The sequence below is a fragment of the Spinacia oleracea genome, chromosome 5 (assembly GCF_020520425.1).
Source record: "Spinacia oleracea cultivar Varoflay chromosome 5, BTI_SOV_V1, whole genome shotgun sequence".
NCBI classification, from domain to species: domain Eukaryota; kingdom Viridiplantae; phylum Streptophyta; class Magnoliopsida; order Caryophyllales; family Amaranthaceae; genus Spinacia; species Spinacia oleracea.
The window spans coordinates 58,606,307-58,750,485 of NC_079491.1; the positions used below are offsets into that span (position 1 = coordinate 58,606,307).

Genomic DNA, 144,179 nt, shown 5'->3' on the forward strand with positions numbered 1-144,179 from the left:
ATTATTATGAGTATGAATTTCATTGTCAATCATGTTGTTCAATATTTATGCATGTATAGTTTATTTCACATGCAAGGGATGGATTATTTATTTGTATGCTATTGTACGGGATGTCTAGCATACTTTGAGCCATTTATTTGTACCTCGTTGTACTGCTTATTTTACCACATGTGAAGGGTTAGCTCACGTAAGCCACCGCACATGTAGGGTTCAGTTGGGAATATTATATATGAAATGAATTAGGATTTGTCGTGCAAGGGCACAACCCTCATGTTAATGTGCATGATGTGGAGTCTCACTTTGGTGAGGAGGAACATGGTAGTAATATCACAAGTGTCTTGTTTGGTTGATCACAAGTCTTAAAGCATTAAAATAAGATTGTTTTGGTTGTCGTTTATTAATTGTATGTGTGTACATTGTCGAGTCTTGAGTTCGCCTTAAATAAAATATTAATAAACGTAAAGTGCAACCAGAACAAGCTTCAAAACTCTTGGAACGTATATACCTTGAGTATGAACAATGGGGGGAGTCTTGCCGGAAAGCTCGTACTCCTACTAATGATACAAGACGTTGTTTCATTTATATTATGCGCAGGAATTCCGTCGGTATGGCCTGACACTCGGTATGACCCGATTTTATTATTTATTCTTTGGTGTATGGTTGGCTCCCATCACCTTTCCTTTATGGAATATTCTTTTGGCCCGTTCGAAGCTTATTCTAATTAAATTGTGAGTCAAGAGTCGAGTCAAGAGTCGAGTCTTGTATCTCATGATTATTTGTTAATTATTATATGGCTTTTGCATGTTGATTAGTACTTAGTGAGTGATGTATGTTTTAGTTCAATTTACTCTATGCTTGTAAGTACTCAGCTTTTGCTGACTACGTGCTTTGTGTGTTTCTGGTCATGGCCTTTGCCTTAACGACCCTATGATGATCCATCATTTGCATTTGCATTGTTGGGGAGTAGAATAATATAGCAGGTTGGTAGATCAAGTACGATCGAAATCATGTGGCTTGAGATGATTGGGAGAGTTGCATGCTTTCATTCTTTGAAACTATTTTATTTAATAATATTTTAATTACGTTTGAAATTGTTGAACTTTTTATACTTTGGTTTTTTGGCCATTATGGTTCCAAATTGTAGGAGGCCTCAATATTTCATTAATTATGGTTTTTAAAAGTTAGTTGACATTTAATTCCGCTGCGTAATTCTGGTAATAGCCTTAACCGTTATCACGGTGGCGGTAATGCTTTAGTAATTCCTTTATTTTAAGTTGGAAAATGGTTTTATAAAAGCAAGGAATTATTAGGGTGTTACAATGTCTAGCATACTTTTGAGCCAATTATTCGTGCCTCGTTGCACTATTTATTTTACCACATGTGAAGGGTTAGCTCATGTAAGCCACCGCACATGTCGGGTTCAGTTGGGAATATTTTGTATGAAATGAACTAGGATTTGTCGTGCAAGGGCACAACCCTCATGTTAATGTGCATGATGTGGAGTCTCACTTTGGTGAGGAGGAACATGGTAGTAATTTCACAAGAGTCTTGCTTGGTTGATCACAATTCTTGAAGCATTAAAATAAGATTGTTTTGTTTGTTGTTTATTAATTGTATGAATGTACATTGTTGAGTCTTGAGTTCACCTTTAATAAAATATTAATAAATGTAAAGTGCAACCAGAACAAGCTTCAAAACTCTTGGAACGTATATACCTTGAGTATGAACAATGGGGGGAGTCTTGTCGGAAAGCTCATACTCCTACTAATGATACAAGACGTTGTTTCATTTATAATATGCGCAGGAATTCCGTCGGCATCGCCCGATTTTATTATTTATTATTTGGTGTATGGTTGGCTCCCATCACCTTTTCCTTTATGGAACTCTCTTTTGGCCCATTCGAAGCTTATTCTAATTAAATTGTGAGTCAAGAGTCGAGTCAAGTGTCGAGTTTTGTATTCATGATTGGTTGTTAATTATTATATGGCTTTCGCATGATGATTAGTACTTACACTAGTAGAAAAAACCCCTGTTGCAGCCCCCTTGTTGCAGCGTACATGTATAAATACGCTTCAACAACCAGTCGGTCAACGCGGGTCAAACCCTTTAAAGGGTTATCGCAGCGTACATTTTAATTGTTCGCAGCAAATGTGTTTGTTGAAGCGTACAAAATAAAAGCCCGCAGCAACAACCCGACTTTATCCCAGCGTACATGCTATTGCCCCCTGCAACAAGTCCGCGTTTCAAAATTTTTTGCTGCAATAACGTACGTCAATAGTTTTGCCCTTTAACAAAATCTTGAAACCGCGCTCAACGTACGTACCTTCTCTCCAAGCTTTTTCCCTTAAACAAATATCCAAGCAAGCCGTCGAACTCAGCCGTCGAACTCAGCCCTGCGTCTTCGTCGAACTCAAGCGTTGCTCAGCCCTGCGTCGCTGTCTTCGCCGGTGTGTCTGTGTTCTCGCCTCATCTCCCCCATCCCGTTCTGTTCTCGCGCGGCCTACTCAGTCACTGAAAGGTCTATATTCTTGGTCGGCCGGGGGTTCAGCGTCCCCCCGTCGCGTCGTGATTCCGGTGGTTGCTCGGCGTCGTGGTTCCGGTGGTTTCGCTATGGTTTGTTCAATTTTTATTTTCGTTTTTTATTTTCGTTTTCAGATTAGGGTTCAATTTTCGTTTTTGATTTTCGTTTTGATTATTGTTTTTTATTTTCGTTTTTGATTTTCGTTTTGATTTTCATTTTCAATTTTCGTTTTTGATTTTCGTTTGTTCAACTTTTATTTTTATTTTGATTTTTTTGATTTTTTTGGCTGTTTTTCAATTATTTCTTTAATTTGCAGTTAATTGTGAAGATGGGTAGATACACATATGGTTGAAGAGAGGGGCGATGATCGTACTGCCAGCATAATCTATCATCGTGCTTGTTTGAATTTCAACAATTGCATAAGGTATTGATATATCTAATTATCTTCATAAAATTTCTCTTTTCCTCTTTTGAAAGTTGAAATCAATAGTACAGTAAGTGCATATCATTTTTACGATAAATAAAATTTGGATAAGTACAGTAAGTGTAATAATAAAACGTGTACATTAGTATTCTATGCTTAAGTATCCATTCCGTTTTACTTATTAGGATTGTTTTTGGACTTCTAATATCACTTCAGTGAAGCATTGATAAACTTAAATGATGTAATCAAAGATTTGCGGAACTTCTGAATGATTTTGTGACTTCTTAATATATGTGTTTATGTGTGGAACCTTTTGTTGTTGTTATTAGTAATGAGTCGTCGTTGGATGTATGGTGACCATACTACGGCAGAATACTTGAGTGGGGTCACAGAGTTCATTAGATGTGCTTTAGCACACCAACGGAGTACAAAAGCCGAAAAAATCTATTGTCCCTGCCGTGATTGTAACAATATCAAGCGGTTAGGTGACATTGATGAAATTGAGGATAATTTATTTCGCCGTGGGTTTAAGCAAGATTACCATGTTTGGTTTTGGCATGGTGAAACAATACCTTATCGTCCAAGTTCTAATGTCCATGAATTTGATGTTCAGAGTAATGAGAGTGATGATGATATTTATGAGAATAATGAGACGGATGATGATGAGGAAGAAGACGATGAAATAAATGAGATGATGGATGGGCTGAAAGATCACTTGGACGAACGACCTCAGATGTTCGAACAAGTATCAAAGGCTGCTGAACTCCTTTGTATCCCGGTTGTACAAAATTCAGCAAGTTGGAATGTGTGTCAATACTTTACAACCTCAAATGTAAAGGTGGTTGGAGAGATGAACACTTTGACACCTTATTGGAGTGGGTAGGTGAATTTTTGCCGGAAGGGAATGATATCCCCACCTCTACCTATTATGCCAGGAAATTGATGTGTCCCTTAGGCTTAGAGGTCGACAAGATAGATGCTTGCCCAAATGATTGTATGCTTTACAGAAAAGAGCATGAACATTTGGATGAGTGTCCAACATGCGGCGCATCTCGTTACAAACGCAAAGGGGCAAATTCAGCTAAGAGGGGCCCGCCTACTAAGTCTTTGTGGTATCTTCCAATCATACCTAGGTTTGAGCGTATGTTTTCATTGAAGAAACAAGCAAAAAACTTAAGGTGGCATGCGGAAGTGAGGAAGAAAGATGGACTCCTTCGACATCCTGCAGATTCTGTTCAATGGAGAAATATTGATAAGAAATATCCTGAATTTGGTAAGGAGGTTAGAAATCTAAGGCTTGCTTTATGTGCAGATGGTGTGAATCCATATGGAACTCTAAGCAGTCAACATAGCACATGGCCAGTTCTTCTAGCAATTTATAATCTTCCTCCATGGCTGTGTATGAAGCGGAAGCATATCATGTTATCACTCCTCATCTCGGGGCCTAAGCAACCTGGAAATGACATAGATGTGTACCTGGATCCACTCATAGATGATTTGAAATTATTGTGGAATGAAGGTGTTTCAATGTTCGATGCACACACCAATTCAAGCTTTACATTGCGAGCTATGGTTTTTTGTACCATAAATTATTTTCCGGCATATGGAAACTTGTCTGGATACAAAACCAAAGGAGAACAAGCATGCCCTATATGTGAAGAGGACATGAAGCCCACATGGTTGCATAATTTCAAGAAAAATGTTTACCCAGATTTCAGGAAGCACCTCAGTCGATATCACCCTTATCGTAAGAAGAAGAAAGAATTCAATGGGTTCACCGAGGAAAGAGTAGCTCGTACGCCTTTGACGGGATCACAGGTTTATGAACGAATAAAAAATGTTGAAACCAAATACGGCAAGTGCTACAAGTCCAAGTCTAAAAAGGGTGTTTTGTGGAAGAAAGTATCTCCATTATGGGATCTTCCCTACTGGAGAGATTTGTCGGTTAGGCATTGTCTCGATGTAATGCACATTGAGAAAAATGTGTGCGATGCTATCATTGGTACTTTGCTAAACATGCCTGGAAAGACTAAGGACAATGAGAATGTGCGGAAAGATATGAAAAAGAGGAATATTCGACCAGATTTGTGACCTGTTGAAAAATCTGGTGCGGGTGGTACTAAGACTTATCTGCCTCCAGCGTGTTACACAATGTCAAGAAAGGAGAAGAAGCAGTTTTGTGAGTGCTTACATGGAATTAAGGTTCCCTCGGGATATTCGTCGAATGTAAAGCGCCTAGTATCTCTCTCGGACCTTAGGTTGGTTGGTATGAAGTCTTATGATTGCCATGTAATGATTAATGTGTTTTTGCCAATTGCACTTCGTGGGATATTGCCGAAACACGTGAGACATGTTATAACAAAACTTTGTGTGTTTTTAAATTCTATATGTGCTAAAGTGATTGATCCGGAGAAATTAGATTCTTTGCACAATGATATTGTTGAAACTTTGTGTCGATTTGAAATGTACTTTCCACCATCTTTCTTTGATATTATGGTGCACTTAATTGTCCATTTATTTCGAGAAATCAAGTTATGTGGTCCGGTGTTCTTAAGATGGATGTATCCTTTTGAGAGATTTTTTGGGCATTTAAAGGACAAAACAAAGAATCGGGCAAGGCCGGAGGGTAGTATCATTCGGGGAGTCCTTGAGGAAGAGATATCTCAATATGTAGCTGAATTCTTATCAAGGCTTGAGCAAATAGGTCTTCCAAAATCTCGTCATGCAGGGAGGCTTGAAGGGCATGGGGTAATTGGTAAAAATGTGATCTCGCCTCCATCTGAAAGGAAGAATAAGGCACATCTTTGTGTGTTGCAGCATCTTACCGAGGTCAATCCTTACATAGATAAGCATTTGCTAGAATTGCAACAAAAGAATCCTAAGTTGAAGGAAAGAGAGTTGATGCAAAAACATAATCGCACATTTGTTGATTGGTTTAAGAAGGAAGTAGCCGAGGAAATGAAAAAAAATCTAGATGTTTCTGAAATGGTCCAGTGGTTAGCTCGAGGTCCTCGACTATGTGTTATGTCTTATGAAGGGTATGATATCAATGGGTTCACATTCTACACTAGAAGACAAGATGAAAAGAGTGTGGTGCAGAATAGTGGAATGAAGCATGTTGCAGCATCTAGGGTCTATGCAAGCGCCAAGGATAGAAGACCGATTGATGCGACACAATCATATTATGGTGTTATCGAAGAAATATGGGAGCTTGATTACAACAAATTTACGATCCCTGTATTCCGGTGCAAGTGGGCCAACAACCATAATGGGGTGAAACAAGATGAAATTTTTCCTGGTTTAACATTGGTTAACTTTGATCGATTAAGTGATAGTGACGAGCCATTCATTCTAGCATCACAAGCTAAGCAAATTTTCTATGTGGTAGACAATGTTGATCCTATATGGCGTGCAGTTGCCCAAGGCAAGAGAAATATTCTGGGTATTGATGATGTTGTGGATGAAGATGAGTATGACAAGTACGATGAAACACCCCTGTTACCAACGGTTGTTCAACCGTTACCGGAGGAGGAAGATGCAAATAATACTAATCATATGCGTACAGATCATGGGGAAGGAATTTGGGTTATAAACCGTAAATGAATAAGATGAGTTGGCTTCTGGGAATAGGTAATTCTAGCTAACTGAATATCAGATTAAATGTATCTTTTCTAGCATTTAGGAAGGTGTAGTTTGTACTTCCACATCTTTAATTCTTATTTTATACTTCCATTGTGTTCATGATTATACTTTTCTAGCTTTCTTTAATTCTTACTGTACTTCCACATCTTACTTTTGTTCCTGACCGAAGTTTTCTAACTTTCTGTGCAGATGACTTGAGATCTCCGAGTCAGAAATTTTCAGAAGCTTTCGGTGATTTGTGTCTTTTCAGAAGTTCTCAGAATCGGAAAATAACGCACGTATTTACTTTTGGTGAGTTGTGCGTTTTCTCCTAGTGTTGCGCTAATTAACATGTCTCCTAATCTTGAGCTAGAATGACCTAAATCAAAACGAGCGGGCTTAAATTGACCTTAGTTGAATAAATTGACCTAAATTGACCTTAGTTGACTAAATTAGCATAAATATGAACCATAACTACCAAACAAGTCTCAAATGGCATAAATTGATTGGATTGAGTCTAGGAAAGTTAAAACTAATCATATTAATCATTTAAAAGGATTAAAATGATTGTTTAGGTTCTTTAGTTCAAAGTTGGGAGCGGAAATGTCATTTTAGCTCTATATATGACATATAACGACCCAATGAGCCATAAATGTGCATAAATAGGTTGGAATGAGTTTTAGAAACTTAAAACTATGCATATTAGTCATGTAATAAGAATCAAATGAGTCCTTAGGTTCTTTAGTTCAAAGTTGGGAGCGAAAATATCTTATTTTAGCATAAATATGAACCATAACGACCAAACAAGTCTCAAATGGCATAAATTGATTGGATTGAGTCTAGGAAAGTTAAAACTAATCATATTAATCATTTAAAAGGATTAAAATGAGTGTTTAGGTTTGTTAGTTCAAAGTTGGGAGCGAAAGTGTCATATTAGCCTAAAAATGAGTTCTTAGGTTCTTTAGTTCATAGTTGGGAGCAAAAATGCCTCATTTTATCATAAATATGAACCACAACGACCAAACAAGTCTCTAATGTGAATAAATAGATCGGATCGAGTCTTGGAAAGTTAAAATTAATCATATTAATCATTTAAAAGGTTAAAATGAGTCCTTATGTTCGTTAGTTCATAGCTGGGAGCGAAAATGCCTTATTTTAGCATAAATGGTGTTTTCTAGACTTATCTCATATGAGTATATGATTTCATGATATAAGAGAAGTGAGGTTGTCAGATTTCCTCATTAAGTTTCTTAATCATTGTTGCTTGAGTTTAAGTGAAACTCAATCAAGTAATTTCATTTTACGATCTAACTTACATACTACTCCGTACTATACTAGATTAATAGAACTTGTTTATAGAATGAGTTAGCTGCCCTGCATTCTCATATTGCCTCAACAAACACACCAAGAATGACAAAGAACATTGCAGATCAGATCAGCACAGATCAGTGCAGATCAGATCAGCACAGATCAGTGTAGATCAGATCAGCACAGATCAGTGCAGATCAGATATGTGCTGATCAGATCTGCACTGATCTGTGCTGATCTGATGTGCACTGATCTGTATCTGTTCGGTACATTTTTGATCACCTCACCCTGATAGCACTGATCTGTGATATCTGCACTGATCTGATATCCTTCTGTATGCTAGTGCACTGATTTGCTGCCCTGCATTCTCATATTGCCTCAACAAACACACCAAGAATGACAAAGAACATTGCAGATCAGATCAGCACAGATCAGTGCAGATCAGATCAGCACAGATCATCACTGATCAGATCAGCACAGATCAGTGCAGATCAGATCAGTGCAGAACAGATCAGCACAGATCAGTGCAGAACAGATCAGCACAGATCAGTGCTGATTTGATCTGTGATATCTGCACTGATCTGATATCCTTCTATATGCTAGTGCACTGATTTGCTGCTGCGCACACATTTTGTAACCACCCTTCTGTATGTTTTACTTGATGCAGGAACAACATAGGTACGATGAATGAAAACCAAATTGTTGTTAGGCATGAATCAGAAGGTGGCAAGACTCCCACAACGGGTGACGAATCACAAGATGTTAGTACGATTACAAAGACCATTAAAGGCCGTGGTCCGTCAAAAGGTGTTAAAGTCGCTAAGCCTATGTTCCTTGAGTATAATGTATATAATGTCCCCGATGGACAATGGTCTCATGAATACGGGAAGCAAGTTGGGAGTTGTGCTACTAGAATTAATATTAACGTCCCATTATATCCAAAGGTAGATGAGCAAACCAAGAAGGGGTTTTGGGAGGAGACTAAGGTAAGCATTGGATATTAACTTGATTTGTATATTTTTAAATTATTTAATTTGATTTAAATACTATTTTTATAATCTAACTTTTTTTAATTATTAACAGCTTAAGTTCCACATTACTGATGATTCTAATCATTCGAGGGAGAAATATTTTCATTCTTGTGTGGCGAAACGATTTAGTTGTTTCAAGAGCAAGTTGGTGCGCCGATGGACAACTATGAAGGAAAAGAAGCCAAAAAATCAAACAAACAAGATGCCTTGGGATGTCTACAACCATATCACAGAGGATGATTGGAAGACTTTTGTTAAACATTATTTCCTGCCAGAGTCATTGGTAATGATAATATTTCTTTAACTTGTCCTTAAAGAGTTTTTCATGCATGTAACAAACTGACATTGGTTCTAGGACAAAAAGTTATCAGAAAAAACATTTATTTCCATCTTTTTATGTTGTCTTTGACAGCTTCGTAGTGAAAAGGCGAGGAAAAGTGCATCATGCAACAAGAACCCACATCGCACCGGCCAAAAGGGTTATAATAGAAAGCGACTAGATTGGATAAAAGATGGACGACTTCCACCAGATGCAGCTTTACCTATCTCGAGTAGCTCCTCGGTGAACTCATCATTGACCTCAAATGTTGATAGAGTTAGAAAATACAGATCAAAGGAGTGTATTTTGGCCCATCAAGTACAAAATAAAGAGGGAAAGTGGGAAATTGACCCGAACGATACAGAAGTTGTTGAAATCGCAACAAAAGCTGTAAGTAGTGATAATTAATTAATATTTACTTGCTTTGATTAGAGAATATAAAGTAATTTTACTTTCCTAATTGGCAGTTAGAGTACATCGCAGAAGAGGAAAAAGGAAATCTTTCTTTCGAACAGGGTGAGGATGCCCTCACTAAAGCTATAAGGAAAAAAGATCATCGTGGGCGTGTCAAGGGAACAGGTGGCATGGTTGGTATCAAAAAGGCTTTCGGTCCGTGTAATCGACATAGTAGACGTGACCATGGTGAAGCTTCATCAGAAAATTACGAATCAATCAGAGCTTCTGTGAAAAAGGAGTTTGAAGGTGAATTAGAGAAAAGGGTAGAGAAAAGGGTGGCAGAGGCCCTCCAAAAGCAACTAAGCACCTTGTTAAAAACATGACAACTAAACTCCATTTCTACCCCGATACTTGATGACCTCCACTTAAATGATTCTGCCAGAGTTGACCTTGATGTTAGTGCTACAAGAACCACTCGTCACATCTTAGTGCCGCAACCACGCGAGCTAAAGGTACGACGTAGTCACTCTTTTTTAACATAGTTGCTTGATCCTTTTATGTTTTTAGTTGACATTTACTTAATAATCTGTATCACTTACAAAGTTGCATTGAAACCTTTGTTTATGAAGGAAAGGACTCCATGTCGTCTTGCCCTTGAGGATAAAGTTTCAGGCAACAACATTGTCGTGGCGGATGGTATGGTACAACCCTCAGATGGTGCATTGCCCCAACATTTTACATCGATGAAGCCTGGTCACTATAAAGTCCAAGTTGATTTTGTTTACGACGGACATGTTGATGATATTCTTCCGGTACCTACGGGAGATGGTTTCACTAACTTAGGCGGTGCTCTGGGTAATTTTGTGCAATGGCCCATACACTTAGTGATTTTCGAAGACGGAGAGGTATATATGTTTTATTGTTTAGAATGTATATGTTCACGCAAGCACATTCGACATCTTACCTACTCTTGTTTTTGTTGAATTTTAAAGGATTGTACTTCACCTCCTAAAAAGAAGTCCAAGTCTAATGTTTCTAAAGAGAGGGATGGTAGCTCCAAGAAAAAGACAACGGTATTAGCGGCCCAAAAGAAGACAACAGACTTAGCATCCAAGGTAAACCCTCTAAAACTCATTCGAACCTAAAATGACATTTCCGCTCCCAACTTTGAACTAAAGAACCTAAGAACTCATTTGATTCTTATTACATGACTAATATGCATATTTTTAAGTTTCTAAAACTCATTCGAACCTATTTATGCACATTTAAGGCTCGTTGGGTCGTTATAGGTCATATATTGAGCTAAAATGACATTTTCGCTCCCAACTTTGAACTAAAGAACCTAAAGACTCATTTGATTCTTATTACATGACTAATATGCATAGTTTTAAGTTTCTAAAACTCATTCCAACCTATTTATGCACATTTAAGGCTCGTTGGGTCGTTATAGGTCATATATAGAGCTAAAATGACATTTCCGCTCCCAACTTTGAACTAAAGAACCTAAGGACTCATTTGATTCTTATTACACGACTAATATGCATAGTTTTAAGTTTCTAAAACTCATTCGAACCTATTTATGCACATTTATGGCTCGTTGGGTCGTTATAGGTCATATATAGACCTAAAATGACATTTCCGCTCCCAACTTTGAACTAAAGAACCTAAGGACTCATTTGATTCTTATTACAAGACTAATATGCATAGTTTTAAGTTTCTAAAACTCATTCCAACCTATTTATGCACATTTAAGGCTCGTTGGGTCGTTATAGGTCATATATAGAGCTAAAATGACATTTCCGCTCCCAACTTTGAACTAAAGAACCTAAGGACTCATTTGATTCTTATTACACGACTAATATGCATAGTTTTAAGTTTCTAAAACTCATTCGAACCTATTTATGCACATTTATGGCTCGTTGGGTCGTTATAGGTCATATATAGACCTAAAATGACATTTCCGCTCCCAACTTTGAACTAAAGAACCTAAGGACTCATTTGATTCTTATTACATGACTAATATGCATAGTTTTAAGTTTCTAAAACTCATTCGAACCTATTTATGCACATTTATGGCTCGTTGGGTCGTTATAGGTCATATATAGAGCTAAAATGACATTTCCGCTCCCAACTTTGAACTAAAGAACCTAAGGACTCATTTGATTCTTATTACATGACTAATATGCATAGTTTTAAGTTTCTAAATCTCATTCGAACCTATTTATGCACATTTAAGGTTCGTTGGGTTGTTATAGGTCATATATAGAGCTAAAATGACATTTTCGCTCCCAACTTTGAACTAAATTTAAAGAACCTAAGGACTCATTTGATTCTTATTACATGACTAATGTTAATTGACTATTGTTATAGGAATTTTCGCATCCAAAGAAGTCGAATTCTAAGCCTAAGTCCAACTTAGTGGTCGTGGGTAGTTGTGATCGTAAAACACAAGAATCAACCACCAAAAGCAAGAAAGCGGGACTTGTACACGATGCAATTCAAGGTCTTGGCCCGTCATGCAAATACTTGCAGTTTATCATGACTTCGGCGCCTGATGATATATATGATAATACTACCATCCCATTGGCGGCCTCAGTTTTGCACTCGGATTTTGATCAAGAAACATACATAATTGCGTCTGTTATAGGAGAGTTCCTTCGCGGGGCGTGCTTAAACATTTCAGCGATCCAAGTCTACATATTGTAATTAAATGTTTTATTGTTGTTAATATAACTATTATTTCTTTGAAGTTTTTTCTCTTTATCGATCTTAATAGTGTAATCTTGTTTATTTTGTAGGTGTTTATTGCACGATCATGCCAAATCATTTGAAATGTCTCGGATTTCGTTCATTTGTCCCGAGATTATGTCAAGCACTAGAATCAAGGCCGACCCTGGAGCGGCAACAATGTATTTGAAAAAAAAATTCCAAGCTGAAATTGAAAAGGAGAAGATGGGTAATCCTAACCTAACTAAATGGTTTTTAATCCCATATAATCAAGAGTAAGTGTGTTATATAAGTTTCATATAAAATATTAATTATTATTGTTATTAAATATTTACTATATCATTTATAAATTATACAGAAATCATTGGAATTTATACGTGATGGACCTACGTAGAGGTTATGTATATATTTTCGATTCTGCTAGAGATCCACGTCGAACAGATTATGCATGGGGAATCTTGAGTTTGTAAGTTCTTTTGCTTACAAATTACATTAGTCTTTAAGAAACCTAAGCCAAAATCATATTCATGAGTACCCGTGTTTCGTTAATTTTCTAGGGCATACCAAGTGTACAAGTGCAATGGTGGGAATTGTCCGAATAAAACGAGTTTTAAGTCGTGTAAACCCATTCATATAGAGGTATAACATGTTTCTTAATTAGCTTTTTGCTTTGTTTTTATTAACTATTGGCCTTGCAAGATAAAGTATTATGTTTCTTAATCAGTGTGCTCAACAAATCGGCGGAACTGAGTGTGGCTATTACGTTATGAAGTTCATGTTAGAGATAGTCACGTTACAACATGACTATGAAGGCCGGCTAGATGAGGTAAGTAACTAATTGATTCGTATTCTAGACTATTAATACATTGTCATTAGTTGCTTGAATGTTAAAATGTGACATTTCATTTGCATTTAATCGATCTAATGCTCCATCTAATTTTTGTTTTTGTAAGGTCTATACTCCGAGGACTGCGCCTTATGCTAGTGAGGAAATTGATGTGGTTCGTGAGCAATGGGCGAAGTTTTTTACCACCAAGTATTTTATTATTGACCTGAGGGCGCTTGATCGAGTTGGTTTAGATGTTATAGAACAATCTTTTATGTTAAAATGTATGCGTACGTTGAAATTGGAACGTAAATATATTTAAATGTATCGGTATGTGCACTTTTGGTTTTGGGATATATACAAAACTCCAGTTGTTGTTTTTATATTTGTTATACAGGTTGCGTTATTCTATTATTGTTTTGACAGGTTTCTATATTTGGTGCAAGGCACTCTAGGTATCCCTAAACAAAATTAGAATTTTCCCGCCAAAAGTGCTTTGTTGCAGCGTACATATATATTGTACGCTGCAATAAGGGAAAAAAATTTCGCAAAATTCCAGACTTGTTGCAGCGTACAAATAAATGTACGTTGCAAAAAGTTGAGTCTTTTGCAGCGTACATATATATATGTACGCTGCAACAAGTCCAAGTTTTTGCCAATTTTTTGGCACTTGTTGCAGCGTACATACATATGTACGCTGCAAAAAACCCCTTTTAGCAGCGAACATTGTACGCTGCAACAAGTTCAGACTTGTTGCAGGCCCCCCAGTTGCAGCATACGATGTACGCTGCAACAGGGGTCTAAAAGCCCGCTGCAATAAGGGTTTTTTCTACTAGTGTTAGCGAGTGATGCATGTATTAGTTTCATTTCACTCTATTCTTGTAAGTACTCAGTTTTTGCTGACTACGTGCTTTGTGTGTTTTGGTCATGGCCTTTGCCTTAATGACCCTATGATGATCTATCATTTGCACTTGCATTGATGGGGAGTAGAATAAAATATCAGGTTGGTTGATCGGAATCATGTGGCTTGGGATGATCGAGAGAGTTGCATGTTTTCGTATTTTGAAACTATTTAATTATACTTTAATTATGTTTTGAATTCGTTGAACTATTTATACTTTGGTTTTTGGGCCGTTATGGTTCTAAATTGTAGGAGGCCTCAATATTTCATTAATTATGTTTTTAAAAGTTAGTTGACATTAATTTCCGCTGCGTAATTCTGGTAATAGCCTTAACCGTTATCACGGTGGCGGTAATACTTTAGTAATTCCTTTATTTTAAGTTGGAAAATGATTTTATAAAAGCAAGGAATTATTAGGGTGTTACACCGCTGATCACATTACCTTCTTCAGTGTAAGTATCGGGTTCCTTTACCTCCTCACCCTGAATTGATAACATCCTGCCCTGAGTCCTTCCTTGCATTCCACTAAAGTTTCCTCTTCCTCCTCGACCTTGATTCTCACCTTGGTTTCCTCGGCCTCCACCTCGAGCTTAATTTCCCCATCCACCTCTTTGGTACCCTTCCCATGTTCTCTCTACATTTCTGGTTCCACTCCCTTGACTTGGCTTGAAAATTCTTTCCTCCCTCTCCGATCAATATTTTAACATGTGTCCTTCTTTCTGGCATTTGAAACATACCATTCGCCCAGCACAATTCCTTCCAGGATGAGCCTTCCCACACTTCTCACATCTCTTATCTTGGTATTGAGGTTGTTGTTGATATGGGGTTGCAAATCTTGCCCGTGAAACTAATGGTGGCACTGACTGCTCCAGGTTTGGTCTTTTACCACTTCCATTCTCGTACTCTACCTCCATTTTTCCTCTTAATAAACTCTTGTTCCCTTTGATCGATCCTCTCTTTCTCTAAAGCTTGATCGTACAACTCTTGAAATTTAGAGTAGCGTCCCACTCTCTTTTGGTACTTAAAATTGAGTCCTTCAAAGAAACGGGTCATCTTCAACTTATCCGTATTCACAAAGTCCGGCGCAAATCGAGACAATTCCATAAACTTAGCTGCGTATTCGAGTACCGACATCGAACCCTGGTGAAGAAACAAGAATTCATTCTCCATTTTACGCTGAAGGGATGGTGGGTAAAACGTCTCCCGCAACGTCGCAATTGAAATTTTTCCCAGGCGAAATCGGGTTGTTGGGCTACACTCTTAATGGGTTTCCACCACAGTTCCGCTTGGCCTTCTAGATCGAATGAGGCTAGTTTCACCATTAGTTCAGGTGGGCAGTTCACACAATCCAACATCCTTTTCATGTAGGATATCTAGTTCTAAAATTTTATAGGATTTACCTCACCATCATAAGTTATTGGCTTATGGGCCGCTAACCTCTTGTAGAACTTGGCTTCCTCATCGATCTTCCTCTTTTTGACGGTTTTGCGCCTCCAATATTGCTAGTAATCTAGCATTCATCTCCTGTAGGTACTTTGTCTTTTCGTTATCTTCTCGAGTGACATGGGGTGATCCCTCTTGGTTTCCCGGGTCACTAGCTTCCCTAACCATTTTCCTATAGAAAACTAAACATTAAAATCACAAACTTATATCTCGTTTTCGTACCTATCAAGCATTCAAGTATGTTATGCATATAACTCACATCATATTAAAAGTGGGTAACCATACACGAATAAATAACCTTATAGGTTCAAAGCTACATACTTCCAGTAATCCTTAACTTCCTCTAGAAAAGGAATTTTGAAATAACAACTACTTAGAGTTTCAATAACAAGGTCCAATAAGAAAGGAAAACACAAAATAGACAAGTTAAAATAACAACAAAAGAAAAGAAAACCAAACAAAAGGGCTCAGGCATACACTAGGTAAGATAAACATCAACTATTCTCTTCAACGATCTCCGCCCTCCAACTCCACTCATGCTAATCCAATCTGTATGGATCATGGGCATACCCACTATCAAAACTTCTCTCTGGAGTGGGCTCAGGTTCATAATTAGGATTTAGGTGTACTTGGTCCTCGAATGAGCTTACTGTAGAACTGACACTAAGAGGCGTGGAAGAGCTTGATCTCCTACTTCCTCCTCCTGATGATATATTTTTACTAGATGACCCTCTCTCAAATTGCTTCCTATAGGAAGCTCTATCTCTCTTAGCTTATCAACTCTAGCTCTTGCTTCTCTTGCTTCTTTCTCTTCCTCCTTATCATATACATCAAAGATTTTCTTCAACAAATCATTTACTGACATATCCCCCCTGATATCTTCTATTCTCGTACAGCTAAACTCCACATCATCATGATTATCCTTATATGCCATATTTAGAGCATTTGGGTACACCTCAGTCCAATAGTACTCTTGTCTGAACTCTTTCCAAGGTCCCGTGATTGGTAAAGACTTCACCAAACTAGCACATTTCACAGCCTCTCTTTCGTAGGGTTTGGCTATTGAAAGGTCTCATGTCTTTGTTATACCTCTCAATCATTTCTAACACAAATTTCATATGTTCCCTAATATCTTCATTTTCATCTGCACGATAAATATCTGGTGTTGGAAACATAGGAACTGGTTTCTCATAAGGTGCACTGCTACTTACATTACTTCCTACTTCGCTATCGTTGTTACTCCTGCTAGCCATCTGCAAGATCAAATTCACAACAATCCAACGAGTTTGTAAATAATTCATTCTATAGAACATCCAACCAACACACATACACACACGCGCACACACACGCACGCACGCATATATATATATATATATATATATACGGTTTTTTCATGAAATGCCCCTGAGGTTTCACGAAATTCACCAAATACCCCTGCGTGTTTCAAAATACATAATATACCCCTATTATTTTCGTACTGTTCACCAAATACCCCTATTTTGACTTTCCGTTAGTCCTCCGTTAAGTCATGTTTATAATTCACCAAATGCACCTATTTATAAACTTTTTGCACAATATACACCTATTTGTAAATTTGTTTGCACCAAATACCCAATTAGCCAGCTACGCCATAACTGCATATAATGATCTAATCAGGAACTTCAGTTACACCAAATGCTCGAGGAAATAAAGGGAGCAATTCCATATCATAATCAGTGTATCCTATGCCGACCTTTGAACTTATCCATTGGCCTTTGTCAGAATCATTTTGGTCAGGTATCCACACTTGAGGATTGTGAGCTTCATCAGGAATTATTATATCCCTGGAATACTCGTGTAAAAATTTGTAATATCTCTTTACAAATGATGGCACCACGAGTGAATACAGAGATTCCAAACTAAGTGGGAAAACCTCTACTTAAGAAACTTTTACTTCAATACTTTGCAGCTCATCCTCATATTCAGATACGCGGTTGCCATAGTAAATTTCATCGGGAAATGGCAAATCTGTAAACTGAAGAATATCTTTCCATTGAGACTCTATCTCCCGAAGAAATGGCAAATCTGTAAACTGAAGAACAAAATGGGCTCCTTCTTCAAACCCAATTACAACCCCCAGAACCTCTAGCTCATCTTGGTAGCCGTAGATGTCAATACCGTGGTAGGAATCATCAATTGTTGGAAGATCTATAAACAGTGAAATATATGCCCAAGATTGACTAGAAAGAATGGATTCACTAGGCCTCTAATTCGAACTTCTAATTTCTCTAATTTTATGCTAATTGTTGATGCTCATCCTCTACCTACGATGTTGCTGCTGCTATTCCTTCTCCTAATCGCAACTCAAGAACGAAAAATAAAAACAAAACACAAAAGAAATCAAAATCTGAAAACAAAATTCAAAATCTGCAGATACTAATTCAGCTTTCTATTCATCTCCTCTATCCTAATCTATACTCTACCCTAGTTCTAGTCGCTGCAGCTACTCTCCTATATCACGCAACAAAAATCAGACCCCTTATGAAATTGCTGCTGCTTCTTTTATATGATAAGAAAAATGAGTATATACATGTGTTTAACATCAATTATACATGCCCAATTACATTAAACAAATAACAAATTAAAACCCCCAAATTCGAAATCAAGGGTTAGGCTTGCAAAATCGACTCAAAATTCAACAATTTTGAACGAAATCGAGCCAAATTTGAACGAAATTATGTAACGGCTTGAATTTAAATGGTAAGAAATTACTCTCCCACAAAATTTTTAGGTTTAAAGAGAAAATAGAGTTTATGGGATTGATGATGATGATGATGATGATATGATATGAGGAAGATAGTGCACTGGGTTTTGGGAGAAATAGAGTTATGATGATATGAGGAAGATAGTGCAAAAAATTGTGCAAGTTTTTTTTTCTGTTGAAATCATCAAGAAGAAAAAGAAAAAACAGAGAGATGATGGAGAGATGATGGAGAGATGATGGCAGACGGGTCAAACAACAGAGAGGGGAGGAGAGAGAAGAATATTGGGTGAGTAAGGGTATAAAGGTAAAGTAATCCTAACGGAGCACTAACGGCCGTTAAGTCTAGGGGTATTTGGTGCACTTTAAGTTTAAATAGGGGTATATTATGTATTTTGAAACGCGCAGGGGTATTTGGTGAATTTCGTGAAACCTCGGGGGCATTTCATGAAATAACCGATATATATATATATGTATATATGTATATATATATATACTTCCTGTAAAGTTTCACACAACAAGTCACCCATATCAGCGTAAATATTTAGCTAGCATGCGAAAATATTAAACTTTCATCATACTTCATACACACTACACTTAATACACATTCTCCAAGGTCGTACATCGATATTCGTTCATCATATACTAGGTGTCAACATAAAGTACCTAAAGTACCAATTTCGATTACCTCTTAACCTAGTAGACATCACTTACGACATTTTCAAATCTGTTTTTGTTTCTTTTTTTTTGTTTTAAAAAAAATAAAAAAAATAAATCTTGGCTCTGGTACCAAATGTAATAGCCCGCTCAAAACACCTGCTTAAAAATTGGACTAATAGTCTAACGCGGAATCCCGGAGGTATCAGACGAGCTATTACTTGGATTTGACCCTAAGCGCGGGCTTAGGGGTGGGAATAAATACAATTCAAAGTGTTGTTGGAAATTTCAATACAACTTAACAGTCATAAACTAATATTATACAAATAAGTCCAAAAGCAAGTCAAAGATCTTCCAAAACACCACCAAGCCGGAAATGGATACCACCACATATACAAGTCATATTACACCTATTAATAGCAAAAGCTATCTACACTTCATTCACCCAACATCCGTGTTTATGACATCAGTAATCACCTGCATAATCACAACCAACTGCCCCACCGGGACATATTCAAGGAAAGAAAAAAATAATCACGGATCAGCATAAGCTAAGTACACAACGTTTTAATAAAATGATAATAGGTGTCTGAACATAAGTTTGAATTTATAACTTAATACAATTACCCTTAATGTAAACATAAACACTTTTGTTTAGTTTTATTTGGGGAAAGTGAACACGATTAGAGAGAGGTCACCACAACCAAGTGTCTCTAAACGGTGGGGGTCGTCACCCTCCTATTTACTATATGCTTGCAAGATTTCAGGACGCGTCCTAAGGGTACCCCCACCCTGATATAAATGAGCACCACGCTCAATACAAATGTTCTTCGTCACTAATGTATGTGAGTGTAACACCCTAATAATTCCTTGCTTTTTATAAAAACATTTTCCAACTTAAAATAAAGGAATTACCAAGATATTACCGCCACCGTGATAACGGTTAAGGCTATTTACTAGAAATACGCTGCGGAAATAACCAACTTTCAAAACATATTAAATAGTTAATGGTCAATTAACAACTTGGAACCACTAAGGTCCAAAACCCAAGTATTAAATAACTTAAAATCCATTAACTATACTCTAAATAAATTAAGTAGTAGTTATGACTATAAATTAAATAGAGTTTATAAAATACGGAAGAAAATTAAATTCTCAAACACGATTCTCATGATAACTTCTCCCGCAAGTTATCTCTACAAACCTGCTTTATTAAAATCTACTCCCCAACAACGCAAATTCAGTGATGGATCATCATAGGGTCATTAAGGCGAAGGCCATGACCAAAAGACATGAAGCACAAAGTCAGCGAAAGCTGAGTACGAACAAGCTAGAATAACATTATATCCTAACATGCTTCACTAAACGAATTAATAATCCACATGCAAAAGCCATTAAATAAACAAATAAACATAGAGACAAGACTCGACACTTGACACGACTCTTGACTCCCAGTTTAATAAAGAAGTAGCTTTGAACGGGTAAAATAAAGTATCCTCAAAAGGAAAGAAAAGGGTGATGGGAGCCAACCATACACCAAATAATAATAAGTCGGACTCCTACCGACAGTCGGGCCATACCGACGGAATTCCAATGCACAACGGCACAAAAAGAAAGAATGAAACAACGTCTTGTATCATTCAAGTAGTACAAGTTTTCCGGCAAGACTCCCCCCATTGTTCATACTCGAGGTATATACGTTCCAAGAGTTTTGAAGCTCATTCGGGTTGCACTTTACATTAATTAGTATATTATGTTCAAGACACAACCCAAAGACATAACTCACAATTAATTCAACAATTACACCAACACATAATTCAACAATGACACTTTATTTTAATCCTTTAGGACTTGTGGTCAAACATCAGACTCAAGTGAAATAACTCCCATTGTTCCTTCTCAAAAACACTGTTTGAGATAACCCGACATTACCCATTAACAAGCGGGGTGTGCCCTTAGCACGAATTGTCCTTAGTTCAATTCACATAGACTCTCTAAACATATTCTACCCCTGTGGTAGAATAAACGATGCACTCCGGCAATATTCAATGGGCTCAAAGTATGCTAGACATCCCGTACTATAGCATAATCATAATAACTTGCATGCGCAGCACTCATACATGCATACCAACTTGAACAACATGCTTGACATAATTTAACGATTATAAAATTCCATAACATGATAGTTCAACGGAATCTATAAAGCATAAATCAATTCATAACATGCTCGTTCACATAGATTCAATAACAATTCTCACATGCTTGTCTACACATCAAACATGAATTCCCAACACATAAATTCACATGATTCGCATTCAATACACTTCATAAAGTCCTCAAGGGATGGGTGGTCACCCTAGTCTTGTACGTACCTGGAATATCTAAGTACGGGGGCCACTGTGCGAATCAGGACTCACTAGAAATCAACTCCTATAAACACAAAGGAGAAACTTAATTATTAATCATGTTTACTAAATTTCCAACAACTATTTAAGAAACTAAAACCCTGGGTTTAATTAGAAATTACTCGTTATTTGTTAAATTAATAGTCTCAAATAGTCAACTCAAGTCCTAGCATAAAACATTGACTTTTTCGCATTAAAATCATTAAAATCAACACTTTAAAGCTGAATAACAAATCTGAAAATTTTAGTTGATTCCCATAATTTAAATCGTCATTAAATTATGCGAATCAGTCTATTGAACGATCGGAATTAAAATCCTACTATTAGATCATTAATAAAATCATGTTTTGACCTTAAAGATTGACACTTTAATTAACCTTGAAATCTGAAAATTATAATTCTTTTGAATGAAAACCAATCTCATCAATTCGAATACTAAATATTAAAACACGGTGTTCATTACCGTTCCAATCAATTTAAATAACCCAAATAATTAAATAATCACAATTAAATAATTAAAACAATTTAAAACTGAAATTGAAAAGTTTGAAAGTATACAATTTGATTATCAACAATCAACAACACACACACACAACAATTGATGTGTTGTTTGTGTGGGAGTGACGGTGAGGCAACACACACGAGCACGGCACGTCGGACGGCAGCGCACGACACAGCAGCGATAGCAGCGCTATGTGTGAGCGAGGGCGAGGGCGCTGGGCGAGAGAGAGAGGGGCACGCGAAGGTGAGCGCACACAGCAGCAGCATCAGCGTGCAAGAGCGTTGGGTGCTGGCAGCGAGGGCGAGAGGGATGCAGCGGGTGTGGTGCGCGTTAGGCGCGGCTGGGCACACGAGCACAAGGACACGAGAAAAGCACTCGTGCCTTGGGGCTGAAGCAAGGGCGGACGAAAAAGAGAGAGAGAGAGAGAGAGAGAGAGAGAGAGAGAGAGAGAGAGAGAGAGAGAGAGAGAGAGAGAGAATTCAGAAATTAAAGTTTGGGGATCTCATGAAGGGGAGGGATATTTATAGGTTCTCATCCCTTCATGGGCTAGTTTTTAGGGTATAAGGTTGGGCTTGCTTAATTACGGGCTTGTTTAATATTAATTCCTTGCAAGCCTTGTTGGTTTGATCATGGAATTTAACTGGCCTTCGATTAAATTAAATTCGTTTTCAAAATACGACCCAAAAAATTTCGATTACATAAATTCGTTGAATTTATTTAATAAAAATACGGTTTTGGTAATTAACTAATAATTAAATTAATTAAAAATAAAATACATTTAATTCCCAATAAATGCAATTATATTCCTAAAAATCCTTATAAATATAATAAAAATATATTTATAAATTACGAAAAATCCTTTTATATATATATATATATATATATATATATATATATATATATATATATATATATATAGTTTAGAGTAAGTTCGATAACGAGAACCTACTTAAGGTATCAAAATATTTAAAATGGGAAATGTAAAACAATTAATTAAAGTATATGAAAAGATCTTGCACTCACTTTCCAACGAATATCTATTATTCTAGGTTCTTTTTTTTTAAGACCCATAGGTAAGATATAGTCGTGTATATATATATATATATATATATATATATATAGACATTTGTAAATAATTTTTTTTTATTATTTCAAAATAGATTAGGGAATTACAAGTAAAAGATAAAAATAAAATTAAATCATCCTCCTCTGTGTTCATATAGTTAAGAATTCAAAAGTAGATAAGTAAATATTTATTTTAAAATCTTATGTCAAATTACTTTTATTCTGTCTAATAAATAGAATAAATCCTGGTTGGTTTCATTTTCAAATATGAAAATCAGTGGCTTAATTAATAATCAATTTTTAAAAGTTTATTTCGGGAAACAAAATAAAATGTATGAACAGAAACATTTTTTAGACATAACTTCTTCATATATATTTAATCCAAATCGTACATTTCTTGAGCCTATCCTCAAGAAAATTTCAACCCCAAGAAATTTTGTGAAATAGCATTTTGGCTAAAAACGCCCAAAATTAAATTGAGTAAATTGCTTAAAAGAACTGGTCCAGCAAATTACGGGATTGGAATTTGAACTAGAAAAAAATCGAATTAAAACATTTAACAATTTACCTAACAATCAACAACTCCATCAAACTCATTACAACATCATATAACTCATTCCATAAATTCAAATCACCAATAGATTGTTCAACAAACTTGAAAAACATAGTTTAAGTCACCAAATCACACATGCATGTAAAAAAAATTACTCATCTTATAATCTCACACCAATTAAAACATGAAAACATTAGTAGTAGCTGTTGTGTACCTTAATCTCTAGTTGAATTCAATAGATCTTCTCCTATACTTCAATTTGATGGTCCTATCATTATCCAAAAACGTCCAAGTTAATACCATTTCACTCCTTCAATAAAAACCCGAAAATAAACCCGAAAATCTGACTTACCAAGCTTAGATTCTTCACCAATTCGGGGCTGCTCTAGCACTTCTTTTCCAAGTTTCTTGCTTCCTAACCCTAGTATGAACATCAACGAATAGAATATCAAATTGCATGTTAAATTTCGTGAAGGAAAATCGAAGAAAATTTCGAGAGAAGAGGAAGAGTACACTACTAGTAAATGGGGTTCTTCATGTTTTTTTTGTTTCTTGAGAGTTTGTACGGGAGTGAGAGGAAAAGAGTAGTGGAATGGTTTTAGTCAAATGATTTTTTTTGGTATAGTTGGTGGGGTGACTAACTTAGTGAAATCCCAAGCTTGCCCCTTGGTTATTACTTAATCCAAAGCTATTTGCATAATTCTCCAATCCAAAAATCATATTTATTTTTCTTATTGACTTGATGACAACTCTATTCCTTAGAATATATTTGTCCCCTTTCATAAAACTCCTACATTACTGTGAGGGGGTCGAAAAAGCACGAGGCTAATGCGTGACCTCGTCCCGCGTGGGTGTGACGATTCTTTTTGTCAAATCAAGTGTAATTGGATTTCCTGTGAGTTTACACCCAATTGACTAGTAATATAGGAGTCGCCATTCAGTTTTAAACAACAATGAGAAAAACTGACAAAACCTGATTATCGTGACATAAAGGGAGTGCAATTATGTTTGACCACGACGGCCGTAGGTTCCCTTGTGATCCCTGGTGGTGGGGATCGCTCAACGTACACCCGCAGGGTAGAGATTGAGGGTTCGGGGAACTGTAACTACCGAGAGGAGTACTCGCTCTTCGATAACTCCAGAGGCAGGATATCCTTACTAGCTCAGCATAAATAATTGAAGGGACATGCGTTAACTATTAAACTAATCTGAGTTGATTTTAACAATATGCAACATATAGTACTAGATCGAACGCGATTATCTGATTTAGATTGTTTTAAGTGACCTAGCATGATAATCCAATTTCCCAAAAATATCATATTTATTAAGCGTGATCGAACAATCAGATTTTAGTTAGTTTAACAGTTCATAAAAGGGCGAGGAAAGCAATTAAACCATGGAAAAGGGACACATTACGACGCACCCTTGAGAGGTGCGTCACGGTTCTCAGAAAACTAACCACTTTGACTTTGCTATTTCTCCTTTTATTTAACGAATCTCAAATTATGGGACAGGATACGTTCTGTTCGATTTATGGATCGATTGCGACAGAACGCGGGATCAGTTTTGTAGCGTTAGGCTTAGGCTTAGGGGTTTAGAGTCAATACTCAGAATAATAATTGTGTGTTGTTGTGTCCTTTTCACGTCGAACTTAAGGCCCTATTTATAGAAAAGAGTTCGTGGAAAGATAGAATTGTAGAACTCTAATCCACGAGGAATTAGGAAAAAACACGTCCCAGGTATTTTCAGTGCCCAGGGCTGGGCGCCGATGATTTCGGCGCCCAGAGCCAGGCGTTGATAATAGGATCTGGGCAATTTCAGTGCCCGGGGCTGGGCATTGAAATTGATGTTTTGGCCGTTTCTTTGTCAGATTCGGACTCTTAGAATCCGGAGCGTATGAGACTTAATCGAGTCTTTTAGTGCGTATTAATTTTACGACGGAATGCGTCTGGGCCCGTTACGAACTCTAGGCTCGTTAGGATGTTAATTAATACGTAACTCTCATTTTCGAATCGTATTAGGAATAGGATTTTCTCGCAATTTCTATCTCATTTAGGATTTATGTTGGAGTGCAACACCTAATTCTGACAGGTTTATATCTTTTATGACTTGCCACTTTTAACAACTACCCATTACGGCAGTTACTATTTTTAGCAGGTTTCCATAAATAGCAGGTTTCTATAAATAGCAGGTTTCGGGTGAAATGAAAAGGGGAATTGAGATTCGTTATTTTATAGGAGATGCGTTGTTAAGTGGAGATTTACGTTTTCATCATCGAACCTTCCCTTTCGGGAATAGGGACAAAAGTAGGTGTCTACAGTTAGCCCCCACTTTGACTGAGTCTTGGAGTAAGACGATGGTCAAAGTATTAGACGGAGTGCGTCGCACAAGCCATAGTGACCTGTTTTGGCGAGGGTCTCACGAGCCCCCGAGTGATAACATTTGACTTAAGGGTCATCACTTGAAGTGTCGACATATCCCTCACGTGTCATTGGGATTTGTCAATGGATAGTATAGAAACTTCCTCACTTTGTCATTAGAAGGATCTAAAGGTGCGCAGAAACTCCCTCACTTTGTCATTGGGAGTAGCTACAGATGTTTTCGAAATCAAAGCTATAAAGTGTAATTGGGCCTGGCCAAGCCCAATCACGAGGTAAAAACGTTTTAAAAGATTCTCATTTTCAGGGCTAGCTAAACGAGAAAACCCCCTTTTTTTTATGGGACGTAAAACGAAGGAAAATCCAGCACATCGCTCTTTTTTGGAAAAAACGGAAAACCAATCCTTTTAATTTTTGCAAAAGGGAAAACCAGAAAAAGTTATCGCTGCAGCGACTAAGGACCTACGCGGCTTGTAACGTAGACCCCGCCGGCTAAAGATGGCGAGCCTGTCCGCTAAGGGTGGACGCCCCGTCCGAAAAAGTGGACGAATCTTGTTTTTGAAATTTGAAAATAAGGACCTACATGACTTGTGACGTAGACCCTGCCGGCTAAAGATGGCGAACCTGTCCGCTAAGGGTGGACACCCCGTCCGATAGAAGTGGACGAATCTATTTTTGAAATTTGTTTTGTGTTTATTTTTTTGAAAATAAGGACCTACGTGGTTTGCGCCGTAGACCCCGCGGGCTGAAGATGGCGAGCCTGTTTTGAATTTGAAGACTTTATTTTTCGAAAACTAAGGACCTGCGCGGCTAGTGACGCAGACCCCGCCCGCTGAAGGTGGGCGAGCCCTGTCCGCTGAGGGTGGACGTCCCTGAATTTGTTTTTTTCTTGATTTGGAACTCGCGTGGTTCGTGGCGTGATCTTGCCTGATTGAGGTGGGCAAGTCCCTATTTCATTTGTTCTTGTGATTTTTTTTTTGAGAATTTCTTTTTGTTCATTCTTGTAGGAGCGAATTCTTTCGAGGGATGCTCGGATTTAGTTATAACCTGAATGTGGGTTGGCAACGTGCTTAGACGGACCATTGTCTTGTGGTCATCTTCCTTCATGGTTTTGAGCTAGTCCTTACGGCTCAATTTTGCCACTACCTGGGTCCTTGATTGGGGGACCATGTATAAGTATCAACGGAGACCTTTGTCTTGAGGTCGTAAACCGGTTCTTTTTCTTTTGAGATTATCCAAACACGGGACTTTGTACAGCGTAGTCTGGGAATATTGTTTTAACTTTGCATACTTGTTTTTTAGATATATTTTTTTCTTTCGAGCCACCAAGCATTCGTGCTTGACGGTCATTTCTTGTCAAAGAGGTTCCTACGCATTTTGTAATATTTTTGATCGTGTTTGGGATCGTGCTCGTAAGTGCGAGCGATCTTTGTAGTGGTGTGCTACTCTTAACAAAGTCGTGAGGTGCGACTTTCAGTAAAGAAATCGGAAATTTTCGAGTCGAGTGGATACGGCAGGGTCCTATAGAAGTCAGAGCTGTATTTTGAGCCTGGGTTCATTTTCGGCGCCCAGGCCTGGGCGTTGAAATAATTCACGCCCAGGTGGGGCGTTGAAAGTGTTGTTTGGGCTGGTCTTTTGATGACACAGTTGGCCTCTTGTTCATTCGTTTATTTCATTGGAAGTTCTATGTATTCTCTTTTCTTTTGTCTTTTCTTTTTTTTGTGATGATTTTCTTGAGAAGCCGTAGCCGATTGGTGGACTACGGTGCTTGTCGCTTTGGGGCGATTATTTTAAGGAACTGTTGCTCTTAAGGCGTACAGGTATTGCGATAGTTGGGTGAGTCTATATGGCCTGAGGAACATACCTTGAGGCATAAGACTTTGACCGCTCTTGTTGTTGTATATTTTTTTCCTTTTGAACGCGTTCGTGAATGTTCGATACTTAGAATGATGATATGTATGTGCGAACGAGCGTTCATAGAATGGCCGTTGTGTGCGGTCCATTAATCAGTTTGCTTGAATCATTTTTTTTTTGAGCAATGACTGATTTTGAATAGTTTGCTTAGAAGCTTGATAGGGTTCAGGCCCATGAAGTGGGCTAAAACATCGTGCCCTTTCGATTGTTCAAACATTTGCTTCGAGATTTTTTATTTTTCTATTGTTGTTTCGTAGCTTGGAGCCCCCAAGTATGCATGTTGGGATGCTTCCTTTTGGCGTACGATGTTTGGTAGGTTCTTTCGAGAAAGATGCCTTGGGGTTCCGCTCGTGTAGGTGCGAGCTATCCCTTCCGTGGTAGGTAATGTTTTGCTACCTTTAATCCTTAATGTAGAAGTCGTGTGGCTTGCATTTTGAATTTGGAAGATAAGTAGTCTTTGCCTCATACTCTTGGTCGTGCCCGCATTAGTGCAATATGCCTTACTCTCTTTTTTTTAGACTTGTACCGTGGGATAGTTGAACTTATGGTGCGATGTAGGCTTGTGTGGCCTAACCTCATGTATTAGAACATTTCTCCAGGTGTTGGGATATCATTATTATTTTTCGCATTGGAGTACTTCATCACGCCTCGTTCAGGTGCTCGAACAAGTGTAGCACCTTCTGCGTGGGTTTGCACGGCTTATTACTTCGTTCGATGCGAGGATTCATAGGTGTTTCTTTCTTATTTTTATATCTGGGCAAAACATGGCTAGCAGAAAGATTCAGCGCCCAGGCTGGGGCGTTAAAGATATCGGCGCCTAGTTCTGGGCGTTGAAAATGATTTCTGGGCATATTTTGACAGTTCTTATCCTTAATTTTTTTTTCTTTCGCTTTTGCTTTGGAACGAGGTAGACTGTGTAACGGGCGCTTGTAGGGCGAGCGTTATGTGCAGTAGTTTGATCGGAGTGTTGGTGACTCGCGATTTTCAGTTACCCTTGTTAGTGGGGTGACTTTATGTATTCTAAGTAGTGTTTAGAATTTGGGAGGGGTTGTAGCCATTCTACGGTTCGTTTTACATGATCAAACCTTAGGATTGTGCCCCCATGACGTATGTATAGCATTAGCGTCGAGAATTTGCGATAAAATCGTCATTTCGAGCATTTTTAGAGTGTTTTTCTCAAGCCCCCAACTGTAGCTACGGGATTGGCTTGATGCTATAATGCTTGGCATACGTTTTTATGCATTCATGGTGACATGGATCACGAATAGTTTGAACCAGACTCGTTTTAGTGCGAGGTACGTTCGAGTAGTGATTTTCTACTTCTCTTGTAAATGTCGTATTGTGCGACATTGCCATGGTCAAGGTAGTCACATGTTGAAGTGTGCCTTGACCAAAAGTTAGGTGTCTTTCTTTACCCATAACCATATTTAGAAATCTTTTGACTCACTTGCAATATCGAGATAAACGCATACTTAGCTTAAACCAACGACACTTTATTATGTTCGAAGAAGTCTTTAAAAATCATTTGAAAATTATTTAAACGAGTCCTACTGTGTACAATCCGAGGTGTCCTAAGTAGGTTGACTTATAGAAGGGTTCGTACAGGATTACATGAGTGAATCAAAATACTGTTACGATTTTTGGAATGCTGTCTAAGGATTTGCTGGAAGCCAGGGTGCAGGCGTCAAGATATACTTGTGCCCGTTTTGCATATGCTTTAGGCTTTTAGGGCCACCTTTTCCAGAATTGCGGGAATATAAACCGTTTTCAAATTGACTTAGATTTACTAATGCGTGACCTCGTCCCTCGTGGGTGTGACGCTTCTTTTTGTCAAATCATGTGTAATTGGCTTTCCTGTGAGTTTACACCCAATTGACTTGTAATATAGGAGTCGCCATTCAGTTTTTAATGACAATGAGAAAAACTGACAAAATCCGGTTATCGTGACATAAAGGGAGTGCAATTATGTTTGACCACGACGGCCGTAGGTTCCCTTGTGATCCCTGGTGGTGGGGATCGCTCAACGTACACCCGCAGGGTAGAGATTGAGGGTTTGGGGACTGTAACTACCGAGAGGAGTACTCGCTCTTCGATAACTCCAGAGGCACGATATCCTTACTAGCTCAGCATAAATAATTGAAGGGACATGCGTTAACTATTAAACTAATCTGAGTTGATTTTAACAATCAACATATAGTACTAGATCGAACGCGATTATCTGATTTAGATTGTTTTAAGGGACCTAGCATGATAATCCAATTTCCCAAAAATATCATATTTATTAAGCGTGATCGAACAATCAGATTTTAGTTAGTTTAATAGTTCATAAAAGGGCGAGGAAAGCAATTAAACCATGGAAAAGGGACACATTACGACGCACCCTTGAGAGGTGCGTCACGGTTCTCAGAAAACTAACCACTTTAACTTTGCTATTTCTCATTTTATTTAACGAATCTCAAATTATGGGACAGGATACGTTCTGTTCGATTTATGGATCGATTGCGACAGAACGCGTGATCAGTTTTGTAGCGTGAGGCTTAGGCTTAGGGGTTTAGAGTCAATACTCAGAATAATAATTGTGTGTTGTTGTGTCCTTTTCACGTCGAACTTAAGGCCCTATTTATAGAAAAGAGTTCGTGGAAAGATAGAATTGTAGAACTCTAATCCACGAGGAATTAGGAAAAAACACGTCCCAGGTATTTTCAGCGCCCAGGGCTGGGCGCCGAAGATTTCGGCGCCCAGAGCCAGGCGTTGAAAATAGGATCTGGGCAATTTCAGCGCCCGGGGCTGGGCGTTGAAATTGATGTTTTGGCCGTTTCTTTGTCAGATTCGGACTCTTAGAATCCGGAGCGTATGAGACTTAATCGAGTCTTTTAGTGCGTATTAATTTTACGACGGAATGCGTCTGGGCCCGTTACGAACTCTAGGCTCGTTAGGATTTTAATTAATACATAACTCTTATTTTCGAATCGTATTAGGAATAGGATTTTCTCGCAATTTCTATCTCATTTAGGATTTATGTTGGAGTGCAACACCTAATTCTGACAGGTTTCTATCTTTTATGACTTGCCACTTTTAACAACTACCCATTACGGCAGTTACTATTTTAGCAGGTTTCCATAAATAGCAGGTTTCTATAAATAGCAGGTTTCTATAAATAGCAGGTTTCTATAAATAGCAGGTTTCGGGTGAAATGAAAAGGGGAATTGAGATTCGTTATTTTATAGGAGATGCGTTGTCAAGTGGAGATTTACGTTTTCATCATCGAACCTTCCCTTTCGGGAATGGGGACAAAAGTAGGTGTCTACAATTACCCATTCTAAACATAATAAAAGAACAAAATATAATTAAGAAAATAACATACTTATATCTATATAATCTCAAATGACTAATCCCAATTTTTTTTAGTGGTTATCCTCTAATGAGTCCCCACTAGACTCATGTTTATAAAAGAGAAATAAACAAAATAAATAGATTAGGTGCAACATGAACACGTATGATATACTAGGCTCAATTTAATTACTGAAATTAATCTAAAAATAAGATTTCGAGGTGGCTATTACACACGATACCGAAGAGTGTTGGCACTTAAAGAATACCATCCAAGAAATGATAGAGGATGAAATAATCCCTCTGCCTAATGCTAACAAACATAGAAACAACAAGAGTCCCTTAGTCTGTTGTCATATTTCTTTAGACCACCTTGAGAGCGTACCATTTGAACCTATGATCTGCATAACGCCTCAAGGTTAACCTCTCGCCAAATCGCCTATATTAGGCTCTACTGGTGAAATATGCAGTATATGGGACGACGACGCCAAAGACGTTTATTTGGCTCAAACCACAGGCCAAGACTACTCTAATGAGACATGGTCCACGACATCTCCCTTCAATCCTACCCCAGAAGAAACCGAAGTTGCTAACTCACCTCGGTCTGGAAGAGTATACCAACCGAACATCCATCTGACACCTGCGAACGGTGTCCCTGTTCGAAAACGTTTGGACAATGCATTGCCCACCACTGTGGCGATCTTGAAGCAACTCAAAAGGACCTAAGAAAAAAAACACCATTTGGGACTTGATGTGCACTTCGAAAGAGCGTCGCGAAAAGCTAATTCGTTCCCTGTATCACATTTCGGTTCCCACAGACATCTCACCAGATTCGTTGGTGAACCAGGTGACCAGTGACATAGAAGAACGGGAAATATTTTTTACTGCAAAAGACTTACCCAAAGAAGGAAGTGCCAACAACAAGGAATTCTACTTAGTGGTTGGATGCAATGGTCATAACATCCCACTAGGACTTGTAAATAATGGTTCGACAATCAATGTCTTCCCACTGGGAACTACTCAATATCTAGGGTTGAATAGCAATGACTTTTGACCTTCAACCCAAGGCATACGAGCCTACAATAACTCTAGAAGACTAGTGCTTGCCAAAATTGATCTTCACCATTCAAAGTGGATATGTAGCACGAACTCCGGAATTTTAATAGTGGACATCAAACCCACTTTTAACCTCCTACTCTGTATCAAATGGTCAAACTTAACCACAACGAGTGACTATGGCCATTCACGTTCCACCTTTCGATGTCAGTTGCTCTATGGTCGAAACCACAGGCACCAAAAAAGACTTTTACAGATTCTAAATAGACAAAGCAGTACAAGTCATCGAAGAATATGATCCAGCATACCTGGACCCAGATGCATCTCGGATCATTCAATTCCGAACATACTACAATCTCTGGGATACTTCTCGGGGATGCCACTATGCCTAAGGGAGAAGGCTTTCTCTTACCTCCCTCAACCTAGCATATCGACTTCCTTTGGCTTGGGTTATAAGCCTACGGAAGATGATATAATTCGACGCTTATCTCAATTATGCCTCGAAAGGCCAAAGATAAAAATGGACACGAACCTCTCTTGCCACCTTACCAACGGACTCTAAACGGTATATTTATGCGCAAAGGAGAAAACCAACCTTGCTATAGCTTTCCCGAACCGGTCATTCAGGAAGGCATATTAAAGTCGGGGTTTGAAATTTTCCAGGAGTGTGATATGTTGGATGAGGCACCTCACCTCACCAACACTAAATCTAACGCCGAAGAAGCTTTCGATGGTGAATCTTTACGCGTACTTTTCAACAAATTGAGGCTGTTGTTGCCACCCTAGCCCTGCAAGATGAAGGATTCAATCCAACCCAGCTAATCGTCCCGTCACCCACTACGGCGGAAGAAATCAAGCACAGATGGTACAAATCGTTTTAATGGATCAACGCATGAGGGATTGAGTTTAAGATGGTCACCGGAGAAGGACCAAAATTTTTCAAGAACCAACCCAAAGTCTGAGTCAAAGTCTAAAAGTAGTTAGCAGGCTAGGCCCATTGCCCGTACCTCCCCCAAAGTAGGAGATTAGCCAGAAATGACGAAAAAGTAAAATCAAGTTGAGCCCATGCAAGGTACAAATGGGCAAGAAAAAAAACTTCATTCTGAGAAAGTCTTAAAACAACCAATGAATGCACCTGCCTAACAACTACAGAAAGAAAGCCCTAGCCAGCCCATACTAATTCCGATTCTGAAACCGTCTTAATAAAAGAATAGAAAAATCAAATACGGAAAGTTACGCATTTCACACTCAAAGTCCAAAAAGATTCGGAAATCATCTAAAATAATCGTTCAAAAAATCATAGTGTACGACCATATTTGCAAATTAAATCGTACAAGTAACATGAAAAATATAAAGGAATATCGCGCATAACCAACCAGTGCGCGAGAAATTTCTTGCGCGAAATAACGTGCGTGAGAAAATTTTAGCACCGGCAAATGCGCGAGAGATTAATCTTGCGCTAGCAGTTGTGCACAAGAACTTTCTCGCGCCTAACTTCTTGCATGAGAAAATTTTGACGCCCAGATCTAAAGTGTTCAAACTTTTCCGCACACTTATGGAAAAATATCAAACACTTGGGGGGTACATATATACGCAATTCCAATTTTTTTCGTGCAAGTTTTAACTTCGTGCAATTTTAACTTAACCAATTTTGACAATAATGTTTCATCCTAAACTTATTCGTTTAAATTTGTCACCGAGAAATTCATTTTTTAGCTAGAACTACGCGCGACCTGATTCTAAATTAAGTTTACTTAAGGCGGATACGCAGGAAATCCAACCCGGATTTGGTCCAAATAATTTGCAAAAATTATGTAAGTCTGTAAGCAATTAGAAAAATAAAAATGAAGTTTTTTATTTAAGTATGCAAGCAATGACTAAAATAGAAAACAAAGCCTTTATTGAATTTAACCAAGTTTGCAAACCAAAACAAAAAAAATATTAAGTGCAAAAAAAAATTAATTAGCCAACATCGAAAAATTAAAAGGGCACATACACCCTACAAGTACCTAGAATTACATTACTCTAATTCTTCCGCATCAAGAAACAAAGTCTTGTAGAAATCGGCACTTTCAGAAGTCACCTTAGTTGGCTTTTCCACCGCTCATACATCAATGTCTATGGAAATGATAAGCTCTTTTATGCTTACTTCAATGGCCGCCAAGGCCTCAGTCACACTAGCATCTTGAAGAACAATCACCAACTCAGTCTCGAGAATGGGGGAAGTAACAAAAACAGGTGCAACCATAATCGAAGTCTCAACCATCTTAGCAACAAGAACTTGAGCCTTCTTTTCCCACGCTTGTTTCTTACTTTTCTCACGACGGAGACTTCTAGCAGAATCAGTCACGTCCTTCTTGTGCACAGCTACAACACGCTCAACAGGTGCCCTTTGGGGCCTAGATTCAGAATGCTGATGGTCACCCTTACGCTTACAATCAGAATAGCTCGTGGGAGGCCTAGAGTTGAAGGAAATATGTCCTTCACCCAAGGTGCATTGGTCAAATCCAAGGTTCAGATTAATTACGAATAATTAAGTAAGTAAGATCAAGTGATCGGAACAGCTAGCTGGAGCAATGTTTCCGATTAGTGAGTTCTAATCCTTATTAGGCTCACAGCTTACTCTTGTCCGAACCTACAAGGTCTCATCAATGACATAAAACAGATCGCAAGATTATATGAATCGGAAATTCATTTATCTTTTTGGGAAATTAGTTCAGAAAACATAAATATACGATAAGATATTGGATCGGAATCATATATTTTAATGCGCACATTCGTAAGCTAGGCGAAACAATTAATCGTATTGTAAGACGTTTAATTGTATCGTACAATACGAATTATAATGGCCGTAAGGAATTAGACGCAAAACAAGAGAAGGAACAAGCAACGCCGATGAACGAGCCGAACAGGCCCATGGCCTTGCGGCTGGGCACAGAAAGACAGCACCAACAGCACACACCAAGCAAGGCCCATGGCCTATGCGTTGCTGCTGCGCGCGTGGGCTTGCTGGCCGGTTGAAGGCTTTATGCCTTCGGCCGGTTGGCTTAATAACACTAAGGGTTATTTCCTTGCTTATCACTTGTTGTATTTCCAATCTAATGGATCATACTCACAACCCTAGGATAAAAGAGAAACCCTAATTCTCTCTTTGCCTCTATTAGTGTGTTCTTCCCAAAAGTCACAAAACCTTGAATGGGATCTTAGCTATCAATGTCAAGGCGGATCTGAACGTATCGGTGAACTAAGTAGAGGAACTACAATTGGATTTCTTGTTCATGTTCGTAGACATAAGAGGAAAACACGCTACAAACGTATCTATTGCTTAATTTTTACTTAATATATGCTTCTTGGCTTTGGGGTTATTCTCGCTATCATGTTATGTATTTAACTGTAAACCCCTATAGTGGTATCATGAGCTTTATGTAATTAAGTAATTTTTAGCATGTTTATATGTTTGTGATATTGTCGAAATTTTTCTGAATGTTTTCGTGACTTTTCGAATGTTTTTCTTGATTATTGGATGAATTGTTGAAAAGTTGTTGTATTCGTAAAGTGTCAGAATTTCGACTTTTCTAACCCAATATGATTGAAAGCGGAATTTTAAAATCAACTCAAGTGAAAAGAATGTCAAAATCAGGCACCGAAGTTGGATATTTTGGGCGTTTTTGTTGTTGAATGAATTAAATCATTAACTTTGATACGTTTTTCAATTAATTATACGATCGAACCAACTTATAATTTAATGAAACTTTGTCCTACTTTTTTTTTAATAGTATGAACCTATGATAATTTTTTCTTTCAGTAATTTTCAATTATAAACCCTAATCCCAATTTAACCTAGATTAATGGATGTTAGATCGAAAAATATTTTATTAATTGGTTAGATCTGAAATTTTATTTAGGAGAGAAGGGGAATATGATTTCATGTTTAAATGGATTATTTAAAAATTAATGGATTTAAATTTTGATTGGATTAATTTAATCGTTCACCTAAACCAAATTTGATAAAAATCGGAAATTTAAATGTTTAGAACGATTAAATGTTTGGATTGGATTATCAAAGTTATTCAAAGTTTTGTTAACGTTCATCGTTCGTTAAATTTGAATATTTTTTAGCCTAGATTTATAAATTTCATAAATTGGATTGTTTGAAATTTTATTAAATCACCCACTTTAATTATTTTTGGTAGTTAAGAACGATTGGAATTGTTGAAATTATGAAAAATCAAATCGTGCAAATTATCATTTCGGAAGAACAAAATTGGATTGTTGTTTTAGTTTGGACGAGCAACCTATTGCACAAGGCGAGGTGCAGTCCATGCGTTGTATGTGCGTTAGCTTGGATTCCTGCCTTGCTACATGTGCGCATGGGCTACGAGACAAAGGCAGGGGCAGCAAGGCAGCGCTGGCACACGCATGGCCTTGGCCTGCTGCCTGCGTTGTGTTGCGGGTGCGCAGTGCTAGGCGAAGCCCTTTGGGAGAGCACACATGCACGCAGGACATCAGGCATGACGACGCGACAAGCTTTGCGGCGAGCCAGCGCGCGCTGGGCAAGGGAAGCAGAAACAACGACGAGTAGTGCTCAAACACGGGTGCCCACATCGTGCCTGTGCGCTGCTGTGCAGGGTATGGGCTTGCGGCCTGCACCTTGTGCCGCAGGGCTGACGCACAGGGCAACGTTTCGGCTTGGCGCTTGCTTAGCCCACGATGCATCAAATTATGCATTTTTGCTTCGTTTTATTTCAAGGCCTAATTTTGGATTTTGGGCTTATTTTTGCACGAAGTGGCTACCGGTGGACTTTTTCATTATTTTATTTAATTTTATTTGGGCCGGGCCGCGATTTAAAATATTTAAAATTAAAAGTCCAAACGGTATTGGTTTAGGTGGGAGTCGTTTAAATGGAATTATTTAAATTAATTATTTTTGATTAATTTCTTAGGAAATTTTATTTTCATTAAATTAATTTTTTATTAGAATAATTCGAAGGATTAATAATTTGGAATTGACTAATCATTTAGGATGCATTTGCATGAACATGATTTTGATTAATCACTTAAATACTCGCAAAGCTTACTTGGGCCATTCGTTTTAGGATATGGACAAAGATATTAGGTTGTTAACCATTGGTAAAGCTGAGTGTTAAACTCAATGCTTTATGATCTCAAAACTACATTGTATTTTGAATTCACAAGCACCAATAAGTTTTCCATTCGACTTTGATACTCCCAAAACAACCATAAAAGTCGCTAAAAGAAACGTACATTTTAAATTGCTCACTTTCTCTCATTTTCGTGAATCGTTCTTGGATTTACTACCAATCGAGGAAATTTATTGTTACCTTTCTAAAAGGATTTACTGCATTGCAAGATATTTAATTTTAAACAATAATTAAAACATACATTGAAGCATGCAAAGTCTAAACATTTATCATGAGTAATAACTTGAAAATTAAAGCAATCATGCAATTTAAACAAGTCATGGGCATTTTATTCGAAATATTTAGTTCTGTGAATCCAAGACCCCAAAATCATTAAAAAAAAAATTAAGCACGATTTGACTTGATTCTAAAACATTTTAGGTAAGAAAATCCCTAGCTAATAGTCTAGAAACTATTCTTGGTTGATAGGCACGTCTAAGAACTTATTAGGAAAACCTATCCCATTTTCCATGACATAAAAATACTCCTTACTTAGATCGTTGAGTTCAACCAAAATCAACTTGTACTCACAACCAATTGTGTACTACGATCAAAAGTGACACCTCACTATGGCGGAAAACTATCACTAATTGATCGACAAATGTACTGACAACATTGTGTACCTTACCCTTTTAGAATCAATAAGTAACACCTCGCTATGGCGGAAAAGTATTACTAGATTGATGTAAAGGTTATCCAAGTAAGTGTTATTTTGGAATGGCACCTTTTAACTCAATTTTAAAGTTTGGAACTTAGGGCTCTTACTAAGTTACTATGTTGGTTAGATTTTAAGTGAATTAAAATCCTTAATCATGCAACATAATCAAGCCACAATCTCATGCATAATATTTAGACATATTTAAAGCAATAAACAAAACGAAACAAGTTAATCGGCCAAGGCAAGGCCCATGCCTCGCCAAGGCTTGCAGCGTCGCAAGAGCTGACCGCACGCATGGCTGAGGCCATCGCACAGCCAGGGCCTCGCCAACGCCTATTGGCTTGATGCCTTCGCTAGCTGTCGTTGCTTGCTTGCTTGGTTTGCGCGCATGGCACGAGGGTAACCATCAATGCCTCGTCGCCATCGCTTGATGGGCACAACAGGGGGCTGGCAGACACGCATGGCTCGAAATCCATCGCTCGTTGCCTCCACGCCAGCGCTATTGGGCGTGTGCACGCGTTGCCCTCTCGCCTTGCTCGATCACCCGCATAGCACACACTGCACAGGCGTTGTGCCAGCGCGCGGGTGCTCGTGCGTTGCTTGTTGCTTTGTACCGCATGGGCGACGAGCTCTCTTGCTCGTCGTCGCATGCCCGCACTATGCAACACCCCTTAAGGGTAACACTTAGCTTCCATTGCTTCGTGCATGCAAGATTGTGAACGATTCATAAAAATTTAAAACTTTATATTTAAATTTTACAACAAATTAATAACCAATATTAATTTCACTAAATTTAGGCGAAAATCGAAATTTTATTAGTCAAATTGATTTTCGAATACATGATTTCTTAGGGATTAAAATCTAGGTCATAAAATTATAAATTTTTTCAACTTTAAAAAATTGTATGGTGGTTTTTAATCATATGATCCTAATTAAATTATCAATTAATTATGAAATTCAAAACAAATTCTAAATTATTTGAAATTCAACAAATTAATTATAATTACAAATTAGTTTGTATAATTAACAGAATTAGACCTTAAAATTGTTAAACATATACAGTAGGTCAATCATAAATTCAAGATTTACATACAAGATTCGCAAATATTTAATTTAGCATCATAAAAATTACAAATTTTGCATTCAAAAAAGTAAAACCTCCGAAAAGTCAGAGTAAGGCTTCGAATTTAGGAATTCTGGGTTCGACATCAAATCTCTGATTTTTGTCAAAATTTTAAAATGTCGTTTACATGCGAAATTCCCTATAAGGCTCTGTTTGGTAAGGCGTAAAACGTTTTCTTTGAAAAATGATTTTCCATGGAAAACATTTTTCAAGCGAAAACACAATTCCTAACTATTTTTCCTTTGTTTGGTACCTTAAAGGAAAATGGGAGAGGATGGTGAAGATTGAGAGGGAGAAAGAAGAGGGAGGTAAGGAGGAAAGAAGGAAACGATTGAAAAGGGGAAAATCATTTTCCATTAAAATGTTTTACGCCCTACCATTATTGACAAAACTGCCAAAAATCCTGCGAACATATAATTAAATAATCGCACGAATTTGCAATTAATAAAATCACGAAATTAATCACCCCTTTAATTCATTCCAAATTTATAAAAGTTAATCCATGTTAACTATAATTGATTATGGAATTAATTAGAGGCTTGTGATACCACTGTAGGGTTATGAATAATACAAACAATATAATTCATGCAGAAAAACCATAAAGCCAGGAATCCAAATTAATTGCCACATAGTCAATTAGCATAATTTAGGTTATATAAAATGTGATGCGTGCCTTCCTTAGCTTCTCCCGAACCGAACAAGAACAAGTATTTAGAGCTCCAAGTGTCGCCCCTCCGTAGAAAGTCCACAGTACGTTCGGATCCGCCTTAGGTTCAACCAACTAGGATATTACTGAAGGTTTTATGCACTCGGGTTAGGCTATAAACTATGCTCTCCCTTGAACACAATATATGTAAAGAATATGTGTTTGATGTGTTTAAATTATGAGGGCTAGCGTCATATTTATAGGGTAGGAAATAAGGAATTTGAGTCTTACTAGGAAAACAATTACCAATCCCATTAGGATTGAAATTCTTAACCAATTAGAATTGTAGCAATAATTAAACACTTAATAAATTCAATTCTAGTAGGACTAGGAAAACTAATACTTAAGGCCAAAGTTACTTGGTGACTAAGTGATATATCCTTAGTACTTTTTGATTTCAAATGAGCTCTTCAGAGCGATTTTTAGTACTAATGTGCTCCTTGTAGCGTGTTTGTAGTTTCAAGTTCATAATAGTAGAAATTATTATATTTTGTGAATTTTCTACTCATTTGAATCACTACAAGAGATTATGTACTTACGAGAGCACAAACATTGAGTTGGAAGAATTTTCAAGCAAAGCGAATAGTGAAAGAAGTAGAAAACTGAATCTCGTCCACTCTTTTGTTCATAACTCAAGTTATAAAACTCCAAATACAACGATTCAAATTGGGTTTGATTTTAGACTCCAAGAGATTTCCAACGAGTGGTCAGTCGCCTAATTCCGACTTATAACGAAGGAGATATGGTGTTTTAAGATACGAGATCGTGTAGTTTGACGAGCAGATCGCCCAATCGGGCGACGACAACCCTTGGAGCGCAGATTTTAGTTTATTTCCGGTTTTCGTTTGTTTTTTTTTTGGCAAACTATAATTACCAAGCCCTTATTATTTAGTTGGACATCTTATTTTCAGCATCTTATTCTTTAGACTCTTAGTTTATTACTTAGTTTTATTCTCTCTCTAAACTTTGGTTATTACATTTATCATTCAATTCAAGTTTCAAGCTTTAAATTTCATCCTTCGTTCTTCAATTCGGTATTGGTCTGTTTCTTATTTTATTATTCACTTTCAATTATGCTTTCATTTAATGTACTTGTTTGGTTTAATCTAAATATGTGTGAGTAGTTTATTTTCTAGGGTTTAGGGGATCCATGGATGTATGATTGGGATTGGATTCGATTTAATTATTGATTGTTGATTGTAATTTCAATGGCTTGTTTTAATTGTTCGTCACTTCTGTTCGGCCTGACTATTTTGATTGAGTTTGATGAATCTTAGATTATGCGCCGAGAGGTATAAATTATAATGTTCTTGGTATGTGGCTATTAGATAGGAATTGTTTCTAGTACATAGCGAGAGCCTGTTAGTTATAATTTCCTAAGGAATTCATAAGATTCGAGAGATGCATGTTTTCCTAGTTATGATAATTGATTGATTGTTGTTGTCCGTTGTCCAATCCTGGCCTGTATTTGTGGTGAACCGTTGCCCTAGATTCCCTTTATTATTGATTTTTTCCCGATTAAATTTCTGTCGTAGTTATAATTATCAAACCAAAAACCATTTTCCTATTTCCAGTAGTCTAGACCTTTACTTTAATAGTACAAAGAACATTGTTTCCCTGTGGATACAATCCCTACTTCCCTTGCTATATTTTTAGTTGGTGAACGTTACGTTTATCTTTGATAGGAGTGCGATTTAGCCTGTCAAATTTTGGTGCCGTTGCCAGGAAAACGGTTTCATTTTCTGCTATTAATTTTGTGGTCTAGATTATTTTCTTGAGTCTCTAAGAACTTCCAGTTCTTTGAGACCACGTATATATTTTCTTTTCTTTAGTTTCTCTTTGAAAAAAAAGGATTATTCTTTCCAGTTCCTCTTTTTGAATCTTTTTCAGGTACTTGCAGTACTTACAAAGAAGAGGTGGATGCTTTGCAGAGAGCTCTATATGGTGAAGAGTATGTCCATCATGAATGCCAAAAAACAGAGAGAGATATTTCATTGATCATTGAGGTTGAAAAATTAATAGTCCACAAAAACAGCTTCCATAAGGAGAGTATGCCTACTTTCTGTTTTCCTTTTTTTTTTTCCTATTCTTCTATTATTATTGTTTTCCCTTTTTGTTCTTCTTCCTTTAGGCATCCCAATCCTTGCTGGCATCGAGTTCGTTCGGACTTTATGCAAATGTTGTTGTTGATTATCGTGCATGTCTTGTTGCACGAAAGATGTGCGAGTGCGCATGACAAGCTTCTGCGCTCGTTGGTTGGTTATTTACTAACCAACCGCTTTGCGGGAGGCACATAAGAGTCGGAGCCGGAGGGGTTTAATGAAGATTGAGACCCTCGATCTCCACTCCTTCAAGCACTGAGGACATAGCTGAGTTTGGCTTGGGGAGGTATGTGTTATTTCTTTCTAGAGTAGTTTATCTCTTTTGAAAAAAAAAAGTTCCGATGAATACAAAATCATGCTTCCCTGTGCCTCTTGATTGAAAATTGTTTTGATTCTTGGTTTTTGATGACAAGAAATGTTGATTTGTTGGCCATGATTTGATATTCGACTATTTTGATGCCTTTGCATGAGTCAACTTTGACCAACTATTTGTGGACTTGGTGCTTGGCTAGTTGATTTGTCTAGGAATGTGTGTTAGATTCCTGGTGTATCATTGATTTTGAGTATTGGTTTGCAATTGTTAGTAATTTTTTATGGCTCACATGCATGCACATTGAGGAGGACGAAGGCATTTCTTATTTTAGGTGGCCTTTAGACGATTTTAGATACATTTTCTGACTTCTTTCTACCCATGTTGGTTCTTGTGCCCTTTTATTCGGTGACTAACCACATTACAAGCCCATTAAGCCCTATTGGTTACCAGTCTCAAGCTTGGCTTGGGGGGAGCTATTAGTGAGTGAGGCGAGGGGGTTGTAGTGTGCTTCATTTGAGCACAATTTGGGTATTGAAAAGGAAAGGGAGTTCTTCTTGTTCTTGTGTGGTGATTAAAAAAAAATTTGATAAGCAAAAAGATGAGAAGAATAGAAAATGTGAAGGTTTCCAAAAAAAAAAGTGAAAGAAATTGGGCGGAAAAAGAAAAAAAAAAATCATTTCTTTCGGAAAAACTCAAAGCATAATTTCACTCAAGTGTTGTAATTTCATATTTTTATGAGTGATCGGTTTTAGTTGTGGAAAAAAGGCAAAAAAGTATGATGTGGTTCATTTGTTACTTTATCATGTGTTGAGTGGGAGAGTTGCGGTCATCATTTATGTTTGATCATGGGTTTTGCTAGGAATTATTCTCCCAAAAGCTAAAGCTTTAAGCTCACATTTTATCCAAATTTACCACACCCTTACCTAAGCCTAACATTACAAGCTTTGAAGACCTGTCGACCTTTGTGCATAGAGTCATATTAATGTGAAAGTAGTTATTTCTCAATGCAAGTTATGACATGACATATTCCGAGTCGACTATTAGGTTGAGTGCATGTCCTTTTAAACACACGAGTGTTGTGAGTTTGGGAGGGCATTGTTCACATACATTGTTGGGAGGAGAGCGAACGGGCACATTTTTTACCCGCCACATAAATGAGTGAAGAGTGTGAAAGCACTAGTCTTGAATACCATGTACACTTGTGGTTTCCTCTGGGTGACGATTGTTAGGGAGGATTTATGGTCGAATGGATTTGATTGGTTGGCATTGATGCATGCTTGTTGGATTCTACCTTGAATCGTATCCATTGTTTTGGGATGTGTTTGGGGTGCCGTTGATTTATGTATTCATCGATGATTACCTTGCTTAGGGACAATCATGGATCTAGCTTGGGGGAGTTTGATATATGCGTTTTATATAGAGTTTTTACCCCCGTCCCTTAGTACTTTTTGATCTCAAATGAGCTCTTCAGAGCGATTTTTAGTACTAATGTTCTCCTTGTAGTGTGTTTGTAGTTTCAAGTTCATCATCGTATAAATTATCATATTTTTGTGAATTTTCTACTCATTTGAATCACTACAAGAGGTTATGTACTTACGAGAGCACAAACATTGAGTTGGAAAAAATTTCAAGCAAAGCGAATAGTGAAAGAAGTAGAAAACTGAATCTCGTCCACTCTTTTGATTATAACACAAGTTATAAAACTCCAAATGCAACGATTAAAATTGGGTTGGATGTTAGACTTCAAGAGCTTTCCAACGAGTGGTCACTCGCCTAATTCCAACTTATAACAAAGGAGATATGGTGTTTTTAAGATAAGGGATCGTGCAGTTTGACGAGCAGATCGCACGATCGGGCGGCCCTTTGCCCGATCGGGCAACGACAACCCTTGGAGCGCGGATTTTAGTTTATTTCCGATTTTCGCTTGTTTTTTTGGGCAAACTATAAATACCAAGCCCTTATTATTTAGTTGGACATCTTATTTTCAGCATCTTATTTTTTAGACTCTTAGTTTATTACTTAATTTTATTCTCTCTCTAAACGTTGGTTATTACTTTTTATTATTCAATTCAAGTTTCAAGCTTTAAATTCCATCCTTCTTTCTTCAATTCGGTATTGGTCTGTTTCTTATTTTATTATTCAATTTCAATTATGCTTTCATTTAATATGCTTGTTTGGTTTAATCTAAATATGTGTGAGTAGTTTATTTTCTAGGGTTTAGGGGATCCATGGATGTATGATTGGGATTGAATTGGATTTAATTATTGATTGTTGATTGTAATTTCTATGGCTTATTTTAATTGTTCGTCAATTCTTTTCGGCCGGACTATTTTGTTTGAGTTTGATGAATCTTAGATTATGCGCCGAGAGGTATAAATTATAATCTGATGTTCTTGGTATGTGGCTATTAGATAAGAATTGTTTCTAGTACTTAGCGAGAGCCTGCTAGTTATAATTTCCTAAGGAATTCATAAGATTCTAGAGATGCAAGTTTTTCTAGTTATGATTATTGATTGATTGTTGTTGTCCGTTGTCCAATCCTGGTCTGCATTTGTGGTGAACAGTTGCCCTAGATTCCCTTTATTATTTATTTTCCTGATTAAATTTATGTCGTAGTTATAATTATCAAACCAAACCATTTTCCTATTTCCAGTAGTCTAGACCTTTACTTTAATAGTAGAAAGAACATTGTTTCCCTGTGGATACGATCCCTATTTCCCTTGCTATATTTTTAGTTGGTGAACGTTAGGTTTATCTTTGATAGGAGTGCGATTTATCCTGTCTTTAAGTAAATGAACTTTGATTGAAGCCCAAGACGAAGCAACCAACGCATCCACAAGGGCCACGCTGGCGCGCGTGCCAGGCTAGGCCCAAACGCAGCCGCAGCTGGCCCAAGGCCCAGCGCGCTGCAGTTTGGCCTTGGCGGGCTGCTGCTGCTTTGGCTTGCTGCTCGTGCCTTGGTGTGCTCGTGTCCCACAGCGCTCCAGGCCCATCGCCTATGGCTGGGCGATGGCGCTGGACTTCGTGCTTAGTGCTATGCGCTCGGCCTCGTGCTTGTCGAGCGATGGGCCGGCTCGCTTGCCGGCTTGTCGCTCGTCGAGCTTCCGATTCGTTTTCCGATTCCGGAATCTATTTCCGTTTCGAACAAACATTTACATTTCCATTAATATTTCCTATTCCGAAAATAATTTCCTATTCCGACAATATTTCCGATTCCGATAATATTTCCGTTTCCAGCAATATTTCTATTTCCGATAATATTTTCCGATACGATCTATATTTCCGTTTCCGGCAACATCTACGACTTGGATAATATTTATATTTCCGTCATGAACCATATTTTCGTTTCCGACAATATCTTCATTTCCGGAATATTCTTTTCTTTTCCTTTTGACGATTTCAGTTCCCACTGGAACCGAGATCCGTCATTTACGAATGATCATAAATAGAGTACTTAATGAATAATATATTCACTTAAATACTTGATCCGTTCACGTACTATTTGTGTTATGGGTTCAATCAAGAGTAAGTTGTGGATTAATATTATTAATTCCACTTGAATTGAAGCGGCCTCTAGCTAGGCATTCAGTTCACTTGATCTCACTGAATTATTAACTTGTTAATTAATACTGAACCACATTTATTAGACTTATAATTAAATGCATTAAATGCAAACTTGAACCAAGGACATTATTTCCTTCATGGTGTTCATTGGGTTTTGCTAGTCTTTGTAGGATTATGTCCTTACTTGAGATGGGTGTATGAGCATGTTAAATGGACTTAGATTGGTCTTGCTTGTTTTTTACCTTGATCCAAACACCAAGAAAAAGTTGTGATTTATGTGCTATAGTTGTTCTCATAGATAAACATTGAGTAAGGAGCCGTTGACACCGAAAACGCTCCCTTAACACGGGAAAGCTTTTGTTCTTCGTGTTGACCCTAAGAGCGTGATTATAGTTGGTGTTGAGCCTCATTTTTATTTCCCTAGTTGTCACCGTAATAATAATTTCCCTATATTTTCATGATTACAAATACAAACTTAATTGTTAGATTTCCAGAAAATGCTTTATATTTTGGGAGTATTACTTTATATAACTTTTATGCATAAAATGAATCTTTGTGATCACTTTTATAATTAAAAAAAAAACTTATTTTTTTATGTAGGATTGTTCATGGATCCAAAGGATAAGAATAAATTACAAAAAATCAGATAGAAGACAACAGTTTTGATAATTAAGAATCTGCTGACCGGATTAGTTATGCTTGGAACGATTGACTCGATCAAACTACTTTAGACTGGTTTTTGAATATTATGTATGTTTAAAAACTATGTCAATAGTGCAAAAAGTAAAACAATTGCAAAATTAGAACTTGAGTTCCTTCTTAGAAATTCTAATAATATAAAAATTAGTTGAAAATATATTAATCTTCCCAATATATTTAAGGATAAAGTTAAGCATTAAATTTATGCATGCTTTTAATCTACTCGTAACAATGAAGCGATCAAAGACTAGTTTTTTAAAGAGCTTTGAACCGACCGAGACCAAAATTTTATACTGTAATTTTCAACAAGGATACCGAACCGGTTGACTTTTATTCCATCCATTTTTCTGGTACGAACGAAATTTGAGCACTCCTAGTACTTTAGCAAGGCTCTAATATAGAAATATAGAAGAAAGTTGGAAGTTACAAAACTATGAACCATTTTTTACATATAGATAAAAAATGTATTGGTAGTAATAATTATCAAATCAATTAAGGTAAATCTAATGTGATTTTCTTCCAATCTTAGAAAATTTCTTTCCATTTGTATAATTTTGATCTAATGGTCAAATCAACTTGTTTTAATTGTTTGAAACAACGGCCAGATCATCTTGTTTTTCTCCTTTATATAAGATTATTCATAAACTAGCTTTCTCACTTCAAATTTATATGTTAATACTTAACATAAATTTTATAGGGGGGAAATGGGTCGTCGAAAAGTTGAGATGAAGAAGATAGAGAAAAGCTCGTCAAGGTTGGTCACCTTTTCAAAGCGTCGGTCGGGAGTTTTTAAGAAAGCAAATGAGATTTCTACCCTGTGTGGAGCAGAGGTTGCAATTATCGTCTTTTCTCCTGCTGGAAAACCGTTCTCCTTCGGAAAACCAAACATTGAAAACGTGGTCAATCGATTTCAAAATAGGAATAAAAAACGATGTGAAAAGTATGAAAATGGTTTTCATGCATCGAAAAAGAAGACTCAAAAGGCTAGAATTGATCAACTCAACCAAGAACTAATCAACCTCGATGCCAAAATAGAATTTGAAATAAGGAAAAGTGAGAAAATTGGCCAAGAAGGAAACAATGGTTCGTTTGTTAGAAAGAAAGAAATAGCACAACTTGACTTAGATCAACTTAATAAGTTACAGAAGGAATTGAATGATCTTTGCAACACTTCAATTAAGCAAGCGAATGAACTTGAAGCATCACATTCCTTGTTGCTTTTGGCAACTTCACAGTAATTTCTGTGCTAATCAATTAGCTAAATAGTTTGATTACTAAATATGATTTGTGTATTTCTAGTATGTATTTCCGTGAAATCCATAAACAATTGGATTATATGAAATCAATAGTGCTTCCTTTTATTGGTAATATTATCATTTCTGATTTTCATAAGATCGCAATTTACCTTTACAAATTAATTTTTAAGTTTCCTTTTTATTCATATTATAATTATGAAATTTCTTTTTTAATTTATTATTTACTTAATTCTTCGTGTTCTAGAAAAAGAAATATTGCATACTTAACCATAATGAAAATATGCCATTTTTTACAATATAACTATATATATAATATAATATGAATATATTATAATTATAGTTATATTCATATCATAAGAAAAATAATGCCTTTTTATTCAAATTTACCATTAATAATTGGTATTGAAGGAAATAAATATGAACCATGAAATATGTTCATAAATGTGGATATCTTTCTTTAAATAATACTCCGTAGTAGATATAAGAAACCATTAAATTGGCTAAATTATCCTTTGACCATTTAAAAATTAATATAATATACATTAATGCACACCTTTATCTATAGCTGTATATTTTCTCCATTTCATAACGTTTCTCATATTTACTATTCATGAGGTCAGATTGTTTTAAATTTTGACTATAATTTATAGTTAAGATATTAGAAAAAAACATTATCTTGTTAGATACATTGGATTAATTGCCAATATAAATTTTACAAATATCAACTTTTTATTATCTTCTCTAATACATAATTAAAGTTATTAAGGTTAAAATAGTGTATTGGAGACCGCTCAAAATGTAAAAGTGAGAAATTTTATGTAACGAAGGGAGTACTATATATTATTAAAACTCAATTGAAAGACATACTACCACAGGTCCACAACATGTGTCACTTAATGTCATGGAATGAAAACAAAATAGCAAGTATATCATGAAAATTGCAGGCCCGTTTATTATAGAGAGCAGAAAGTTTAAACAAAAAATTTCATTGATTATTTTTGAATGATACGTTTCCTTTTTATTTTGATTTATTACCAATTTTTGAGGTTATTTCTGTTATTTTTCAATGAGCTAACTATTTTTCTATTTTCACAAAAGGTTGTTTCTTACCTTATACTTTCTCTATTTCTAAATACATGCAACAATGTAACTTTTATATTTTTCAATACATAGCATAGTGACCATCAATGTCTATAAGTATATATTTATTAGTAGCCAAAAATATAAAAAAATATTTTAAAAATATATATTTAACTATTAACAACATTCCCAACAAAAAACAAATTTAACAACATTTTACTTAATAATATTTTTTTAATGTACTCTCTCCGTTCCATAAAATTCCTCACTTTTCCATTATTCCCGGTCTCCAGTATGTGCACTACTTTGACCACAAATATCTTTAATTGACCATTAGTAAAAAAAAAAGTCGATATTTGGAAATTTTACATTCAAATGAATCCAATGAGATCCCACAAGTTAATGTTTTTACCGATATGGCGATATTTAAACTACCAATTACATTCAAACTTTTTAATCTTTGACCAAATAAATAGCAAATGTGACGAACATTATGGAATAGATAAATTATTAGTTACAATCTAAGTCAAACTTGGTATATGAACATTGAAATAAACAAAGTATTGCATGTATTTAGAAACAAAATAAGTACCTCATATGAAACTTGTACTACTTATATGTTTATCATTTTTGAAAACTTATTTACTCCCTCCGTCCCTTAATACTCGACTTGATTTGACTTTTTGCACTAGTCACATAATTCACTTTGACCTTATTTTGTTTCTAGTATATGAAAACAAATGTTAGTATATAATATATTGTTTGCTTCATCTTAATATATATTTTTAAAAATTAATATTTAACTAGTGGAAAAAATACTTGTTGAGGGGGGCATTTTGGGCTTATTGAGGCGAACATGGCCCGCTTCGACAGACGTGGCTTCAACAGCTCACTTAGCTGTTGAGGCGGGCTTTGTTCGCCTCAACAGGTCATCTGTTGTGGGGGGCTTTTAAAAGCCCGCCTCAACAGCCCATTACCAAAGGGGAAAATAAGGACCTATTGTGGGGGGCATTACCAAAAGCCCGCCTCAACAGACACCTCTGTTGAGGCTCACTTCTTAAATGCCCCCCACAACAGACCCGTACTTTTGCGCCTATACCTGCACCATAAATTCATACGTTGTTGAGGCGTACATTAAAAGCCCCCTTCAACAACATTAATTTTTTTTTTCAAATTCTTTTAAAATATAAAATAGGTGGCAATAACCAAATCTGGATATATACTCCATTGAGTATTGAAACCTGTACACCAATCAACACCAAAATAGCAAAGGTATGAATCTGCTTATTTTTGATAAATAAATCATTACATTAACTTTATTTATATTAACCCAACAGAGCAAAGCGTATAGTACACGTACGTTTACAATTTTTAAACACCTAGCTAGTCTAACAAATTACAACTAGTATTAACAAATAAAGACAAAAGGCTAGAGAGCTAGTCTAACAAATTTCTCTAATCCGGCCACTTAGCTCCCCTTTAGATCATGCATTACAAACCTTAATTAAGGTCGTGTTGACTTTCTTCCAATCGACTCGATCCCTGCAAGATGGAAGGAAAATATATCATTTTAAACCTTTTACATAGTTTATATGACCTACTAAAGGTTTCTAAGACTCATTGTATCCTACTTATGCACGTTTAAGGCTCAATTGGTCATTTTAGGTCATTTCTAGCCTAAAATGACATTTTCGCTCTTAACTTTGGGCAATGGAACCTAAGTTATCATTTTAAACCTTTTACATAGTTTATATGACCCACTAAAGGTTTCTAAGACTCATTCTATCCTACTAATGCACGTTTAAGGCTCAATTGGTCGTTTTAGGTCATTTCTAGGCTAAAACGGCATTTTCGCTCCTAACTTTGGACAAGGGAACCTAAGTTATCATTTTAAACCTTTTCTATAGTTTATATGACCCACTAAAGGTTTCTAAGACTTATTATAATCTGTTTATAATCAATAGCTCAATATATTTATAATCATAGGGAAAAATTAAAGAAATTTACCAAATCCATGAAGATATAAACACTTCCATCTTTGTGTCTAAACAACCTAAGTAAATTATTGTGGTTGATTAGTACTGCGTAGTTCCAGTTTGACATTTCATCACTTTAGTAATGAATTATTCAGACTTGACAAGTATTACATAACACAACCTAGGAGCTACTTATTGAATGATTCTAGTTGATCCCCAAAAATGATTCTAGTTGAATACTTGTATATTTTAAGAAATTCACCTTAAAACTTGAATGAGCTCTCCATTTTCTACTGGTACTTGAGAGTAAACGGAAATTCTTTTTTCTATTGCCTGATGATCCAAGGGAAGAAATAGCAGAACTCCATTTAATCTTTTGAGGTAACAGTTCACAAGATTAGAAACACACAACATTAATAGCCATCTTGTTTAAATCTTGCTTTCGTAGGATATGGAGAGGTCCAAAGCGGTTAACACTCTCCCTAAAATCAAACACGAATTAAAACGTTGTTTTGGAAAGGCAATATCCTCCAAACGGTTGCAAGTATAGTTCTATGATTTCTACCATTCTTGGTGTAAGTTATGTAATACCATGTTCTGGTAAGCACATAACTTTCAGATATGGTACCTTCTCTGCCAAATTCCATATAAATCCATACCATTCCTTCCATTTACCGCCTACAAAACGTGGCGTAAAGATTTTCATATGAATAAATTAACGGTAAAAAAAATGTAACTAATTTAAACAAATACCCATCATTTAACGCCCTCCTCCTGGCCGAAAGGGTTGAGATTTGAAGATAATTTAAACAAAAATAAGGGAGCATAAACTCTAGGCAGTTAAGCATATGAACCAGTCAAGCAATCTCAGAACTTCATCCTAAACTATGAACATATCCCCATCGCTATATCAGAACTTCATAAACTCAAAATGAAGGGGGTTTTACAAATTATTGTTCTGTTGATGCAACAGAATATGACCTGGATCAGTAACATTAAGATCACTTGTCTAAAATTATTTTCTTTTGAGCAATCAAAATATTAATAACATTAACTCCAATATTCATAATTTCATATAAGAAGACATGCGCAAAAAATACTGATGCACCAAAGTATTAGAGGATACAATACCAATGCACACTTTTAACTAAAGTTGTAAAAGGCATACTTTTAGTACAGGCAAGAAAGAAATTAAATCTCACAAACAAATTTTAGCCTTACAAACGAGACCATGTGATCTTGGCAGACAAAGTGTTAAGTGTTAACAACCTAGCTATCATGAGCTTAACAAGAGATATAACAGAGAAAGTGCAGTCGATATGAATATCATTAACCCGCGTTAAGGACATAAAATATGGTTGTTAAGATGACATACATATTCCAAATGTACTCAGAAGAAGAAATATGTGCCACAGTTATCCAGGTCTATCACTACTGATCTCCTTTGCAGACTATAAACCCCAAAAAGATTATTTAAGAAGCATCTACAAAGAGGAAGAAAGGAGATAATGGTAGAAACCTTTCCAGTTTTTGTGTCAACCACAGTAGAAACTTGAAGACGAGGCAAAGCAACAGCTCTCAGATAATCACATTCCTGAAGAAAACAAGAAACTTACATCAGCAGATAAATCTCACAGACCCATAAGAAATACATGTAAATTTGTGACACAATTTTAAGTAGCTCCTAGGTTGTGTTATGTAATATGTAAATTATTCAGACTTGACAAGTATTAACAATGAAATAATCAACTTAGTAATGAATTCAATGTAACTGCCGTTTCTTCTTGTAATGTGTAATGTAATGTACTCCGTGGTATTCAATTTCAAATCAATTAGAACAAAGCAGATTTTGATACTTTATACAATGACCTTAAAAACCACACAAAAGAATTAAACTTAGGCATATATTTGAAACTAAACAATTACATGACATCCAATACTAAGTATCATACCCTTCTTCTCTAGCTTTTCTTAATTGGCTCATCATCATCTTAAATATCCCAACTCAAATCTTCATCATCATCTTCAACAACACTCAACCTCTTTCGCAATTCTTCCTTGTTACTAGAACTACTTTGCTTACCTTTCTTTTCTTAAAGAATACAATGAAAAACTGACTAAAAAGTAAGAACTTTCAGGTTCAGAAATCAACAGCAATTCCTACCAACTAAAAACATGTTTTGCTAATCATGGAAGAGCAATATGCTTTTTTTCCCAACCTCCTACCCACATATTCTACTCCGTACTGTCTTCTTCCCTATCTTCCGAACAAATTAATCATGCATCCAAACTCATCAACGAATTCAGATTACAAACCACCACCACCGCAACTAATTTGAGACAAAAAACCTAAAATAAAAAAACCTAAATTCACCACAATTGTAAATCATTAATTGGAACTGATGAGAGTAATTCCAAGAAGAAGAAGAAGATCTATTTACCACCACAAGATCAGAGCCACCAGCAAGCCATCACCTTGCTTGCGTCGCCTCATCCGACCACCCACGACCTACCTAAACCCGAGCCGCACCTCCACCACCGCCACCTCCCGTTAGAAAATAAAAAATCGTTAAAATCAAAAAAAATAATCAACAACCTAAATTATAAATCAAAAGAGTTAATAAAAAATAATATGAAAAATCAAAAACCTAAAAGAATTGAAGAATGCAGGAGAGATGGAGAGAGATGAAAGAGTTACCTCATTTAAAGAACGACGCCGTCTTCCTCGAGAATACGAAGTAGATGACGGTCGAATCGATATACCCTAGCTTGAGGAGGGAGACAAATCGACGAGTTTGAAGAGTCGAGGGAGAGAGGTCGCGGAGATACCCTAGCTTTGTAACTCTTCCATGGAAGGCGGAGGAAAAGCTTCCATGGAAGCCAACGACTGTGAGGAGAGCGAGAGGGAGCCCGTTTTGTTGACGAAATAGCGGGTTTGAGGAGTTTTGAACCAGGAGAGAGGAGAGGAGAGAGGAGAGGGGAGAGGAGAGAGAGAAATGAAACGGATGAAATGAGGAGGTTTAAATGTTGTGAAGACCTGTTGAAGCGAACAAACATAAGCCCGCCCCTTTAGACTAGTGTCTATTGAGGCGGGCAATCAAAAGCCCCCTTCAACAGTATCTATAGAAGCGAACACTACAAAAGCCCGCCCCAATCTGTTAGTAAAATATTTGACCCGCGTTGACTGAGTGGTTATTGAGGCTCACTTATGTATGCCCCCCTCAACAAGGGGGCTACAACAGGCGTTTTTTCTACTATTTTATAAGTTTTTACAATATGTAGTTAAAGAAATTGGTGGTCAAAGTTGTGCATTGGCAAGCGTGTCCGGTCAAAACAGGTCGAGTATTAAGGGACGGAGGGAATATTAAGTAAAGGGGGGATTTTTTTTATGGAAATGTGAAAATGTAGGCAATTCATATGGTTTTTTAAGGCTCTGTTTGCCAACACTAGCTGAAACTAATAAGGTGCTGGAATTGGTAAGAAAGTATCTGAAACTGATAAGGTGGTGAACTTGATACGGGACATGTTTGCATTACTTGTTTGGTAAAACTTATTTCTTAAATACCTGAAATTTGAAGTATTTTTAATTATAATTTTCACTTTTAAATATTTTCATTATAAAATACGCAATATATACAAATAAAATACTAACTCTCAAATAACTCAAAATATACCTATTACTTGTATAATGTGAGCACAATCTACGGAGTACATACTTTTTTTTGTACCACGTACCCGGTTCACCCTTAGGGCTAATCCCGATTTGGGACGAGTTTTGAGTGGATAGGTTCAAGTCCCCTCCCACTTGTTGCGGGGGATCGAAGACGGGGTCCTCCCTATCAAGTTCAGCCTCAATCACCACTGAACCAACAGACAATTCGTACGGAGTAAGTACTTACACAAATCACAAAGGGTGTTTTTAATCGACGTCCGTGTTGGCTATAAACGCCCGCGTATGTATAATAAAAGGACATAAATTTTTTTTAATGAAATCAACCCCCTTCACCCCCTCCCCTTGACCCGTGCGATCGTGCCATTTTCTTGCCGGCAAACTCCAATACCTAATCTCCATAATAATAATCATCGTGACTCTTGTTCGGAGTATGGAACTGGGAGGACGTTCCGAAGTGCCTTGGCCCTGTCAAGCAGAGCAAACGTGAGCTAACCTCGGGGGTTTAACCGAGGAAACCCCCTCCGATGCCTAAGTCAGCAAATAGATAAGAAGTCTTTAGAGAGGGAATATAGAGAGAAGGTGGAGCAAGTACCGTGTGTAAGAATGTGTCCCATCATGAGTGATGTGGGTGCTATTTATAGGCGTACTATTCTGTACTTTGGCCTACTTGGATGCCGCCACGTGTATGACGACGATGTACTTTATTCCTTGTCGTTGTCGTTTAGCCTGCAGGTCCCTTCTTGGACTGATGCAGCTTTGTCTAGCTCTGCTCTGTGTCTTATACGTGATCTGGGGGGGTTTGATCTGCCTGGATCGTGTATGCTTGGTTTAGAACTTAGAGTCTTTCTTTGGCTTGGGTGTGTCCTGGGTGTCAGAGTTTGCTCTGCCATTAGTGTTCTGCCCTTGCCGGATATGACCCCGTACAACTAGTCCCTCAAGAGTAGATCTGACTTTTTAAGTCAGGTCTGCTCTTCTGCTTTTGCCGGATATGACCCCGTACAACTAGTCCCTCAAGAGTAGATCTGACTTTTTAAGCCAGGTCTGCTCTTCTGCTCTTGCCCTGGCCCCCTCGGGGCTGTAATGCTTGCTTTATTGGCCTTTTGCTCTTGCCCTGGCCTTCTGCTTTTTTTTTTTTTTTTTTTTTTTTTTTTTGGTGTAGAATTTTGGGCGGGCTTTTCCTGGGGTGGAATGGTAAAAGATCTTTGGGGATTTTAACCTGCATTTCCTTGTGCCATGCGTGATCCATCTGAAGAGTCAACTGGAATCGTCGCTCAATCTGGGCCGTCCTTCGTCAGGTTTGAGTTTGGTCGAATTGGGGTTTACACGTGTCCTACATCCTGCTTGTGTAGTTGTATCGTTGCCCGAATCTCAACCGTTCTTCTTCGGCTTTTAAAAAGGTAACTTCTTCTTCTTCCTTTCATCTCCGTTTTTTACTTTCTCTCTCCTTGGTGTTTCTGAAGAGAGTTTTCGAGTGTTCCCACTTTTCGTTGCTTACTAACTGCAAAAAAGCTTCCCAAAATTTGATCTTTTGCTCATTTTCGTGTTTTTCATCGCCTTTTTGGTCGATTGTTGGTGTTTCTGTTGCTTGCGGTGGCCGTTCGTTCTCCTTGTTTCTCTTTGCCATTTCGCGAAGGGAGGTTTTCGGTTGCTGTGTTCCTTCTGATTCTGACCCTGTTCTCTTTTTCCGGTAAGTTACTATCTTTTGGTGTTTTTTCAAATCTTTTTTGCAGTTTCCGTTTGTTACTTGCGTGGATTTAGTATTTCTGGAGATTTTTGGTTTCGATTTCTGGTTTTTCACCATTGTTGAGTGGTTGAGCTTCCGCCATTGTTGAGTAGCTTAAGTTTTTCATTTTTCCCCCTTTCTTTTCTCTTTTTTTTATTTTATTTTATTTTTATATATGTATATTTACCTTGGTATCCTTTTTCTTTCTTGATGGCCTCCAGCTCACTATGTCTGATGCGTCTGATAGCCAAAACCTTAGTAGTTCGGAAACACAAAGCGTTTCTTCTGTCTCTTATGTCACCTCTTCCCCTTCTTCTGTCTCTTTGTCTTCTGACGAGGAGACCCAGGCCTTTGCTGAGCACAGAACTAAGTCTATGCATGATGTATTGTCCCGTTCTGTGCCCGTTGCAATCCCTATTTCTTCTGACGACGAGTCTCCTGGGGAAAAATCTCCTTCCCCAGATGCGAGTGGTCCTGGGTGTACCACCTCTACAGCTGACCTGTCTCCTTCTTTCCGTCAAACCCTTAGGGAAATGCGCCATGACTATCTTTCCCGGATCGTTAGGATAAACCCGCCCTCTGATGCCCCCCCAGGGCTTGATGTTCAGCCTCTGATTGAAAAGGCCTGGCTAGACGATTTTGAGCAACTTGCTGGGGCTAACGAGTCTGACCTGTCTTTGCGTGTTTACAGACGTCGAGAATCTATTTTTCGCTCCATGATGGCAGATCATGTTACTATCTCTGTGGATGAGCAAGGTGATGGTGGGGATATTCTGGCTCAGATAAATGAGTCAAGGCCTTTTCCCAACTATGTAGAGGAGGACATCGTCCCTGGGGACTCCTCGCCTTTCTTGTCTGAGGCAGTTGCCTTTGGTCCGTTGCACGCGAAGTTGAACACCAAGTGGACCGATGATGCTAGGAAAGAGAATCATGCTGCTGTCGGGAAAGATTTCTATGGCCTGCCTGATGGTTACCGGCTCATAGTGCCTGCTGATGATGCCCGAATCACTCATCCTCCTGACGGGTGCATAGGTGTTTATGCGTACAGCTTGGATTTTGGCTTGCGCTTTCCTCTGGATCCTACGTTAGTGAAGATTCTTCGTGCTTTTAATGTTTGTTTGGCCCAACTGCATCCTTTTGCTGTAAGGACGTTGATCAGCTACATTTGGGTCTCCCGATTCTTGGGCTTTCCCGAGACGCTTTCTTTGTGCAAGCGAGTACATCATCTGCGTAACAGTGGTACTGGTAACAAGATTGGTTGGTTTTCTGTTTATTGTAATCGTTGGAGATTGACCTGTCACGGCATGCCCACTGGCCAAAAAGAGTGGAAGGACAGGTTCTACTGGCTTTCTGTTCCAGCCGACTTTCCTGTTGCCCGGGGGTTTGTCCGGCCCCGGACTCGGTTGGAGGGAGTTGAGATTACAGATGGTGCTGCCCTGGACGAGAGGGCTTTTGAGCATTTTTCATCTGAACCGAAGTTCAATACTTCTGGTAAGGAGGTTGGGCGGTTGCCTCGAGTATGGCTTCCGCACTCAAGTTACGTTTTGCGGAACGATGTGTTGTCCGCTATGTTTCTCTGTTCTACCCACCCTCAAGGTTAGATCTGTTTTCTCTCTTCTTTTTATTATTATTTTTTTTTTGTTTATTACTTCTTCTCCTTTGTGTTTTTTACCTCTTCTCTCGCTTTTTTTTTTTTTTTATGCTCCCAGGTCGTCGGTTTTTGAACCTTAAGGAATTGGGTGTTCGAGCTGATGGTTCTTTTATTTGCGCTGCCCCCCCTGATCCTGCTTCAAATGGGTATCAAATTCTGGCTGACCAGATAGAGGGTAGCCGAAGAAGTTCCACACGCCGATCTGGTCGGGGTGGCGGTTCTGGCACCGTTTCTAGGGTGTCCCGAATTATTTCCTCTGTGCCCACCAGCTCTGTGAGCACTCCTGTTCGTCGGGGGCAGACTTCTCGCGGTATCTCCAGTCGGGGGGCTCTGTCTGGCTCTCGTCGTGACCGAGCTGACTTTGAGGCCGGACTAGGAGCTCCGACAGAGGCTGCGGGTCATGATTTTGGGGAGGTAGCTGAAGAGGTGTGCGACCAGCCCGGTCGCTCTGGCTCTGCGTCTGATCCTGTGGACATCGAAGCTGAGCAACCATTTGTGCAGCGTCCTGGAAAACAACCCAGGATTGAAAATGAGGCTGAGCTGCCTCGAGCTTCTCCTTCTGTGGCTGACCCGAACCGTAGTAACACCTCTGGAAGTTCTCTTCGGCAGTTTTTAGAGCAGGAGCTTCAGGGGAATGATCTTGCTACTGATGACCTTGACCTGCATATCAGTGGTCGACATAGGGAGTTTGTTGAAAAAGAGTATCTTGACATTCGTCCCCAGGCCGATCCTGAACTGGTTGCTATCTTCTCTGGTCCCTCCGCTGAAGATCGTACTTTTGCTCCGCGTTGGGACGTATCGGAATCAGAGAGTTTGTATGGGAATTATCCCGAGAAAGGCGGTACACTTGCCTTGAGGATGCTGAGAGGCCTGCAGTTGCCTAGTGACTTGCCTAAGGATCGTTTGTATACCCCTGGTGCGAATGCATGCCAGAAAGTCATGGAGGTATACTTGGCTTACTTTTCTTTTCCTTTGGCATGTGAACTTGTTACATTCTTGCTCATAACGTTTATTTTCCCCCTCTTTTTTTTGTTGGTATGTCTTTTAGTGTGGGAACGCTGTGCGTGAGTTGACAGAGGTTTTCATAGTCTACCAAAAGCGACTTGCTGCTAGTGCTGCCCATATAGAGGCCCAGAAGAAGAAAATTGAGGAGCTAACAGATGACCTGAAGGTGTCTTCGACTTGTCTAACTTCAGCCAATGATCAGTTGAAGCTCGTTACCGAAGAGCGTGACCAGTTGCAGAGTAGCTTTTCCCAGATCCAAATTGATCTGGTTATTGAGCGGCAAAAAGTTGAAACTCTCCAGCAGGACTTTCTCCTTGTTGAGCAGACTCATGACAATGAAATAGCCCAGCTGCAAAACTCTATTGAAGATCAACTTGCGGCTGCTGTTCGTGATTTCCGCCGATCAGACGAGCAGTATGCTTTACGCACTCAGAGCTACGATGGTGGTTGGAAGGCTGCTTCACTAATAGTGCAAGAGAAGCATCCTGATCTCGACTGGTCCCCTATCGAAGCTGCCTGGTTGGCTGGGCTTCATGTTGAGCTTCTGAGGAAGAAGAGAGAGGCTGAACAAGCGTCCTTGGCTGCGGGTGGTTTGATACCAGAGGACGATGGGGTACCAGATCATTGTGTTGAAAATGTCCATCCTGGGGAGTTGCCTCTGTCTGATGCTGAAGACAATGCTGAGCAATAATGGCGCAGGCGGCTGTCCCCATGTTCATCCTGTACTACCTCAGCTAATGCGTAGTCTATTTCTTTTGGTTATTTTGTCCTCCCTGCGTGGAGAGTAAAAATTTGTTCTTGAAAATACTATTTATCGCTTTTTAGTTCTGATCAACAGTGGCCATTTTGCAAGGCTGTACATTGCATAGGTTTTTGAGGTATAGCCGCCGGTCCCATTGTTTGTTCGCTTGTCGTGCTTACGTTGTGCTTTACTTTGTTTTTTACTTGCTATGTTTTTATTGTTTTTGCTTCCCCCATATTTCTTTTTGGCTTGCTTTGCGTGTTTGATTGTTCTGGCCTATTCTAGGCTGCACATTGTCATATTTACTTTGGCTCTTGCCATGTCCGAGCTTATGAGGTGTTAATTCTTAGGGAATATCGTATTTTATTCCAGCCCGCTTTGGACTGCGTATTATTGAATTGTTCTGGCTCTGGCCAGGACAAAACCCAAAAGGTACTTCTATATTCACTCCGGCCTATTTTGGGCTGCGTATTATTGAATTGTTCTGGCTCTGGCCAGGACAAAACCCAAAAGGTACTTCTATATTCACTCCAGCCTGTTTTGGGCTGCGTATTATTGAATTGCTCTGGCTTTGGCCAGAGCAAAACTCAAGAAGTGTTCTCATATTTATTCCAGCCTGCTCTGGGCTGCGCATTATTGAATTGCTCTGGCTTTGGCCAGAGCAAAACTCGAGGGGCGCTTTCATATTTATTCCAGCCTGCTCTAGGCTGCGCATTATTGAATTGCTCTGGCTTTGGCCAGAGAAAAACTCGAGGGGTGCTTTCATATTTATTCCAGCCTGCTTTGGGTTGCATATTATTGAATTGCTCTGGCTTTGGCCAGAGCAAAAACTCAATGAGTGATTTCTTCTAACTCTCGTCGAGAAAACACTCACCCATTGGTTGATCAGACCAAGTTATTTGTGGATAGTGTTTTTTTTTTTACGAGTTTTGGCTACTTCACCTTTTACTTTTCTAAGAGACTTGACGCGTTTTCTTGTTATCGAAGGTAGCTGGGCCAATTTTTACTATGCTTGCAAATGTGAAAGACTACAAAAGTAAAGAACTACTCTGGCTTCTATTGCCTTGTTACAGTATTAATCTTTTGTGTCTATACATAGTATTTTTTTAGCATGTTGGCATTCCAGCTGTTCTTCAATTCTCTTCCTTCCATCGTCATTAGATGGTACGAGCCTGGGGCTACTTCTTTTGTGATCTGGTAAGGTCCTTCCCAGTTGGCAGTGAATTTTCCTTCTGCCTTTCCTTTTCCAGTGGCAGCTGTTCTTCTGAGGACCAGATCCCCCACTTGCATAGGTCTGTGTTTTACCCTCTTGTTATATGCCCTGCTCATTTTTTCTTTGTTCGCTGCCGACCTGAGCTCTGCTTGCAGCCTGACCTCTGGTAAGAGATCTAATGCTTCCCTCATACGCTGCTCATTAGTGCCTTCCTCATAGTACTGCACTCTAAAGCTAGGTAGACCCACTTCGACAGGCAGGACCGCCTCAGCCCCAAAAGCTAGCTAGTTTGTAAGGACTTTCCCCTGTTGCTTCTTTTTCAGTGGTCCTGTTGGACCACAAGATCTCTGGAATAAGGTCGGCCCATGCACCCTTAAAATCTTCTACCTTCTTTCGCAGTGCTCCCAGGATTTGTTTATTTGCTGCCTCTGCCTGACCATTGCTCTGGGGATGGCATACAGATGCGTATGCGAATTTTATTCTTAGTTCAGCGCAGTAATCCTTTATAGGAGTGCAGTCGAACTGTGTTCCATGATCGAAGACTAAACTTTCTGGGATGCCGAACCTTGTCACAATGTTCTTCCAGATGAAGTCCTTCATCCGCTTGGCTGTTATGCTTTTAGTGGGCTCTGCCTCAATCCACTTAGTAAAATAGTCAACTGCCACGATCAGAAATTTTCTTCCTCCGCTTGCTGCTGTGAATGGTCCCAGAATATCCATTCCCCACTGGGCGAATGGTATAGGGTTGATGATTGGCTGTAAGTCATTAGAGGGCTGGTTGATCACTAGGGCGAATTTCTGGCACTTGTCGCACTTTTTAACATATGCTTGAGAATCACTTACCATGGTTGGCCAATAGTATCCTGCTCTGAGAGCTTTCAAGGCTAATGTCCTACCACCTATGTGATTTCCACATATTCCCTCGTGTATTTCCTCAATGACTCGTTGCGACTCCTCTGTTGATACACATCTCAGCAGAGGCAAGGAAAAGGATTTCTTGTACAGTTTACCCTGGTAAATGACGAACCAATGCTCGTTTCGTTTTACTTTTTTCTGCTCTTGCTCTGCTGTGGGAAGGCCCCTTCCCAGCTTGTATGAGACTATACTGTCATACCACTGTGGCTCAGTGTCAATGAAGTTAACTGCAGGCTTTTTGTCAATGCTCTTTTCTTCCTGGACCTCTACCATCACTGTTCTTTCCAAGTCCTGTAACGTCGAACTTGCTAATTTGGATAAGGCGTCTGCTTGATTGTTCTCTGCCCTGGGAACCAGTTGAATCTCAAAGCTTTCTAGCTGGGCTACTGCTTCTTTCATCAAGGCCAAGTACCTCTGCATAGACGGTTCTCTGGCTTCATATTCACCTCTATATTGGCTGGCCACCAGCTGTGAATCGGTTTTGAGCACTATTTTCTTAGCATCTGCTGCTTTGCACATCTGGATTCCTGCGATTGCTGCCTCATACTCTGCTTCGTTATTTGAAGCTTTGAATTTGAATTTTATAGCATATTCGAAAACGTTGCCTTCTGGTGATACCATTATGATACCTGCACCCGACCCTGTGACTGCAGCGGAGCCGTCTACCGAGATCTGCCAAGTCCCCAATGGCTCTTCCTCCTCCTCGTACGATGCCTCTGCTATGAAATCTGCCAGTGCCTGTGCTTTTATGGCGGTTCTGGGTTTGTACTCGATGTCATATTCCGAGAGTTCCACTGCCCATTTCAGGAGTCTACCAGAAGTATCTAACCTTTGCAATGACTTCTCTAAAGGTTGATTGGTTAACACTTGCACTTTATGTGCATCAAAGTATGGTTTCAATTTCCTGGCAGCTATCATGATGGCAAAGGCCATTTTTTCAATCAGGGGGTACCTCTGTTCTGCGGGGTTGAGGATGTGGATGACAAAGTAGACTGGCTGCTGGATTTTATCCTTCTCGACTACCAGAGCTGCTGCTACAGTTTTCTTGGAGGCAGAGATGTATAGCTGCAATATGTCCCCCACTTCTGGTCTGGCTATGGTTGGGAGGCTTTTCAAGTGGTTCTTCACCTCCTTGAATGCTTTCTCTTGCTCTCACTAGTGGAAAAAGGGTCATTTGCATCGCACTTTTAAGCACATTTGCGTCGCACATCGTGCGTGGCAAAAGCTCTCGACGCAAATGACTAAAAGTCATTTGCGTCGCACATTTGTGCGACGCAAATGAACCTTATTTGCATCGCACATTTAGCAAATGTGCGTTGCAAATGACTTTTCAGCACCATGCCTGAAAAGTCATTTGCAACGCACATTAGCTAAATGTGCGACGCAAATGACTTTTCAGCACCATGCCTAAAAAGTCATTTGCAACGCACATTAGCTAAATGTGCGACGCAAATGACTTTTAGGCGGAAAAAAAAAAAGTCATTTGCCACGCACATTAGCTAAATGTGCGTTGCAAATGACTTTTTTTTTTAAAAAAAAATTCGTTTTTTAATATTTTAGTTACAACCCAATAAAAGGCAAATTCACCATAGATCACCCAACATGTTGATAACCTAACTACACTTTTAACATAAAAGTTTAAGTGAACCATAAACGAATGAGGCCCAAGATATCATTCAAGCAGATGAAAAAAACTCCATTGTCAGACCAAAATCAAACAAATTACAGCGTTCGTGCGACACTAAGACAAACAGGGAGGACTTCTCCTGGACGCTTCAAAATTTCAATTACCAAATCAATTTGAGAGTTGAGATCATGCTTGGATAAGCAACTTCCCATGACACACGTAGCACGCAGCGTCAGCGTCAGCGTATTCAAAGACAAATGAGGGAACCATTCAAGAGTCCCAAGAGCAAGATCAAAGGCGACAATTCTCACAAGTTTAGCGGATTGAAGAGCAATTGTTACCGAGTTTGTTTCCCTTTCTCAAGTTTTAACTTTTCAGTTCTCCTACAATAAAAATTTAGAAATTCATTAATTATCTGAACAGCTTGTTTTCAGTCTCAAGAAATGATTCAAACCTACCCAGATCAACAAAAAAACTAACATTAGGTTCATATTTCTCACTAACTGCGCCACCTTTTTGTTTCTGGAATTGGATGTACCGCAATGTGCTTGCAAAGAAAGCTTCAGCAGCAGAATCTGTTGCCGCATTATCACTTTGCATCTCTGTAGTAATTAATTCCATTAGATCCTGGATTGTATTGACGGTGATTTGGTTGTTTCCCTTCTCAAAAACAGTTAACATCTGCAAAGAGCACATATTCACAGCATAAAAAGCCTTCCATTAGTATTGTATATTCTTCTTCCATTCTTTATTACAGCAACATAATCTCCAAGAGACGTAAGTTCAAAATTACAACTTACGCTTTAGTCCAACTCTGAATCTACATAGATTCAGATTTTAGGATTGGTTATCCAAGTCACATAAAAAGACAAGTCCCATACCAATTTAGTATGTAGTCTCCCGACTCTAAGAAATAGATCGATTCAGTGGCAGCTAACATCTAAGAAGAAGTACCACAAACTCTTACAAGCAACATACCAAAGTGAATGCCATAAATTTTGAATCAAATCCCATACTTGCATCAGATTTCCAAGAACATCAATATATGAAAGAGCTACTGCAAACTACAACAAAGCCTCATAGGAACGCTGAACAAACAAACTCAGACCCTAACTTTCCAAAGAAAAACCCATCCAAATTCTACTAGTAAACCAATTAAAAAGAATAGTTGAAAGCTAACCATCAAAAGAACTTATATTACTAAGAATTGGACATGGAAAACAATTGAAAAAGTCTTACTTATTTCAAAAAGTAACAAAGAATGTTACAGAGTTCACTACTGGACACTGGGACAGTCCGCAATTATGCATATTTGTACTAGTGTTTGTTAGCCTTGAAATTTTGGATTATATGACGAGGATAGAAGACAAATTCAGTACATATTAGCAAAGGTGTACCTGAATATCATAGGCAGGTTCAGGGCGGAAGGTTCAGGGCAATGAACCGGCAAAAACCAATAAGACTTGAGTATGTGTTAGGGTCCCTGATGAGTTTTCTCCAAACCATGATCAGTATCAGCCTTGTCATGACGCTAGCAGGAGGCATGTTTCAGCTTCTTATCATGTGCACGAGGTCCCATAAACTGTCACGAAACAGAGAAGCATTATGTTACCATTAGTTTTTGAGTAACAAACATACAAAGACATGTTCAGGATTCAGAAAAATAGCAACATTAGTGGATATTATATAGAGCAACAGACGATGAACTAACTTGCTGCACTAAACACAAAACTTCAGCACAATTTTGAGAATATATAGAGCAGCGTCAGGTGACCTGAATCCATGGCAGCAGTACTATTGGTACTCAGAAACAGCAGCTAAGAACAACAGACAACCAAATACAATAAAGGATCACCCCAACTCTGAACAAGTATCTTAAAATACTACCCGTTTCCTCTCCACAAAAGAGTTACAAAGAACGAGCTAACTCGGCTTCTTTGATTATCAACACATGTATACACTTGAATTATAGGCCAATGTTACAGTAGAACACATAGAAGTACACTCAAGTAAACGATTAGGCAAATTAAGTCCAATGACTCCGTAGATATAATTGGCGGGGGGGGGGGGGGGTGGCTTACTTGCTCTCTGTGAACCTAGGGCTAGGGCGTAAGCACTTCAGGTAGCCATCCCAAGGAACCTTTTTCAGGCCTGCTCTATGAGAGATCATGTCTCTGACCCTGCAAAAAGAAATAGATACAATAGGCAACAAATTGATCCGGTATCCAACATAACATGTCTATAAAAATGTACCAGAGAGAGAAATATTCATTCACCTCTCGGCAAATTCGATGGGAGTCTCTCCAGGTTTTATTGTTTGGGGCTCTAGATACCAAACATCACAAACAACGGCCCAAGATGTCATTAGCTGAAGCAGGTGTGTATTAAATGACTCCCTGCATATACATAGTTCAGAATTTCCCCAAGATAACCAGACATTCAAAAGAGCAAAGCTATCAAAGATTACCAAACAAATTTTCAGCATGAATTTTTATGTTATCCAATCCACACAACGAGAAACTATTTTATTATATGCTCTGGATAATCAAATAAACAAATTAAACAGAAGACTAGTGAATACATGTATTCCATGATAAATCTGTAGAGTAGAAAATTAGAATATGTAATTAATCTCTTTTAATTAAATGTAAAATTAACAAATCTAGCAATTCAACAGCAATATAAAAAAAAAGGTCACAGTACATCAAATTCAATTCAACACTTAATTTATCATCAAATTCAAATCAATCACTTAATTTATCATCAAATGCACAGGCGCACAACGAAACTCATATAAAAAATTGAAAAAAAATACTTGAATTCACAAACTAACCAACATAACTAAACCACAAATTCATATTAAAAAAATTCAGAGCAAATTAATTAAACATGGAAATCAAGATAGGACATAGAATATACCTGAGCATCAAGGTAGCCAAGGACGGGCGACGAGTTAAACTAGAGCTCCAACACCAACAATTCGTGATCCAGTAGTGTGGTGTGTTTCACAACCTTAAAAAACTAAGCCTTTCTGCTTCAGGATGTAACCTTTCTCCCCGCGCCGAAACCTAGGGTTTCGCCCCTCTTCCCATTTTCGCAGAGCTCGAATTTTCAGAATAAATAGAAAGGGGCGGCTTGGTGAGAGAAGACTTCGAATGGATAAGGTTGATTCTGAATTTTTGAAGGTGAGATGGGAGGTGTTGGAGTTCTGGCAATGGAGATTTGGAAAGGAGGAGGAGAGAGAAGGAGAGGATGCGAAAAATTTGTTCGACCTGGATCTATGCGAGAAAATAAATGAAAAAATATAAAAGGGTCACTTGCGTTGTTCAATTATACGCGTGTGTCATTTGCATCGCAGATTTGTAAATCTGCGTGGCAAATGACTCTAGGATGCTCCTAGAGTCATTTGCCACGCAGATTTGTAAATCTGCGACGCACTTGATTGAGTCATTTGCCTCGCAGCTTTGTTAATCTGCGATGCAAATGACTCTGGGGGGCATCCTAGAGTCATTTGCCTCGCAGTTTAACAAAGCTGCGACGCAAATGAGTAAATTTTATGCTAAAATTTGTTATTTGCATCACATGTTCAGAATGGCGTGGCAAATGCGGGGATGCAAATAAGCCTTTTTCCACTAGTGTCTTCTCCCCATTTAAACGTTTTATTTCCCTTTAGCACCTGGAAAAAGGGAAGGGACTTATCCGCGGACTTGCTGATGAACCTGGTGAGTGCTGCCATTTTCCCAGTCAACCTTTGGATGTCTCGTATGTTTTTTGGTTCTGGTAGGTTGAGTATGGACTCTACTTTTTCTGGATTGGCATCAATTCCTCTTTCACTGACCAGGAACCCCAAAAATTTTCCGGACTTAACACCGAACACGCATTTTTTTGGGTTTAACTTCATACCAAATTGCCTCAATGTTGCAAAGGTTTCCTTCAGATCTTCAATGTGATCAACCTCCTTTTTGCTCTTGACTATGGAGTCATCTACATACACCTCCACGTTTCGGCCTTTTTGTCCTGCGAATATTTTGTCTACCAGTTTCTGGTATGTGGCCCCTGCATTCTTTAGACCAAACGGCATAGCCCTGTAGTTGTAAACTCCAGCTTCTGTAATGAAGGCGGTTTTTTTCCGGTCTGATTCTAGCAAATTGATCTGGTGATAACCCGAAAAGGCATCCATGAAACTCAGCAGGGCATGCCCGCTGGTGGAATCCACCAGTTGATCTATCCTGGGTAGCGGGTAACAATCCTTCGGACAAGCCTTGTTTAGGTCTGTAAAGTCTACGCACATCCTCCATTGACCATTCGCTTTCTTTACCATCACAACGTTAGCCAACCATTCTGGGTAGTCACACTCTTCTATGAATTTGGCTGCTAGCAGTTTGCTTATCTTTTCCTGGATGGCTACATTTTCTCTGTCGAAAAAGTTCTTTTCTTCTGTTTTACTGGCCTGACTTCTCTGTTAACATTCAACCTGTGGACCATGACGCTGGGATCAATCCCTGGCATTTCGTCAGCAGAGAAAGCAAATATGTCCGCGTGCTCTCGCAACAGATCGATGATATTTACCCTCAGGGAAAGGTCTATATCTGTGCCAATTCGGACTGTTCTGTCCTCTACTCCTTCTTCCAGTTCTATCTCCTATGTTTCTTCTGTTGGGGCTGGCTTTAACAGTCCTTCTTCACGATGCTCAAAATTTTCCATGTCCAGTAGTGCGTCTTTTTTACGCTCTGCTCTCTTTCTCTTTCTAGACAAGGGAATGTCTGCCTCTGCCATGGGTGGGGGTCTGGGTGGCTGTTTCAGGGCTGTGTGGTAGCATCTCTTGGCCTGTTCTTGATTTCCCTTGACCTTAGCTGATCTGTTATCATTCGTTGTGTACATCATGGTGAGATGATAAGTAGACACCACTGCCCCTGCATCATGGATAAATGGTCTGCCCAGAATGGCGTTGTATGCTGCAGGTACTTTCACTATCATGAAATCAACCATGACATCCTTGATATCTTTTCCCTGCCCAATTTGGACAGGTAAGCTGACTATTCCTTCTGGTATCACCGTTGCCCCTGTGAAGCCAATTACTGGGTAGTTAACTGGTTTTATGTGTTTTTCTTCGATCTGCAGCTCTTGGAAAGCTGGCCAGAATAGAATATTTGCAGAGCTGCCTCCGTCTATCAGGATTCGATGGATTTTTCTGTTAGCCACATCCAGAGCTAACACCATTGGGTCATCATGGGGGTAAATTATGCCCTTACAATCATCTTCCGTAAAGGTGCACTGTGGGATTTTTGGAGGGGCAGGCCATTTTCCTAAGTTATGGTAATTAACCTGGTGTTTAAATTCGCTCACACTGGCCTTAGCACCGCTGGCTGTAGTACCGGCGTAAACTGGTCCTCCTGTTATGACCAGTATATCATTCGACCTCTTCTGATCTGTTGGGTGGTTCTGTTTTTGCTCTGTCTTTCTGTTATCGAATCGACCATCATCATCCCTGTTTTCGTAGGTCCTGCTATACGAGCTTTTTGCTTTAAATTGTGTTAGGTACCCCCTTCGGATCAGGTCCTCAATGTTATCTTTCAAGTGAGTGCACTCCTCTGTGAGATGACCATGATCCTTGTGAAAATCACAGTACTTCTTAGTGTCCCTGTATTTGTTATACATTTTCGGTGGTCTCTGCCATTTCTCGTCCTCCTTGCTCAGAGCAAAAATCTGGGTTCTGGATGCAACCAAAGGAGTGTATTCGTTAAATTTGCCTCGCTTTTCAGTCTTAAACTCATTACCTCTTCCTCTGACCTGCCCGTGTCAATCTTTTCTGTGCTGCTGATTTTCTCTTCTGTCTGGGTATTCTTTTTTGTATGGCTCTTTCTTGCTCTGACTGCCGTAATTGTTCTCACGTGCCACATATCGTCGTGAGGTTGCCCTGCCAATCTCTTCACTTTTTATAAATTCATTTGTCTTTCCCAGCACCTCTGCCAGGGTTGTGAATGATTTTCTGCCCAGATAGCTCTTGAATTCTCCCAATTTCTCTATCTCTTTCTCTCTATTTCACAACACGTTATCAGCACCAAACCCTACCCGACTGAGCAAACAATGAAACGAGAATAAAAACTACCGTCATTGAGGTAAGTACAATTACTCGTTATATTACTTAAATCTGATATTCATATTATAATTATGTTACCGACAGAACTATATAATAGATCGACACATACCTTATTGCTATTGAAGCTTGAGATTAATTGGTTAATTTTGCCCCGCAATTGTTTATTATTCGTTGTTTTAATTTGTGATATGATTTCCACAAATTAGTTAAGTTTCCTACATGCGTGTCGCATATGATTGAAAGTTGAGAGATACTAGCGTATTACAATCATCGTTTAGCACAACTAGTGAAAGTCGCATATTTATCAATTAAAATTTGCATAAGATGAGTCACGATTTGATTTAGATTTTGCAAATTTAGGTGCTTTGTAGTTTGATACGTAGTATTTGCCAAAATCGTCGGTTATTAGTAATTTTTCTATATGTCGATCCTTTTGTGTGTGTTCGGGTAGATATGTTGGAAATTCTCATTGGGAAACACAAAGGAAAAAAGGGTGAGTGAAAATTCAAGAGTCCCACATTGGAAAAACTCTTCATATTCCTCTTGTTTATTAATTGGGGAATGAGTGTAACTCTTGTTTAAGAAAGTGTGAGAATGGTATGGGTGGACACATCACACACGCGCGCGCCGGGCCGGGCGCGGGCCGTGGGCCGTGGGCCGTGGGCCTTGGGCCTTGGGCCTTGGTACTTGGTACTTGGTACTTGGTACTTGGTACTTGGTACTTGGTACTTGGTACTTGGTACTTGGTACTTGGTACTGGGTACTTGGTACTTGGTACTTGGTACTTGGTACTTGGTACTTGGTACTTGGTACTTGGTACTTGGTACTTGGTACTTGGTACTTGGGAATGCGGTTCGCGGGCGTGGGGTGGGGTGGGTTTTGTGGGTCAACCCTGTTCTTTTTGGTAACTGGACCGGTTTGCGCAAGTCACTGTTACGGGAATCTGTATTGATTACGTAACCGTTGGATTAAATGCCATTAATTACGTCCGTTACTATGATCAATGTTTTTGACCGTTTTCTGGCTGTTGCAACATTCATTCCCTCAGCCGTTTTTGTCTGTTGCAATGCTTTCCTTCTAATTATTTAAATCAGAGTTTCAGTTCCCTTCACACAGAAAATCATACACACAAAATACGAAAACACATTCTTACTCTCACACAAAATTGCTCTCGGTTTTGGGCATACGTTCTGACTCCATCCGGCTTTGTGAGTGCACACAACGTCGGAGTTGCGCTAATCCTGGAGGGCGACCGCATTCTGTTCTACTGCACCGGGAGGTAGCGCGGAATCGTCTTTTAGGACAGTGGGTGTCCACGACGCAACAATTGTTCTTCGTTCAGTTCATCAAATCAGATAAGTTTGTTCTAATTTTCGCTTTAATCGCAACAATCTAAAAGACGATTATTATGGCTTTGACTTCCAAATTCATGATTCCTGATATGTCTAAGTTAGAACCTCTTGATGGCAAGAATTATAAACGTTGGGCTGTTAGGATGCGATTCTATTTAGAACAAATTGAGATTGCTTATGTGCTTGATGATGTTGTCGAACCTGATGATGAAACTGAATTGCATGCTTTTGAGTTGAAATTTGCTAAAGATGATAGGACATGTAAGGGCATGTTGCTGCATCATATGTCGAATACTTTGCTTGATATCTATATGGGGTTTAATCATGCTAGGGATATTTGGGATGCATTAGAAAAGAAATATGGAACTGATGATGCTGGTACTAAGCGTTATTGTGTCAGTAAGTGGTTAGCTTTTCAAGTCCAAGATGATAAACCAATTATTGATCAGATTCATGCTTATGAAAATATTTGCATTGCTATGGCTGCCGAGGGTTTGAGTATTTGTGATATTACCCTTGCTATAGTTTTAATTGAGAAACTCCCACCCTCTTGGAAAGATTTTCGTAATCAGTTAATGCATAAGAAAAAGGACCTTACCTTAGAGGAGCTTGTAGGTCACCTGAAAATTGAGGAGGAAAATCGTATTAAGGATAAGGGTCAATCTGTGTTTTCCGGGTCTGCTAAGGCTAACCTTGTAGAACCTAAGCCTCATGCATATTCTGAAAAGTTTAAGGGAAAGGGAAGTCCTTTCAAGCCTCAAGGGAAACCAATGAAGTATAAGTTCAAGGGCAAGTGTTTTGAATGTGGGAAAACTGGTCACAAGTCTGTAGATTGCAGATCCAAGAAGAAGTCGGATCAGAACCAAGCCAACCTTGCTGAAGCTAATGAAGTTTCTAATCCTAACCATTTTGTTGATGTTGTTTCAGAAGCTAACTTGACAGGTAATGTTGCTGAATGGATCGTTGATACTGGAGCAACGAGACATATCTGCACCAACAAAGACATGTTCACTACCTACGAAAAAACTGATGGTGAAAATGTCTTCATGGGTAATTCAGCTTCTGCAACTGTTCAAGGCAAAGGGAAGATCGTTCTCACTCTTACCTCTGGAAAACTTATTACTCTTACCAATGTGTTGCATGTTCCAGAAATGCGTAGGAACCTGATTTCTGGTAGCTTGCTAATTAAGGCTGGATTGAAGCTTTCATTTGATTCTGATAGGCTTGTTATTACTCATAATGGGGAGTTTGTGGGAAAGGGTTTCTGTAATGGGGGTTTATTTACTCTTGATGTCAAACTTGAAATTATGAATAAGAATGCTAGTACTTCTTCTGTTTATATTGCTGAGTCTATTGATTTATGGCATGCAAGGTTGGGTCATCTTAACATTGCTTCAATTAAAAGGCTTAAACAACTTAACTTGATTCCCAGTTTTTCTAAAACTGATTTTGCAAAATGTGAAGTATGTGTTGAGGCCAAGTTTGCAAAGAAGCCATTTAAATCAATAGATAGACAAACTAAAGTACTAGAGCTTGTTCATAGTGACTTGGGGGATTTTAAAAATTATGAGAGCAGGGGTGGTAAAAGGTATTATATTACTTTTGTTGATGACTGCTCAAGATTCACCATGGTTTATCTTCTCAGGTCAAAAGATGAGGCTGAGGAAATGTTCCTCAAATACAAGGCCGAAGTGGAGAACCAACTTGATAGGAAGATCAAGAGACTTAGGAGTGATAGGGGTGGTGAATATGACCCTAACACTCTTAAGGCATTTTGTGAGCAGAATGGGATCATTCATGAGACAACGGCTCCCTACACACCCGAGCAGAACGGGATTGCTGAAAGGAAGAACAGAACATTGAAGAACATGATGAATTCTATGCTTATTAGTTCTGGGTTTTCTGATAACATGTGGGGGGAAGCTATATTATCTGCTTGTCATGTTTTAAACAGGGTACCTCACAAGAAGCTAGACAAGACTCCATACGAAATATGGAAGGGTCGTGCACCTAACCTAAGTTATTTGAAAGTGTGGGGGTGTCTAGCAAAGGTGGCTATACCCAGCTTCAAAAGGGACAAGATTGGTCCTAAAACGGTTGATTGTATTTTTATTGGTTATGCTTACCAAAGTGCTGCATATCGTTTTCTTGTTAAAGGTGCTAACAATTCTTATGCAGGTGGTAACATCATTGAGGCAAGAGATGCCGAGTTTTTTGAAACAGTATTTCCTTTGAAAATATCTTGTATCAATGATGTGCCTTCTTCTAGCACTTCTTCTAGTATGCCTGTTGTTGCTCCTCCCACCTCTGATGTGAATTCTGAATTGGAGCCAAGGAGGAGCAAGAGGGCAAGAAAGGAAACCAGTTATGGTGATGATTTTATTACTGCTTTCTTAACTGAACCTTACTTGATTGATGATGACTTTGTTTATGTCTTTATTTTGGAAGATGATCCTAGGACCTATGAAGAGGCTATGAAATCTGTTGATGCAGTGTTTTGGAAAGAGGCAATAGATAGTGAACTTCAGTCAATCCTAAGTAACAATACTTGGGAGTTGGTTGATCTGCCTAGGGGTTGCAAGCCCATTACTTGTAAATGGATCTTTAGGAAAAAATTGAAATCCACTGGATCCATTGACAAGTATAAGGCTAGAATTGTGGTAAGGGGATTCACCCAAAGGCATGGTATTGATTATTTTGATACTTATTCTCCTGTCACTAAAATTGCTACTATTAGAACTTTGATTGCTCTTGCTTGCATTGATGATCTTGTTGTGCATCAAATGGATGTTAAAACTGCATTTTTAAATGGTGATTTGGATGAGGAAATTTACATGGTTCAACCGGAAGGGTTTGTTGTTCCTGGTCAAGAGAATAAGGTTTGTAAATTAGTCAAGTCCTTGTATGGGCTTAAGCAAGCTCCAAAGCAATGGCATGACAAATTTGACAAGACTATGACAGGTAATGGGTTCCATGTAAATGAAGGTGATTCTTGTGTTTACTCTAAGCATGATTCTGATGGTTGTGTGATTATTTGTCTTTATGTGGATGATATGTTAATTTTTGGGACTAATTTGGATCGAGTAAATGAGACAAAAAGTTTTCTAAGTTCTAAGTTTGAAATGAAAGATATGGGTGAGGCAGATGTGATTTTAGGAGTGAAAATCAAGAGAACTCCAAATGGCATTTGTCTTAGCCAAGCTCACTATGTTGAAAAGTTACTTAAAAAATTTAACTCTTTTGACGTCGATCCAGTTAGGACTCCCTATGATCCAAGCATCCACTTAAGGAAAAATAATGGTGATCCTGTTAGCCAATCTGAATATGCTAAGATTATTGGTAGTGTTATGTTTCTGATGAACTACACTAGACCTGACATTGCTTATTCTGTGAGTAGATTAAGCAGGTATACTCATAACCCAAGTCATGAACATTGGGATGCTTTGAAGAGATTGCTCAGGTACCTTAAGGGTACCATGGATTGGAGTTTGCACTACTCCAAGTTTCCAGGAGTTTTGGAAGGCTATTGTGATGCTAACTGGGTTTCTGGCAATGATGAAATTAACTCTACCAGTGGTTATGTTTTCACCCTAGGGGGTGGAGCTGTGTCTTGGAAATCTTGTAAACAATCTTGTACTGCTATGTCTACTATGGAATCTGAGTTTATTGCTCTTGAATTGGCAGGTCATGAGGCAGAATGGTTGAGAAATGTGCTTGCAGATATTCCGCTGTGGGGGAAGCCAGCTCCTTCAGTTGCACTTCATTGTGATTCGCAAGCGGCTATTGCTGTGGCAAACAACCATGCCTACAATGGGAAGAAAAGGCACATTCGTTTGAGGCACAAGGCCATCAAAGAATTGTTGTCAAGTGGGGTGATATCACTAGACTATGTAAAGTCTGAAATGAACATTGCGGATCCGTTAACGAAAGGCCTATGTAGAAAACTAGTTTTGGAAACATCGGAAGGGATGGGCCTGAAGCCCGTTGAATGAATTGTAAAATAATGAACTCCTACTCACAGAGTTCAAAGGACGACATTATTGTTATAATTCGGAAGCACAAAATTTTATTTTTTGTCCATCCCCTAGATGTTATAATGTGCTTGCTACAATAGGAAAGAGGTTGAGCATACGGCTCTTAATGAACCCATACCATATGTTTGGTGGTGTGAATGTAGCTCACACTTGATGGGATTCACCTACGTAGGTGTGGAAGTGTGGCCGCTTCCTATGAGAATTGCGATGTGGGCTATTCTCTAGAGCACCTATGAGCATATCCAGGTCGGACGTATGGCCAGTATAAGGCGTCACTTTATTCGCGGAGTCAGAATGTCATACATATTCAGTTGCGTGCTTTAAGTGACGGGTTTCTATCTCCCTATCAAGTTCAATACGAAAGTCACTTGGTAGGAAAGAGATCATAGCTTAAATGTCACTAAGTGTTAATTCAAGTCGAAAGACATTGACACCTATTCAATTGTTTTGTTTGCCCAAAACCAATATCCTTCTCCTTTCTTTTCTTTCTTTTCTGCATATTCGAACCTGTGGGGGATTGTTGGAAATTCTCATTGGGAAACACAAAGGAAAAAAGGGTGAGTGAAAATTCAAGAGTCCCACATTGGAAAAACTCTTCATATTCCTCTTGTTTATTAATTGGGGAATGAGTGTAACTCTTGTTTAAGAAAGTGTGAGAATGGTATGGGTGGACACATCACACACGCGCGCGCGCGCGCCGGGCCGGGCGTGGGCCGTGGGCCGTGGGCCTTGGGCCTTGGGCCTTGGGCCTTGGGCCTTGGGCCTTGGGCCTTGGGCCTTGGGCCTTGGGCCTTGGTACTTGGGCCTTGGTACTTGGTACTTGGTACTTGGTACTTGGTACTTGGTACTTGGTACTTGGTACTTGGGAATGCGGTTCGCGGGCGTGGGGTGGGTTTTGTGGGTCAACCCTGTTCTTTTTGGTAACTGGACCGGTTTGCGCAAGTCACTGTTACGGGAATCTGTATTGATTACGTAACCGTTGGATTAAATGCCATTAATTACGTCCGTTACTATGATCAATGTTTTTGACCGTTTTCTGGCTGTTGCAACATTCATTCCCTCAGCCGTTTTTGTCTGTTGCAATGCTTTCCTTCTAATTATTTAAATCAGAGTTTCAGTTCCCTTCACACAGAAAATCATACACACAAAATACGAAAACACATTCTTACTCTCACACAAAATTGCTCTCGGTTTTGGGCATACGTTCTGACTCCATCCGGCTTTGTGAGTGCACACAACGTCGGAGTTGCGCTAATCCTGGAGGGCGACCGCATTCTGTTCTACTGCACCGGGAGGTAGCGCGGAATCGTCTTTTAGGACAGTGGGTGTCCACGACGCAACAATTGTTCTTCGTTCAGTTCATCGAATCAGATAAGTTTGTTCTAATTTTCGCTTTAATCGCAACAAGATATTGCGTGTCAGATTTTTGATTGGACGGAATTTAGCACCATTGGTTTCCCTCCGTAATTATTATGTTCGTCACGATTCAATTCCATAATCAGTTATTGTTTATGTTTTATTATCCTCTTAGTCAACTAAATTAGATTATAAAGGGTATTTAATATTCATACTCCTTGTGCGCTAGTATAAGCATGTTAGGTTTAGTTTTTTTTTTTTTTAATATTTTTTTTTAATATGGCAAAGTCAAATGGAAAGATGATGAGAAGAGTATTGGCAACATGATCTACAATATTTTTTTTTCGGTTAATATGGCAAAGTCAAATAGAAAGATGATGAGAAGAGTATTGGCAACATGATCTACATTATTGGAAATTCTATTACGATGTTTAATTTCCAGTCATGTATTGATTAAATACTACTCCTATGATGATTTTCTTATCTAATTTGCAATCAGTTACTTGCTTATAATATGTAAAAAGTCTTTAAACTACAATATTGGGTTACGACTCAATTTGAATAGGTGTATTACGTAAGTCCTAATTCCATTGTATAGCGAAAGATGTCGAATCTTACAAAACATGAATTTGCGGCTCTTGATATAATTGGAAAGTATTATTTGTTTTAGGTGAAATTCACCTAGATGTAAAGGAACTTGTTGATACAATCAAAGAAATAAACAAGTCAACAAGTCAAAACAAGGCAAAGGCCCGCTATGATAATTTTTCGCCATCACCTCCATTAGGGTCTTAAGATTGAGTATTTGGCCGTAAAAGATCCACATGTTTTGGAGTAATCTAAAGGAAATATATGACCACTAGAAAACTGTTATATTACCCAAAACTCGTTATGATTGGTTACATTTAAGACTACAAGACTTTAAGTTTGTGAGTGAATAGAACTCAGCTATGTTCAGAATTACTTCAATTGAAACTATGTGGAGAGAAAATCACTAATGCAGAAATACTAAAAAAAAAAAAAAACATACTCTACCTTTCACGCAAATAATGTCGTCCTGCAGACACAATACCGTGAAAAGGGATTTAAGAAATATTCTGATCTTATATCTTGTCCCCTTGTGGGAGCAAAATAACGAGCTATTGATGAAAAATCATGAATCACGCCCAACTGGTTGTACTGTATTCCCTGAAGCGAATGCGACATCCCATTATGGAAAAGAAAAATATCATGCCAACAGTAGTGGTCGAGGACGTAGGCGTTGATATGAATATGGTCGAGGTCTAGGTCGAGGTGGTCCTCTCAATAACTCATATTCCTACCAGAAGTAGGATAAAGTTGATAACAAACAAAAGAAATATAAAATGAGAATGTGACCAATGTATGTTACCGCTGTGGAGAAAAAGGGCATTTGTCTATGGAAACAAAGGAAGAATTTATAATAATTTACTATATATTGTTGAAAACATAAATTAGCGGGTCTTGCTCTTCTTTGAAGATAATTATAATCAAAGCTATTATAGATTGAAGTGCAAATATATAGCTTTGACTTTTGTTTATAAGTTGAAATAGGTTCACGACTTAAGTTTGGACATTTGACCATTAAAGGCCTGTAAATTCTTTTGAGGATGTACAAGAAAATATGACCTAGAAAACTATAATAGTTTCTAAATCTTGTTGTCAAGATACCCTACATTTCTTTCATGAGACTAGTGTGGTCCTGCAGACACGATAATTTTGAGAAAGATAGTTCATATATTGTCTTTTGGTGGATGAGACAAATAACGAAATCCTGAAGAAAAGTATTATGATCACGTTCAACTAGGTAAATCATTCCCAGAAGTGAATGAGAAATTGTATGATTATAAATAATGAAGATGATGTCAATAGTCATGATCGAGAATGTGAAAGTAAAATATTGTAGAACCATGGGTGAATGAATTAGTATGAATGAAATTTCAAAATACACATATACACACCGGAAGTGAGATTGTAATGGTGGCAAGCATGCGGAGCCTCGCGCGCAGCGAGCGCAAGCTCGCGTGCCACGAGCGCTACGCACAGCGTCGATGCCTCGCGCGCAGCGAGCGCCAGCTCGCATACTGCTGCCTCGTGCGATGAGCGCAAGCTTGCGTGCGGGAAAGGCAGGCGCGCAGCGAGCGATGGCTCGCATGGATCGAGCGCTGGCGAGCGAGCGCAGCGAGCACCAGCTCGCGTGATGCCTTGCGATGGTGAGCAGCAGCGATGCGACGCAGCGCATGGGCTGCGCGCACATGGCCAGCGATGGCTGTGTGCGTGTGGCCCATGGGCGTGCGTTGCGTGGGATTGTTGCGTTGCGATTAGATCGTTTTGAAATTTTAATTTGAAATTTTCAGTTTACGTAATTTTAATTAATTTTAAAATTAATAATTTAAATTATTTTCTTTGATTTTAATTTTGAATATTGTAATTATAATAAATTTTATTTATTCTAATTATTTTACTAAAATTAAAATCATGAATTAATTTAAATACGACTGAAATTAAATTAAACTTTTTGGATTCAATTATAAATTTATATGAGCTTTAAATTTTAATTAAATTTGTATGTTTCCGGTTAGACTAGAAATACATTTTTATGTTTAAAATTAGTAAAGCATATGAATTTATTGGTTTAAGTGGGAGCCCTTTTTAGTCATAAACTCTTGATTAGGTCTACAAATCCTTAAGGTTAAAACAACTTGATTAGAATTAATAAGGACTGAATAATTTGTAGATTATTGGTGCCCTTGATTAATTGCTGCAAATGTTTATGTGATGCATAATGTGTTTTACTAACCAGCTATGTGGGCCATTCATGATAATGAATGGGTGAATGGTATATATTGTATATGTATTGTTTTGCGGGTTATGAAGTGACTAGTATGGCCCAAATAGGATAGAAAATATGGTCTGCGTACCATTAATTTGAATGTAATTGGTCTAAAGTACCAAAGTTGTTTTTCAATTCAAATATGGTCTGCGTACCATCAAATAGTTGTAATTAGTTTTAATTATAGCTTATCCTATTTGAAGAAAATGGTGCCTCCCACGGAGATTTTCAAGACGGACTTTGAAGTTGAAGCTTCAAGATGAAGTCGGGCCATACTAGATCACATTTATCTTATGCATGTTTTAAGTTATTTATTGCTTTTAAATATGTCTTAAAATGCATGAGATCAAAGCTTGATTATGTTGCATGATTAAGGATTTTAGTTCACTTAAAATCTAACCAACATAGTAAGAGCCTTAAGTTCCAAACTTAAAAATTGAGTTAAAAGGTGCCATGCCAAAATATACACTTGCTTGGATATCCTTTACATCAATCTAGTAATAGTTTTCGCTCAGCGAGGTGTTACTTATTGGTCCTAAAGGGGCAAGGTACACAAATAATTGTGAGTACATGTTAGTTTTGGTGAAACTCAACGATATAAGTAAGGAGTCCTTTTATGTCGTGGCAAAATCGATAGGTTTACCTAATAAGTTCTTAGACGTGCCTATCAACCAAGAATAGTTTCTAGACTATTAGCAAAAGGTTTTTCTTACCTAAGATGTTTTAGAATTAAGTCGACAAACTGTGCTTAATTCTTCAATGATTTTAGGATCTTGGAATCATTTTATTCACACCTGCCGGAATACATAATTCGAATAAAATGCTAATGACTTGTTGCATGATTGCTTTCATTTTCAAGTTATTATTCATGATAAATGTTTAGACTTTGCATGTTTCAATGAATGTTTTAATTATTGTTTATAATTAAATATCTTGCACTGCGGTAAATCCTTTTACAAAGGTAACAGTAAATTTCCTCGATTGGTAATGAATCCAAGAACGATTCACGGAAATGAGAGAAAGTGAGCAATTTAAAATGTACGTTTCTTATATCGACTTTTATGGTTGTTTTCGAGTATAAAAGTCGAATGGCAAACCGATTGGTGCTTGTGAATTCAAAATACAATGTAGTTTTGAGATCATAAAGCATTGAGTTTAACAATCAGCTTTACCAATGGTTAACAACCTAAAATCCTTTTTCCATTTAATTCTCGAATGAGTCTAGTTCTTAGACATTTGAATAGATCGATGCTTAGAGAACTTTAGAAGCTTCTGGTAAGATCATCTAGTTGAAACAGAATATTCAACATAAATGGTAAGAACTTTGATAAAATGACATTGGACATGTCTAACAAAGTATAAAAGTCAACACTAGAGAATTCAATTCTTAAGACTATAAGAAAGGGTACAAGAAATAGGAAAACAAAGGAACAAATGAAAGGAATTTACGATTCCGGTTCTACCTATAAGTTTATGTTTAAAGAGAAGTGACCTAGCAATCAAACTTCCTTGGTATCATATACCGCTTGAGGTTCTTACTTCGGTAATAACTCAAACAATGGAAGTTAGGCTACACTAATGGCCTACAAATGGGAAATGAAGCATGGCAATGCTACATTAGTTGTAGGGTCATCTAATTTGTTTTAAGTCCTTTCAAAGACTGGAACTTAATGGCTATTTTGTTCCATAATCAGCATACCTAAATTTCTGTTTTCAAACACAGAAAGACTCACATTCAAGAAAAACAAAAACAATGTTTGTTTGTTTATTTGAATGAAATGGTCAATTACGGGTTGAGTCAATATGCTTGATTAAAACAAACAACTCTTTAACAATAAAAACTTTACTAGGTTCAAATCAACCTCTTGATTTGAGTTCCACTAATCTTTGGCATTGTTGCTTAGACCATATCAACAAGTTAACATTCAAAAGCTCTATTTTGATGGACTTTTGAAAGTTGATTGATTTCTAGATCAATTTAAGACAACTAGTCTTACTTGTTGAAAGTAACAATAGATTTGAACTATTGTTAGAACGCCTAGACAATAGAGTTCAAAACTAAAGAAAGATTTTATGACTTTATTATTTCACATGGATTTGAGTAAATATAGGTTTATTTACTCAAATGTGATATAAGTTGAATCTGTTTGGCTAGTTCAAAGATTCAGAAGTATAAAATCCACTTGGCAAGAAATCATAAAGATCTAGGTTAGATCATGTTGATGATTACTTGAGACCAAATATGATCATCAATGATTGTGTGTTGTAATTTCACAATCTAGGTCCATAAGATAGGGCATATCTTAGTTGGAATAATCGAAGTCAATTAGTACTTGATTCGATTAATGATGAATCATAAAGACTTTTCCTATAATTTCTAAACAAAATGCTCAACTACCACCAAACTAAACCAAATTCGTCAAAGCTATTGAAAAGTAACTTCAGAATAACTTTTCATAAAATATATCTAGAGAGTTGCAAAACTCAGTGGGAGATTAGTGTTTGTCATTCGACAAACTAAGACCCAAGTATAGATATATGTTTCATTGTGATTTATTCAAATGAGACACAAGGGTATTGTTTCTACCACGAATTTTTGAGAACATAATGTTTGTTTGCTCGAAATAATGTCCTTTTGGAGATTCGTTTCCAAAATGACAAGTGGGAGAAAATAGACCTCGAAAGTCTTCGAGGCGAACAACAAACATAAACGGACAATCTGGAGGCTTTTCGAAGTTCTTTAGAAAATCCGAACATGTATTCTTTAAGGACTTTAGAAGTGGCTTTTAAAGAATAGACATCTCTTAGAAGACTTTACAAGTGCTTCAAGGAGAACAGAATATTCAAAGGACTTTCAAGTGGCTATTGATATTCTATTTGTTTGATGTTCTATACCCAAAGTAGGCATAGAGTTCAAGTCACTGGAACTATGATATTTTTCTATTGGATAGTGAAGAAACATGGAGTTCAGGTCACTAAAGCTATGCGATTCTTCTATTAGATAGTGAAGAAACCTACAACTTGCAGTCAAACTATTATCATATAGATTAATGAGTTTATAACCTGTGAGAAAGCTATGACGAAACCCAGATTCCCTAAAATGGTTAGAGGCCATATATAGACTCAAATGTTTTAAATGGTTAGAGGCCATAAAACATACTCAATGTTTAGATGACAAAATTGAAATTTTGTTGATTTGTAAGAATAGTTTCACACCTATTGGTTGCAAGTTTGTTTTAAGGATAAAAACCATCAAACATGGAATTGTGTTCACACACAAAGCTAGATTAGTTGCTAAAGGTTACAAGCAAATTCATGACATGGATTGTGTTGAAACCTCATGCATAATCGTAATGCTCAAGTCTATAATTCAAGCAATGATTGCATATTGGTACATATGACAATTGGATGACAAAACATCTTCCTCAGTCAAATGTTGGAAGAAACTATGTACATGGTATGTCATAGGATTTGTGGATCCAAATAAATGCTTGAAAAGAATAGCTAGCTTATGAAATCTAAGTACAGATTTAAGCAAGCAATTGGGAATTAGAAATGTATTTTAGTGAAGCTAATAAGTATTTTAGTTTCATAAAATGTACATGATTCTTATAGATATATAAGAAGTTTAGTGGGAGTACATAAAAACTTAACTGGTCCTGTGTGTATCACACACATATCTCTCTATTGTAAATAACATTCAAATGCTAATGACTTAGATTTGAAATTATTCATCAATGATGGACCAAGGCGAAACTTAGTACATACTGGGTATTAAGATCTATTTACAAAGATCTTATGATATTGTTTTGGATTAAGTAATGGCATTTACTAAATCAAACACGAAAGACTCCATTGGAGATATTCGACCCATATGAATAAATTTAAGAAAAGGATGGTTGAACTATGTATAAGCATTTACTAAGTTAAACATCAAAGAATCTAAGTAAGATTCTTAAACCTATATTATATGTCAAAGAATTTAGCTGGATTTAGTATCTACTGAAACTAGATGAGCTAAAGTTACATGAATAGAATTCAATTGGGAATTATTCTGCAAAAGAATTTATCATGTATGATATAATATGAGGATCGCCAAAAACGTATCGTATGACTTTGGCCATGACGAACATATACCAATCTCTATTGATCTAAGTAAAGATCAACTAGATTGAGATCAAGAATACTTATGGTACTTGAAAAGGTACATAGGAATAGTTCTTGATTCAAGGAAATAAAGATATGCTAAATATTGATGCTACACGCATAAACACTGGCAAAGGATCAAGCAAGACCCTTTGGAGTTAACCATTGATAAGGACGAGCTATAGAGCATCGTGTTTTGAAATGGCAACATGGATTGGAGACCATGAGTTGTTGCGTGGGAAATTAAAATAATAATTTCTATGTTCTAAGATATAGTTGGAGAGTCTTCCACATATCTATGAACTGCTTGGATAGGTAAATCCAAACAAAGCATCACTAGCAACCTATACAGTTGAAGTAAAAGTAATTATTGCCTAAGAAGCAATAAAACAGGGTTGTTTAAAGTTCTTCACTGAACTTGGGTAGATCACCTATCTGCTGGCTTGATGGTTCTTCATTGAAAAATGCGTAGAACCACTCTTGAAGCAAGAAAAACGTCTGCTAACTTGATGGTTCTTTATTGCAAAATGAGTAAAACCACCATCAAAGTAAGAAAGACTAGATCACATAATAAACAAACTCGAAAAGATCTTATCATCATATCTCAAAGAACATTCGATGAAAAGGATATTAAGATTGGCAAAGCATGATAACTAAACCTATGCAACAAGTGAGAAGCAACACTCACGTTGTAGCACTGGAAATCAAGCATAGCTTTGAATTCCATGAACTGTTTTAAAGATGGGTTTGAGGCCCATGGTTGTAAAACAATGGGGTTGAACATTTATCATATATGAAATGTATTTTCATATTCCATTTAATCTTGGTTTAGTATTAAATGATGAGTCCCTTCAATTTGACGATATATTCAAGATAGACTGTCAGGACCAGTCCTGTGACTAAGAAATGTCTATCAAGTGAACTTGAATGTCAAAGGTTGAAAATGGTCCCTAGTCGGAGTTTTCTATAAAATTGGACGCATAGAAAACGTTAGACGATTAGAATGCAAGATGACTAGTAGTTCTGTTTCTTGAACTATGTGGACATGGCAATGTCATAATCATTTGCATAGATACTTACTTTGGGAAGACTAGTATCGGACAAGACCTATGAAACTTTACTGTAAGAGATGAAAATCTGTCATAAGTAAATTTCATTAAAGTTATTAGACACTAAATCCTCAATACCTGAGTGATTTGAGATTACTTTTTTGAGAACTGGTTGCTTTGACGTTGACCAACCGTCGCACCGTAAAAGGAGGCTATAAAGGCAACGCTCAGGTAATCACATATCAAACGAAGTCTAATCTCAAGATCGCAAGATTGGGATTGTCCTCCCATAAATCGGGATGAGATGCTTAAAAGTTGTACAAGGCCACTCGGAGAGCTAGAAACTGTGAAATGCATGGCCGTGCTCGGATGAATCATAGGCTATGATTATCTGTCTATTTGATCAGTTGAACTCTGAAACCGAGAAACACCTCTGGACATAATAAGGATGACAACTCTTACCTTATGTTCAAGAGCAAGCATCGAGCGACAAAGGAATTAGGAAATGCACACTTGTCCCTAAGGACAAGTGGGAGACTGAAGGAAATAGTGCCCTTGGTCCAAGTATGCATTCTATGTTAAGTCTAATAAGTGCGGTTCAGTATTAATTAACAAGTTAATAATTCAGTGAGATCAAGTGAGCTGAATGCCTAGCTAGAGGCCGCTTCAGTTCAAGTGGAATTAATGATATTAATCCACAGCTTACTCTTGACTGAACCCGTAGGGTCACACAAATAGTACGTAAACGGATCAAGTATTTAATGGCATTAAATACTCCATCTATGGATATTCGGAATCGACGGATCTTGGTTTCAGTGGGAGCTGAGATCGTCACAGGCAAGAAATGAATACTCCGGAAACGATGATATTGCCGGAAACGAAAATATGGATCGTATCGGAAATATAAATATTATCCAATTCGTAGATGTTGCCGGAAACGGAAACATGGTACGTATCGGAAAATATTATCGGAAATGGAAATATTGCCGGAATCGGAAATATTGCCGGAAACGGAAATATTGTCAGAATCGGAAATATTATCGGAATCGGAAAATAATTCCGGAAACGGAAATATTAAATATTTGTTCGAAACGGAAATTAATTCCGGAATCAGAAATATTAAATATTGTTCGTATCGGAAATGAATTCCGGAATCGGGAAATTAATCGGAAGCGTATCGTACGAATTAGCATCGGACGAGGCCTGGCAGACGAAGGCCCAGTACGAAGCCGGGCCATCGCCCAGCAAGCCAGCGCGCCACAACGCACCAGCCAAGGCTGCGCCAGGCCCACCGCAAGGCAGGCCCAGCGCGCGCCAAGGCTGCGGCAGCGTGTGGGCCTCGTGGCAATGGGCTGCGAGCTCGCGGGCTGCGCGCGCGCGCATGGCGCTCCTCGTGGGTTGCTGTGCGTGCGTGTGTGTGTTTGTGTGCTATACGAATCCTAAAGCTATCAGGTTTCGACATATGATTAAATTCCTAAACCTAAAAGGATGAATTAATTAAATAAGAATTCTATTAGGATTCTAGTTTAATTAATTCGTATCCTAATAGGATTCCAGTTCCTTTTCCATACCTCTATAAATAAGGGCCTAGGGTCATTATTTGTACACACGATTTCAAGTATTCGAAGTGATTTTTGAGAGCAAAAATTCAGTCATACAATTGCCTACATTAGCCGAAAATTCTAAGTACCTTAAGGGCGATCCTAGTTGGTCAAGCTTAAGGCGGATCCGGACGTGCTGTGGACTATCTACGGAGGGACGAAACTTGGAGTCCTAAAGACTTGTTCTTGTTCGGTTCGGGCGCAGCTAGGGAAGGCACGCAACAAAGTGTATGCATCTAAACTATGCTAAATGATTATGTGTAAATAATATGCTTTCCTGGCTTTATGGTTTTTCCGCATGATTTATGTATTGTCATATGTATCATAACCTAACAAAGGAATGATCATTTCATCGTTAAGGCTTTAGGTGGATGCAGCATGGATGAAGTCCAATTTCAGAGCTTGTATGGGTTGGTATCTACAATTAGAAGAATGGCGTCTTTCTAGACCAAATGGAGGGAATTGTTGTGGTATGACATCTTCAGCAGTTCATGCGGAGGCTCATGGATGTTTGGGGGGAATGGAGTGGACCTTGACTCAGTTCATTGATACAATAACTATTTTCACTGATTCCTCTACTCTTGTCTGTAATTTACAAGATGGTAGGAACCAAGATTGCCAGCAACAATGGATTCTTAACGGATACGACGGAAAGGAGAATTCTTTAAACATTGTGTTATCTACAAAGTGGATCATGCCCAAGTACAACAAAAGCATAACTTAGCGAAAGAAGCTCTCAGATAGGGGGTCGTTTGCTGGAACTCCAATTGGAGCCAGATTAGTTTTGTTTAGTTTTCTTTTCGTATGTTTAGCTGATGTCAAAATAAATAAACAATAAATACAAGTTGCAGCAATGTCTTCAAGTCCCCACTCCCTAAGTCCCCCCAACCCAGCAACACGTAATGTTTATCCTCTTTTCCTGGAATTTTGGCATATCAAATCTGTCATCCTTTTGTTCAAGAATAGGTATCTATGAGTTTTGATTATGCGCTGCAATGCTTTGGAGTTAAACTCCAATTTCAGCTCCAAATATTTCAGTAACTGATTTTTAGACGTTACTTTGTTTGCCATCTGGATTTCAGTCCACCGATCTACCTTAAATTTTATTTCAGGTCTATCCCAAAACACTACTAATTATTTAAGGCGGCTGACATTATTAGCACTAATCATTTAAGGTGACTTGAAATGGATGTCAAATAGAGCCTAATACCAACTCCCTTCAAATTTTTCTTTACAGAAAAGAATAGAGATTAAGTTATAGATTAATTTTTCGTTTCCTAATAATTTATACTATACTAATATATTAAAAAATCAATTCCAAGAAAGTATATCTTCCACGTGGCGCTCTCTTTCTGCAATCTGATATGTGTCATTCAATTTCATACCAATACATTTTAAAATTATAAGTATTATTAATACTCCGTATAAGATCTGAACCCGTGACCTCGTGGCTTGAGAACTAATGACATATGTCCATTAGGTTTTATGATATTATATGTTATCTCTGACAAATAAAATATAATAAATGAGAAAGACATTCTAAGAAAAGTAGGATTCACTAAAAGTAGCATTCAATTATTGTTAATCATGTAATAACTTAAGGAATCGCACGGATTGAAATATTAGTTCCGCTACTTATAAAATGTCATAATATATATAGAGAATTTTTATTAATTAGTTTCTTATTACAAAAAAAAAATAAAAAATTATACCGTAAGTGTATTGTGTCTGTCGTTAGCAGATACCTCGAAAGTATGGTTTGGTTCCACAGGGAGATAAGTTCTATTCATTTTTTTATAATTAAGATTTACTATTTCGATGAATAAAGGTTTATGTTGATCAAATAACAACTATTAAATTAAAAAATGTAAAATTTGAAAATAAGCTTGTACCTAATTAATTAAATATTTAGGGCGTATGTTTGTACATAATCATCAATCTCTATTGTATAACCTAACTCTTAAGAATTTTTTATCCACTTATAAATTCCTCTTAAATCCTTACTTACGTGGAAAATATGTTTAAACTAAAAATAAAAAGTCATCTATCTTTGAAAAAATATCATTTCAATCAAAAATAAATAATTAAGGCAATACTTAATTAATTAAAGGTCTAGGGTGTGTGTTTTATATTTAATCATCAATCTCTATCATATAACATAACTCTTGAGAACTTGGTATCTCCTTAAAATTCCTCTTGTATTCTTATTTACGTGTCAAGTATGTTTACATTAAAAATAAAAAGTCATATTTCTTTGAAAAATTATCATTTCAAACAAAAAAAAAAAAAATTATCTAGGCAATTACGTCTTTCATGTTTTTCATATAAAACTACGTGAATGCATTCCGTGCATAAACAACAGTATTAATGATTATTTTAGCAAATCGATGTGGAGCTGACTAATTTCACTCTCTAATTTTCTTGTCTTATACTCCGTGATATACGTAGTAGTGAATTTTATATTAATCAATTAATACATGATTTTTTGTCAAATAATTTAACTTAAAGTATTTCATAGTAACAATAACTTTACTAATATAAATGATATTGTATAATAAAATTGATATTACATATAACTGGCTTGTTGGTAAGAAAATATACGAAGTATGTAATATTAAGAAGGAATAATTGACTAAAATAATCTCAATTTTGGACGATTTGCTTTTAATAATCCCAACTATGAGTTTTTTTTAATAATCCGGACTTTAAGGGTCATTTACTTTAAATAGGTCCACATGACTAGTGACCGAATGAACGGGTAAAAATTTGCGCACATGTTTCTCTTTATCTATTTTTCGCCACTTTATCTATTATCTCCATCAAATTAAATCTCCACCATCTATTACGTTATACTAAAACAGGTAGCGGGAAGTGACACGTGTCACTTCCTGGTGAAAAACTTTCCGTCAAAACTCTTTTTTTTAATTCATTTATTTGTTTCAATAAATTTTTATGGGAAAGATTCTGTACATTTGACTAAATTTTTATTAATCTTTTGAAAATATGTAAAAAATTCTTTTGTAAATCATACGGAACAATTATTTGTTACTCAAATATTTTGTGAAAAAATGATCAAACTATAATTTTATAATATCCGTGTGTACACGGGGCCTAGTCTATTATTAACACTTAACAATCATGTTCTTCCTCTTCTCCCCTTTTCACCTCCCATAAAAGCATCCAACCATTAGTCTCCTGTTACCACAAAATTGGTGATTTTGATTTTGCAATCACCCAAACAATTCAAAATTCCCCCAAAACTAAATACCAAATTCACTTCTTATTACAAGTCATTAATGGCTGCTTGCTCATTTATCACCTTCAATTCCAAATTAAATCCAACCTACACTTACTAGTTCAATTACGCCCCATTAAAATAAAAATACCAGATTAATTTATGAGTTTTTTCAATCAACAAAACAATGAACTTTTTTAGAAAATTGATTCAAAAAATCAAATTGAATCGTTATTGACAAACATCAAATAATCAGTTTTATTGTTGTTGTTGTCGGTGTTGTGTTGTATTGATGTCGATGTTGCTTCTTCTCTCCTTTGCCTCATCTCCCTGATTCTATGATCATGTTGCATTGCTTCTTAGATCTTGCTCCGTATATAGATTGAGTAGTTTATAAGAGTTCTTTCTAGCATTCTCTTTGGCTATACGATTGAATTTAAACATATCTTTTTCTTAACATCTCGTATTCCGGTGATTAATGTAAAGGATGAGACCTTGCCAACTAGAACACTTGATCTATTGTTCCAAAAGAGTTTTTCCGTGGTTGACAATTGACATGCCCGTTAAATCGTTAACTACTAAGCCACAAATGTTACTGTAGACACCTAAATTGTGTCTCCCCTAATGGGATGATGACGATACTATTATCCTTTCTATGTGGTTGGTGCAACTCCGTGCGGAAGTCCCAATTGCTAAAATGTATTCCAAAATCCAAAATCCAATCCCTGAGCCCGTTCCCATTACGGAACTCGGTACAAAATTCAATTTCCAAAAATCAATTTCAAAATCCAAACACAATCTCACCCAATGTACCTCTTCATTGGTTTTACAAGGCCTTTTCTAGTCAAAATGACATTAAGCAATCCAAATTCGGGCGCCGACCCACAAATCCGAGCATGCCGGGCCCCGTCCCGTAAAAACTGAGTTCAAACCCGAAAACAACTTATTTTTAGTTGCAAAATCAAAGCCTTAATCATTAAGCATTCACTACGTGCCAACTTCGTACAATTCGTACACAGGTACATCCATAAGAGACAAATGCAAGGACAATGTCATCGTCCTTGCTTTGGCATTTCCTGAGCCACGTCACCTACGCCAGGCGCAGGTGGCTTTTGGATTTTAGCCGGCTAATTCTCTATTTAAGCCCTCATTTCCTAAGCATTTGGGGCAGCTAATCGAAAACCGAATGTCGTAATTTCAAAATCAGTCCTCAAAATACAAAAATCAAACTCTAAACTAGAAACTCCTATACAATCTCCAATATTTAAGCAATTGGGAGCATTAATCGGAAACCCAACCTAACCCTAACTAGGTAATTCCGAATACCTACTCAAATCTACAATGTTTTCTACTCTTCTACCTTTCTAAATCCAAAATCTTATGATGTTATCATTAGGGTTCATACCCTTGATTAACTAGGAAAAACAATGCCAAAGGTGTCATCTTTGGGAGGTTTCACTCTTGAAACCCTCTCCAAATGATTGTCCAAGACACCATTTTCATTATGCCATACAAGATTCAACCTTTATTTCAAAAATGATTAGTAAAGCTGACACTTTTACTCTTAAAAGTGTTACTTACAACAATCATACGTTTTTACAAAATCAAAACCCTTTTATGATTCAAATACAAGTTATGGATTCTATGATGTTTAACGTTGTTTGTAATCACTTCCTTAAACTAGAATCAATGTCAAAGTTATGGAGCATATTAAAGTTGAGATCTTTTTCATATTAAAAGATTTGGACTTTAAACATTTAGCCTCCTAAGTTCAAGATTCAATATTCAAGATTCAATATTCAAGATTCAATGATGTTTAAGGTTGTTTATAATCACTTCCTTAAACTAGAATCAATTTCAAGTTATGGAGCATTAAAGGTGAGGCCTTTTTAACATTAAAAGGTCTAACCTTTGAGATTCAAGACTCCTAATTTCAATATTCAAGGTCAATATTCAAGTTCTATATTCAAGTTCAATTTCAATAATCAAAATCTAAGACACTTTGGGATGAGCAACTTATCCTAAAGTTGAGATTTTTTGAATTGAATCCGTGTCGGACGCACTTACTATTAAGTAGTCGTTTGACGTTCGGATCTCAAATACAATAGTACAATTTCAATATCGTCATTTCAATACCGCATTTCAATATCGCACCTTTCAATAACGCATTTCAATATCCCACCTTTCAATAACGCATTTCAATATCGTATTTCAATGTTGCATCTTTATTCTTGCTATTTCAATTCCGCACTCTTTACTCACCTTATTTTAAGGGGATGTGGTTCGCACTTTCAATAATTCATTTACTTATTGTGATGATGCTTTACTTGTTTATTGCTTTCATCACCTCACATACTAAATTCAACAAATATACAAAAGGTCACATTACGCTTAACAAAGATAATTCTTGAACAAACCGGCCTTAGGTTCCTTTAATTAACTTTAAAGCAAGTGATCACATACAAGTAGCAATATTCATGTTCTAAATGCATGTTCAAACCAACGTAGTGTCATGACTAGGGTTATCCGAAAATGCTTCTTGTCATGTACTAGCTCTAACACAATTTTTAAAGCTCGCAAAATAAGCATCTCGTTTCCTTTCCCAGATTTCACCCATCCGTTTTTAAGATTCAATGCCTTATCCACAAAGAGTCAACGTTATTCTTTCCAAAACGGACCCTTAAATATTGTTTGGTAGCGACTCCTTCAAAATTCAAAAGCTTACAAAACCCCGTAGGGAGAAACAACATGCGAAAAAACACCCCCTACAGTTACTTATTTTTTTAATCAAAACTCAATTAATATTTAGAACTAGTGAAAATGAAACACATGTTTGTGTTTACCTGCGGTGTAGGTTGATTCCGGTTTTGACCATTTAAAGTGAATGACCACAGAAGTTCGGATAATTAAAAAATCTAGTTTTTGGGCTCGGGCGATGTCCCGTGCTATTATGTGAATAACAGTTAATTATTATATTCTTTAATGAAATTATGTTTGAGTTTTTTTATAATATTATTATTCTAGATTATAGTAATATTAATTTTCTAAAATAACATGTAAAAGGTTATAACTCAATTGGATAATGTTCTAGTATTGAAATTGGAGGTCGCAAGTGTGAAACTTATAAAAACATATTTCTTATTTTTTTAAAATGAAAGTGGATTGATAGCATGGACTTATGGATTAAGGGAGAGCGCCATGTGGCATGTAGACGTTTATAGAAACGTCTTTTAATATATAGTATAGATCATAGTTCAGATTATTAAAAGCAGATCGCATAAAGTTGGGATTATTATAGTCAATTAAGAATATATTTAATCAATTCTTAGATCATTGATCAACTTCTTACTTCCGTAATGTGAACATTTTGTGTTGAAAAATCAAAATCAGTACTCCCCTTTGTGATATGAGTAACATACATTCAAGGAATGGATAGATAATCTAATATATCTATTTCTATTACTATATACTAAAAGAGACACCAGGAATGACACATGTCACTTCCCGGTAAAAAATTTTCCCGCCAAAAACTCATTCTTAAAAAGACATATTTACTTTTTTTTTTTAATTTTTTTATTTTCTCTCCTTTTGTATAAATGTTTATGTATGGAAACAAAATATAGGATTATGGATTATGCCATTATTAAAATTTTGGTAATATTTTAGTCAAACTGTCATATCAGTAATAGAAAATATTCTTACTCAATATTTTGGCCAAATTAGCATATTAAATATATCAAATATTTTAGTAAGATCATTATATTAAACATATAAAATATATAATACGTAATAAGTTAAAATATGATAAAATGAGTACATTCGAGATTATTAATTACGCAATAGATTTAAGGGATAAATAATTCAATTAAAATTTTCAAATAATAATTTTCAAATATCCGTGCATGCACGGGACCTAATCTAGTATATATATAAAGCGGAGTTTTTTCAAGAGTTTTCGGAGCGCCACGTAGGATTTCCACGTCACCAAGTATAATTAGATTGTTAATTAATTAAATAAAGTATAATTAGATTGTTAATTAATTAAATAAATAATCTAAGAGTCTTAATATGATAAAAACATCAAGCAATTTGTAGATTAAGAGTCTTAATTAGATAAAAACATCAAGCAATTCGTAGATTGAAACTAATATAAACCCAACAATGCGTAGTTTGAAACTAATATAAACCCAAAGAAGATAAGACTTCCTTTTATGGGTATCTCCGAAACTAATCGTAGGAGAATACATTAGAATTATATATACATTACAATTGTACTTGCATTGGTACCATATACTACGAATAGATAAACTATAATTTTATCATTTTATTTACATTAGAATTCTATTTGCATTAAACTATATTTTTTTTCCGGTTATAAATATATGACTTTGTATGTTCAACCCGTATCTAACTATCAACATAATAATTTCCAAAAAAATTCTCAAGTTTTGTGATCATGGCTTGGTAAATTTATAAAACTATACTCCTTTTTTATAAACAAGTTACTCCTTTTACCCGTAGTTATTCTGTTTCCAATCTGCTTGTTTTTGTTATGCATTTCACGTATTAAAAAGATATATTTACTTTTTTCCCGCCAAAAACTCATTCTTAAAAAGACATATTTACTTTTTTTTTTTTAATTTTTTTTTATTTTCTCTCCTTTTGTATAAATGTTTATGTATGGAAACAAAATATAGGATTATGGATTATGCCATTATTAAAATTTTGGTAATATTTTAGTCAAACTGTCATATCAGTAATAGAAAATATTCTTACTCAATATTTTGGCCAAATTAGCATATTAAATATATCAAATATTTTAGTCAGATCATTATATTAAACATATAAAATATATAATACGTAATAAGTTAAAATATGATAAAATGAGTACATTCGAGATTATTAATTACGCAATAGATTTAAGGGATAAATAATTCAATTAAAATTTTCAAATAATAATTTTCAAATATCCGTGCGTGCACGGGACCTAATCTAGTATATATATAAAGCAGAGTTTTTTCAAGAGTTTTCGGAGCGCCACGTAGGATTTCCACGTCACCAAGTATAATTAGATTGTTAATTAATTAAATAAAGTATAATTAGATTGTTAATTAATTAAATAAATAATCTAAGAGTCTTAATATGATAAAAACATCAAGCAATTTGTAGATTAAGAGTCTTAATTAGATAAAAACATCAAGCAATTCGTAGATTGAAACTAATATAAACCCAACAATTCGTAGTTTGAAACTAATATAAACCCAAAGAAGATAAGACTTCCTTTTATGGGTATCTCCGAAACTAATCGTAGGAGAATACATTAGAATTATATATACATTACAATTGTACTTGCATTGGTACCATATACTACGAATAGATAAACTATAATTTTATCATTTTATTTACATTAGAATTCTATTTGCATTAAACTATATTTTTTTTTCCGGTTATAAATATATGACTTTGTATGTTCAACCCGTATCTAACTATCAACATAATAATTTCCAAAAAAATTCTCAAGTTTTGTGATCATGGCTGGGTAAATTTATAAAACTATACTCCTTTTTTATAAACAAGTTACTCCCTTTACCCGTAGTTATTCTGTTTCCAATCTGCTTGTTTTTGTTATGCATTTCACGTATTAAAATTCACCATTGCATAGTTTTTTTGGTATTGATACTGAAAAATATTGAAAGGGTGTGTGGATTTGTTTAGAAAAAGGGTAAAGTGATGTAAATTAAATCGTTGATTTTGGGTTTTTTTATTTTACGTTTTGAATAGAATTAATTAAAGTATAGATTATCTTTCCTAATTATGACTATTGATCCCTCTCTTTATGTTTGTAACGTGGGTGAATTATCATGAGTGTACCCTTTAAGAGTATGATGTAAATTATGCGTTTTCAGGTCTGTGCAAGAATAAAAAAGATATATATATATATATATATATATATATATATATATATATATATATATATATATATATATATATATATATATATATATATATATATATATATGTACTAAGTAAAAGATAATAAGAGAAAAAGATACAATTATCCGCTTTTAACAAATAAGATAGAATTACAAATAGTGAGTTTTCTCAAATGCAAAATACCATAGGGAGTGGATAGAATAGTCAAAAAAGAAAAATAGATGGAACAACATATATACAATTCTTCATTCTATACAATTACACACGTATGCATATTCTTATGAGTGTACGTTACTTTTGGATTACAATTCTAATACCAATATATTAGTCCTAGAGTTTATGTTGGTTTTAGATTTCCATACATTAGCAGTGGCATTAGATTATGATATTACGTAACTAAGTCAACTAGAAGTATTGGAATCAGTTGTACTATATATATATATATATATCTCTTATCATAAGCAATACGATTCAGGTTTTCACTCAATAATATTTCAGTCTTGACAGGGTGTCATGATAGAATTTTAGATAAATAATCTTTTTGGGTGCAACACCACGAAAGAAATTTGTAATAGAATTTTATTTACATAAAACCCCAAAAAGGGTGTCATGATAGAATTTTAGTTAAAAAGTTCTTTTTGGGTGCAACCACGAAAGAAATTTGTAATAGTTATGATAATTATTATTAAGTGTATAATAGAATTCTTTTTGCATTAAACCTATATTTTTTTGTGATTATAAATGTATGACTTTATACCCATATCTAACCATCAAAATAATAGTTTTTCAGAAAAAATATAGCTCAAATAAATAAATATATCAAACTTAGCCAGAATATAATAAGACAATTATGTACTTTTTATTACAAACCCGTGCATCGCACGGGCTTCAATACTAGTATTATCTATTTATATCAAAATCCTTCATTTCCTTGCTACAACGTATTTTTATTAGATGTAATATATATATTTGACAATTATATCAATCATCACCTAATTGGTAATAAAAAATCACATAAATAATAGGATTTTATGGTATTTACTACCTTAAAAATACACTACTTTTGTATTTACTACCTTATGAAAATTTTATTTTAAAATACTACCTTAGAGTTCTAATTTTTTTTGTATTTAGTACCACTTTACAGTTTTCTCATTTTAAAATTGAGATATCTCTTTCGTTTCTTAATCATTTTAAGTGATTCAAAACCCATTCTTCTCATTTATGTGTAAGGATTCCATAGGAATATTGCTTTAACATTTTATAAAAGGTAAAATGACTTAAATATTATTTGTAAAATATTAAAATATGTATGAATAATCAAACGAATTTTTAACGAATATAATAATATTCAATGACAATATAATAATAAATATAATAATATTGTCATTGAATATTTTTCTTATATGTGTTACTTACCTTTTGCCTACAAAATATGTACTACGTATTATGATGTACAATAATCTATACTAATATATTAAAAGGCTTTGAGAAAAACGTTTATGTGTCACGTAGTACTCTTCCCTTTGCGCTACATCATTCACTCACCAAATGATATGTCATATCATGGACAACCAAAAATCAATATGTACAATGAGGTTTAAACTCCAGACCTCAAGTGTGGATGATAACTCTAATTATCATCTTAACCAACCACCATTGTAGTTTATCTCTTCACATTAATTTATAATTAATGTTAACATGAAGTCTTAAAAACTAATTTTTTTTATGTGACTTTTTCTTTCCTATTGACTATTTTGGGAAAATAATTATTATTAAAGAATTAGGACAACCACGAATAACGTGATGTTATAAGTATCATAAGCATCAATTACATAAATGCCTTACATGGATGCATATATCTAATTTGGTGTTTATTAATGAGAATCACTTAGTTCCAATATAAAACAAATTATAGAAATTGTAAAATGGTGTAATAGAAAAATTATTTCCCATGATAAACGACGTAGTGTTGTGTAGTAGACGAACTTGATAGATGTTTTTTACTTTATAGTATACATATATTTTATCAAATATTAAGCTCAAGAAAAATCTAAAATTTTAATTATTTAATGTAGCAATCGGGCATCGTCCGTACCTTTATGTGATTTGGATTTTGAGCTACTTTAATCAATTAACCTTTTATCATATTTACCTCTTCTGTAAGTTGTGTGTCACATAACTATGTTGCAAGTAAAAAAGAGAAATAGAGGAAATATTATTTAACTATTTTACACTTTTTGTTGTAAAACATCAATTGGTATATAAAAAATAAAATATAGTATAAAACGAGTCAGGATATGACGTATTTATACCTTGAAGAATAGTTGTGGCCTCTTTTATGAAAAATATTCCTGTAATAAAAAGTAGACTAATGGGGAAAAAGTTACATTACTTTATTTTATGACTTCAAAAAAAAAATACGAGTGTTAAAGAGAGTTTTAGAGTCCATGTATAATTTATAGTTTAGTAGCTTATTTGAGCAATATTGTACTATGTGCGTAATTTATATTATAACTATCTAATGATTAATCTATTAACGTAAACATGTCCTCTATTAATCCCTCCGTCCCTAGCTTAATACTCGCACCACTTTTCTTTTTAGACCGTCCATTAATACTTGCACCGCTTCTATAAATGGAAACTTTTATCAATGTTATATTATTTCTCACACTTACCTACTAACCCACCTACACCTACTCCTACACAAAATTATTTAAAAATTCACACCCCCCACTCACAATTCTTCACCCTTACACATATCCCACTAACTATAATAAAAAAAAATACCCTACTATCAACTAACACCCATTAAATTAATAAGTCAATTCAAGTGTCTTAACTTCGCATCGGTCAAACCGGTGCAAGTATTAAGGGACAGAGGGAGTACTTACTAACTTAGATGAAGTTTAAATTAGTGCATAAATTTATATCTATACTATATATTAAAAGGCGTTTCTACAAACTTCTACATGACACGTGACACTCTTCCTCGACCCATAAGTCCATACTATTAATAAATCCACTTTCATTTAAAAAATGAGAAACATGGTTTGCATAAAATTCGAGCCCACAACCTTCAGTTCCAACACTAGAGTACAACCAATTAAGATATAACCCTTTACATGTAATATTTGAAAAAATAATATTAATATAATGTAGAATAATTATCTTGTGAAAAATTTAAAACATAATTTGATTAAACAATATAATAATTAATTGTTATTCGCATGATAATCTGGGGCATCGCCCGGGCCAATATACTAGTTTATTATTATAAACCGGAGTTAAGTTAAAGAATGGGGTCTCACCTTTCACATTTTTCACTCTTTAGGACCTATACCTTTTTTTTCACCCTTTAGGACCTCAAACCATCTTTCCGGTGAGTTAACCTAAGACTAACTCACCGTTAACCACAACCATAATATAAAAATAAAAATAAAACATTTAAATGCAATTAATTCCAAACAAAACATTAAATAAACAAAAGTTAATCCAAACACATCAAATATGATTGTTATACCGCACTTCAACACTTAAAACTATCCTTGCTTGCTATGTCTTCCCATCAACACCAAATAAAACAAAAATCTCAGATTACTCACTTCATGAATTAATCCTAGCGAACAACAACAATATAATTTATAATAAACTAGTTTTTTTGGCCCGTGCGACGCATAATATATATTTTTTAATCAAATTAAATAATGATGTTGATATAAAAGTTAAAGGGACAATAAACTAAATAGTCAAGCATTGATTAAGTGGGAGTTTTAAGAATGTTAAAAGTTTTCTATTAAACATTTAGGGAGAGTTATACAAAAAACAAGTTAGAATATATATAGTATAAAAACAAAAGAGATTTTAAGGTGGCGACAAGTGTCATGCAAATCTTCATGTTTTAAAAAATTAAAATAGATTAGCGTTTTTCTAGGGTCAATTAGACAACTAAAAGTGACAAAACCTCTACTCATGTAAATTGAACCATTAACTCAACAAATCATTTGATATCATAACATAAACGAACTCAGGAAACCATCCAAAAACTCCATTATCCCAACAAATAAATCAATAAGAAATCCAAATCTCCAATGAAAATTGCAAAAATTATAAAACCCATAAACCATAATTCATCTCAAAATCTAAGACAAAAACCCATTAATTAAACTCAATAACAACAACGAAATCGACACATAATTTCAGAGAATTTGAAAATGGAGATTTTGACGAAATTTCCATTCAAAATCAAGAGAGAACAACCCAAATCACAATATAAAATCCTCAAAATCAAACGTCCCAAAATGAATTTCAGCGTTTTTTGGGTGTAATCGATAGTACTCCGTATATGAATTACGTTGTTTGATTTTGGGAGGAAAGAGATGATCAGATGAACAGGGGAAATGGGGAAGGAGAATTAATTTATGAGCAAGTAATTAATTGTAAATGCTTAATTATCATTGGTTGATGGCTTACATAGTTTTACGTACGAACAAACTGATTGCTGCCACGTGTATTTAACCAAGGGGACTAACCTTTTAACCAAAGGGACTAATCTTTTTTTTTTACTTTGGTTAATTTTGGCCGGAAAATGAATAATAGGTCCTGAACGGTGAAAAAAAAAATTATAGGTCCCAAACGGTGAAAAAAGTAAAATGTTAGTCCCCATCTTTGGACTTAACTCTTATAAACCGTGAATCACATGAGTGATATACAAGTTATATACTAAAATACACCACGAGGTCCACGAATGACACGTCTCACTAACTGGTGCGATTTTTCCCCGTGCAAAACATGTTTTTTATATTCTTCATCCTTATACATATCTTTATCATATGAGTATGTTAATTCTTATACATATCAGTAAATAATAATTGTCAAAATTTCTCTTAATTCAAATGGAACTTCCAATTAACTGGGGAAACAATAGCTAGGAACTAAGGTATATAATACGAGTAGTATTATATTAGACCATATATTTTTTGGTAAATAAAGTTTAAAAAAACAAAAGAAAATTAGTGCAACCTAAAATACAATTTTCTCCAAAACATAAAGGAAAAATAAAAAACATTAGTACCTATTCCCCCCCACCTTCTAAGGAAGGTTGGATCATTGCATAATCACATCAACAACGTACTTTATAAAGTATAATTTAACCGTTCTAACTGGATATTCCCAACTTCTAGTAATAACTAAGGATCCATATTGCATAATTTTTTTCAAAAAACACACTCCCGTAAAACTGTTGGATATGTTGCCTCCTTTTGCAAGCCATAGCAGCTTGCATTGTTATACTTCCTTATCAGAACAAAGATCACCTCTACGACTCTGCCATATTGATTGAGAATCTATCGAATCTATTTGACATATTTATTTGATTTCCTTTTCTTGTAATTAAAATATAACAATTAACTCTTAAGTTATTGGATGGTATTAAGGGAACTCACAATTTTGATGCCAAGTAATTTTAGGGTTCTGTTATATTACATAGATAAGCATTTCAAATCTTCTAATTGTACGTTGGGAAAAGACTTATGTGGTGTTTGGAAGTGGTAAATCCAGACTTGTAATTAAGTGGGTTCAAATGCCAAAGTCAAAGTCAAGGTCAAGTACAAAAATCTAAAAGTCTAATTTATTTTTAAAAAAAAATTAATGAACCTAACTAATTTAATAACTAATTTTTTTTCTTTTTTGATAATTTTCCTCTACGAGGTTTTATTTCTTGAAATATTGTATAATATCTTCATTTTCGACACTTTTAAACATTTTATCAGCTATGAATATCACCAAACAATCATCCAGCCATTGATCACCCATTCGGTTTCGAAGCTTGTTCTTGAAACAATTCATATAAGAAAAAGCTCTTTCATCACTCGCCATTGCAATAGTCAAGATCAGTGCTAACTTTAATAGCAAAAACACCAACGGATATACAACATGCTTTTCTGTCTCCACTAACTTAGAAGAAATATCACCTATCCCCTTTATCTCAAAAATTCCTTCTTAGAACGCACATCAATAATGTAATTCCCAAGTTGATGATCAAGTGTCACAAGACCAACTTCAGAAAAGTCGCGTGGATAAAATTTTGCTAATTTAAGCAATAATTTCTTATCAAATTCCCGAAACGAGTCCATCGAACTTAAAGAAGCCACACACAAAAGAATTCAGTAGTTGATCCCCTCATTAAACCTACTGTTTATTTCGTGGAGAAGGAAATCAATGGTTGCAAAAAACATTTTGTCACGGTAACGATGGAGAAATGTTATCTTTAGTGCCTTACGCTTTGACCTTCCTTCCAAAACAAACAAATAATCCATCATGGGAATAGAAATACATGTTCCTCGAAAAATGAAGGCCAAAAGAATCTACTCCTAACAAGAATAAACTAGACAGGTCAGGTAGAATGAAGAAACATCATTTATCAAAGATTCCCAACCTTCATCTCTCATTACTTATATTCGTTGTCTACTGGAGTGAACTAGATCCATAGTATTGACAATATCTTGATCCTTCCATTGTAATGCCAATGATAAGTCATTTGTAATTCCTAATAATGAGAGCATCAAATGTAAAGAAAAAACAAGTCCAATGTTTCAATCAATTTCTTTACCTCTGTGTTCTACTTCTATGCCTTCCTCATAAACATACTCAAGGGAATTTTTGAATTAAACATCATTAGAAAATTTGAAAGAGTTCTGTAATGAGAACTCCACCATGTGTAACCATCCCTTTAGAGGCTTGTGTCTTGATGTAAACCCTCCCACTTGAAAAGCACCACTACAAATGCCATCTTTTACTTCATCTGCACTTTTAGCACAAAGAATATCACACCGCTTACAAGAAGCTCAAATAAAAAATGAAGCAATCTCACCTTGTTTTGATGTGACCGCTAAAAGTGTTAATTGAAGTTGGTGTGCAAAGAAATGTATAGAAAATGCAAATGGGTTTTTATTTAGAATCAAATCTCTGAGCCTATTAAATTCACCTTGCATATTACTAGCCATTATGTGATAATAAAAATCAATAGTCAACTTCAACATCAAACTAGTGGTGTCCGAGACATGTGTAATCCCTAGAACCTCTCTGTCGCAATACCTTTTTTATCCACATATCTCAAAACAATAGCCATCTGCTCCTTAATCGAGATATCAAGTGATTCATCTACTAATTAAGATTCCAAAAAGTCTGTCTTCAGCATCATCCATTATGGCCCTTAGTGCTAGTTTGGAACAAGCATGTACAATATCTTTTTGTATCTCGCGACATGTCAATTACAAATTTTTTGGAGCATTATCAAGCTAAAATAGCATTATCAATGACTTCATTGTTGTTTGCTAGAAACTTCATAAGTGAAATAAAATTACTTCGGTTTTTTGAATCTTTTGACTCATTATGCCCTCTAAAGGCTAAACCCATTCTCAAAATCCATCTTATACATTCAACTGTAGCTTCTAAGAGACCTCAATATTCCTCTTTTTCCTTCTCCAATATACTCATGGAAAACATCTTTAATAGATTTCTTTTTAGTTTTTAGAGCTTCAAACATAATGTAAACTTGATTATGATAAATACCTTCTAAGATTACCATCCAGTAGTAACAAAAGCATCACCTTCTGCCTTCTGGGATACATCGAATTTGAAAAAATAACAATGTCGACAAAAGATTGCATATTTCACAATTCTATATTCCAACCATTCACAATAAGTATCATACCAGTCTGGATTGAAACGGTGTTTCAATCCTCCAATCGATGTTTGACAAAAATTATGTTTACGAGGTTTAAAAGGTTCCTCTAAAACATTATGTTTTCGAATTTTAGTTTGTCATCTGGATACTAATCATTAACTTTTTTCCTTAAGCCATGATCAGATGGCAGAGAGTACAAATCAATACCTTTGTACTTGGAGGCTAAGGTTATTCAATGATCGACAATGCAATAACCTGATTACAGGAAAAAGCTTGAGATAGGTTTCGAAGAGGTGACTATCTCGCCCCCATGGGAAGACCTCGGAAGCAAGCTAGCCAGCCCAAAAATAGGAAGAAGAACACGATGAACCCAACTGTGGTGCGACCAGTTACTCGCGCACAAGCTCTCAACCTTACTGCTCCAACAATGGCGGTTGAGGATGATAACTCTGTTTCCTCTGCTTCATACCCAGATATTGAACAATTGCTAGATGATCAAATTCTTACACCCAATTCTGGATTGCGTGATTTGCAACAGCGATCACAGGTAAAAACAAACTTTAATGCTTGGTTATCTGGACTTAGCAATGGCAAGAACATTTGTTCGCATTTTTGTGGCGGGAATGGACCCATTTTTGAACCTATCTTAGATGACCCTTCTCCGCGCAATTTCGTGAATGGAAATGCACCTGATAGGTCTAACTTGATTCAGATTGAACTTGAAGATATTCAAGATGAAGTTTCGTATTGGCAATCATCCATAATCTGCTACATTTTGGGTGCAAACCCACCACAAAATGTGATGACTGGGTTTGTGCATAGAATTTGGGGGAAATATGGGATTGATAAGGTCTCATTGGTGGGGAAAGGGATATATCTGGTGCGATTTAAGACTATGGAGAATTGCCAAAAAGTCCTCCAAGGGGCACACAATTTTTTGATTCCAAACCAGTCATGATTAAGCCATGGAATGCTGACCAGAACTTTGCAAAAGACCCTGTAAAACTGCTTCCAATTCGGATTAAGTTGCCTGGCTTAGATGTTAAATTCTGGGGGGAAAAGAGTCTTAATAAGATTGCTGGCCTGATTGGTCGAGTGATTAAGGTGGATCAGGCCACTCTTCACAGGGATAAGCTGCTGTTTGCTAAAGTCCTTGTGGAGGTCTGTGTTGACCAACATTTTCCTGAGGAAGTGCAATTTTTGGATGAAAAGGGGAGGGTTGTGCATCAGAATGTGGAGTATGATTGGCTCCCTGTTACATGTGGATTGTGCAAGGGAGTAGGTCATAGACAGGAGGTGTGTACTAGGAAAACTGGTGGGGGTAAGAAGACATGGGTGCCAAAGGCAGTTCAACCTTTCATGATCACCACAGTCACTCAAGATGTTTTTGCTACTGAACCAACCAGACCTAACTCAGCTGCATCAAGAAACTCTGAACCTAATGGGTTTGTATCAGCAACTAGTTTTAGCAAACAGAAATGTACCCAACTGAAACCAGTTAGCACTGGGAACAAGTTTCAGATACTAAAGATTAATGAAATTGATGATCACAATGAATTGATCCACAACACTGAAAGTCTTGGTTCTGCATCAGGGAAGGGGTTGAACACCCCTGCACCTGATGGATAGCATTCTTTGCTGGAATGTCAGAGGGCTAAACAGGAAAGATAAGCAGCAATTGGTGAAAGGTATGATTACTTCTCACCAGATTAAGCTGTTTAGCCTTCTGGAAAGAAGAATGAAATCTCACAGGATGGGTGACTTATATCTTAATGTTTACCCCTCCTGGTGCTTCACTTCTAATATCAGCTGTCATAAAAATGGTAGAATATTTGTAGCTTGGGATCCTGATTCCTTCACTGTTGATATCATCCATATGGACCCTCAAATGATTCATTGTAATGTCACTGCTAGATGTTCAGGTAAGGTGTTCTTCTGCACCTTTGTCTATGGCATGAATGATAGGAAAGGGAGAGAGCCCTTATGGGACCAATTACAACAGCTTGCATTACTTTGTAGAGGTGCTTGGGTTGTCATGGGTGGTTTTAATGCCCTGCTAGCTTTGGGTGACAGATTAGGCTCCACTTTTAGAGAAACTGAGATTCAACCTATGAGAGCTTGTATGAATGTATGCAGACTCACAGAAGTTAAAACCATGGGGAGATTCTTTACTTGGAATAATAAACAAGATGGAGAGGACAGGGTGTTTTCTAGGATTGATAGGGTATTAGCAAATGCTGAATGGGATGCACTATTGGAAAATGTTGAGGCTACCTTTCTTCCTGAAGGGGAGTTTGACCACTGTCCCATGGTACTTTCTTGCTACACTGCCAGAGCACAGAGGAAACCATTTAGATTCTATAACATGTGGATCACTGCACCAGGGTACCATGATCTCATTAGCAAAAATTGGGACAGATATGTATATGGGTGTCCCATGTACAGAGTTCTACAGAAGATGAAATGGATAAAAGCCGACTTGAGAGCTTTGAATAAAGAATCTTTTAGCAGTGTAGAAGCTGATAAGCATAGTTGTTATAGTGCCTTCTTGGAGGCTCAAAAACAGATGCATGCTGATCCTTGCAATAGTTCTCTTGCATCTGCTGAGAGAGCTGCTGGCCAATCTTACAAGTTGGCTAATGAGAGATTTATCTCTTTTCTCCAACAGACTGCCAAAGTTCACTGGTTGCAAAATGGGGATGAAAATACTAGGGCTTTCCACCAGAGCATCAAACACAAAAGGAAGAAAAATAGGATCCACTCTATTCAAAACCAGCAAGGTGTGTGGGTCAAAACAGATGAGGGGGTGCAAGATGCCTTTGTCCAGTTTTACAAGTCTCTTTTTTGCACTCGGCTGGAGAATAGGACCCATGTACAAACTGTAATAATGGATAAAGGGGCAAGACTTACTGAGAACCATAAGAGTATGTTGTAGTGTAACTTCTCTGTGGAAGATACTAAATCTGTTCTGGATGACATCCCAAACAACAAGGCTCCTGGTATGGATGGATTTGGCAGCTTGTTTTTCTAGCATTCTTGGGACACCATTAAAAATGATATACATGCAGCAGTTACAAATTTCTTCTCTACAGGGAAAATTTTGAAAGAAATTAATGTGGCTTCCATCACTCTTGTGCCTAAAGTCAGTGTTCCTGCAACTGTTGGGGACTTCAGGCCCATTGCTTGTTGCTCAGTTATTTACAAATGCATTTCTAAGCTCTTGTGTAGGAAACTCAATGATGTGCTTCCTGACATTATCTCCCCTAATCAGGGTGCTTTTGTGCCTGGTAGATCTATTCTGCATATTGTGCTTGTCTGTCAGGATTTGGTTAAGATGTACAGAAGCAGCCAAAAAGCTAAGTGCAGTTTGCTGAAGCTTGGCCTGAGGAAAGCCTATGATATAGTGGAATGGGAGTTTATAAGAGAGGTCATGACTGATCTTGGGTTCCCTACTCACTTCATCAGTCTCATTATGACCTGTCTTACCACAACTCAGTACTCCATCTTAATCAATGGTGCTCCTACTTCACTTATTCAGCCAAAGAGAGGGCTAAGACAAGGGGATCCCCTTTCCCCCCTTCTTTTCACCCTGTGTATGGAGTATTTCTCTAGAGCCATGATTACAGTGAGTGAGCATCCCCATTTTAGCTTTCACCCAAGGTGTAGGAGATTGTCTCTCAATCACCTTTGCTTTGCTGATGATCTACTGATGTTCTGTAAAGGAGACCCTGCTGTTGTTAAGCTCATGATGGATGGCTTCAAAGTGTTCTCTGCTACTACTGGTCTAACTGTGAATGCCTTCAAGTCCTCTATTTATTGTTGTGGGCTTAGTAGTTCTGAAAAGGAAGCTATTGCTGGCAACACTGGCTTCCAGTTTGGTACTCTCCCCTTCAGATATCTAGGGGTTCCCATTAGTGCTTGTAAACTAAAGCAAGCTGATTGTGAAGGGTTGGTGGAAAAGATGGTGGCCAGAATCAAAGTCTGGAGTTCCAGAAATATCTCATTTGCTGGCAGAACCCAACTGGTGAATTCAGTTCTTATGAGCATTTGTGTTTATTGGGCACAAATCTTCATCTTTCCAAAAGCTGTACTCAAGAAGATCAATGCTATTTGTAGATCCTATCTGTGGCATGGTAATTTTGATGACTGTAGGCCAGGTGCAGTAGCATGGGATCAGTTGTGTTGGCCAAAGAAGCAAGGAGGTTTGGGCTTTAAAAATCTCTTGTTATGGAACCAAGCTGTTGTGGGCAAGTTGGCCTGGGCCATTGCTCATAAAAAGGACAACTTATGGGTCAAATGGATTCACTCCCTTTATATTAAAGATAAACCATGGGTTCAGTTCACTCCCTCTGCTTCTGCTAGTTGGGTGGTGAAATGCATCTGTCAAGTTAAGGATTTCTTCTCTCAGGGTGTCTCTCCCCAGTGGCTTACTTCTACCAAATACTCTATTAAGGAGATGTACCAACTCCATCTTACCCAGAGGGACAATGTTCAATGGCACAGGTATGTTTGGAACAGACTTTCTATTCCTAAACATAGATTCATCCTGTGGCTAGCTACTCAAGATAAGTTAAAAACCAGAACAAGATTACATAAGTTTGGAGTGGTTGATGATTGCCTATGTCCAATTTGTGGTTCTAGTCCAGAAACTGTGGAACACCTCTTCTTTAAATGTGTACTTAGCCACAATGGTGGCAATGAAGTCATGAAAGGGCTTGGTTTTTCCCACTGCAGGGATGGGATTGGTCCCCTCTTCAAATGGCTGCAGAGATCTGCAGGTACTGAGTTTAGAAGAGCTGTTGCTTACACTACTACTGCTGTATTAGTGTATCATGTTTGGAAAGCTAGAAAGGCTGAGATTTGGAAGTCTCAGGTGCCTACTGTGCAAAGCCTTGTCAAAGCTGGTCAATCAGATGTAAAGTGTAGGGTTCAGAAACTAATTGGTAGGAAAGTTCATAGGAGAGATGTGGACTGGTTCCAGAAGTTGTAATGTGACTGTTTGGCTAGGGTTTGTTGGCTGAGTGCTCTTAGCCTTTAGGTTGGTTGGCTGAATGCTCTATGGAGTGCTCTCCCTCCCCTGTTGTAATTGGTGATTTGATTAATGAAATCTCACATCTTCACTTTCTACTTATACATCTTGATTTGGTTTTTCGTGAGATGGGTTGTTTGATGTAAAATACTTAAATGCGGTATTTTGAGAACGTTTTGACATCTACATAAAACAATTGAAGAAAACTACAAGTAAATAATTAGAAACCACAGGTCCACAAGACCATAACGACACACTATTCAATTTTACAATTACATATGTGATAGGTTGTCTTACACCCGTCAAAAATAAAATCCTAACGAATCCTTCTAACAATATAGCAGGGTAATTAAGCAAGGTAGAATTCATAGAGAGATGGATTTTTAAATCTAGATTTCAAGGTATGGTGAAACTAACAATGTCACGAATATTAAGATTGAAGATTTAAACTAAAATAAATAGGAAATCAATTTAAAATATCTAGGGCAATGGTTCACCATGTTTATAGTTCAAAATAAATTAAAACATCATCAACAATTCAAGTATTCAAAGTATCTAGAGCATGATTTAATCCTACGGTCGGGACTTAACACTCTCAATTCAACATATGCAGTACGGTCACCAACATAATTAGAATTGCTCGTTGTAGGTAAGCCTCTAAAAGTTGATCTTTCGATTCTAAACCCTATTAGCATGATTTAATCAAACAATTGATTAGGTTACAAATATTAACAATACAAACCTAAACTAGAAATATCAATGAATAATCAAATCATTAATAATAATAATAAATATTCATAGTATAAACATGGATTCCCAAACCCTAAGAAACAAGCTACTCAACCATGAAATAAACAATGAAAGTTAAATCTAAGAATGAAAACATAATTAAAAGCAATAAATAAAATAAAGAGAGAAACCAATAATACCTCAATGATTTACATTAATGGAGAATGAAGAAAAAACAGGGAAAACTAAGCTTAATTTTAATTCTAGGGAATAAAAGCATAAGGGAAATAAAAATAAATCCCTGAAATTATTTATACTCTTCCTAAAACTAAATCAATATAAATAAAATATAATAATTTAGAAATTAAAATATTACATAAGCTACGGTTTGATTGGACGAAAATAAGTGACTATACGGGAAGACCCAGAATAAGCAGCGATGAGCCATGGGCTGCGTGCCTGCGTTGCGCTCGCCAAAGCCCGCGGGAGCGGGATGGAGTGCCGGAAATCCCGCGAGTGTGAAGCAAGACCTACACGCAGACATCAGCTATGTAAAAGTTGCAAGAAAAACCCGCAGGTGTGGGGTGAGGCGCAGGTTGTGCTCGTCAAATCCCGCGGGTGCGGGCAGTAGGCGTGGCGTTGGGCGCGGCCCTACAATGCTCACAATGATGGGAATGAAATGATCCATACGATACTTGGCAATGCTTGCAATGATGAGTTTGACGATGCTTACAACGATTAGCTAGACGATCTACAAACTCCGACTCGATCACCGCTCTTAGGTAATCAATGCCATTCTATTTTCTCGACCAAAACCTTCGTTTTCAACACGAACAATCCGATTGTTGTCGTATCAACTCTAGATACTGCGGAAGCATTCAAATGACTATGAAATCACCAATATTAAGAAAAACACAAATGGAGTGTAATAGAGTACAATAACAATGACTTATGTAAATACCACCCTAAATACAACTAAGATGAGACGGTTGCCTAGAAATGCAACCTAAATACGCCTAAAATACCCTATACAAATATGATTCATCAAATTCCCCAGCAACCTAGGCTGTTGCTTGTCTCCAAGAAACACTAAACCAAAGACAGAGAAATGAAACGCACATGACTTTCATTAACCATGGTAAGACCAACCTAACCCTCGAGCAAAGAATCAAACAAAGTTATTAAGACATAAATCTAGCTCGGATACAAATAGAACCACAAAGTATCATGATCCACAATTGAAACACCAAGATTAGCCACAAACTGTTCTCAATCAAGCTAGTCGTCGCCACATACCTAGCAGAATATAAATATATGATATGATGCAACATGTGGTAAGATGACAATAGCAAGAAAATATTTTCACTTAATAACAAAACAAACATATTGATCAAGAGGTCTTTATAATAAGCTTGTAATGGGGCTAGGTACAAAGGAAGGGTAGGATATAATTTGGGAAAATGTGAGAGTAAGGTCCAACTTGGGGAGCAAAGGTGTAGACACCTAATTTGTGTCTCCTCTAATGGGATGATGACGAGATTATTATCCTTGCTAGGTGGTTGGTGCAACTCTGTGCGGAAGTCTCAATTGCTAAGGTATATTCCAAAATCCAAAGTCCAATCCCCGAGCCCGTTCCCCTTTCGGAACTCGGTACAAAATTCAATTTCCAAAAACCAAATTCAAAATCCAAACACAATCTCACCCAATGGACCTCTCCATTGGTATTACAAGGTCGTTTCCAATCAAAATGACATTAAGCAATCCAAATCGGGCGCCGGCCTATAAAATCGAGCATGCCGGGCCCCGACCCGTATAACTGAGTACAAAATACGAAATACGAATACAAGAAAAGGAGTGTTTTTAGATGTGAACCCAAGCCTTAACCTCCAAGAAAAACTACGTGACAAAATCGTACAAGCTCGTATAAGGTACAAGACTACAAGACAAACCCAAAGGACGGTGTCATCGTCCTTTTTGGCGGAACCCGGGACACGTCACCTGCGCCAAGCGCCAACGTGTCTTGGCGTTTAGCCGCCTTATCTCCTATATAAACCCTCATTTCCACTCCAAATGGGGAGGAAGATTTCAATACAACGTCGTAATATCAAATTTTCCTCTCAAATTCCCATACAAAATTCAAATTTCCAAATCTACAATATTCACTACAATTTCTAAAATATCTAAGAAATTGGGAGCACTAATCGGAAAACTACCCTAATCCTAAATAGGTAATTCCGAATCCATAATCAAATCATTATAATGTTTTCTACTCTTCTACATTTCTAAATTTAATATACAATTCCAATGATGTTGTCATTTGAGTTCATGCGCGCTCATGACTAACTAGGAAGCATATCCAAAAGTGCTAGTTTTGGGGAGGTTTTCACTCTTGAAACTCTTCCCAAATGATTTTCTAAGCACATTTTCAATATCAATATGCAAGATTCAAGCTTTATTTTCGAAAATGATTAGTAAAGTGATGAACTTTCATACTTGAAAGGTTTCTCCTTTACAACAATCATCATGAAATTTTACAAAATACAAATCTTTTCAAAGTTCAAGGATGTTTGAAAAAGTGCAAACCCTTCTCCAAACTAGAACACATGAACATTCAACTTTCTATGTTCAAATACAAGTTCTATTGACAATATTCAATGATGTTTAAGTGAGATCAATTCCTCCTTAAACTAGAATCAATTTCAAGTTAAGTAGCATATTAAAGGTGAGGCCTTTTTAACATTAAAAGGTCTAATCATTAAGAACCAAGCCTCCTAATTTCAATATTCAAGTTCAATATTCAAGTTCTATTTATATAATCAAAGTCAAGGATACTTTATTATGAGAAAACCATCTAAAGTTGATATTTTTAGAGAATTAAATCCGTGTCGGACACATTTATTATTAAGTAGTTGTTTGGCGTTCGGATCTCAAGTACAATAATGCAATTTCAATATCGTCATTTCAATATTTTCATTTCAATACCGCATTTCAATATCGCACTTTCAACACCGCATTTCAATATCGCACTTTCAATACCGCATTTCAATACCGCAATTTCAATAACGGACTTTCAATATCGCTCTTTCAATAATGCACTTTCAATATCGCACCTTTATTTTATGCTTGCAATTTCAATTCCACACTCTGTACTCACCTTTTTTAAGGTGATGTGGTTTTTTACGCATTTAAATAATTCCTACTATTTGTGATGATGCTTTACAAGTTAATTTCTTTCATCACCCCACATGCTAAATAAAATAATATACAAAAGGTTACATCACACTTAACAAAGATAATTTTTGGATAAACCGGCCTTAGGTTCCCTTAATTAACTTTAAAGAGAAGTGACCACGTACAAGTAGCAAATACAATGTTCTAAATGCATGATTCAACTGACTTAGTGTCATGATTAGGATTTCATGAAAACGATCCTTGTCTTATATTCAAATGTACTTGAGAAGCTTGCCAAATAAGTGGTTCGTTCCCGTGCCCGAATCACACACATTCGGTTTCTAAGATTCAATGCCTTATCCAAAAGAGTCAATTTTTGTCCTTCCAAACCGGACCCTTAAAATGTTTGGTGGCGACTCCTTCGAAATTCAAAATCTCAAAACCCGTAGGGAAATACAAAAAAATACGAAAATAAACCCCCCCTACAATCTGGCGACTCCACTGGGGATTTTCAAAATTTAAGTTCGAGTATGCGATCACCTTACGAGCAACCTGTCACTGCTGCGCTCAAGTGTTGAGTGCCAGAAGTAGCGCTGGGCGCAACCTCTGCGTCTGGCGCTGCTACTTGCAATCAGCACAGTGGCTTCCAGTTGCTGGTTGCCCATTTCTGCCCAAATATTCGAGTGGGAGTTCAGCTCAAATTTTGAACTTTGAAAGAGCCCTTCCAAACTTCGAGAACGAACGCCGAAAGTTTAACTTTTCAAGTACAATATTAAAATACAATTGTGATTCTAGGCATGTCATGCATATTTTCGAAAACCATACTTGTGCAAAACGAATTTCTACCTTGCCCAACATGAATGTGTTCTACATTCGGGCTAGCCCCGGGGGCAACGAAATGGTGATTCTTCATACGGTTCCTGACCAAAGTGTATGACCATTTTTCGTGCCTACTGAAACTTGACATTTGCTTGACGTTCCTGACGTCAAGCATGGAGGTCGTCCGCCAACCAACACCTCCCCTATGAGGAGGTGAAACAGTTGTTATTGAATGCCTCTTAGTCAAGCACCCTTTCAACACCCAAAGCCGACCACTTGCATCATACAAAACTTAGACCGACCTTAGGTTGAGAACTTTGCATGTCCCATTCATATTCATTCTAGTGTGACAACGTGCTATATATGCATTGTGTGGGCGTCTTTGCACGCGTGAATGGATAACCTCGAGTTCTAGCTTTGCAAAAACCGCCTCCAACTGGGAAACCTAACATCCTAAGAGCATCATCCAAACCTCATGCATCTAAAATCTCCAATTTAGGGTCTTCTAGGAGTGCCACACCATTTGATTCAAAACCCCTAAACACGCCTCACACGCAAATGCCAAATTCCAAATTCAAATTCCAAATCCAACGGCATTATAATGCAGGATTTTCAAGTCAAATTCCAAACTCAAAACCCAATCCAACGGCGTCATAATGTCGGATTTTCAAATCAAATTCAAAATTCAAAAACCAATCCAACGGCGTCATAATGTTGGATTTTCAAGTCAAATTCAAAATTCAAAAACCAATCCGACGGCGTCATAATGCAGGATTTTCGAGTCAAATTTCCAAATTCAAACCTCAAAAACCCAATCAAACGACGCTATAATGCCGGATTTCCAAATCAAATTTTTAAATCCAAGTTTCAAAAATCCAATCCAACGGCATCATAATTCCAAATCCAAGTCCTATGTGCAAGTTCCCAAGTTCCACTACTACAGTTTCGAAGCTAATGCGACGGTATCTCCAAGCCGTTGCATTAGAGGGTCAAATGCAACGCGTATGAGACTAATGCAACGGCAAGCCAATTAATATTTTACCGCCTACTGTATACTTTATTCCCTCCCATTAGTTTTCCCAATTTTCAAAATCGCGCACTCGAAATTTCCTTAAAGAAAAAGTGAAAAAAAAAGAAATAAAAAAATACACGCTGAGAGAAAATATCCAAGGAGAGACTGAGAGAAAATACGTAGTTAGGGTTCATCAATTTGGGCAAAGTCTAACAATTTGGTCTCCAATTCGCAATTAGGCTCGAGCTTATTTCGAATTTTTTTCAACTGACTGCGAAATTCTCTGCGAAATTCTCTGCAAAGTTCGAACGCGAACTTCTCTGCGAAATTCGAACGAGAAATTAGTCTATTCATCGAGTGGAAGGGTTGAATTGGGGCTTTCCACTAATAATTCGAACAAGTTAGAGGAGAAATTCTACTTCAACCATCTACTACTATTCACGGTATGTAATCGATTCACAATTCAGGTTTATGTATTAATAGTATGAATTTTGGATAGTTTTGTGAGGGTTTGTTCCATTGCTTCTCCGTTTTTCCGTTTTCCCCTTGTATTGCATTCTCCGTTTTCCCTTTTCTGGTAAGCATAATTCAGGGTTGTTCTGTTTTCTCCCATCTGCTACTGTTTGATATTTGTTATGTGTTCCCCCTTTTCTGGTAAGAATAATTACAGGTTTTTTAATATATTCATAGTTGATTATTGGAAGATATTTTGTAAATTTGTAATATTTGATTTAGTTAACCTTTCTTTACTAATGGATTTATATGATTTAGATTGCAGCCATTGTGACCCAACCGCCTTCTCAGAGGAATAGGGGTAGAAAGGTCTTGCCTTCTGCTGTTGCACAACATACCCTTGATAGGGGCTTCTCTTATGATCTCATTCTTGCGCCCGAGCGTGCCAGTGAGGTGATTATACCCGCTTCTCCATTTCCACTCATGTTCTAAAGTGAAAGACTGTGTTGCTATCTTTGTGTTGTATGCTTATGATGATTGAGAACATGAATGCAGTCACCAGGGAGCTATAATTGTGTCCTCTGGATGAAGTTTGAGCCTGAAAATTCTAAGAAATGTGATGTCCCATGTACTGCTAACTGCCTTATTCTTCATAACATACAACCAAATGTTGCGCATTAAATGCATTTGTCAGGGCACGAGTATTTCCATGCATCATTTATCTTGTTCTTTGCTCTTATTATGTCATTATTGGACTGCAAATTGGTATATGTAGAGATTTTAGAAGCTTTAATCTCACCAAGTATTAGTTATTGAATTCACAGTTTCAAAAAAAAACAGTAGCTTCTCTTATTGCTTAGCGGGAACTGGTAAGGTACTAGTTTGCATGTATTTAGAACTCCAAAGACCTTCCATGCATCATTTATCATGTTCTTTGCTCTTATTATGTCATTATTGGACTGCAAATTACTGGAACTCAAGTTTAGGAACTGAACCAGTGAAGTTGTTTACTGAAAGGTTTCTGCAAACATTTAACATTGTTGTACGTGTTAATACTTGACAGACCTTTAACATTTACAGTACCACGGTCTGGATTTAGTTGTCACTTTGCTAGCTAATTACGCCATCACATGCAGACAATGCAGTAACAATTAATTCCAGATGAAAAGGGAACAAAACAAAGGAATAAATGAAAACATTACAAGATTTGTACTGCTGTAAGATCTGCTAATGAAGCCGCAATATGTCCAGTAAGCCCCTTCGAACTAAGATTTCTGATCACAAAAAATTCAAACAGAACATATTAACTTGAGAATTGTTTAAGAGATACTAAAAATAGGATGTAGAAGCTTACAGTGATATTATTCTGGTTGAGTTGGAACTGTCATAGTTGCAGTCCACGCCAGTCCCTCTCGCTAGGGGATATGTTGCTACAAGCAAAGTCGAACTCTTTGACTTTCTCTATGATCTTCACTGTCTATGATCCCTCTCGCTGAGTTTTTCCGTTTTCCCCTTGTATTGCATTCTCCGTTTTCCCTTTTCTGGTAAGCATAATTCAGGGTTGTTCTGTTTTCTCCCATCTGCTACTGTTTGATATTTGTTCTGCGTTCCCCCTTTTCTGGTAAGAATAATTACAGGTTTTTTAATATATTCATAGTTGATTATTGGAAGATATTTTGTAAATTTGTAATATTTGATTTAGTTAACCTTTCTTTACTAATGGATTTATATGATTTAGATTGCAGCCATTGTGACCCAACCGCCTTCTCTGAGGAATAGGGGTAGAAAGGTCTTGCCTTCTGCTGTTGCACAACATACCCTTGATAGGGGCTTCTCTTATGATCTCATTCTTGCGCCCGAGCGTGCCAGTGAGGTGATTATACCCGCTTCTCCATTTCCACTCATGTTCTAAAGTGAAAGACTGTGTTGCTATCTTTGTGTTGTATGCTTATGATGATTGAGAACATGAATGCAGTCACCAGGGAGCTATAATTGTGTCCTCTAGATAAAGTTTGAGCCTGAAAATTCTAAGAAATGTGATGTCCCATGTACTGCTAACTGCCTTATTCTTCATAACATACAACCAAATGTTGCGCATTAAATGCATTTGTCAGGGCACGAGTATTTCCATGCATCATTTATCTTGTTCTTTGCTCTTATTATGTCATTATTGGACTGCAAATTGGTATATGTAGAGATTTTAGAAGCTTTAATCTCACCAAGTATTAGTTATTGAATTCACAGTTTCAAAAAAAAACAGTAGCTTCTCTTATTGCTTAGCGGGAACTGGTAAGGTACTAGTTTGCATGTATTTAGAACTCCAAAGACCTTCCATGCATCATTTATCATGTTCTTTGCTCTTATTATGTCATTATTGGACTGCAAATTACTGGAACTCAAGTTTAGGAACTGAACCAGTGAAGTTGTTTACTGAAAGGTTTCTGCAAACATTTAACATTGTTGTACGTGTTAATACTTGACAGACCTTTAACATTTACAGTACCACGGTCTGGATTTAGTTGTCACTTTGCTAGCTAATTACGCCATCACATGCAGACAATGCAGTAACAATTAATTCCAGATGAAAAGGGAACAAAACAAAGGAATGAATGAAAACATTACAAGATTTGTACTGCTGTAAGATCTGCAAATGAAGCCGCAATATGTCCAGTAAGCCCCTTCGAACTAAGATTTCCGATCACAAAAAATTCAAACAGAACATATTAACTTGAGAATTGTTTAAGAGATACTAAAAATAGGATGTAGAAGCTTACAGTGATATTATTCTGGTTGAGTTGGAACTGTCATAGTTGCAGTCCACGCCAGTCCCTCTCGCTAGGGGATATGTTGCTACAAGCAAAGTCGAACTCTTTGACTTTCTCTATGATCTTCACTGTCTATGATCCCTCTCGCTGAGTTTCCTTCTCCTGGGTATCCACAATTGAGGTTCTGTCTGTGTGAGTGTGTTCATACATACAGTACTTTAACATTAAGTTTTTTTGCAAATTTTATGGTGCAGCAAAGTTTAATCTGTAAATGTTATCTGGGGCATGGGCTGATTCCTTAAGAATTGTTGAAACATAAGCAATGCAAGTCGAGGGCAAGTCAACTGAACCTCATGCCCTGCACCCCTGATACAGATACAGATTCCTCAAGAATTGTTGAAACATAAGAATTCTTCTTCTGGTACTAATCCTTGCTACTCGTATCTTCAGATACAGATGCAACAGCATTCAGGGCAGTCTTAGCAGTGGCTATTGCTTTCGCAGCAATAGCGGCTTTTTCCTCAGCAGCAGCTCGTGCAGCTTTAGCTGCCTTAGCTAATATGTACAACATACAGGTGTTGGTTGTCTCAGCTTGTTAGCTGATTTGTTTTTTGTTCTTGAGATTGCAGTATTTTTTGCTTTGTATTAACTGCTTATTCCTTTTGGTAATAATAATTTATTTGCCAAAATAAACTTGAGATGGATGCAAGGGAAGCCTTAGAAAGAGATAGTTCAGTGATGTTTATGACAGTTCCCTTATTTCTGAACTAATAAAGCAAACTAGCATGAATTGGCAATGAATGAAGGAGCCTTTTTCTGAAGAAACAGATGCAATTCCCTTATATTAGAGGGTGTCATCTGAATTTTCTGTGTTGTTGTGCTTGGTGGGTGTTGCAGTTTTCAGTTTCTCTGTGCCTGTAGGAAGTTGTAGCTGCTTGGTTTATTTTGTTCTAAGTAGGCTTCTAGGTGGTTTTTTTGCTGTGAAAGCAGTGGAACTGTTGTCTGCTAGTATTTCAGCTGGATGGCTTCTTGCTGTTATTTTTTGGCGTGTTATTTTGGTTAGCTTGCCATTTAGTTTTGCAGTGGAACTATAGTCTAATCTTTGTATTAATACATTGGATATGGTGAACATTTAAATGATAAAAGTTATCTGATACTTTCCACTATGATCATGGAATTCTTATTTCAGGGTATAACCTCCACTGTGATCTCGTATAAACTAAGAATTGTGGCAGATATTATCTTTTTCCATGACTGCTAAGGAGAAACTTGAAATGTGACTAGGAGGTGTTCAAGGATGACTAACTTTTTATAATGTTGCATTTCAGTCTAGCAGCAGCTCTTAATCCAAACCCAGTGCACTGTTGCAACTTCTCACAACCAGTACTACTGTAAGTTCATTTAAAAAACAAATGTTCGTGACTTTTCTGTAGCCACTCCATTCAGAAAACAAGTACTATCATCAATAATACCATGCTTCAACATTCTATTTTTTGTTTTTCGCCTATGCTTCATAGCCAGCCAAGTCTCTGTTTTATTTTGAGATTTGTGAACTGCTAAAACCATCTTAGACTTGGTGATACATTCTGATGTTTGGTTGGTTTATTGGTTGTTGAATTAAAAAACCGTGTTAGTTTTGGGTTGAATGCTATGACATGAAAAGTACATGTTCTGCTTAATCCCGTAACTGTGAATATATACAGTTTGAGGTGCAAGTCTAATCAGACCTTACTTGGAGTCTATGAATATAAGTGTTTTGTTGTGCTATGCGGACCACGTGGCTGTGAGACTTAATGCTAATTTTGCATTTTGCATGCTTACCGGTCTTCTTTGGGATTTAATCTCTTGTTTTCACAAGTCATATGTTAGTTTATAAAATATGTGAGTATGTGGATCATGGATCTATTTGTTTCACTTCCTAACACAATTATGAATTTATTCCAGGGAAGAAGGTTGGCAGGAGATCTGAACATAACAATCCAGAAGAAATAATAGAACAAGTTGATAGCAGGACAATAGCTGTGTCACCTCTCCCATATGATGTGAAGCTTGAAGATGTAGAATCTTTCTTTTCTCCGTTTGCGAAGGTAACTAAAGCTTTTCTACGAGGTCTTTTTGCAAGTGAATGGAGTGGAGTAATTTTTGCAGCTTATTTTGTTATTATCTATTAGGAATTTGTTGCACTTTGTCTGAAGTGCTATCAAAGCTTGAATCAGTTCTCGACAAAGAAACTCCACCATTTCCAGTGGGATAAAAGCCAGTGCCATAAGCCAAAGGTTGAATGCCCATCACCCCAGAACTGTACCAAAGGGCCCTAGGAGTAACCATAGGAATCCCATAACCAAGAATGCCATAACCACTCATGGATAACCCTTCATTTCTGTCTATTAACTACTGAAATATATGGATCGTTTTATACCTTATTTAATTTTAATAAGTTTTCGGTACATGATTCAATTTTGTAATATAGTAGGTTCCAATTGCAGAAATATCTGTCATATATATCATGTTTTTTGTAAATGCAACATCTATAAAGAATGAATACCATGCTCCCTTTGTCAAATTTTAGTAATTTTAGTCGTATCTATGTATTGCTTACTTTTTTTGTGAAATTTCATGCTTTTATTTGAGTAAACATGAAGTTATTATATTATTTATCGTGTTTTAGCTAGTGCACCATCTTTAACTTGTGCACATTCTTGATTTAAACTTACAGGAGCATGGTGAGCTAAATGGAGAAGAAATGTAAATCTAGCAAATAAGACGATAGAGGCTCTTGTTTGTTTTTGAGTCATTTTGTGATTTCTATTAATGTTGAATTTTTTTATATAGATGTTAATTTTATGTTTTTGGTCTTTAAAAACACTAAGTTAGTTAGTGAACAACTATTTTGTAATGCATGTGTCCTACGGGCACTAATATTGTAATATTACTCTTTAAGTCAATGAAAATCTTTTGTTATTGACATCCTTTCTTAATTTAGAAAACTAATTTTAATTTTAATTATTATTATTATTATTATTATTTATTATTATGAATAAATGAACCCGTTGCATTAGGTGCTCAACAGATTTATTTTGACAATAAATTACCGTTGCATTAGGCTAAAACGCGTTGCATTATTTCTTTAAGCCAACATAGATAACCGTCGCATTAGCTAAAATAATCGTCGCATTAGCTTAAATGACCGTAGCATTAGCTAAAATACCCGTCGCATTAGCTAAAGATCTAATGCGACACCCCATCTAAGGACCGTCGCATTAGATGCTTATCTAATGCGACGGTATTAATTTCCCGTTGCATTAGGTCACTGATCGTCGCATTAGGCCTAATGCAACGCCACCGGATGCAAGGGTCATTTGTCGTCGCATTAGGTCTAATGCGACGGATTTTGATGCCTAATGCAACAATTTTAGGCGTTGCATCTGATAAGAAATGTAGTAGTGTTCAAATGTCCAAATCCATGATGGCGTAATGCCAAATTTTCGAGTCCTTACTCAAAACCTTTCAAAATCAAGTTCCAAATCAAATCTCAAATGCCTAAACCCATGGCGGCACAACGCCGGGTTTTCAAGTTAAAAAATTCCAAAGCCTTCAAATTGTTAGGTTATGATACATATAACTTAATATAAATCATGCGGAAAAACCATAAAAGCTAGGATTCCAAATTAATTGCCACATAACAATTAGCATAGTTAGGATGCATACTCTTTGCAGCGTGCCCTCCTTTGCTGCGCCCGAACCGAACAAGAACAAGTCTTTAGGACTCCAAGTGTAGTCCCTCCGTAGTAAGTCCATAGTACGTCCGGATCCGCCTTAAGCTTGACTAACTAGAATCACCCTTAAGGTACTACAAATTTTCGGCAATATGGGGCAAAACAGATGACTGAATTTTTGCTCAAAATTCTCTCTTTTTGAATACTCAAAACTCGTTATAAATTGTGAGCATTAACCTCATATTTATAAGCTATGGAAAAAGTAATCGAATCCTACTAGGAAACAAATTAATTAACTAGAATTTAATTAAAACTCTATTAATTAATTTATCCATTAGGAATAGGAATTTAATCATTAAACGAATCCTACATGATTTAGGTTTCGTACAGAAACAAAAACCTCACACGAGCATGACCCGCATGCGCGCAGGCCATGCCCGCGCAAGCTCACGCAGCAGCCGCTCAGCCCACGTGAGCTACGAAGCCCACGCGAGCCTCGCAGCCCACTGCTCGCAGCCACGGCCTGTTGGGCCTGGCCTTGTGCTGGGCCTGGCGTGGCCTTGGCTGTTTGTGTGGTGCGCGGGCTTGCTGGACGCGGGCCTGGCTTCGTGCTGGGCCTTCGTCTAGCAAGCTTGTTCGATGCTAATTCGTACGACGCGCTTCCGATTAATTTCCCGATTTCGGAATTCATTTCCGATACGAACAATATTTAACATTTCCGATTCCGGAATTAATTTCCGTTTTCGAACAAATATTTAATATTTCCGTTTCCGAAATTATTTTCCGATTCCGATAATATTTCCGATTCCGACAATATTTCCGTTTCCGGCAATATTTCAGATTCCGGTAATATTTCAATTTCCGATAATATTTTCCGATACGTACCATGTTTCCGTTTCGGTAACATCTACGACTTGGATAATATTTATATTTCCGATACGATCCATATTTCCGTTTCCGGCAATATCATCGTTTCCGGAGTATTCATTTATTTGCCTTTGACGATCTCAGCTCCCACTGAAACCAAGATCCGTCGATTCCGAATATTCATAGATGAAGTATTTAATGCCATTAAATACTTTATCCGTTTACGTACTATTTGTGTGACCCTACGGGTTCAGTCAAGAGTAAGCTGTGGATTAATATCATTAATCCACTTGAACTGAAGCGGCCTCTAGCTAGGCATACAGTTCACTTGATCTCACTGAATTATTAACTTTTATAATTAATACTGAACCGCATTTATTAGACTTACCATTTAAATGCATACTTGGACCAAGGGCATTATTTCCTTCAGTCTCCCACTTGTCCTTAGGGACAAGTGTGCATTTCATAAGTCCTTTGTCACTTGATGTTTGCTCTTGAACATAATGTAAGAGTTGTCATCCTTATTATGTCCAGAGGTGTTTCTCGGTTTCAGAGTTCAACTGATCAAATAAACAGATAATCATAGCCTATGATTCATCTGAGCACGGCCATGCATTTTACAGTTTCTAGCTCTCCGAGTGGCCTTGAACAACTTTCAGCATCTCATCCCGATTTATGGGAGGACAATCCCAATCTTGCGATCTAGAGATTAGACTTCGTTTGATAGGTGATTACCCGAGCGTTGCCTTTATAGGCTCCTTTTACGGTGCGACGGTTGACAACGTCAAAGTAAGCAGTTCTCAAACAAGTAATCTCAAATCACTCAGGTATTGAGGATTAGTGTCTAATAATTTTAATGAAATTTACTTATGACATATTTTCATCTCTTACAGTAAAGTTTCATAGGTCTGTCCGATACTAGTCTTCCCAAAGTAAGTATCTATGCAAATGATTGCGACATTGCCATGTCCACATAGTTCAAGAAACAGAACTACTAGTCATCTTGCATTCTAGTCGTCTAACGTTTTCTATGCGTCCATCTTTATAGAAAACTCCGATTAGGGACCATTTTCAACTTTTGACATTCAAGTTCACTTGATAGACATTTCTTAGTCACAGGAATGGTCCTGACAGTCTATCTTGAATATATCGTCAAATTGAAGGGACTCATCATTTAATACTAAACCAAGATTAAATGGAATATGAAAATACATTTCATATATGATAAATGTTCAACCCTAATGTTTTACAACCATGGGCCTCAAACCCATCTTTAAAAACAGTTCATGGAATTCAAAGCTATGCTTGATTTCCAGTGCTACAATGTGAGTGTTGCTTCTCACTTGTTGCATAGGTTTAGTTATCATGCTTTGCCAATCTTAATATCCTTTTCATCGAATGTTCTTCGAGATAGATGATAAGATCTTTTGAGTATGTTTATTTTGTGATCTAGCCTTTCTTGCTACAATAGTGGTTCTACGCATTTCTCAATGAAGAACCATCAAGTTAGCAGACATGTGATCCACCCAAGTTCAGTGAAGAACTCTTTAACTTAAACAACCCTGTTTTATTGCTTCTTAGGCAATAAGTACTTTTACTTCAACTGTTTAGGTTGCTAGTGATGCTTTGTTTGGATTTACTTATCCAAGCAGTTCACAGATATGCGGAAGACTTTCCAACTATATCTTGGAACATAGAAATTATTATTTTAATTTCTCACGCAACAACTCATGGTCTCCAATCCATGTTGCCATTTCAAAACACGATGCTCTTTAGCTCGTCCTTGTCAATGGTTAACTCCAAAGGAATCTTGCTTGATCCTTTGCCAGTGTTTATGCGTGTAGCATCAATATTTAGCATATCTTTATTTCCTTGAATCAAGAACTACTCTTATGTACTTTTTCAAGTACCTTAAGTTTTCTTGATCTCAATCTAGTTGATCTTTACTTAGATCAATAGAGATTGGTATATGTTCGTCATGCCTAAAGTCATACGACACGTTTTTGGCGATCCTTATATTATATCATACATGATAAATTCTTTTGCAAAATAATTCTCAATTGAATTCTATTCATGTAACTTTAGCTCATTAGTTTCAGTAGATACTAAATCCAGCTAAATTCTTTGACATATAATACAGGTTAAGAATCTCACTTGGATCCTTTGATGTTTAACTTAGTAAATGCTTATACATAGTTCAATCATCCTTTACTTAGATTTATTCATATGGGTCGAATGTCTCCAATGGAGTCTTTCGTGTTTGATTTAGTAAATGCCATTACTTAATCCAAAACAATATTATAAGATCTTTGTAAATAGATCTTAATACCCAGTATGTACTAAGTTTCGCCATGGTCCATCATTGATGAATAATTTCAAATCTAAGTCATTAGTATTTGAATGTTATTTCACAATAGAGAGATATGTGTGCGATACACATAGGACCAATTCAGTTTTACGTACTCCCACTAAACTTCTTATATATCTATAAGAACCATGTACATTTTATGAAACTAAAATTCTTATTAGCTTCACTAAAATACAGTTCTAATTCCCAATTGCTTGCTTAAATCTGTACTTAGATTTTATAAGCTAGCTTTCCTTTTCAAGTATTTATTTGGATCCACAAATACTATGACATGCCATGTACATAGTTTCTTCCAACATTTGATTGAGGAATAGTTTTGTAATCCAATTGACATATGTACCAATATGCAATCATTGCTTGAATTATAGACTTGAGCATTACGATTATGCATGAGGTTTCAACACAATCCACGTCGTGAATTTGCTTGTAACCTTTAGCAACTAATCTAGCTTTGTGTGTGAACACAATTCCGTGTTTGATGGTTTTTATCCTTAAAACAAACTTGCAACCAATAGGTGTGAAACTATTCTTGCAAATCAACAAAATGTCAATTTTGTCATCAAAACATTGAGTATGTTTTATGGCCTTTAACCGTCTAAAACATTGAGTCTATATATGGCCTCTAACCATTTTAGGGAATCTAGGTTTCGTCATAGCTTTCTTACAAGTTTACAAACTCATTAATCTACATGATAATAGTTTGACTGCAAGTTGTAGGTTTCTTCACTATCTAATAGAAAAATTGCATAGCTTCAGTCACCTAAACTCCATGCCTACTAGGGTATAGAACATCAAACAATAGAATATCAATAGCCACTTGTTAGTCTTTTGAATATTCTGTTCTCCTTGAAGCACTTGTAAAGTCTTCTAAGAGATTTCTATTCTTTAAAGCCACTTCTAAAGTCCTTAAAGAATAAGTGTTTGGATTTTCTGAAGAACTTCGAAAGGCCTTCGGAATGTCCGTTTATGTTTGTTGTTCGCCTCGAAGACTTTCGAGGTCTATTTTCTCCCACTTGTCATTTTGGAAACGAATCTCCAAAAGGACATTATTTCGAGCAAACAAACATTATGTTCTAAAAAATTCGTGGTAGAAACAATACCCTTGTGTCTCATTTGAATAAATCACAATGAAACATATATCTAGACATGGGCCTTAGTTTGTCGAATAACAAACACTAAGCTCCCACTGAGTTTAGCAACTCTTTAGATATATATTTATGAAAAGATATTCTGAAATTACTTTTCAATAGCTTTGACGATTTTAGTTTAGTTTGGTGGTAGTTGAGCATTTTGTTTTAGAAATTATAGGAAAAGTCTTTATGATTCATCATTGATCGAATCAAGTACTAATTTACTTCGATCATTCCAACGTAGATATGCCATATCTTATGGAGCTAGATCGTGAAATTGCAACACACAATCATTAATGATCATTTTTGGTCTTAAAGTAATCATCGTCATGATCTAACCTAGATCTTTATGATTTCTTGCCATGTGGATTTTATACTTCTGAATCTTTGAACTAGCCAAACAGATTCAATTTTATATCACTTTGAGTAAATATATCCATATTAACTCAAATCTAGGTGAAATAATAAAGTCATAAAATCTTTCTTTAGCTTTGAACTCTATTGTCTAGGCGTTCTAACAATAGTTCATATCTTTTGTTACTTTCAACAAGTAAGACTTCCTTGTCTTATATTGATCTAGAAATCAATCAACTTTCAAAAGTCCATCAAAATAGAGCTTTAGAACGTTAACTTGTTGACATGGTCTAAGTAACAATGCCAAAGATTAGTGGAACTCAAATCAAGAGATTGATTTGAACCTAGTAAAGTTTTATTGTTAAAGAGTTGTTTGTTTTAATCAAGCATATTGACTCAACCCGTAAATGACCATTTCATTCAAATAAGCAAACAAACAAGCATTGTTTTTGTTCTTCTGAATGTGAGTCTTTCTGTGTTTGAAGCAGAAATTTAGGTATGCTGATTATGGAACAAAATAACCATTAAGTTCCAGCCTTTGAAAGGACTTAAAACAAACTAGATGACCCTACAACTAATGTAGCATTGCCATGCTTCATTTCCCACTTGTAGGTCATTAGTGTAGCCTAGCTTCCATTGTTTGATTTATTATCGAAGTAAGAACCTCAAGCGGTATATGATACCAAGGACGTTTGATTGCTAGGTCACTTCTCTTTAAACATAAACTTTTAGGTAGAAACGGAAACGTAAATTCCTTTCATTTGTTCCTTGTTTTCCTATTTCTTGTACCCTTTCTTATAGCCTTAAGAATTGACTTCTCTAGTGTTGACTTTTATGAAGGAAATAATGCCCTTGGTCCAAGTATGCATATAATATTAAGTCTAATAAATGCGGTTTAGTATTAATTAACAAGTTAATAATTCAGTGAGATCAAGTGGCTGAATGCCTAGCTAGAGGCCGCTTCAGTTCAAGTGGAATTAATTATATTAATCCACAGCTTACTCTTGACTGAACCCGTAGGGTCACACAAATAGTACGTAAACGGATCAAGTATTTAATGGCATTAAATACTCCATCTATGGATATTCGGAATCGACGGATCTTGGTTTCAGTGGGAGCTGAGATCGTCTCAAGCAAGAAATGGATACTCCGGAAACGATGATATTGCCGGAAACGGAAATATGGATCGTATCGGAAATATAAATATTATCCAAGTCGTAGATGTTGCCGAAAACGGAAACATGGTACGTATCGGAAAATATTAATGGAAATGGAAATATTGCCGGAATCGGAAATATTGCCGGAAACGGAAATATTGTCTGAATCGGAAATATTATCGGAATCGGAAAATAATTCCGAAAACGGAAATATTAAATATTTGTTCGAAACGGAAATTAATTCCGGAATAAAAAATGTTAAATATTGTTCGTATCGGAAATGAAATCCGTAATCCGGAAATTAATCGGAAGCGCGTCGTACGAATTAGCATCGGACGAGCTTGCTAGACGAAGGCCCAGCGCGAAGCCAGGCCCACGCCCAGCAAGAGAAACGCGCACCACGACGCACCAGCCAAGGCTGCGCCAGGCCCACCGCAAGGCAGGCCCAGCGCGCGCCCAAGGCTGCGGCAGCGTGTGGGCTTCGTGGCAGTGGGCTGCGAGTGCTCGTGGGCTCCCGTGCGTGTGTGTGTGTGTTTGTGTTCACATACGAAACCTAAAGCGTATAGGATTCATTTAATGATTAAATTCCTAATCCTAAAAGATAAATTAATTAAATAAGAGTTCTACTAGGATTCTAATTTAATTAATTCGTATCCTAGTAGGATTCCAATTCTCTTTCCATACCCCTATAAATATGTGGCCTGGGTTCACAATTTATAACGAGTTTTGAAGTATTCAAAGTGATTTTTGAGAGCAAAAATTCAGTCACATTCTTGCCCATAATTGCCGAAAATTATAGTACCTTAAGGGCGATTCTAGTTGGTCAATCTTAAGGCGGATCCGGAGGTGCTGTGGACTATCTACGGAGGGACGACACTTCGAGTCCTAAAGACTTGTTCTTGTTCGGTTCGGGCGCAGCTAGGGAGGGCACGCTACAAAGTGTATGCATCTAAATTATGCTATATGATTATGTGTAAATAATATGTTTCCTGGCATTATGGTTTTTCCGCATGATTTATGTTTATTCATATGTATCATAACCTAACATTTTATACTTTGTTAGACATGTTTAATGTTACTCCAACAAGGTTCTTACCATTTAATTTATGTTGAATGTTTTGCTTCAACTAGATGATCTTACCAGAAGCTTCTAAAGTTCTCTAAGCATCGATCTATTCGAATGTCTAGGGACTAGACTCATTCGAGAATTAAATGGACAAAGATATTTGGTTGTTAACCATTGGTAAAGCTGAGCGTTTAAACTCAACGCTTTATGATCTCAAAACTACATTGTATTTTGAATTCACAAGCACCAATCGGTTTGCCATTCGACTTTGATACTCGAAAACAACCATAAAAGTCGCTAAATGAAACGTACATTTTGAATTGCTCATTTTCTCTCATTTCCGTGAATCGTTCTTGGATTCATTACCAATCGAGGAAATTTACTGTTACCTTTCTAAAAGGATTTACTGCAGTGCAAAATATTTAATTATAAACAATAATTAAAACATACATTGAAGCATGCAAATTCTAAACATTTATCATGAGTAATAACTTGAAAATTAAAGCAATCATGCAATTTAAACAAGTCATTAGCATTTTATTCGAATTTATTGTTCCGGCAGGTGTGAATAAAATGATTCCAAGATCCTTAAATCATTGAAGAATTAAGAACATTATGTATTTAGACTCAATTCTAAAGTATTTTAGGTAAGCAAAGCCTTTGCTAATAGTCTAGAAACTACTCTTGGTTGATAGGTACGTCTAAGAACTTATTAGGTAAACCTATCGCATTTGCCACGACATAAAAGGACTCCTTACTTATATCGTTGAGTTTCACCAAAACTAACATGTACTCACAATTATTTGTGTACCTTACCCCTTTAGAATCAATAAGTAACACCTCGCTATGGCGGAAAACTATTACTAAGATTGATGTAAAGGTTTATCTAAGTAAGTGTTATTTTGGCATGGCACCTTTTAACTCAATTTTAAAGTTTGGAACTTGAGGCTCTTACTATGTTGGTTAGATTTTAAGTGAACTAAAATCCTTAATCATGCAACATAATCAAGCCATAATCTCATGCATAATTAAGACATATTTAAAGCAATAAATAACTTAAAACATGCATAAGATATAAATGTGATCTAGTATGGCCCGACTTCATCTTGAAGCTTCAACTTCAAAGTCCGTCTTGAAAATGGATTGGAAACTCCGTCTTGAATTTCACCATTGGAGGCGCCATTTTCTTCAAATAGGATAAGCTATAATTAAACTAATTACAACTATTTGATGGCACGCAGACCATATTTAAAAGCAATAAAATATGGTACTATAGACCAATATTACATTCAAATTAATGGTACGCATACCATATTTTCTATCCTATTTGGGCCATACTAGTCACTTTTCAATAACCTGCAAAACAGTACATATACAATATATACCATTCACCCATTCATTATCATGAATGGCCCACATAGCTGGTTAGTAGAACATGTTATGCATCACATAAAGATTTGCAGCAATTAATCAAGGCTTCCAATAATCTACCAATTATTCAATCCTTATTAATTCTAATCAAGTTGTTTTAACCTTAAAGGAATATAGACCTAATCAAGAGATAATGACTAAAACGCTCCCACTTAAACCAATAAATTTACATGCTTTACTAATTTTAAACATAAAAATGTATTTCCTAGTCTAACCGGAAACATACAAATTTAATTAAAATTTAAAGATCATATAAATTTATAATTGAATCCTTTTAATTTATTTTCAGTTGAATTAATTGAATAAATTTAAATTAATTCAAGGTTTTAATTTTATTAAAATAATTAGTATAAATTAAAATTTATAATAATTAGATTATTCAAAATTAAATTCCGAGAAAATAATTTAAATTATGAATTTTAAAATTAATTAAAATCGATTCTGAACTGAAAATTCAAAATTAAAATTAAAACAAACCAATCGGGTCAAGACAAGGCCATGGACTTGCGCCCATGCCTCGTCAAGTCCAACAAGCAACAAAACCCTTGTCACTCGATTGATCGTACCGCAAAACCCAAGCAACAACGCACCAGTGCAGCAGGCCCAGCGAGCCACGCTTGCGCGCAGCCCACTCGCCCGTCGCATTGGCATGCTGTTGTGCATGTTGTTGCCTTGGTTGCTTGCCTTGGGGTGCTTGCTGGGCGAGGCAACGCACGTTGTGGCGCAGCATCCATCGCTGCCCACGCGTGCTTGCTTTGCTCGCTGCACTTGCCTTTCCCTTCGCCCACTCGCCCACGCTGCACACAACACTCGACACAAGGCAATGTGCTGCCTTGTGCTCGTGTGCCATGGCCCTTGCTCGCTGCATTGTACCGCATCGGCGACGAGCTCCCTTGCTCGTCGTCCCATGCCCGCACTATACAACACCCCTTTTGGATAACACGTAGCATCCATTGCTTTGTGCGTGCAAGATTTATGAGCGATTTTTATAAAAATCAAAAGTTTATAAATAAATTTATGAACAAATTAATAAAACATATTAATTACATAAATTTAGGGCGAAAAATCGAAAATTTATTAATCAATTAATTTCCGATTATCATGGATTCACATCTAGGTCATAAAAATTTAAAATTTATCATAAATTAACAATTTTTATGGTGGTTTTTAATCATGGATACCTAATTAAATCTTCAATTAATTATGAATATCAAATCAATTCTAAGTTATTCGAATTTCAACAAATTAATTACAATTACAAATTAGGTTGTATAATTAACAAGCTTAGGCATTCAAATTTGTTAAACATATACAATAGGTCAATCAAAAATTCATGATTTAACAACAAGAGTCGCAAATATTTAAATTTAACATCTTAAAATTACAAAGTATTCATTCGAGTTTTAAAATGCCTTTTACATGCGGAATTGACACAAAAATCACTCGATTTCGTTGAGTAACGAAGAAACTGCCGAAAAAGTGCGTACATATAATTAAATAAACGCAAATTTGCAATTAATTACAATTACGAAAATTAATCACCCCTTTAATTCCTTGCAAATTTATAAAATTTAACCATGTTAAGCAATTGTTATGGAATTAATTAGAGGCTCGTGATACCACTGTTAGGTTATGATACATATAACTTAATATAAATCATGCGGAAAAACCATAAAAGCCAGGATTCCAAATTAATTGCCACATAACAATTAGCATAGTTATGATGCATACTCTTTGTAGCGTGCCCTCCCTTGCTGCGCCCGAACCGAACAAGAACAAGTCTTTAGGACTCCAAGTGTCGTCCCTCTGTAGAAAGTCCACAGCACGTCCGGATCCGCCTTAAGCTTGACTAACTAGAATCGCCCTTAAGGTACTACAAATTTTCGGCAATATGGGGCTAAATAGATGACTGAATTTTTGCTCATAATTCTCTCTTTTTGAATACTCAAAACTCGTTATACATTGTGAGCATTAACTTCATATTTATAGGCTATGGAAAAAGTAATCGAATCCTACTAGGAAACAAATTAATTAACTAGAATCTAATTAAAACTCTATTAATTAATGTATCCATTAGGAATAGGAATTTAATCATTAAATGAATCCTACATGATTTAGGTTTCGTACGGAAACACAAACCTCACACGAGCATGACCCGCATGCGCGCAGGCCATGACCGCACAAGCCCACGCAGCAGCCGCTCAGCCCACGCGAGCTACGAAGCCCACGCGAGCCTCGCAGCCCACTGCTCGCAGCCACGGCCTGCTGGGCCTGGCCTTGCGCTGGGCCTGGCGTGGCCTTGGCTGTTTGTGTGGTGCGCGGGCTTGATGGTGCGCGGGCTTGCTGGACGCGGGCCTGGCTTCGTGCTGGGCCTTCGTTTAACAAGCTCGTCCGATGCTAATTCCTACGACGCGCTTCCGATTAATTTCCCGATTCCGGAATTCATTTCCGATATGAACAATATTTAACATTTTCGATTCCGGAATTAATTTCCATTTTCGAACAAATATTTCATATTTCCGTTTCCAGAATTATTTTCCGATTCCGATAATATTTCCGATTCCGACAAGATTTCCGTTTCCGGCAATATTTCAGATTCCGGTAATATTTCCGATTCCGACAAGATTTCCGTTTCCGGCAATATTTCAGATTCCGGTAATATTTTCATTTCCGATAATATTTTCCGATACGTACCATGTTTCCGTTTCCGGTAACATCTACGACTTGGATAATATTTATATTTCCGATACGATCCATATTTCCGTTTCCGGCAATATCATCGTTTCTGGAGTATTCATTTATTTGCCTTTGACGATCTCAGCTCCCACTGAAACCAAGATCCGTCGATTCCGAATATTCATAGATGGAGTATTTAATGCCATTAAATACTTGATCCGTTTACGTACTATTTGTGTGACCCTACGGGTTCAGTCAAGAGTAAGTTGTGGATTAATATCATTAATCCACTTGAACTGAAGCGGCCTCTAGCTAGGCATACAGTTCACTTGATCTCACTGAATTATTAACTTGTAAAATTTATACTGTACCGCATTTATTAGACTTACCATTTAAATGCATACTTGGACCAAGTGCATTATTTCCTTCACAAATTCCAAATACAAAGCCTCGTCTCCTATTCAATTTCCGGCTCAAATTCAAGTGTCAAAATCAAACTACAAAATTCTTATCTACCATCACTTTCAAATACAAATTCCAAAAACATTTCCAACGGGTTGAAAATCCCGAGAAATAGTACAAGTTCCCAAAACATTTCTATCAGGTTGAAATTCCCTTGAAATATTCCAAGTCCTATTTTGGGTTGAAAGTCCCTTGAAATATCCCAAATCCAATGGGTTGAAATCGCCTTGCAATATTCCAAATCCAATGGGTTGAAATTCCCTTGAAATATTCCGAGTTCTATTTTGGGTTGAAAATCCCTAGAAATAATACAAAATCCAAAACACTTCCAATGGGTTGAAAATCCTTAGAAATAATACAAAATCCAAATCCAAATCCAATGGGTTGAAATCCCCTTCAAATATTCCAAATCTAATGGGTTGAAATTCCCTTGAAATATTTTGAGTTCTATTTTGGGTGGATCCCTAGAAATAATACAAAATCCAAAACACTTCCAATGGGTTGAAATCCCCTTGAAATATTTCAAATCCAATTGGTTGAAATTCCCTTGAAATATTCCGATTGCTATTTTGGGTTGAAAATTCCTAGAAATAATACACAATCCAAAACACTTCCAATGGGTTGAAAATCCCTAGAAATAAAACAAAATCCAATTCCAAATCCAATGGGTTGAAATCCCCTTGAAATATTCCAAATCCAATGGGTTGAAATCCCGTTGAAATATTCCAAATGCTATAACCGGGTTGAAACTCCCCTAAAATATTCCAAGTTCTATAGCCGGGTTGAAATTCCCCTAAAATATTCCAAAATCTATAACCGGGTTGAAACTCCTCTAAAATACTCCAAGTTCTATATATAGCTGGGTTACAACTCCCCTAAAACCTTCGAAGTTCTATAGCCGGGTTGAAATTCCCCTAAAATATTCCAAATGCTATAACCGGGTTGAAACTCCCCTAAAATATTCCAAGTTCTATAGCCTAGTTGAAATTCCCCTAAAATATTCCAAATTCTATAGTCGGGTTGAAACTCCCCTAAAATATTCCAAGTTGTATACCCGGGTTGAAATTCCCCTAAACTATTCCAAGTTTTATAACCGGGTTGAAATTCCCTTTTAAATAATACAAGAAGGTAGCCTCCACAAATGAATGAAGCTCCTTTCAAAAATATTTCCCACTGGTTGCAAGTCCCGATACAAGTAAAAATTCTTATACAAATCCCAATAGGTTGAAATCCCTTTGAAATATTTCCAATGGGTCACAAATCCCAATACAAGTAAATATATCCAAAATCCCGAATCTTCGGAGTGGCACTTAGACTCAAGTCTAGGTCTCATTCATTGCATGCGTATCATACCATGTGTCGGGAAGTTCAAGTTCTAAATCCAAGTCATGTGTTAAATAGGTGCTCGTACTCATTCTCTCAAAATACAATTCAAGAAGACCTCAGTGGCAACAGTTGTAGCTGAGCTCTATGACCGTGTTGAGGAAGCTGAGGCTCGCATAAGGGCTCTCGAAGACGATCAAGAAAATATTTTCAACGTTGTGGGTCCTTTTGAGGTGGAGGAAATCTGTCATACTCCTGTGAGCCATCTCAACAACCTGGAGCTTACACTTGGCCCTTTGCAACATAATGTGGCAAATGAAGATTCAGAGTCTGGGTTCATTACTGGGTTACCTCAAGAAGACATATGTGGAATATGGGCTAGCGACAATGAAGATGTATACCATTGTTCTCCTATCAAGAGCATCTTTGATGATGAATGTCAAGAAATTATGAACCTCGAATGGTACTTGGGTACTTGGGCACTAATAATAATAATCAGTTTTCCAAACCCTAGCTAAAACCTAATTCAGAAATTACTTTCTTCAGTTTTCTCTCTCTGACAAAACTGTTCTTCCCAAAAGCAAAAACTCTTGATTGATTGTCTAAGCTACGGTTATCAAGACGGATCTGATCGTGTCGGTGAACCAAGTAGAGGAACGACAAGTGGAGTTCTAAGTTCGTGTTCGTCGACAGATTACTAGGGAAAATACGCTTTGAATGTAAGTTTGCTTAATATGTGCTTTATACATGTTTCCAATCAAGAGTTTTCGCTTTTGGGAAGAACAGTTTTCACAGAGAGAGAAAACTGTAGAACGTAATTTCTGAATTAGGTTGAAGGGTTTGGAAAACTGACTGAGTATTGGGGTGTATGCAAAAATATAATAACTTAATATTATATTGTGTAACCGGCCAAGAAAAGGCCTTGATCGGCCACACTGGCACACACGACCACACGGACCCGTGCACAGCCAACAAGCTGCAGGCCGAAGCCCACAGCGCGCACAGCCGACCTGTTGGGCCGTGGGCCTCACATGCTTGCTGCTGCGTTGCTTGTGTTGCGTGCTCGCGCCCACACGCGGGCTGGCTGCTCGCCTTTGCTCGCGAGCTTTCTGGCTCCTTGGGCCTTGCATGCTTGCGTGCTTGGCTCGACGGGCCGGCAACTCCGATGCCCTTCGTATTCGCGACTAATTCCTTTCGGATATTATTTATCGTTTCGTACACGACGAATCACCGTCATACGATACGATTTATTCGTTTCTCCCAGCTTATGAATATTCGCGATACGATATACGATTCCGATGCAAGGTCGTATCGTATAATACGTTTTCCAAAACTAATTCCCGAAAAGCTATTAAATGAATTTCCGCTTCATTTAATTCAGTGATCTGTTACGTGCCATTGGTGTGACCTTGTAGGTTCAGTCAAGAGTAAGTTGTGAGCTTAATATTCATTAGAACTCACTGATCGGAAGCATTGCTCCAGCTAGCTGTTCCGATCACTTGATCTCACTGAATTAATTGTTCGTAATTAATCTGAACCTTGGTATTAGACTAAATGCACCTTGGGTGAAGGACATATTCCCTTCAGTCTCCCACTTGTCATTTAGACAAGTGTGCATTCACATTCCTTTGTCACTTAGTGTTACTTGCTGAACATAAGGTAAGATCCTAGCCATCCTTATTAGGTCCAGAAGTGTTTCTCGGATTACAGAGCTCAACTGTTAAACTTTTACAGAAGGTTAAGCCTTAACCATTCTGAGCACGGCCATGCATTTTACAGTATCTAACTCTCTGAGAGGCCTTGTTACACAACAACACCATATCCTATCAAAGATAGGAGGACAATCCATTCTTGCAATCTATGAACACTCACTTTGATTCATAGTACGCCCAATAACTGCTTTTATAGCCTCCTTTTACGGTGCGACGTTTAGCTAGCATCAAAGAGAACTAATTCTCAAACGAGAAGACATAATTGCTCATGTTCTGAGGAACAGTTCCAATCACCATTAATGAGAACTACCTATGACATGGCTTTAATCTCTTAAAGTGTTCTCATGGTCATTCCGATACAAGATCCAATAAGTATCTATGCAAAAGATTCTGACATCCAGTCACTCTAGTTCAAGAAACAGAACCAAAAATCTACTCGCAATCTAATCTTCATTAGTCATTGGTCGTTCACCTTTCAATGACCTGGATTAGGGATCCTTTGTGACTTCAATATTCAAGTTCACTTATGGGTGTTTCTTTGTCGAAGAATCCATCTTGACATCCCATTTGAATGTTTTGAATCACATGGACTTATCATTTAATACTAAACCAAGATTAAATGATCTATGAAATGTAATTTCATAAATGATAAATGTTTAAACCAAATGCTTACCAATTTGTGGGCCTCTAACCCAAAATCAAGCATTTAATGTTTTACATATATAGGCCTGTCACCCAATACTTTAAACATTCATGGAACTCAAACTTGATTCCACTTCTACATATGAATATTGTGTCTCATTCAATGCAGAGGTTTAGTTTATCATACTTTGCTATTCTTAGCATCCTTTCTATCGAAAGCCTTTCGATGTAAGATGAAAAGATCTTTGAATATGTTTATAGAATGATCTAGTCTTTCATTGCTGCTAGAATAATTCTCATATTCAAAATAGAAAATTATCCAGATAGCAGACTTGTGATCAACCTGAGTTCATTGAAGAACTCCCACTAAAAACAATTCCCTTTTATTTCTTTTTAGGCAACAATGAATTCATTTCAATTATGTAGAATTTCAAATGATGCTTCCTTTTTGGAATGCTCCAACCAGTTCACAGAGATGTGGGAGATACATCTTTCAACTGAGAACTTGGAAACTAATCGTTGATTCAGTTTTCCATGCATCACATATGGTTTAGAACCTATGTAACCACCTTTTAATCACGACGCCTAATTTCCCGTGTTTGTTTGTGGTTTGCCTAACAACAAGATTCAACTTTTTCTTAGGCAAATGCATGTAGCATCAAAACTTTAGCTATCTTCACTTCCTCTTATCAAGTGCTCATCCTACGTATCCAAATGTATTTGATGTTCTTTATACTGTTCTAATGATCTTTGATCCGGATCAATAGAGATTGGTATAAACTCGTCAGGATTCAATGTTCACGAGTTATCTTGGCGATCTATATATCACATCATACATGATTGATTGTAATGCAAAAACCATTCGCATTTTAAAATTTATCCATGTAACTTTTAGCTTTATTCTGTTTCAAAAGATACTGAATCTTGCTGAAATTCTTGGCATTGCCATGTAATATAAGGTGAAGGCACCTCTTCAAGGTCCTTCATGTTTAACTTTAGTGATAACAACCTAGCTTTATACTTTAGTTAAAGCATTCATTACTTAGACTTACTCATATGGGTTGAGAGTCTCTTTTGAGTCTCTCCATTGTGCTTGATTTTGTAATTACTTTTACAGAATCCAAACAACGCTTTAGATCCTATCAATAGGTCTTTAACCCAGTATGTTCTAAGTTTCTCCATGGATCTAATATTGACAAATACTCTCAAATCTAACCATTTAGAATTTGAATGTCATTTTCAATAGAGAGATATGTATCTCATATATAGAACCAATAAACGTGACTTAGCCCCCACTAAACTCCTCATCTACAAGATGATCCATATTTTAATAAAGCCATGATTGCTCAATAGCCTTGAAAAATATGTTCCGATTCCCACTTGCATGCTTTAATCTACGAATAGATTTCTTAAGCTTGGTCTTTTATCTAGCATCCAAAACTTTTACATTGTTTGATGTACACAATTCCTTTCTACAAGTCCAATTGAGGAAGGTGTTTCGTTTTCCAATTGCCATATTGCCATATGCAATGACTGCTAGATTTATCCAAAATAGTTCAAGCATTCCGACTTGGTGAAAAAGGTTTCAACATTATCAAAGTCGTGAAGTTGTTTACAATCTTTAACCACTAATCTAGCTTCTCTTTTGTATGTGTATACAATATCATCTTTGGATGTTTTGAAAACATGTTTGCAACCAATGGGAGTGCACCCCTTATGCAAATCAACGTTGTATGTTTAGAAAACATGTTTGCAACTAATGGGAGTGCTTTATGCAAATCAACCAAATCATAGATTTGATTCTTTAAGATGAAGATATTTCGGATAAAATGGCCTCAAACCATTTTGTATGGCCTCGAACCATACTTATGTTTCTGATGGCCTCAAACCATACTTGGGAATTTTAATTCATCGTAGCTAACTTGTAAGTCGTATGTTTTTGAAGCACTTTCCAAAGTCTTCATAGTTTTCATTCCTCAAGATATCTATGTATCTATCTTGGTTGAATTCTATTCCTTATACGATTTACCTAGGTATTGAACGTCAAACGTTAGTGTCTTTAAAGACATTACTCAAGTCCTTTAGTATTAGGATTCTCTTGAAGCACTTCTAAAGTCTTCATGAAGCTCTTCCAAAGGTTTCTAAGTACGGAGCTTTTCCAAAGACTCCTAAGTATCCTACATTTGTTTGTTGCTTGACTCGAAGTTCATTCAAGGTCATTTTCTCCCACTTGCCTTTTTGGAAATATGATGGTTTCCTAAAAGACATTATCTTAAGCAACAACCATATGTTCTCAGATTTGTGGTAGATTCAATACCTTTTGTTTCTATGAGTCGCTCTTATAGAAACATATATCTATTCTTGAGTTTGTTTGATGTAAACACTAACTCCCACTGGGTTTGACAACCCTAGATATATATATGTACCGAAAAGATGTACTGAACCGAAGTTCAATCCTTATGACATCTCATCCTTAGCTTTGACAAATTTGTTTAGTGTGATAGTCACTTGAGAGTATCATTTAGAAACCATATATGAAAATAGTCGTGATTATCGTTAATCGAATAGATTCCGATTTCTCCATTTGGACATATCATATTCTTATGGAGCTTCGATTGTCATATTGCCATATAAACAATCTAGATAATCTTTCTTGGCTCATGCAAACATCACCTTGACCCAGCCTAGATGTTCCAAAATTCTTGCCAAGTTGATTTTATACCCTTTTGTGAATTGCATTGAAGCATTTCACATATTTCACCTTGAGTAAATATAGCCATATTTTCTCAAATTCTTATGAAATAGGTAAGTCATAAAATCCATCTTTGGCCCATGAAATTCATTGTCTAGAAAAGTCTAACAATAGTCCATTTCTATGTCATGTTCAACAATCAAGACCCACGTGTCTTAAATTAACCAACTTTCAAAAATCCATGTCATGGAATCTTAGAATGTTAACTTGTTGATATGGTCGTATGACATTGCCAAAGATATGTGGAACACAAATCAAAATGTTTGATTTCAACCTTCTGAAGTTTGAGTATGAAGAGATTCGTTTGTTTATTAATCAATCATATGACTCAACCCTTAAATGACCATTCAAATAAACACTCAGCGAATGTTTTTATTTACTTTGAATGTGAGTCTTTCCGTTGTCCAAACAGAAATTGATTATGATGATTAATGGAACATAATACCTATAAGTTCCAGCCTTTAGAAGGACTTTAAAACAAACATGATGACCCTACAATTAATGTAGCACAACTTTGCTTCATTTCCCACTTGTAGGTCAATAACCAGACTTAGCTCCCGAAATTTGAGTACTTAACAAGAGTTAGAACCTCAAGCGGTAATCTAATACCATGGGAGTTTATTTGCTAAGTTGTTTCTCTTTAACATAAACCTCAAGGTAGAAATAGAATATCTAAATTCATTTCTTTTGTTCCCTTTCCTATCCTTTCTAGCACGTTTTCTTATAATCCAAAAGATTTTACTCTTTACTTGATCTTCTTACTTTGTTATGCTTACAAAGTCCCTTTCTTTTATTCACTTTGAATGACAACATCCAATGAGTCTAATTCATTATCGAATCAAAAGAAAATTGATTGTTAACCATTGGTTATACATGAGTGTTTAACTCAATACTTCATTATTCCAAAACTACCCAGTATTCTGAAAATATGAGGTCCAATTGGTCTACCATTCAAATTTTAGTTTGAAAACAACCATGAAGATCACTATAATAAAATATCATTCAAGATACGCTCTTACCCTCCTTTTCTTTGAGAATCGTTCTCAAAATTAGTTACCAATCGATCGAGGAAATATTGCAGTTCTATTATCCAAGCGCAATAAGGTTGAAGATGTACTATTCTACATAATGAACTAGCAAGGAAAAGATTTATCATACTTTAATAACTTGAAATAAAAACATTCACGCAATCATTAAAGCTATTAAACATTTCATTCATGCAAAAATAAAACATGGTCCAAAATGAATGAAACGATTCCAAGACCCTAAAAGTCCTAAATCCTTAAGGAGCTTTGGCATGTCTTAAGTACTTTAAGATTCTTGGTAAGAAAAACCTATTACTAGTAATCTCCAAATTACTCTTGGTTAATAAATTACTACCATAATTTATCCCATTGCCACAACATAATGCCATTGTTGTTTGAGTTGAAACCACAATCAACGTGCTCCTTTGGGACGCCTTACCACCTAAGTCAACTAAAATAGCACCTCGCTTTGGCGGAAACCTACTACGTTAGATCCTTAGATTTTTGTAAGTATTTGGAAGGCAATTTTAAACTCAATATTGCTTTGGACCTAGTTGTTTCTATGTTGGTTCGATTATTTAGTGAACTTAATCTAATCGAGTCATACGAAACAACCAATTCATGCAAAGTATACATACATTCAAGCATAATATATATATACATATATATATATATATATATATATATATATATATATATATATATATATATATATATATCAAATGCATAAATAAAATGGTGAAATAGTATGGCCCAAAACTCTTGTCTTGAAGCATCCAATCTTCATCACCATCTTGTTAGCTTGGCATCGTCTTGAATCTTCGTTCAATTGCTAACTTAAAGTTCTAAACTTAGAAATACTTGAAAATAATAAAATTACATCAAAATTTCCATGGTACGCAGACCATATTTAAAACTTTACATTCAAAGATAAAACGGTTCGCATACCGTATTTAAATATCTTAAATGGCCATACTAGTCACTTGGAGTACCTGCATTACATAAAATATATATTCTATGCATTCACCCATTCGTATGCTAAAACGAATGGCCCATGATAATTATGCAAGTATTTACATGAATTAATTAAAATTCACGTTCACATAAATGCGCCCTAAAAGATTAATCAATTTCCAAATTATTAATCCTTAGACTTTCTTCTAATTAAAATTGAATTTAATTAAAATAATATGACCTACGAAAATAATTAAAATAATTATTTCATTTTAATTTCATTTAGTGGCTCCCACTCAAACCAATAATTATTCAGGATAATTAATTATTAAATATTAAATTAAAACTCACGGCCTAGCCCAAGTAAATAAAATATTAAATTAAATATCCCGTTAGCCCAAATTAATGCAAAAATGGTCAAGCCCAACAAAATAAACAAATTTAAAAAAAATGTTCATGTGCTTGCTCGGGCTAGGCTTGCGCCTAGCCCATCGTAGCACTGTGTGGCCTACGAGGCACACAAGCAATGCCCGCACGCCCCGCAGCCAAGCAAGCGTGCCCACAGCCACTGATGCCCATGCGCGCTTCATCGCTGCCTGTTGCTGCGCATCGCAAGGCTAGGCGCCTTGCTTGCTCGAAGCCCTCGCAAGCAAGGCCCTGCCTGCTTGCTTGCCCCTTCCCTCACCCAGCGCGCGCGGCACGCAGCGCCCATGCTGTTGCCCGCGTCGGTGCGGCTCGGCACTGATGCGGCAGCCCGCATGGCTCGACGAGCCACACGTCCACCCCACCCTTTTGTTCGTGCCTTTGGTTCGTACTACGGACCAACTCAATTAAATTTTTTTTTTTTTTATTTCACGAACGTTTGCATTTATGTTATTTTTCATGAAAGGTTACGATTTTTATTTTCGAAACAACGGTTTTTACGATTTAATAAAATTAACGACAATCCAAATTCGTAAATATTAAATCAAGGCTAACATTATTCAAATTTTAAGAACGAACGATTCAACCAAAAATTTGAACTTTTAAATAATAAAATCCAAAACTTTAAATCGTTCTTTAAACATTTAAATTTCAGATTTTAATAATTTGGTTTAAGTGCGATTAAAATTAAAGAAACCATTCAAACTTTTAATCCAATAATTTTTTAAATTAGCCACTGGCCCATGAAATCCTTTCCCAATTAACCGAATTATTAGATCTAAATTATTTAAAATATCAATTAGCGATCTAAAATTTACGAATTTGGGGAAAGCAAAATTAGGGTTTATACTAGTCGGAAAAGGATGAAATGTTTTCCATAGATCAAGAATTTACCCAGCAACATCGTGTCAAAATTTCAATCAATTTCGAGTTGTTTAGGTCGACCTTTTAATTAAAATACTTTCCGACACTTTTAATTTTAATTCGAAAATTAACATAAACGCCCAAAAAACATCACTTCGAGGCCTGTTTTTGCAATTTCGGTCTCATGAGTTGATCTTAGAAAATAGTTTTCAATCAGATTAGGGTCAGAAAAGTCGAAAACCCGAATCTTTTTGATTTCAGAACAGGTTACGCAATTAATCCAATAATCCATAAAATTTCGAAAAATCAACAAAAATTCCCGAAATTTCGACAACAACAAAACACAAAAATTCATGCTAAAACATGCTTTGAATACATAAGGCTCGTGATACCACTGTAGGGGAATACAGTTAAACATAATAACATGTGCGGAAACAATCCCCAAAGCCAGGAAACATGTATAAAGCACAGATTAAGCAAACTTACATTCGAAGCGTATTTTCCCTAGTAATCTGTCAACGAACACGCACTTAGAACTCCACTTGTTGTTCCTCTACTTGGTTCACCGACACGATCAGATCCGTCTTCATAACCGTAGCTTAGACAATCAATCAAGAGTTTTTGCTTTTGGGAAGAACAGTTTTCACAGAGATAGAAAACTGTAGAACGTAATTTTGAATTAGGTTTAGGGTTTGGAAAACTGACTGTGAGTATTGGGGTGTGTGCAAAAATATAATAACTTAATATTATATTGTGTAACCGGCCAAGACAAGGCCTTGACTGGCCACACTTGCACACACGACCACACAGAGCCGCGCACAGCCAACACGCTGCAGGCCGAAGCCCACAGCGCGCACAGCCGAGCTGTTGGGCCGTGGGCCTCGCATGCTCGCTGCTGTGTTGCTTGTGTTGCGTGCTCGCGCCCACACGCGGGCTGGCTTCTCGCCTTTGCTCGCGAGCTTGCTGGCTCGTTGGGCCTTGCACGCTTACGTGCTTGGCTCGACGGCCGGACAACTCCGATGCCCTTCGTATTCGCGACTAATTCCTTCCGGATATTATTTATCGTTTCGTACACGACGAATCACCGTCGTGCGATACGATTTATTCTTTTCGCCCAGCTTACGAATATTCGCGATACGATATACGATTCCGATGCAAGGTCGTATCGTATAATACGTTTTCCAAAACTAATTCCCGAAAAGCTATTAAATGAATTTCCGATTCATTTAATCCGGTGCTCTGTTACGTGCCATTGGTGTGACCTTGTAGGTTCAGTCAAGAGTAAGTTGTGAGCTTAATATTCATTAGAACTCACTAATCGGAAGCATTTCTCCAGCTAGCTGTTCCGATCACTTGATCTCACTGAATTAATTGTTCGTAATTAATCTGAACCTTGGTATTAGACTAAATGCACCTTGGGTGAAGGACATATTTCCATCACAGGGCAGCAGCGCTGCGGGACAAGGGACGAGGGGCGCGAGGCTAGCGCGCAACAAGAGGGACGAGGGCTGGCGCTGGGCGCGCAAGAGAGACGAGAGCGAGAGGTGTGTGTGGCTGGGCGAGAAGCAGCGTGTTAGGTTATGATACATATGATATTACATAAATCTTGCGGAAACAACCATTAACCCAGGAATACACATAATCATATAGCATAATTTAGATGCATACTCTTTGTTGCGTGCCCTCCCTAGCTGCGCCCGAACCGAACAAGAACAAGTCTTTAGGACTCCAAGTGTCGTCCCTCCGTAGATAGTCCACAGCACGTCCGGATCCGCCTTAAGATTGACCAACTAGAATCGCCCTTAAGGTACTAGAATTTTCGGCACTTTTGAGCAAGATGTGTGGCTGAATTTTTCTCTCAAAAACTCACTTTGAATACTTTGAAACTCGTTATAAATTGTGAACCCAGGCCACATATTTATAGGGGTATGGAAAGGGAATTGGAATCCTATTCAGATACAAATTAATTAAACCTAGAATCCTACAAGAACTCTAATTAATTAATTTATCTAATAGAATTAGGAATTTAATCATTAACCGAACTCTGCATGTTTTAGGAATCGTGCATGAACACAAACACTTACGCACACACACACGGCAGCCACGATGGGCCGCCCATGCGTGCGTGCGAGCAGCAGCCCACGCAGCGAGGCCTGCGCGAGCCACAAGCCTACGCAAGCACCTGCGCGCGCTGTGCGCGCTGTGCGCTGCCACGGCCTGCTGGGCCTGGCCTTGCGCTGGGCCTGGCGTGGCCTTGGCTGTTCGTGTGGCGCGCTTGGCTTGCTGGGCGATGGCCTGGCTTCGTGCTGGGCCCTCGTCCGGCAGGCCTCGTCCGATGCTTATTCGTACGATACGCTTCCGATTAAATTTCCGATTCCGGAATTCATTTCCGATACGAACAATATTTAACATTTCCGATTCCGGAATTAATTTCCGTTTCGAACAAATATTTAATATTTCCGTTTCCGGAATTATTTTCCGATTCCGATAATATTTCCGATTCTGACCATATTTCCGTTTCCGGCAATATTTCCGATTCTGGTAATATTTCCATTTCCAATAATATTTTCCGATACGTACCATGTTTCCG

At 37.0% G+C, this 144,179-nt stretch overlaps 5 protein-coding genes and 3 long non-coding RNA genes across 13 annotated transcripts; 4 read left to right on the forward strand and 4 right to left on the reverse strand.

Moving 5' to 3' along the window:
* Positions 1-15,780: 15,780 nt before the first annotated feature.
* LOC110800953 (uncharacterized) lies at positions 15,781-24,034 on the reverse strand. Of its 2 annotated transcripts, none has more exons than XR_002536808.2 (5): positions 23,958-24,034; positions 23,792-23,860; positions 23,654-23,707; positions 21,287-21,344; positions 15,781-16,770 (listed from the first exon to the last, which is right to left on the reverse strand). It is a non-coding gene; the product is annotated as an uncharacterized lncRNA (long non-coding RNA). The 2 variants fall into 2 exon arrangements; XR_002536807.2 differs by having other exon boundaries at positions 23,953-24,032.
* Positions 24,035-46,947: 22,913 nt separating this feature from the next.
* On the forward strand, positions 46,948-47,865 carry LOC110800954 (agamous-like MADS-box protein AGL29). Its single transcript, XM_022006270.2, has one exon. The coding sequence runs from the start codon at positions 47,188-47,190 to the stop codon at positions 47,719-47,721; it is 534 nt and encodes a 177-aa protein (XP_021861962.1). The 5' UTR covers positions 46,948-47,187; the 3' UTR covers positions 47,722-47,865.
* Positions 47,866-55,605: 7,740 nt separating this feature from the next.
* On the forward strand, positions 55,606-59,538 carry LOC130461537 (uncharacterized). The gene is made up of 3 exons (XM_056829676.1): positions 55,606-57,787; positions 57,901-58,787; positions 58,891-59,538. Exons 1-3 carry the CDS (start codon positions 56,419-56,421, stop codon positions 59,536-59,538), a joined length of 2,904 nt encoding a protein of 967 aa, XP_056685654.1. The 5' UTR covers positions 55,606-56,418.
* A 1,531-nt stretch (positions 59,539-61,069) lies between these two features.
* LOC110800957 (uncharacterized) lies at positions 61,070-62,650 on the reverse strand. Its single transcript, XM_022006273.1, has one exon. It carries the CDS (start codon positions 62,648-62,650, stop codon positions 61,070-61,072), a length of 1,581 nt encoding a protein of 526 aa, XP_021861965.1.
* Positions 62,651-63,420: 770 nt separating this feature from the next.
* On the reverse strand, positions 63,421-64,891 carry LOC130461753 (uncharacterized). Its single transcript, XR_008921785.1, has 3 exons — positions 64,742-64,891; positions 63,825-64,025; positions 63,421-63,727 (listed from the first exon to the last, which is right to left on the reverse strand). It is a non-coding gene; the product is annotated as an uncharacterized lncRNA (long non-coding RNA).
* A 3,094-nt stretch (positions 64,892-67,985) lies between these two features.
* Positions 67,986-69,244, reverse strand: LOC110780737 (uncharacterized). Its single transcript, XM_021985065.2, has 2 exons — positions 69,122-69,244; positions 67,986-69,032 (listed from the first exon to the last, which is right to left on the reverse strand). Exons 1-2 carry the CDS (start codon positions 69,242-69,244, stop codon positions 67,986-67,988), a joined length of 1,170 nt encoding a protein of 389 aa, XP_021840757.2.
* A 35,135-nt stretch (positions 69,245-104,379) lies between these two features.
* LOC110787740 (uncharacterized) lies at positions 104,380-107,679 on the forward strand. Its single transcript, XM_021992384.2, has 2 exons — positions 104,380-105,613; positions 105,782-107,679. Exons 1-2 carry the CDS (start codon positions 104,380-104,382, stop codon positions 107,677-107,679), a joined length of 3,132 nt encoding a protein of 1,043 aa, XP_021848076.2.
* Positions 107,680-113,518: 5,839 nt separating this feature from the next.
* Positions 113,519-119,632, forward strand: LOC110787716 (uncharacterized). Of its 5 annotated transcripts, none has more exons than XR_008920592.1 (8): positions 113,520-113,892; positions 114,221-114,355; positions 115,039-115,775; positions 116,459-116,572; positions 117,118-117,242; positions 117,996-118,058; positions 118,612-118,754; positions 119,384-119,632. It is a non-coding gene; the product is annotated as an uncharacterized lncRNA (long non-coding RNA). The 5 variants fall into 5 exon arrangements; XR_008920591.1 differs by having other exon boundaries at positions 113,521-113,892; positions 115,039-115,152; positions 115,641-115,775; positions 116,459-117,242; XR_008920590.1 differs by having other exon boundaries at positions 113,519-113,892; positions 116,459-117,242.
* Positions 119,633-144,179: the final 24,547 nt, after the last annotated feature.

Excerpts from the sequence above, each read along its gene's own strand:
- LOC110800954 (XM_022006270.2), top strand. The coding sequence starts at position 47,188 with ATGGGTCGTCGAAAAGTTGAGATGAAGAAGATAGAGAAAAGCTCGTCA.
- LOC130461537 (XM_056829676.1), top strand. The coding sequence starts at position 56,419 with ATGTCTGATGCGTCTGATAGCCAAAACCTTAGTAGTTCGGAAACACAA. Across the intron at positions 57,788-57,900 it reads CTGTTCTACCCACCCTCAAG|GTCGTCGGTTTTTGAACCTT; the intron begins GTTAGATCTGTT and ends TTATGCTCCCAG. Across the intron at positions 58,788-58,890 it reads CATGCCAGAAAGTCATGGAG|TGTGGGAACGCTGTGCGTGA; the intron begins GTATACTTGGCT and ends TATGTCTTTTAG.
- LOC110800957 (XM_022006273.1), bottom strand. The coding sequence starts at position 62,650 with ATGGCCTTTGCCATCATGATAGCTGCCAGGAAATTGAAACCATACTTT.
- LOC110780737 (XM_021985065.2), bottom strand. The coding sequence starts at position 69,244 with ATGTGGCACGTGAGAACAATTACGGCAGTCAGAGCAAGAAAGAGCCAT. Across the intron at positions 69,033-69,121 it reads CGGGCAGGTCAGAGGAAGAG|GAGGACGAGAAATGGCAGAG; the intron begins GTAATGAGTTTA and ends GCTCTGAGCAAG.
- LOC110787740 (XM_021992384.2), top strand. The coding sequence starts at position 104,380 with ATGATTACTTCTCACCAGATTAAGCTGTTTAGCCTTCTGGAAAGAAGA. Across the intron at positions 105,614-105,781 it reads ACTTACTGAGAACCATAAGA|GGAAAATTTTGAAAGAAATT; the intron begins GTATGTTGTAGT and ends TCTTCTCTACAG.